A 121,896-nucleotide genomic window follows, 5' to 3' on the forward strand; every position below is an offset into this window, starting at 1 on the left:
TTTCATATTTAATTTTAATACATGTCTGAAATAGGTTATAAAAAGAAGGATAAGCCTAAAACAGGCCCGAGGCCCGGCCCGCGTGTGAACTATGACGTGAAAACTGGCCCGAAGCCCGGCCCTAGGGGCGTAAATAAGTCGGGGCCCGTCGGGCTCGGGCTGAAATGCAGGGCTCTACTTGGAACGAGGGAAAGACTTTCCAATTCCCTGAGCAGCTACGCCATCTCCCTAAACGGAGGAAACATATGATCCCTAGCAGTGGTGAGGATGAGGGAACGGATGCTGACATGGTAACTGCAGAGACCCCATGTACTTTAAAAAGTCTTGTGGCGCTCGAGGTGTAGAATGACCTGCTGCGTGAAGAGAATGACAGATTGAAAAAACAATTGGAGAAACAGAAGCAAACTTTTTCCTTCTGTCAAATTTCTTCCAGCTCTGACAGAGTTCAATATTTTACTGGATTGCCTGATGCTGCCACTGTCCTGTTTCTGGAAGCACTTCTTTCTAAATTCGAGTTACAATATCATTCTGATTGGACTGTCCAAATGATGCCCCTAGTTGATCAATTGCTACTGACCTTAATGAAGCTTAGACTAAATTGCGCCCACGTAGACCTTGCAACAAGGTTTAATTGTAGCACGGCCACAGTAACCAACATCTTCATCACCATCATTAGTGCCCTGTATGACGTTTTGTATGCAGGTTTGCTTGAGAACAACATCCCCAGACTGCTTCCATCCCTTCCCTAACTGTAGGATCGTGCTCGACTGTACAGAGGTTGCCGTCTCTAACACAGAGAGGCTTGATACACAGTGTCATTTGTACAGCCAGTATAAAGGACGAACCACACTTAAGGCTTTAATCGGTGTTGCGCCTAATGGAATTATAACCTTTGCCAGTGACCTGTACGGTGGGAGTGCCTCAGACAAGGCAATAACAGCTGACTGTGGACTTCTCCAACATCTACATCCTGGTGATATGGTTATGGCAGACAAGGGCTTCACAATTCGGGACATTTTGCCAGAAGGAGTTTCCCTGAACATCCCGTCTTTTCTCGTCAATGGACAGTTTACGCAGGAGGAAGTGAACAATAACAGATTGATCTCAAAAGCTCGGATACATGTGGAGCGTTCAATTCAGCGACTGAAATTGTTTCACATTTTGGTCCACATTCCATATCAGTACAAACAAAATATAAACAAGATACTTAAAGTGTGTGTGTGTCTTACAAATTTACAAACACCCATTCTCCGTGAAATTGGATGAGTTAAAGGTATAGTTCACCCAAAAATGAAAATTAGCCCATGATTTACTCACCCTGAAGCCATCCTAGGTGTATATGACATTCACCCTTGAACTTGACTTAACTCTTTTATACTAGTGTCTTTACTCTAGTTTTGTACGGCTGTCTACTACCGAATGCTAGTTATTTTAGTCGATAAAGTATTAAATATCATCGCTTCACTTCAGAAGGCCTTTATTAACCTCCCGGAAGAAGAATGTCATATACACCTAGGATGACTTTAGGGTGAGTTAATCATGGGGTAATTTTCATTTTTGGGTGAACTATCCCTTTAACTGTATTGTACATGAATTACTGCATATTTGCTTGTAGAAATCGTATTAAAAAGTAAAAAAAACTGGTTAATGGGTGTAATACATATGTCTGTATATAAATAACTATATATAGTTTTATTTGATTACTCTTTATTTGAAGGTGTCAATGTTACAGTGTAATTATATATTTAAGTACTGAGTAATATTAATTAACTACATGTACTTTCTATTCGGTTGTTAAGTCTGACGTCAGGTGTGACGTTTAGCCTACAAACTTGTATAATAAATAAATTACCTTGCTTGTGTGAAATGTCAAATGTTTATTTATTTTAAAGTTTAAAGGATTAGTTCACCCCAAAATGAACACCCGCTGTCAGATAGGAACAGTCCCCTCTCTTGTATAACCATACCAGTGCGCTCAGTGTATTCCTGCTTTGCCCTTGGCTCATGGAGGATTCCCCAATCACATGCCTAGGGGGGAGGGGACAAATACCACTTAAGTCTTATGCTGCCTTCACGTGCTGTGGAAAAGATGATATTTTCCACTTGTGAACTGGTATTTACCAGTGTGTTGTGTTCAAGTGCTTTTATGATATTTTCCACTTGTGAACTGGTATTTACCAGTGTGTTGTGTTCAAGTGCTTTTGTTGTCGTAATGTAGGAAAAAGATGGACTCACAGTTCCAGACCTGTTATTTGCCTAAAACGATTTTAGATTGCTCAAGTCATCTGCTACAGCAAGAAGATGATTTGTCAAAACTCAAACGGTAAATAATATGCTAATGCTGTATATTTTCTAGATCATGAATAGTAGATATTTTTTTAAGGACAAGGGAGTTAATAGAGCTAATATTTCTGTTTTAGCTGCAAATGCTAGGTCTACCCTTATGTGAAGCATAGCTACTAGCCTAATCTTTCCTACCAGCTCAAAAACAGTGAAGGCCTACCATACATACACGCATGCATTAAATGAATAACTGACCCCGGGTTTTTGTTTTCTAAAGACTTGTCATACTACACTGCTTGGAGCAAGACAATCCGGCGGTCTTAAAAACCGGAACTGCCTGGAAGACTCTTCTAAACATGCAGGACAGCACATTTAAGAGTCATCTGAGGCTCACCAGAGAGCAGTTCCACCTATTCTGCAATCAATTAAGGCAACATGGGATGACTGATGACCACTCACCAGGAGGTCCTGCAAGAATTCCTGTAGAGAAAAAGGTGGTGATGCTGCTTTGGTATCTCGCGAATCAGAACTCATTTCGTGAGATCTCTGTTAAATTTGATGTCAGTCAAGGAGCAGCGCATAACGTCATCATTGAAATGCTTGACCGTACATGTGCCATTGCAGAACACTACATTGTCTGGCCAAATGACTGTCAAAAGACCATCCAAGCAGCTCTGTTCAGAAGGTCGTGCGGAATTGATGGGATAGTTGGTGCAATTGATGGATGCCATTTCAGAATCCAGCGGCCACCTGTTAGGGGGGGGGGGTTATTTAAACAGGAAGGCCTACTATTCTGTGCTGCTGCAGGGTATTGTAGACGACCTAGGAAGGTTCACAGATATTTTTGCTGGGCCTCCCGGTAGAGTACATGATGCACGCATGCTTAGGCTATCCCCATTCTTCAATACCCATGAACAGAAGTTGGGAGGCTACAAACTACTCGGGAATGGTGCATATGTCTGCAACAGCTTCCCATTCATTGTCACTCCAAAACGCGACAATGGAGCCTTGGGTGAAGATGACTTGCGCAGAAATGCAATGATATGCAGTGGGAGGGTAATAGTGGAACAGGCGTTTGGCCGCTTAAAGTGTAAATGGAGACGGCTCCGTGAACTACAAAACTCTCGTGTAGATGTAGTTGTGAAAGTCATTGTAGCAGCTTGTGCGCTTCACAATATGTGTATTGGGGAGTCTGAAAGTACATGTGATGAGCACCCAATCAGGTGCCCTCGTGAAGAGGATGAGAATGAATGAACATTACTGTATGCTACAGTATTTGAATATGAATATGCTACTAGCCTATCCAAACTCATTTTTATCATAGGCATTCTATTTCATCCCCTGACACTTTTACTATCATCCAAGCAAGTTAAAGCAATGCCTAACATGTGAAAAATTCTGATTAACAAGTTAAAGACTTTATGTTCAGATGTAAAAAGAAAACAAATCAGACAGTGGTGTGGTTCCTTAGAATCGTTTAATTTAACGACTCTTTTCCACAACAATTCAGAACACTATCTTGAAAATAACTTAGCTGTACTTTGATGCTGTTTGATTTCAACGTAGTATATTATTTGAACATATACTATATTTTTGTATTTTTTTTAAATTCTTTGTTATGAATCTCTTTTGTAAACAAGTAAGTAGTTGTGTAAAAATAAACCTTTGAAAAAATAAATAAAATCTCATTTGTAAACATAACTCATTTTCTGTAAACATAAACTCTTGTAAAAAATATGTCCAGCACCTTTAAAATAACATAAAATATACAGAGGTGTAGGCTTCATTAAAAACAGGCCTAAAACATAAACAGTAAACAAAAAAAACAAAATCAACATATTTTTTATCTATTGTTGCTCATGGGACTGCTGCAGCATCTGCTTGAATAAAGCATTAGTGGTTTTAATTTCCCCCATGATTTCTTCGTGTCGGCGCTGCGTGGCTTCCTCGCACTCTTTAATGACACGGGACATCACCTGTGTTATGTCTTCACGACGCTTCCTCTTCCGTGCCAAAGCACTGGTGTGAGGAGGTGATAAGGTTGAAGGCCCTGCGCTCTCAGAATCTGAGGAATGTGCAATGGAGGGAGAAGACAATTCTTCCTCAGTAGAAGAGTTGCCGAACATCAAGGGTTGCTTGAAGGCCTCTGGCCGCCTAACAGTAACCCCCTTTGCTGTCCCGATTACCGGGAAATCTACGTCATGATGCCCCCCAATAAGTTCCCCCATTTCTTTGAAAAACTGGAACTTGGTAGGAGCTTTCCCTGTGGATGCATTGTTGTCTACTGCCTTCTTGTATGCATCTTCCAGGGTGGTCCACTTTCTGGACACCTTGTCTACATCAAAATGCTGGTTGAACTGACTTTGCAACTTCGCCGCAATTTCCTGCCAGAAGGATCGCTTCTTCCCCCTGGACATTTTGATCCTGGAGTTTAGTTCAGCGAGGTTGCGAGGAAGTTCACTGTCATCTTTCATTAGATGTTGGCGCATCAGGTCAATCAAATAAAGGGTCTGGTCCCTGGTGAAACCCTGGTTCTGGGGCAGCTCTGCTGTAGTGTTCTCATCTAGATAGATAGACAGATAGATAATTTAGATAGATAGATAGATAGATAGATAGATAGATAGATAGATAGATAGATAGATAATTCAGACAGACAGACATACAGACAGAGATAGATAGATAGATAGATAGATAGATAGATAGATAGATAATTCAGACAGACAGACAGACAGATAGATAATTCAGACAGACAGACAGATAGATAATTCAGACAGACAGACAGACAGACAGACAGACAGATAGATAGATATATAGATATATAGATAGATAGATAGATAGATAGACAGATCATTTAGATAGACAGATAGATAGATAGATAGATAGATAATTCAGACAGACAGATAGACAGACAGACAGATATAGATAATTCAGACAGATAGATAGATAGATAGATAGATAGATAGATAGATAGATAGATAGATAGATAGATAGATAGATAGATAGATAGACAGATCATTTAGATGGATAGACAGATAGATAAATTCAGACAGACAGATAGACAGACAGATAGATAGATTCAGACAGACAGATAGATAGATAGATAGATAGATAGATAGATAGATAGATAGATAGATAGATAATTCAGACAGATAGATAGATAGAGATAGAGATCCCCTAGGGGAACAAGGTTTTCAAAAGTAGCCTACGACTAAAACACAAAATGGTTAGATTTATGCTTGGCAATTAAGTTACATGCAAGTTATTTTTTCAAGCATGTCTGCAATTACCAAGCATAAATCTAACCATTTTGTGTTTTATTCATATTTAACGGGTTGGTGTATTGCAACATAGCCTAATGCAATAGATTAACCAAGGGAATATAACTGCATTTCGTTATGCGAGCGGGCACTCACCTGTTTCAGAAACAGAAACGGGGGGAACTATTTGCAGAGCAGTGGTGAAATCATGGTCCATGTACAGGGTACTTTCCCCTTCCCGTTGATAGAGCGTTTGGGTTATGGGCTGGGTCATCTCCTGGTCCCAGTAAAGCATGGTGTCGCTGGCGTACACTACAGACAAAATACATTCACGTGAGTAAATTGCCTGACCGCTCATTACTAGGAGGCTCCTATCGACTGCTTGCTAGCATCTGCTCTGGGTAGGTAACACCAAACATAACTTTATTTTTAAAACTGACACTGAGTGTTAACGCATTATATTACAATTGTTAATGACACAACATTGTATAGGCTACAAAAACAATCCGCTAACAGTAGCAAAAAACGTTTAGTTGTGTACAATGCTTACCATTCACAACGCTTGCGTCGCTCTCCGCCATGTTGAAAAGGTCAAAGGTTATCTCATCTCGGCAACTCGTGCATCAAAATATTCTACGAGTTGCCCAGTGGAAAATACCACATGAGGGGGTGTTCATGTGCATTTTCCACGTCGGCTTTTGGTATTTACCATAATTACCATAGCACGTGAAGGCACCATTAAGTGTATTCTTAGACACAGATGCCTTCATTTTAAATATTCATTTATTAACCACAACTTACTTTAGATCCGTCTTTGAGGTTGTACTGGCCAAGCAGGGTTTTGAATAAGGAAGGCGGGTAAGACTTCCGCTTGACTGCTGCCAAGACCAAACCGAAGTTACTTGCTGTAATCCTTTTCTTGCGATATGCAAACCTGTTAAAAGAAACCAACCATGACAGAGACCATTTTTGCTCAACAATTAGCATTACAGTTTCATGTAAAAACACACCTAATCAAGGTCTTCAGGATTGTCTTAGACGAGTAATGACAGCAGAATGTCATCAGGGCTAACTTAGTTATGCTTGTGTTGTCTGTTGTTTACATGCGTTTAAGTTTCAGCGTGTTATGCTCTCAGAACCACCATAATTTTGTTTTTATTAATAAGCTTTCTTACCATGATGCGTTCTTAGCCTGGCCAACTAATTGCTTCCTCAATCTGCTGCTTCTCCTGGTCATTGACAGCACATAGAGAGCCTTGTCCTCAGCTTGGACAAAACCTGGGCTGGTCACCAGCCCATCAAATGTCTTGATTGGCAGCATCTAGATTTAAAGTTAGGCACAAGTCAGTGAGGTGTCCACATCCTTAGCCACATAGTGTACACAAAATACATTTGAAATGAAAGCAAAGGTTTACATACATACACACATGTGTGTTGTTTACCACATTTTTCATGAGCCTAAATTATGTAATGTTACTTTTTAACTATATTACTCAGTTTGAAACCCCTGGTTCAAATTTTACAAAAATTCACCATAACAGTGTACACAATTATGTGTTGGATGATAAAACCCTAGCTGAATTGTCATTGATTTAATCTAGTGTAATTGTGATGTTTCTGCTAATTTTAAGGGAACATAAAAGTACAAAATTAAAAAAAAAACATACATGAAAAAAGTACAAACTTAAAAAAAAAACATACCTGAGACGGCTCTGGACTCAAAATCCACCCCATCCCAGTAAAACGACCAAGTTTCAGTAAGGATGCCTGAGCCCATTCTTTGTCCTCCTGGGTGACAGGTCTTTTGATGCCAGCTGAAATAATGGTATAAGACTGGTTATAAAAATGAGTCATGATATGATCATTCATTTATAGCACACAATCTAAGCTTTTAAAATAAATAAATAAAAAATCACAGAAATGTAAGAAAATAATTAAAACCACCCAACATCAACAAACTTATTACAAACCTCGTGTTGTGGATGGTGTCATCTCAGACACTCTCTTGCATGCAATTTCGTCCCCCTTCGGAGTGCTGGCTTTCTTCCACACACATTCCACATCGGTGCGGGACACATTTTTCTCAACCCAAATCAACAAAGCTGCCATATGATGGCACTTGTCTCTGCCGATTGGGCACTCACATTTGCTGTACCTGACTGCCTGGCTCTCAATGTGCACCTGTATTGAAAACAATTTAACCATCACCCTAACACTTTCTGGGCTGCCAACTTTTGAATTTAGCTTGGAATGAGAATTATGGAAGGGGAATTGGGGGATGTAAAAAAAATATTTTGCATCACAATAGGTGTATTGTGATTGTCACAACATTTTAGAAACTAAAAATAATTTTATTAGGTTAAGTGACAAGATGTTATAATGTTTACATGGTATTTCTGGTAAGCTAGGTTTTTTATTATTGCTTGACACAGATTTCACAATTTCAATTATTTTATTGTGATTTGATTCAATATTGACTAATTTGGATAAATATTTGGTACACAAGATAGCCGTTAATTTTTCTCAGGAAAAAAAAACTCACTAATGCTGTAAACACAGAGAGCCCTATCAGCTGGTTAAAAATAACTCAAAATAAATAAAATGCGTTTTTTATTAAAATAACTTTATTTAATGATATAGGTAAAAATTAGGGGTGTAACGATTCGTTTTAACAACGATTCGATTCGTATCACGATTTATGGTTGTCGATACGATTCAAGGACGATATTGGTTCATTAAGAACGATACGATCCGACACGATTCAGTGACTTGAAATCGATTCAGTAACTTTTTAGACAAAAATTCAATCAGTGTGACTGAAATGAATACTTGGATACTGACAGTGCAGGTGAAGTTTCCAAGATTCCTGTTGTTTCTTGTAAGGGAATCAGGTATCAATGAATTATGGATATAAATAAAAGAAAGTAAGCAACAATTAATGGGAACGCTGCAAAAGGTGCCTGGACGCTCTGTGTTGTGCGAAATCCCATGGCGCCTTAGTAGGTGGTTGGAGAGATTTGTCGTGTTGCCGTTGTACTTTATTTGACCTTTGCATATCCTACAAACAGCAAGCGACTTATTAAGAACATCCCCGTCTTTACAAAAGCCAAAGTGTTTCCACACACTGGACCGGTATGGTGGCTTGATAATTTCGCTCTCGTTGGCTTCTCTTCTGCTATCCGCCATGCTATGTTGTTTTGTCTTCGCGCTTCTGCTGGCGCGTGACGATGACGTCACATAAAGGCAGCCTGAATCGAGTAATGTTTAACACTTTTATCATTAAAAGTATTACGGAAAAAAACATCCATATAAAGTCTGACGTGCTTGAATCCAATGCATTATTTCCTAGTATCGATTCAATCGATTTATTACCTTTTAAAACGATTTTAGATCGATATATGACGTCCGGAAGGCCAAATTGCCGAGTACAGATCGATATAGTTGGATCGTAGGAATTTAAATCGATACATCGATGTAGTAAATGAATCGTTACACCCTTAGTAAAAATATAATAAATATGTAATATAGTAGGTTATTAGGTAGTTTATTGTTTACATTTCGTAATAAAAATGACAGAATCTGAGAGCTGAGGGATTTTTTTTGTGTCATTTTTATATCATAAGTAACCTCTACCTTAAAGTGCTCTTTGCTTCGCGATTTTTCTGTGCGTGAGAGCGTGTGAAAAGTGTCAAATTTGTGAGAGTTGGCAGCCCTGACTAAAACACATTGCTGCCAGCGCTGTGTTTATCATAATACTTCTGTAGCTAGGGGCAGATCAGACCATACTACTAAATTGACTAGCCTAAGTCCACTAACCCTCTAAAACCTGGCTGTCACATATTTTCCTCTTCGTTTACATCCAGTTATAGCAGTCATGTAAATTTTTTTTATTTTGAAATACCTCATCCAGAACATGGATTATCAATTTATGTGAACCAGCTAGCTATCTTACAGCTAACTCACCTCAACCTCGTAAACCTTCTTTTTCATTGATGCCTGGACTCTGCCCTTAATTATGCCATCTGAATTATGAGCTACACTAACCACTCTGTTGGAATTTAAACCCTTTTTGACCGCCAAGGGTGCCTCACTAAAGAAAGATGTGATTGTAAATAAAGTTACAGGTTCCGCCATTGTTGTTGGATTTGGACGAGTGGAGCGCTTGGACCCGGAAGTGGCTAAACATCACGTCTGACGTCAGACTTAACAACCGAATAAGATATGGTCCTATATATTTTGAACAATTTATTTCCACTTTTTCAATATTTTGTTTATTTAAATTTAAAAACATTTCCAAAAGCCTGACACTACATCTGTGCTCACTCTGCTGTACAAACACTATCTGCAATGGAGAAGGGGTATTGCAAAAAAAAAAAAAAACATTTTCAGGAAGTAGTACATACTTGTGTTTTACACTGGACAAAGGTACTATTTCAATCTTTTCTTGCAAGGCAGAGAGACTATAACATCCAAATGCAGAGGAGTCGCATGGATAAGTGTAAATTATTCTGTTGTTTGGAACCTCTGACACATTATGTACGCTTTCATTCTGTTTGATAAAGTCCTTGACTATGGCCATGTCTGTGTTGATTTTGATACAATTGTCTTGAGTAATGCACCTTTTTTTAGCTCTTTTGAACTTGATGACAGAAGTAGATCTCCATTAGATTGATGAGATTCTTTTGGAAGCATTTCTGAAAGTCTTTTGACAACCTGCTGTAAAGGATGATCTGGTTTTCTAACCAATTGTTTCAATTCACCCAGGTAATTCTTATATGGAAATGTCGATATACAGTATTATCGAGGGGGCTGAATGTTTTATACTTGTCTGCAAGATGGATAACCTGGTGGACATTGAAAACTACTTCGTCTGTGCCATACAATCTGATGTCATGTGTTACAAATGACAACAGAGCCTTTTTAGCAAATTCAATCATTGAATCAGAGAGGCCGGGACTAAGCAGCAGAAACATGCCAACAGAAAAGAGAAGAAAGTTGTCATAAATTGCGGATTTAACACATCCTTTTAAAACAACGGGACCAGTGTATATCATGAACTGGTGGACCTCTGTGGCCTTCCATCTATCCACATATGTCAAAGAACAAGGTTTCCTGGCAAACTCTTGAGGCATAAAAGAACGGAGAGCAACACGTCTGTCAGAAATCTGTTATACGCTGTGATGACAACCTTGTTCTAAGCTTATTCCCTTTTTATTTCATCCACATTTGAATTAATCTCCTCATCACTCCAAGACAGCAGGTGTGCATGTAGTCTAACGGGAATTGGGTTACCATTTTTACTAGTTCGTTCAAGGGGCTTAAACTATTTTTCAAATGGTGTTATTCATTTGTCATCATTTCATAATCCATGTCAGTACGCAGTGGATCATCCGTTTCAGGATATGCCATTTTATTAGACCATACTCCAGTCTGGGAACATTTGTCACAACCAAAATAGCCATTGTGAGACTTGACATTTTTGATGAATGCTCATGCAGGGGCGTTGCAAATAAAGAAGGAGACAACAACTTTAAAATGAGTATCATTCTTTACAATGCCTTCTTGCAAAACCATTTTTTATTTCTGCAATAAAATCTTTCAAATACTCAGAGACTGCGCTCGGTTTACTATTGCCACATAACAAACCAATTACAAATGGAGATCGTGTTTTATCACAGTCAACTTTTGCAAAAATTGGCCCAAATTGTGCAATTGTGGAGCTTTTAAACAGGGGAATGCCATCAATGTTAAACTGCAAAGCAAGAGTTATTACATTTTCAGAAATATTGGAGATCCTATTTTTTGCAAGCCATTTACCTGGCTAAAATGGTAATATTCGCCATTGCAAATCTTTACTACGGGTACCTTTGTCTGTGTACCAAGAAGAGTCCTGCATCCTTGGGCAAACCAGGAAATTCTGATCTTAAGATTGCCAAAAGTACTGTTAGAGCTATTAGAGGGATGAAAAAAGATGCTGCCCATGTTTGCAGTTTTGCAACTGATTAAGTGAATTGTTGCTACTGCTGTCAGATTCTACATTTGATTGGATACTAGGATCAGAGAGATTATCAGAATCACAGAAGAAATCAGCCTCTTGTGTTTTTTTTCCAGATCACATGAGTTCTCATGTGGGGACAAAAGAGAGGAAACTATATTACAAGACGACGAGAGATCTCTACTTTCAGAGTCTCGACATTTGTGACCATGGACACTAGATTCATCAGTGTTTTCAGTTTGTGTTTTGTATTCATCCAAAATCTCTTTTTCTATCTGTTGTACACTGGCCAAAGTGTTCCTCCTTTTAGTCCAATAAGACATTGTGGTATGTGTGTGTTATTGTCAGTATTATATTCATGTTTGGTTATTTAAAGATATGTACAGGTATTGTTTTTATACAAGCAAATTGTTAATTGATGTGCTGTAAAGTTTGTATGTCGCCGTATTTGGTTTGCGACGACTCCCAGTCTGTGTTTTCTGCCGCCATGGCTGTTTTGTATTCCCTTGTAACTTTAAGTAAAAGTTCCACCTCGTCGTCGATCCATGAAAAGAAATCTCTGGTCTTCGACATTTCTAATCTTTGCAGAGGTAGCTACTTTCTTCTTCATCAAATCTGAGGAATAGTCAATCAGTGACAATTCCTGTTTATACCGGCACGCGCATGCCCAGTGTTGGTGAATGGTCACGTGATCTGCATTTTCATTCGTTTTAATGTGGACGGAGATCAATTCTAATACGCAGCTAAAACGCTAGTGTGTGGACGGAGATCGTATTCGTTTTAATTCTCCGTTTCTAAACCAAAACGCAGTAGTGTGGATGAGGCCTTACAGAACACATAATTTATACATTCTTTTACTTTTTTATTTGTATTTATTCTTTATATTTTCTTGTCTTGTTATATGTATAAATACACGTACAAGTTGTTCTTGTTAGTTAAATTTGTAAAAGTTGTACAAATTGCTATTTAACATATGCACTGAATAAACTGGATTAATCAGATCAATGAAACTGGATTATTTGTTTTAATTTTAATACATTTCCAGATAATTTAACTTAATTTAAGAGTTTTTAACTAAATGAACAATGTTAACTGGATTCAACTAAACAACATTGTATTAATCATATGTAATTAACATATATAATGTTAATGCAACAAACCCTCCCTTAAACCATAAAAAAAAGTTAAATAAATCCAACGTATCATTTATTTGAGTGCATGCATCTTCCTGCTGCTTTATCAAATTATATAAACTAGTTTTTAAACTATGTTGTCAATGTATGAAAAGTATTGCTATTAAAATACGATTTCCTACTTGCAGATCAATAAGAAGCGTATCTTCCTTATTGACTGCTGACTTCTTGGCTAAACATAGTTCATAATGAGCTGTAATCCATTTAAAATGTGTGCGTCTATACCAGGTGTGGCCAACATCAGTCCTGGAGAGCAACAGTCCTGCAAAGTTTTGCTCCAACACTGATAAAAACTTACCAGTCTTTAGTAGACCTGGATTAGCTTGTTGAGGTGTGTTTGATTAGGGTTGAAGCCAAACTCTGCAGGACTTCATTGAGAGATGCAGGATGATAGACCATTTTTAAGACTATATGCCATTAATGTCTTTATCATAACATCACTGTTGACTAACTTGCTGCATGATGTTACTTTAATTAATCTATCAGTAATATATACTTACAAAACTAATGACGCAGTGTTTGGATGGCTCTTAAAAGAGACTTTGGTTTATTCCGCTGCTGTTGACACAAAAGGGGAGAAAGTGTACACATCACTGAATATGAGTTTGATATTGCATGTACAAATGCAATTTGTACAAATTAAAAATAGATTTTTTTAAATAAAATATTTAATCATATGGTTTGAACATGGCAATTCAGAAGATGACTACACTTACAAAAATCAATAATTATTTTCATGTTATTATCCCAAAGTTAATAAAGCGATTTATGAATATGTAAAATAACATTCGAAACTGCACAGAGAGTAGTGTTACGAGGATGAACCCAAGCACAGACAGTATGCAACACACAACATTTATTTAAAGACAAAAAAAAAAACAGAGAAAATAAAACCCACGAGGGGGAAAACCAAGACAGGTTAGACTACTTTAGACTGACAACACTAGACTAAGACTCAGACAAACTAACAGTAAAGATAGGATCAATCACTCCTTTCCAGACAAGACTTTCAATGGGTTACTCACGGGTAGTTTCACACAAAGTATGACATAGAATGACTATTAGGGATAAATAATGAACCAGCATAGGACAGCAAACACAAGGGGACTAAATAGGGAGAAACTAATAATGACAACAGGTGACAGATTAAACAATAATAATGACTAACGAGTAGAACAAGGGGGCGGGGTTGAGTAACGAGACAACACAAGCACATGGCCCAAACAAAAGGCCATGTGCTTGCACACAAAACATGGGTCTGTCATGATCCTGCCTCAAGACTAGAGAAAATCAAGGACAAGAAGGCAGAATAAAGAATGTAAAGCGCAATGCTATTGGCAATACATTTTATTAGACTTTCCAACCCGCGGCTCAGTGGCTCAGTGGTTCATGTAGGTTGTCTACAAACCGGAAGGTTGTTCAATCCCCGGATCCACTTGACCAAGTGTCGTGGTGTCCATGAGCAAGACACCTAACCCCAGCTGCTCCTGACGAGCTGGATGGCGCCGTGCATGGCTGACACTGCCGTCGGTGTATGAATGGGTGAATGTGAGGCAAAATGTAAAGCGCTTTTGTGGCCATTAGGTCTGTGAAAGCGCTATATAAATGCAGTCCATTTACCATTTTACCAACCCACCAACAAAAAAGAAATCATAAAAGTCACAGTTAAGATGCAATTTAATTCTTTAAATAATTAAAGAACTTAACTAATTCTTACATAATTTTCTGTTTATACACTGGCCTAGGATTTTTCATAAATAATAATAATCATTATACATATATTTATACATATATACATACATATATATACAAATAAAACACATTTATTATTATTATTATTATAAAATGACGGATGGCTAATTTCATTATAGCTCTCTCTCTCTCTCTCTCTCTCTCTCTCTCTTTATTATTTACATTCTTCATATTTTTAAAGGTCATTGATATTTGTATTAATGGTACATGCTACATTTTAAACAGTAATTTAAATATTATTTAAAGAAAAAGTACTTTACCTCAAAAAAACTTTGTCAGGCGTAGTCCTCTCACTTTCAGAACGGAGTCGGGGTGTGCACGCGATGGGCACAGACTCAGCTTATAACTGCCAGGTTTTCGCGGGCTTTGCACGCGAGTGTAAAAGTAGCAAAGCTTATATATTTTTTATTGTATTTTATGTAAAAAAAAATAATAATCTAAGTAGTACATTTATATCACCAACTCAATATTAACTCAATAGCATAATATTTATATGCTTTCATATTTATTTCAAAATCACATATAAATTTCAAAATCAAAAATTTTATGTAAAATGTAATAATTTACTCAGTTTACCTAGGTTTGAATGAAAGCCAAGATGTCTGAAATGTAGACACTAATTTGTGATAATATGAAATAACCCCCTTACAATCATTTTAATTAAAAAATGTAATTAAAAAAAATATGCCACTTTGGGCCAATTCTTAGTTGCCAATGTTACCCCAAGGGTCTAATTTTATCTTTTTACTTCAAAATAAAACTTTTATTCCACAAATCAAAAAACATTGATGTGTCACAAATCAGTTCTTTTGTGTGAACAAGCAATGCTATATAGAAATATGTTTAATCTTAAATTAATCTTTATTTTATTGTTTTATTATTTCATTAACTAATTATGTTAACTCAACTAATTTAATGTAGAAGAGATCTACACTAATCACAAATTAAATAATGTAAACTAAGTAGGCCTAAATGTATTGATTAGAGAGTTTCCCCTGACTAAAGATTTTCAGTTTCAATAATTATGCAAAATAAAAAATAAAAGCTTATACTGCTACAATGGGGTTTAATAGGTAGATGCTGAGGGAGAAACTGCAAATTTAACATGTTTCTCTCTTCTGACTTTTCTTAGGCTAAAAATCCAAGGAAAGTCAAAATGAACTCAACTCATCATGTATACAGGTGCTGGTCATAAAATTATAATATCATCAAAAAGTTGATTTATTTCAAGAATTCAACTTAACAGGTGAAACTAATATATTATATAGAGTCATTACATGCAAAGTGAGATATTTCAAGCCTTTATTTGTTATAATTTTGATGATTATGGCTTACAGCTTATGAAACTCACAAAATCAAAATCACAGAAAATGTGAATATTACATGAAATCACACAGTAATTACACAGTAATACCATGGTCATTGAACCAGGTTTTGGTTCTTTTGGCAGTGTGGGCTGGTGCAAATCCTGCTGGAAAATGAAGGAAGCATGAAGTGCTCTGAAAATGTCCTGGTAGTCGGCTGCGTTGACTCTGGATTTAATAAAGCACAGTGGACCAAAGTCCTCTTTTCTGATGAGAGCAAATTTTGCATCTCATTTGCAACTCCAGCCGATGACATGGCTCCCCAAACCAACACAGACTGTGGAAACTTCATACTGGACTTCAAGCATGGATTGTACGCCTCTCCTCTCTTCCTCCAGACTATGGGACCTTGGTTTCCAAATGAGATGCAAAATTAGCTAATTTTCAACCTCATTTCAAGGTTAAATCGATGTTTTATTTTCGAATAACATTCTGATATACCGACCAAATAGTGAACGTTGATTCAACGTTGAAATTTGATCGATGATTGATACTGACCTTTACAACTAAAAATCAACGTTGAATCAACGTCTGCCTGCTATCTGGTGTTTACTGATTAAACTATTTATTGCTTTATTAAACTGTTTATCAATTGTCATTTACTGGCTCCTTTCAGGGTGACTGGGGAATGTGTCTTGGTCTCTTTTATATGATTAGTTAGTTATACATTGTGTATGATTGATTTAACTCATACATGATACAGTAGTCTTTGCTAAACTTTGTGAGAAGCATTGATTTTGTGATGTTTTTATTACTATACTATAGGCATAATCTACACATGGAAATATAAAGTGTGTGTTGCAGTCGTCGCCTATAGACCTACAATAATTGTTGTAGTGTCATTATTATTATTATTATAATTTTTATTATAATTATTATATAGGCCTACATATACAGATATAGCCTAATCATTCTCAGTCTGAATAATTAGCCTATATATAAAATAATTCTAAACAAACTCTTAATATTAGCAAAATATAAAAAAAAGATATGAATACACAATACAGATATCTGCAGAAGTCCATCATAATTAACCTACAGATTATAATATTTCTACTTCCACGTCACCCAATCTTCAAACCATTTATCTATCTAAATGCATGCCTAAATGCAGGCTATATGAAACCTGAGTTGAAGAGTCCCATCCTTGGATGTAAACTGATGTTTAGCGCCACCTAGTGCTTGAGATATTACAGTGCATTGGCATTGTTTTGGTTCAGTCCGAGTCCACAGACTTACGTCGCTTCCTGTATTTTAAATATGGCGGAGAGACGCATGAAAATGTCGCGCTGCTTTTGGAGCTTATGAAAGTTATTTTAGGACATTTGCTGCTGACAAGAACACATCCCAAACCAAAAATAAAGGTACATTTCGACTGCTGATAAAGCGGTTTACTGATAGTCAGTATTCTGCAGCGTTTGTCTGAATGAATGGAACATATAATTTCAATTCTGATATTGTTTATTTTACACTGACGTCCTACGGAATTCTTTTCAATTTACTTGATAAAAAAATAAAAAAATAATTTTGTTTATTTACCAAGTAACTGGATTAGTGCAGTAATGTCAGCATGTTACCACAATTTTTTGTGTGCAGAATTAAATAGAAGCTGCAGTCTGACATATTGCAATGTAATATAATATAGTGCAGAATACGTGATTCTGTAATGGAGAGGATGTGTGTAACTGTTACTTTTGTAACTGTAAGAGATTTAGTTTGAACATCTGTACATTTGTGTTTTTATTTGCACTACTATGTATCCTAACAACTGATATAATACTCTCATACTGTTTCTAAACGAAGTGGTGTATAATTCTGCTCACGCTTGCTGTTACATTTAGTTTCATTTAATTTGAAGCATTTTAATTCAAAATGGTAAATAAATAGGAAAATTAAACTTTGTGTCATCGTATCTCTGCAGGTTTCCACTATGAGCAGCCGGAGGAAACGTGCGCCGCCGGTGCGCATGGACGAGGAGGCCAAGAGGAGACTGGAGTGGAATATGCTTGAAGATCGGAAAAATGAAGGAGATTGTGAAGACATTCAGGAGTCAATCCCAGCACCGTCGGACAGCTGTCAGCCTGGACCAGTGCTTGAGAGCAGCCAGGAAGAGGAAAGCCGGTGTTTTATATCTTCTGCAGGCACAGAAGAAGGACCATCAGAAGAGCGTCCAAGCTGCTCCATACAAGATTCTCTTCCAGATACCATAGAACTGAATGTGATCCCCCTTTCTGCTCTCGAACAGGGGTGGAGCGCGCTGATTGGAGAGTTTGACCTGTATCCAAAGATTCCTTTTGTGCTTGTAGACGATTCCTTCTGCCTGCAGAAAACAGGTGACAATCTAAGTCTGAGTCTGGATAGTCATGAATTGGAGGTTGAGACAGTCAGAACTGGCCGTCTCTGCCCTGTGCCGATTGAATGTTCCTATGTTGGAAAATTGTTGGAGGATCTGGATTGGCTACAGAAGAGAAAGGTTATTAAATTGTGCCATGCTTCAGGAGATGAATCGGTAAAGGTGTGTATTTCAAAATCATCAGGATTGAGCGGTTTTGTGACAGTGGATTCAATACTTCCATCATTAAAACATAACATTAACAAATCACTGTGTTTTTTCTCCATTTGCTTTTTTGAACAGCTGAAAATTGTTCTTCTCGAATCAGGATTGGGCAGACCAGAATTCCTCAGTGAAGGAAATGGGCGCATTAAAAAAGCCAATCAGCTTCTGCAGAAATTAATGGAATTCTTCTATGACTTCATCATCCCCGGTAATCTTAAATATAATTTTAATAAGCCACCATTTAGATTCCCAGCTAAAAGTGAGGGGGTCACATCAAAAGTACATTATTTGTCATTTTGTAAAAGCAAACAGGAAACATGGAGGTGGAGCTGCACTCCAAGGCCCACTAAGCCCACAAAAATGTAATTTGAACAAACAATAAATACAAATTCTGATTAAAATAAACAAGTATACAATACTGTAACAGTACAGTACTATGAGTTAAATCATGTAAAATGTTCAAGTAATATTTTTGACACATTTATAATATGTCTTTATGCAGGATGAAACTATATAGATGCCTTTTAAACCTACCTGTGAGATTCATGGTGCTAAAATATACTTTTATTGTTTATAAACTGTAAGATAAGTTGAAATTATGCATATTCTGTGCATAGACATTAGTTCCCGAAATGTTCTTTTACGATTTGATTTGAATTTTTTAGAGGTGATGGACAACGAAGAGGAGGAGTGTGACACTGACCTGGAGCGTCAGAACGTTGAGGAGCTGTACGATCATGTCCGACACCTCCACCTGACAGAAGCAGCGGAGAAGAGCTTCGACGTCCAGCACCCGGGCCTCATACCTGTGCTGAGACCCTATCAGAGTCAGGCGGTCAGCTGGATGCTGAGGAGAGAGAAGTACAAAAGAAGCAGCTCTCAAGGTTTTCCAAAGCTTTATCATCATCTTTGCTGTATGTCAGTGCATGAGAACGGTTCAGTGCTAATACAGTCTTTGTATTTCTTGCACAGAGCAAAGGTTGCATTTTCTTTGGAGGGAAATGATCACGATTTGTGGCAAAAAACTCTTTTACAATCCTTACTCTGGATGGTATGATTCTTTTTCTACTTTGAGCAGTAAATACTGAAACTGTAGTTAAAACGTATAGATCGGTCAGTTTTGTAGATAAGTCATGCTAGTCATTGTTCTAATTACCTTGACCTCAATCACAGCTTGATCCGAGAGTTTCCTCTGGCTGGAGTGGACTGGCCTGGTGGGATCCTTGCTGATGAGATGGGGCTTGGGAAAACCGTGGAAGTACTGGCTCTTATTCTGTGTAACACCCGGCAAAACCTGGAGCACGGGGTTCTCACTTTACCTGTGGTGAGTTTACAATTACATGTGCCCTTAAATGCTTGTAAATTATTTTTACAGAATGTAATCCAGAAGCCTAATGTCATTTCAGTAACACTTTACAATAAGGTTCCAGTAGTTGATGCATTAACTAAAAATTTTACAGGATTTATTCATCTTTGTAAACGATAAACAAATACAACTGTTCTTTGTTAGTTCATGTTAGCTCTTGTCCATTAAATAATATTAGCATATACAGCTTTTTATTTTAATAATGTATTACTGAATGTTGAAATGAACAATAAATAAAAATTAATAAATGCTTTAGAAGTATTTTTCATTGGTAGTTCATGTAATCAATATAGGGGGCGCACAGGTACTGCAGGGGGTCGTGGAAAACCAGCAGAAACATGAATAGCAGCTGCTTTTTAATTGATATCCGAGAGATTTCTGTCCGTCCATTGACAGTTACGCAACTACCACTTTGACGCTTTAAAAAGTTCATAAAGAGATTGTAAAACTAATCCATTTGAATCGAGTGGTTTAGTCCAAATTGTCTGAAGAGACTCGATCGCTTTATATGATGAGCATCTAATTTAGCATTTAATGAGCAATGAGCATCTAATGAGCATTTAATTTAGGCTTCTATTCACATTTAAACACAAACAGAAGCTCAAACGAACCTGCTTGACGTGGGAGAACAAACCTCATTGGTTCTTGCGTGTCCAAAAAAGTTTGAGAACAACTGATTTATGTTAACAAATTAGGGCTGTGAAACGATTAATCGCGATCACATCCAAAATAAAAGTTTGTGTTTACATAATAAATGTGTGTGTACTGTGTATAATTATTTTGTATATATAAATACACACACATGCTTGTATATATTTAAGAAATATTTGCATGTATATACTGTATATAGATTTATATATAATTTATATTATATATAAATACAAATATTTTATATATAAATAAAAAAAAATCTTAAATATAAACATGAACGTGTGTGTATTTATATATACAAAATAATTATACACAGTACACACACATTTATTATGTAAACACAAACTTTTATTTTGGATGTGATTAATTGCGAGTAATCGTTTCACAGCCCTATAACAAATGTAACCTTATTGTAAAGTGTTACCGGAATTTTCAAATTAAATGGCAAGGGACAATGAAATCTTTATTTGGCTTTCCAGAAATTAGAAAAAAAAATTGGTTTGTTTTACTGTTGTGTCTCTGTCCTCCCCAGGGACAATCTGTGAACTACTTTGTCCCTCCTCCACCATTAGAGAAACAACGAACCATTAAACATGAGGTGAGACCCAAGGAGAAGATCATTTATCCAGGTAAAATGTTTCATTTGATCAAATGTGATTTAACCAAACAGGACATGTTCCTGGATCAACATCCTGATTGGTCCTAGAGCAGCATTCAAATGCTATTGTTGGGGTAGGGAAAAATATTTTAGATAATGTTACAGCTAAGGTTGTTGATCCAAGAACATCTCCTATGTGCATAAATTATGTATAATGAATAAGTTATTGCATTCACTTCCCCTCTCTTTTCAGCTGTTCGTGAGATGCTGTTGACTGCGATCAAGGAAATTAAGGTTGGGAAAGGAGCGTCAATCAATGTCATTTTTGCATATCTAAGGACCATGTACAAGTACGACACCATAAAGAACCGTAACCACATTAAGAAAATCTTGACCAAACTCATTAGTGAGAACATAGTGGAACAGATCAGAGGACGAGGGCTAGCAGGATCCTTCAAACTGGGGAAGAACTACAAAGAAAAGAAGAGGAAGCCCACCGCTCATCCAACTGTGTGTAATTTTCACTTCTTCTATAGAGAGTTCAAAAAAAAAATGGTGTATTAAAAATATAGAAAACAACCTTATTATTATTATTATTACTAATATTATTATTATAACCGTTAGTTAACCAGGAAGAAATCTCTTTTACAGTATTGGCCAAGATAGGCAGCCAAAAATAACACAACCAATACAAATAAGATATCCATAGAATATACAACATTATAAACATTTACAATTCTGTGACTCATCCTCCAATTCTCGAATAACAGACTTAAAATGTTTTAGAGACACCATATTGTATAGCTTTATATAGCTTAAATTATTAATTAGTATAATTATGAATAACTATATATTTAAATATACATATATACTAGGATAAAAGTAATAGTTATGTCTTTAAAATCTGATTGAAAAAGTTGATGGCAGCTACTAATCTTATTGTGCATGTAAGGAACTATATTTTCTAGCATAAGGATGTTACTTAAAGGGAAAGTTCACCCAAAAATTTGAATTCTGTCATAATTTACTCACCCTCAAGTTGTTCCAAACCTTTATGAATTTCTTTCTTCTGCGGAACACAAAAGAAGATATTTTGAAGAATCTCACAGTAACAGTTGATGGGCCCCATTGACTTCCATGGTATTCTTTTTCCTACTATGGAAGTCAATGGGTTACATCAACTGTTTGGTTACCCATATTTTTCTAAATATATTCTTTTGTGTTCAGCAGAGGAAAAAAATGTATACAGATCTGAAACAACTTGAGGGTGAGTTAATTATGACAGAATAAACATTTTTGGGTAAACTATCCCGTTAATGAATTAGTAAAAAATAAAAATATATACCGGTGTGTATATATATATATATATATATATATATATATATATATATATATATATATATATATATATATATATATATATATATTAGGAGTCACAATATGACGTCACACTCTGTTTGTATGTTTTAAAAAACATAATTCACAAAAAAACATAAAAACACTTTTTTTAGGAGACCACTTGAGGTGTTTATTACAAACAAATTACTAAATGCAAAAAATGAATAAATTAAATGAACAATAATTTTACATTGCATTTACAATCCTGCAGCATTTTTTGTAATTTTATTTTGTAGTAACCATTTTAGAAAAAATAATAATAAGACGCTTTAAATGTGTAGAATAGAAAATGCACTTTTTCATGTTTTTTACTATTTTTGCAGAAATCATTTGACAAGGCCACTCCCAGGAGAACATCTCGTCGAGTTTCTGCTCAGGATAAAGAGGCATCGCTGACCTCTTATACCACAGCATCAGATTCTGAAGACAGTGTGGAACCTCCTCTCCTCACAGAGGAATTGAAGTCTGAGTCAGGTTCCCTTCTGGACGCAGAGAATCCACAGCAGAAGACGTCAGCAGACATCGCAGATCAAGACGATAAAGAAACAGCAGACAAACCCCAACATCAAATGACAAAAAACATCCATATTGAGAGTACCGAAGCAGATCTTACTCAAAACTCAAAGCCTGAACCTGAAACCCCAACTAGAGCGTCTGTGATCCCGTTTAACACCTCAGATTACCGCTTTGAGTGCATCTGTGGAGAGCTCGGGTTGGTGGACTATAAGCCTCGGGTTCAGTGCCTCAATTGTCTGCTGTGGCAGCACGCGGAGTGTGTCAACTATAAAGAGGAGAACCTAGAAACAACCCCGTTTTATTGCCCTCATTGCCTGGTGGCCATGACACCCGTGTCTACTGGAGCCACTCTTATTATCTCACCCAGCTCCATCTGTCACCAGTGGGTGGATGAAATTAACCGGCACATTCATACTTCCTCCCTTAGAGTGCTGGTAAGGACCAACAAGAGAGCTGCTACTACTACTATTTAGTTAGTTTAACCAGTAGTGGGGACCTTGATTCTTTTTTTGATTGCATTGTTTATTTAAAAGACTTAAAGGTATAGTTCACCCAAAAATGAAAAATCTGTCATTATTTATTCACCCTCAAGTTGTTCCAAACCTGTATGAATGTCTTCCTTCTGCTGAACACAAAAGAAGATATTTTTAAGAATGTCAGTAACAGTTGATGGGCCCCATTGACTTTCAAAGAGAGAAAGATGTCAACTACGAGGGCATACAAATTAAAAATAATAATGATGTGCACGCATAAATCACTTATGATTAATACTGCAGTATTCCATTAAAAATAATTTTTATTTTTTACTTGAAACTTGTTTTTAGGTGTATCAGGGCGTGAAGAGACATGGTTTCATCCAACCCCACATTCTGGCTGAGCAGGATGTGGTCATCACCACTTACGACGTGCTGCGCACTGAACTCAATTACGTCGACATCCCACACAGCAACAGCAAAGACGGCCGTCGATTCCGCAACCAGAAGCGCTACATGGCCATACCGAGCCCTCTAGTGGCCGTGGAGTGGTGGCGCGTCTGCTTGGATGAGGCTCAGATGGTGGAGTGCACCACAGCTAAGGTCATCACTTCAGTCACATTAATATTACTGATATTTATCCTGTTCATTTTTAATCTCAGAGACAGCACAATCATTTTTATGAAATAGTTTTTTATCTGTACAGGCAGCAGAGATGGCTTTGCGTCTCACATCTGTTAATCGTTGGTGTGTCAGTGGAACACCTGTGCAGAGAGGTTTGGAAGGTGAGCAGAATTAATATTTCATTCCAAAAAATATCTTGATGTGTATATATACATACACACTACTGTTCAGAAAAACATTTGTTCTGCTTAATAATTTCGTGGAATATTTTTGTATGTCCAAGTTGTACTATTGGGTGTTTATATATACCATGTTCTGTCATGAAACTCTAGATGGTGCAGGCTGGTAGGTCCTTAACTCAATTGGTAGCGATCACATCGTTATCTACATAGCGCAGCTGATTGGTTGCTGTTGCATCAGTGGCCAATATGCTGCGGCTCAACATTCAAATACTGGTAGTGTTACTGTTAGCAGTCTGCAGCGTGCTTTTAGAAACCCTCCACCTTCCCCAGCTCCACCTGTATGGTGTGTGTGTGTGTGTTTTATGTATTTTATGTATACATTTAAAATAAACATCTATTTTTAAATAACCAAACAATCTTTGATTCAAAATGTACAATGTAAGAGCAAAATGCACTAAATTGTAGTAGTCAAAAATAACCAAGGGATGTTTTTCTCATTTAATAAATTCATGGAAGAATTATATTTTAAAACAATGTATTTATATGTGTAACAATATATTGCAATAAATAGCAATATTTACCAACGTATAATTTTGACTAACACATTTTATTGTTTGTGTATAAATATTTATAGTAAAATAACTGGCTGTACTGTAGAACTGTTTTTCAGAGAAACGAGTATGTGAACTCAGCATGTTTCCTAAATATCTGCAAACATGTTATGGTATTTTTATGCTTTAGTAGAGTGAAAAAGTTACATACAACAGCACCTTTAAAATAACTTCCCAGTTCATTTGACTACTGCGGTCACAAAATATCTTAGCATTAACGTCAGCAATGAATTAGCCTAATTTTATCAGAAAACTGTTTTTATTATGCGATGATAATCGTTTTTGGTTTATCTGTTATCTTTTAGACTTGTATGGTCTTGTCCTGTTCTTGGGAGTTGATCCCTATTGGGTGAAGTACTGGTGGGACCAGTTACTCTATCGCCCGTATCGCCATGGCAATACAGGACCACTCTACAATGTCATTGGTCAATTACTGTGGCGATCTGCCAAAAAAGATGTCATTGATCAGGTTAGTAGGTTAAATCTTTGACTTTTAACTGTCTAATCTTAACCAACATCTCATCTGTGCTTTAATTTGGTGTCATATACTTAATTTCCAGATCCAAATCCCCCCTCAAACAGAAGAGACCCATTGGCTCAACTTCTCCCCAGTGGAAGGACACTTTTACCACCGTCAGCATGAGGTTTGCTCCCAGGATGCTCTTGTCAAGCTAAGGAAGATCTCTGACTGGTCACTAAAGCTGGGTAGTTTGGACCGACGTACCGTCACTACCATATTATACCCTCTTCTGCGTCTACGCCAGGCCTGCTGCCACCCGCAAGCTGTCAGAGGAGAGTTTCTGCCCTTCCAGAAGAGGTTCTTAGAAAAAGATTTTAGATGTAGTTGATCAGAGATTAAGTGTTTCGGTTCATTTCATCCACATTGATTTGTTTGTTTCCTGTTCCAGCACAATGACAATGGAGGAATTGCTGAAGTCGTTGCAGAAGAAATGTCGGATGGAGTGTGAGGAAGCCCACAGGCAGCTGGTGTGTGCTCTGAATGGTCTGGCTGGAATCCACATCATTAGAGGTGTTGTGAGCCTTGTTTCTGAACACCTACAGTGGCATTAAATAAAATAATCTGAATCTGAACACCTACAGTATTTATGTACCTGCACCTGCCTCGTCTGCTGTAGACATTAATCAATGGTTTCCTGTCCTTGCCAGGAGAGTTTGCAGATGCAGTGGAGATGTACAGGGATGTGTTACGATCATCTGAAGAACATAAAGCAAGACTGAAAACTGATTCCCTTCAGGTAAATCATTCCAATTCATTCATGTCTGTCCTGTCGTTCTGTTCTGTTCTGTTCTCTCTTCATCATTTTTTCTGTCGGTCTATTCACTCTATCTTTCGTTCTGTCTGTTGTTCTATTCGCTCTATCTTTCGTTCGGTCTGTCGTTCTATTCGCTCCATCTAACGTTCTTTTCGCTCCATCTAACGTTCTGTTCGCTCTATCTATCGTTCTTTTCTCTCTATATCTATTGCTCTATTCTCTCTATTTATTAGGCCCCATCCACACTACTGCGTTTTCGTTTAGAAACGGAGACCTTTTGCTACGTTTGCACCTCCCGTCCAGTCTACAATGGCAAAAACGAAGACCTAAAACGGAGAAGTTTAGAAACGCTCCGACCCCGTTTTGAATCTCCGTAGGGCGTTTTAGTGAAGACGGTCAAAACGGAGGACTTTACAAACGATGACGCAGAGGCTCACGCTCGGCTCTATGATTGGGTGTCATCACCCATGATGGCGTATCCTTCCCTGATTCGTCAGACACCCATCACATGACCCGTCCCCGGGAATAAAACATACAAAAACAGCCTGTACTACGTAACGTTAGTGACATGATAACGAATTACAAGCGTTACTGACGTTGTTGTCTTTGCTAGCAGCTGTTGTGCAAGTAAATTCTGCATTTTAAAATGCTATAACTGCCTACATGCGCCTGTTTACACCAGCACGCGCATGCCCAGTGCTGGTGAATAGTCACGTGATCTGCGTTTTCAGTCGTTTTAATGTGGACGGAGATAAATTCTAATACGCAGCTAAAACGCTGGTGTGGACAGAGATCGTATTCGTTTTAATTATCTGTTTCTAAACTAAAATGCAGTAGTGTGGATGAGGCCTTAGTCTGTTCTCTCTATCTATTGTATCATTCTTTCTATCTATCTATCTATCTATCTATCTATCTGTCTGTCTGTCGATCTATTCGCTTTATCTATCGTTCTGTTCGTTCTATTCTCTTTATATATCATTCTGTTCTCTGTATCCATCCAATGTTCTAGTCGCTCTATCATTCTATTCACTCTATCCATCCATCCAGTTCCAAATCCTTTTTTATATATATTTTTTTAACTTATTTCAATTCATCGTTCCAAATTAATATTTATTGTTGTTTTGTCACCTCCTGTTAAAAAGATGTTGAAAATTGTTCCAGAGTTTTTTTATTTTGGTGTGCAATTTATTGTTGCTTCTCAACGTTATTGAGGATTTTTTTTGTCTGAAATTATAGAGGCTTCATGCAACCCATAATTTGATAGAGCTTCTAAATGCAAAGCATCCTGGGATTCCTCCAACCCTGAGAGATGACAGTCTCAAAGAAGAGGTTGGCTTAAATATAATATATTTTTTAATAAGAAAATGAGTTCAGTCTGCTATCATTTCTAGTTCCATGTGTTTTCATCCTAGGCTGAGCAGCTGAAGCAGCATTACATGGCGAAGGTGAATTCAGAGGTTTCAGAAGCACAACAGAACCTGCAACCTGTTCTTCAGCACATTAAAGAGCTAAAACGCAAGGTAAAACCTCAGTTATCATTGAGCTTATTTTTCATGTTAGAGTTTTTTGAATGCAGTTTAATTATTGATAAGTGTGTGCTTTGCCCTAGGTGAACGTTCGCTCTCCCTGGTGGCTGGATGTCATACAGCAGGCCATTCAGTACTCTATGGATGATGACCTTGTGGGCCGCATCCAAAATGAGCTCACTTGCAGTTATAAACAACAAGCCAACAAGCTCTCATTGGCAGACAAGTAATCTTCCATCCATTCACATGACAGATTAGTCCTTTTTTACAGACAAATATTTTGTAATGCATAAACAAAAACATCTAATTTATAGGTTTCGAGATGCTCGTGGTCTTCAGTTTCTGCTCAGCACTCAAATGGATGATTTGATGAAATCACAGAAAATGGTCCAGGATGCTGTAAAGAAGCTGGAGGGGCCGCCATCTCAACAAGTCATCGAGGAAACGACATTTTGCCACCTACGGCCTGTTCGACTGCCACTGAACAAGTAAAAATCTTCATTGTTTTATGTGCATACTTTATATTACAGTAGCAGGACCAAACTTAATTGGAAAAATAATGACCGTTTTCTAACAGTGTGATTCAAAAAGGCCACTAGTGAAAATGGCTTTAAAATGTACTACATTTTTCATTGCACATTTTTATATATATATATATATATATATATATATATATATATATATATTAGGGCTGTCAATCAATTAAAATATTTAATCGCGATTAATCGCATGATTGTCATGAGTTAACTCGTGATTAATCCCATATTTTTATCAGTTCTAAATGTACCTTAAATTTATACTTTTCAAGTTTTGAATACATTAATCAACATGGGTGTGGACAAATATGGATGCTTTAAGCAAATGCATATTTATTATTAGTGAAACCATACTCAACATCATGAAGACTAGACATCTATCAAAGGTATCATAGTATCAAAGGTCATGTTTTTCAAAGAACTTGTTGATTTCTATTAGACACATGAAAAAAATATCATAGAAATACCAGGTTCCCATTACTTTTCTTTCTTTACTCAATTTACTTACACAAGCCTGTGTACATTTTCGCACGACACTTCTACTGAACATGTACAATTTACATTTATTATTACTGAAACCACCCTAAACATAGATCATAAAGAACATAAAGATGTTTTTCAAAGAACTTGTTCATGTCTATTAAACACATGGGAAAAAGAATATAGAAAAACACAGGTTACCATTATTTCTCTTTCTTTGCACTGAGCCAGTTGCTCAAACAGACGTCTACCGAGCCGTGCTAAACGCCTCATTCGCGCCGCGAGACATCCAGACGCGCGTAAACGCGTCTTTACATTGACTTAACATTGAAATCACTCGTCAGACGCTCTATTCGCGTTTGGTGTGAACGCAGCATAACCGTTATCTCTCAACTACGGGCTATGGCAACGGGTCAAACAGTTAATCGCGCATTAAATAAATTAGTGCTGTTAAAATTAATTTGAGTTAATGCGTTATTAACGCGCTAATTTTGACAGCCCTAATATATATATATATATATATAACAATAATGCATTGCCTCTATGTTCCATATGTTTTGTAACTGTCATTGATTTTGCATTTTTTGCTTTGTAGTTTCTAGTGTTTAAGAAATTGCACATTTCACCTTAAACGTCATACATGAAAATTGTTGTAATTGTTCACATTGAATTTAAAATGTGGTCTTTTAATATTTGTTCCATAGCTGTGTGTTTTGCAAAGCAGATGAACTTTTTACGGACTATGAATCAAAGCTTTTCTCTCATACGTAAGTTATATCACCACATTAAATCAATTGGTCATTAGATATTTTGCGATTTATGATATTTCACCAAGAAATTAAAGTTCTGTCATCATTTACTCACCCTCATGTTGTTCCAAACCCGCATGACTTTTCTTTCTTCTGTAGAACACAGAGGAGATGTTTAGCAGAATGCTAAGCTGCTTTCATCCATAAAATATAGTATCATAAAAGTTGTCAAAATGACTGAATGCACTATATTCCAAGTCATCTAAACCAATAAAAGAAAGTCATGGGTTTCTAAAGACATTTGGGTAAACTATTCTTTTAAAACACTATATGCAGAAATTATAGTCAGTAAACTTTTTGGTGACACTTTACAGTAAGGTTTCATTTGTAAACATTAACTACATTAGTTAAGATGAACTAACAATGAACAATACTTCGATAGCATTTATTAATCTTGGTAATTGCTCATTTTTACTGTCATTGTGAACTAACATAAACAAACTAACTATGAGCAATATATTTGTACAGCATTTGTTAATGTTAAAAACAATTGTTAGTTGTTTATGTAAAATAATGCATTAACTAATGTTAACAAGTCAGACCTTCTTGTAAAGTGGGGGTTTTTATGCGTTTTGGGCAGAGTAAAGGGGCAGACGGCCATCTTTGAGGAAATGATTGAAGATGAGGAAGGTCTGGTAGATGACAGACTCCCCACCACCAGTCGAGGATTGTGGGCGGCCAGTGAGACAGAACGAGCCCTCAAAGCCACCCTGTCCTTCGCCAAGGTCCGCCGCTTGGAGTCTGGCCTCATAGAGGAGGGAAACTCTTTCATGGAGCTCTTTGAGTCCTGGAAGAAAGAATATAAGGTTTGGGATCGATTTCTCATTGCATGATGAAGTGCTTGAATGTATTCATCAAAATGCCTGTCTCACGACCATCTGGTTGTCTTTCAGCTGCTGCATGAGTACTGGATGTCACTGCGGGATCACGTGTCGGCCATAGATGAGCTGGGCATGGCCACCGAGAGGCTGCGTGTGCGGTTACCTGATGAGCCCAAACCCAAAGTGCTGCATATCATAGAACCTCATGAGGTGATGATGACGAAGAATCCCATCTGTCATGCTAAATGTGACTTAAGAGACGTACGAGCCCTTAGTTTGTCTCTTTTTACATGTGAACAGGTGGAGCAGAATAGGATAAAGCTGCTCAATGACAGGGCCGTGGCCAAATCACAACTGCAGAAAAAGCTTGGGCAGTTTCTCTATCTCAATAACCTGGAGAAGGTAAAACATGATGTCTTTCTCACTTTAAAGGAACTTTATTTAACATTTAGTAGCGTTTTTACACACACACAAATCTACCCATTTTCATCCTCTCTCTGAACTAAGGAGCTGGAGCTAAGTATTGTTTGTCACTATACCTTTAAGAGTTCAAGAGTACATTTTTGGGACTTTTAGTCTTCTTTCAGACTAGTTGAAAACATCAAAAATACACATTTAAGTGTTTATTGTATTAAACTTTATTGTTACAAAACAATTGTCTCAATGTACTGTGATTAATCAACTGGTGAAAGTCTGGTGAAATCTATCTGTTAAATTGTTTACCTTATTCACCTGTAGTGTCTTGTCTTAAAGATACAGTACACAACTTCTGTCATGACTAGCTGAACTGTCTTCATGTGAAACGAGTAGAAAAGTCTCTAGTTTAGCTTCTACAAAAGTTCTGGGTGGATTAGGGATGGTATTTTACTTTACGTTGTGAAATTGAGTCTGTCTAAATTGTATATTCAAACTTTTAAAAGAGCAAGAAAATCCTGTTTTGCATGATATGTCTTTAAGACATTTATAGATAAACAACACAGTTGCATTTGATGTAGTAATTTATATATTGATTGATTCAGTCTCAGGATAAGTCCACTGGCGGTCTGAATCCAGAACCATGCCCGATCTGTGCTCGACCACTGGGTCAGGAGGTAAAGTAATCACTTGACAAACAAATTTTTGTTTACTTGTAAGTATATACCGTACTCTGAAGGTGTTTTTGATTGATAGTGGGCCGTACTGACCTGTGGACACTGTTTCTGTAACGAGTGCATCGCCATCATCGTGGAGCAGTACAGCGTCGGCAATCGACGTAGAGCCATAAAGTGCGCCATATGCCGGCAAACCACTTCACATTCAGAGATCTCGTATGTGTTCACCACTGAGAGCGCCCACCAGGGGCAGGACATCCCTGTGAAGGTCAGAGGCAATTGCTGCTTTTTTTAGGCTTTTAATGTTTTTTACAATACAGGTGTACTTACTGCGATGAAACACTGATGTGACATTTTCAGGCAGGTCAGATATGATTGTGGCATCTCTGTAATCTCTTCACCCTGTAGGGTAGCCACTCCACGAAGGTCGAAGCTGTGGTTCGAGTCCTAAAGAAAATCCAGATGACCGACCCGGGAGCCAAGTCTCTTGTATTCTCCACGGTAACGCTCTCATTAAACGAGTTACTACATCAAACCGCAGACTAGAGCTCTTAACCTTTGACCTTACATTTACGCCTCGTCTGTCAGTGGCAGGGCGTCCTGGACATCATTGCTAAAGCCCTTTTCGACAACAACATGGAGTTTGCACAGATTAATGGAATTCACAAATTTCAGGTTTGTGTTGAATATGATGATAATGTACCAACAAAATGAGCCATGTTTCATAAATGTAATTATTTCTGTTACCTTTAATTACCCACAGTGTTTTTTATTAAATATATATGGTTATTTATTTTTTGTTTGTTTATTTTTACTTATAAATGAGATGCAAAACTCAGGAAATTAAATTAAATCCATTTTAATCCATCCTGTTTTTTTTTCATGTGAAATATTAATTCAATTCATTTATTTATTCATTTAAAATGAGACACAAAAAAATAAATTAATCAACTTTAAAAAAGTTTTTTGAAGAAAAAACATATTTTATTTTATTGATTTATTTTAAATGAGACAAACAATCCTGGAAATTAAATACATTTTGGAACTGTTTTTTTTATTTTTGGTTTATTTATTTATCTATTTATTTTTTTATTTCAGATAAGACAAACTATGAAAACTACGCTTTCTGTTATTCAGATAGTTGAGTACAGTTAATGGTTCATGACAATGACATCTTAAAATGGCCACAGTTTATCCAAATAAATGGACTGATTATCCCTAGTTACCACTGCATTTCTTAAACCACAAAGATGTCTCCCCATAATAGATATAAAATGTGAAATGATGATATGTGCATTATTTTTTTTAGGAGAACCTGAGTGCTTTTAAATACGAGGATAAGATCAACATCTTGCTGATGCCGCTGCACACGGGCTCAAACGGGCTGAACATCATCGAGGCGACGCATGTGCTGCTGGTGGAGCCCATCCTAAACCCCGCCCACGAGTTGCAGGCCATCGGAAGAGTGCACCGGATTGGCCAGACCAAGTAGGCATCAACCCATTCACAAAGTGTTCAGCATGCTCTCAACACATGTTGCTCACATGAGTTTGAATCTGGCTTGCAGCATATCTCTTTTTTCAATAAAATGGCACAATTTCCAAAAAGGTTTTTGCACATTTAGACACAAAAAAAAAACAAAGAGGCCTGTGATGTCATCAGATTATTATTTTTTTTCATCTATTTTCCAGATCCACGTTTGTTCATCGGTTTCTGATCAAGTCCACCATTGAGGAGCGAATGCAAGCCATGCTAAAAACAGTAGAAAAGTGGTGAGTCCTTGACACACAAGGAGGGCATTTTAAACACATAGTCCTTAAATTCTAAATTATACTGACTTTTAGTCTATGTATGTTTAACCCTATATACCCTATCCTCATACAAGTGCACTGCTAGAAGCTCCCCTTTTTTAAATATCTCCCACCCTAATTCCCTGGTCAATACAGGAAAGAAAACTGCATTTGTCAAGCCACTTAATGGGATCAGAGTAATTGTACTCTTAAAGGTATATGTCATCCTAAAATTAAAATTAAGTCATAATTTACTTGTTCTTATGCCCCTTATTTTATGGACCACAAAAAGAGAATAAAATATAAAAAAAATCCAGCTCTCGCTCATCCATATTATGGCAGTGAATAGCGACCAGCATCAAGCTTTTTTTTAAAGACGCAAAAGTATCACAGAATGATCCCATGCTGTATATTCCAAGTGTTCTATGCATATACGATATGTGACCCTGGATCACAAAACCAGTCACAAGTCGCACAGGTATATTTGTGGCAATAGCCAACAATACATTGTATGGGTCAAAATGATAGATTTTTCTTTAATTCCAAAAATCATTAGGATATTAAGTAAAGATCATGTTCCATGAAGATATTTAGTAAATATCCTACTGTAAATATATAAAACATTTATTTTTGTAAGTGAATGCAGCACAATCGCGAACATAAATTAACAAATTTAAAGGCGATTTTTTTTGCACCCTCAGATTCCAGATGTTCAAATAGTCAAATATTGTCATATCCTAACAAACCATACATCAATGGAAAGCTTATTTATTCAGCTTTCAGATGATGTATGAATCTTTAAATCTAAATAAATGTGACTACTTTTGACTTATGTACTTTTCTACTTTTGACCAGGGTCACATATGGTTTGGTGAAAAACAAATCTAAATTGAATGAATTAAACAAAATTCTTGACCTTGGCCTTTGGTCTGCTCTGCATGGCATGCATGTTCATGAGACTTTATAAGCGACGCAGTTCACCCTGTCTCACCCAGAAAAAATTGTGAGAATCTAAATAAATAAAAACGCTAAATGAAATACAACCCATGTACCTCTGAGGTGTATATAACCGCGGGGTCCCTTTTTCAGATAAATGGAGTTCCTGTCCGATGATATCTGACTCAGTGAAGAAAGTACACAGATAACTTTTTGGGGGATTTCTAGGCATTGCGTTTCATGTCGTGTTTTTGTTAATCTTGATCTCTCACAACTTGTTTGCTTTTTCTGGGTGAGGCACTAATAGAGGGACACTAATGCGCACATCGTCAAACCCTATTGTATACCTCAGAACACTTTATTTTAAGGTGATGTATTTACACGTTACTACACGTGCTTACTATAGTAATTCCAGTAAATTATCCATAATAACAAGTAACTAACCCTAAACCAAACCCTAACTTTAACTCTATAGTAAGTAAATGTAGTTAATATTACTCTATACTCATTTTAGTACGTACAATGTAACTACGTCACCTTAAAATAAAGCGTAACCCACTTGGAATATACAACATGATTCACATGGGATGATTATTTGATAATTTTGCATCTTTAAAAATAAAAACTTGACGCTGGTCGCTATTTACTGCCATTATGTGTACAAGCATGAGCAGAACTTTTTTTTTTAAAGAAAGAAGGCTGTATGCCAGGGTGAGTCAATTATGACTTGATTTGCATTTTAAGGTGAACTATCCATTTTAATTCTTCTGCATATTTACATTGTTTTGTTGCTTTGTTTACTGAAAATGACCTTGACTAATCTGTCTCAAATCAACCTCTTCTTCAGTCATAGTTCCACGTCCATGAAGCATTCGGAGGCCTCCGTATTTACAGTGGCAGATCTGGCCGAGCTGTTCACAGAGGATAGCGAGGCTCTTGAGTAAATGTAATGTGAACACTACACTAACACCAGCCAGGAGACGAGCTGGCCGCTGCTCTCCAGCACGCCAATATGTTTGCTTTGCACATTCCCCTTTCTATACGATCTGTCCCGTGGTGTAATTTATTCATTATACTCGATGTGGAAAAGAAAATGATTGAATGTATCAGTCTTGTATCTCTGTTTGTTTTCTAGATTGATTGTTTTCTAGATTGATTGATAGTAGATGCGATTTTTATTAATGCCTTGTTGTGCATAAATGTTTTTTTAATAATGTTTTAAGGATCTGTATTTAAATTAGAATACATTTCTAATGTTAAACATGCTGTACAGTGGATTCGTTTTATCATTAGCACTCGTCTATTTGTGATTAATCGAACAAGCGTTTTATAAGAAGCCCACTGGAATCACAGTCTGTCAATCTGTGCTGTAAAGTTGATTATTCCAATAATACGTCACATATCGTGTTATGCGCTTGTCCTGTTTTATTTTTTTATCTAAATGCGTTTTATGGTCTTTTTCCATTATGTTTAGGAAGGAAATCGTTTGACTTTACAGCACTGATCTCTGGGGGAGTGTCTTCCGTTCAGACTCTCCATTCAGTGGATTGTCTGTGGAAAGTTGTAGCAGACCATGTAGGAACATTTATCTGGTGCTATTTGCAAGACAAAAGGAATCACGTCAATGTCTGTAAAACTCATCCAATAAAGACCACTTGTAAAAAGTAAAACCAGAAAGTAAAAAAGAAAAAAAGAGACTTTCTTTGTCTTGGGATTACCATGTACAAAGACAGAGGAACTGAATTATTTCTGTTAAGCTGCACTGAAAAACATTATAATATCTTTTCATTATAACATCAGTTTGTGATAACCAAAATACAGTCTTGCACATTTTTGAATGGAACAAAATTATACAATAAATTGATGGCAGAAAGAGAAGCATTTTTATTGAATATTGGAATGTAATTTCTCTCTCTCAGGGAAACATCGGATCATTTTATTGAATATCCTCTGAAAATTCACTTCAGGCATTGAATCAGGGTTTCTGCAGGCCTTAAAAAGGTCTTAATTTCATAAAGTTCAAAAATGTATATCTTCCTCAGTGTTTTTGTCCTGTTTTCCAATACAAATTTTTTTTTAAGTTTACTTGAGATGCAACAGAAGTCTTGGAAAAACCAAATGAAGCGAGTTCATGCTTAAAACATGAACAAATATGTGTTAATGAGTTTCCCTTTGAATTAAGGTGATTTTTCAGAGCTAGTTGGCATATACAGTATTTGTTCTTTGTTTTAAGCAAAACTCACTTCGTTTTGATCGATTTCACAGAAAACAAGACTTCATATTCACTGCTATAGTCATTTTGTCTCCAGTAAATGCATCTTGATTTAGGAATCTTTGGACAAAGAAAAATACTGAGGAAGAACATCACTTTTTTTGCCGTGTGATCAAGAAACACTATTTTCTAGTGGTTGAGAGCAGAGGTATTCAAGGTATTTTTTATTTATTTTGGAAAATGAGTAAAAGTAATGGATATATGTTGGAAGTTGTGTTTTTAAACTCTAAAGTGTTGCTAATGCAATTTGTGTTTCTCCCTAGACATTTATATTTCGAGAACATATGGTCAATATCTCTTAAATTTATTCCTTAAATTTTCTTTACTTGGTCATATAAAAAGGTCTTGAAAAAGTCTTAATTTTACGTCTTAAAACTTGCAGAAACCCTGTTGACTGCAATGCCATTATTTTACTATCTAACATTTGAAAATCTCCCTCACAAGGTTGAACGAATGACCTCTTTTTCTGTCCAAACAGTCTTAAAAACATCAACTCCATTGCAAAGGTGTCACTGAACTGCCCTTGACTCAGTCTGATGGGATTTCTTTTCAAGCGAGTCGTTGGGGTTCCCGAAACAGTAAAGCGTTTGCCATGCCCTTTAAAAACATACAGACAAAAGAGGGAGATAAAACAAGACACTGCCCCTGTACCTCTATTCCCTTTGCATGACAAACAAACTCCTTGTCGACCAACGCACCGAGACATGTAGTGCGGTGTCTGCTAAGTGGGTTGTTAGTAGTATTTTTTTCTGCTTTTGCCTGAAATCTAGTTGGTCGGTGTTACCTTGGACTCCCCCCAGCTTGTCCTATTCATGTGTGGAATCTCATTGTTGGTGTGGACATCATTCAAGCTGGTGTTCCAAAGCAACTGGAGGTTCCCACTTCATTAGAGCTGTGATTCGAACGGCTGGAGAGAGCGCAAGCACTACGTCTGGGCCTGACAGTTAGTCGAGGGGATCGCCGAGAAGATTTGGTGGAAAGGGCCGAACACGGGAACTAAATTTCAGGGGAAAAGAAGCCAGAAAGAATCCGCTTCAAGGATGCCACCTGTTACTCTGGCGCTCACATGGTCTTTGCTCTCAATATGGACAGTAACTTCTGCTATGCAGTTTGAAGAAAAAGGTACGTCTAGTCAAACACCTGCATAGAGAAATATTCAAATGCATAGTTTTATTATTACATGCATATAAACCAGTTTGGATTTGGGATATACATGTTGGCAAATTTTAGTAAAAGAGCTAAAAATTTACTATTTTAGATCTAATATATTCATATTTTAAAATGTAAACTGTTATTTCAAAGTGTTTAGTATTTTTTTCTTTTGCAAAACTTAAGCATGTACCATTGCCATTATCATATATGATATATTTATATATATATTATAAAATATACTAATATTTAAACATTCCTTTCTATTTTGTCCTAGAACTCAACGAGACCGTCATTTGCAACAATGATCAGATGCAAGTTATCATCCCTAGTGTGTTTTTTCTCAACAAAGAGCCGCCTGTTTACGTACGTTCATGCCATATGCCATTTTATTTCACAAATAATTCAATCAATCGCAAAAAAACAAATCATGCTTGAACTTGAATTCAACTTTCCACTGTCATTTCTGCTCAGGTTTGGGATTTGCAACTGAATGATCCTGACTGTCGAGGTGTTGAGGTTGGGAACGACTATGTCTTCAGCATCAAAACAAACCTCACAGACTGTGGCACTATTATGGTAATCCTCATTAGTGTCGTCAATGTATTGTGTACAATCAAAAAAACGCCTCAGACAATCCCGAGGACTGGGGAACGTCCTCAGCCAATTACAAATGGATGTCAGAACATTAAAGCCTCTTAAAAAGGTTGTAAACACTTGTTGCATTAAGACAAACTACAAATTGGGTCTCTGTTGGGCTGTCAAACCTAAAAATACAAACAGTAAATTTCCTTATTTTACAATCCCTTCATAGGCTGAAAGGTGACCGTGTGCTTTATTCATAGAATAGACCTTCTAAAAAAATTCTAATAATCAAATGTTATACGTCTCAAGCGTGTTCATAAATATGTGCATTGTAATAAGTGACAACCGTGAGGGTTTGATTTCCTTTTTAGGAATCATTTAATTTATTTCATTATTTTTTCAATATGCAAATGCAAAGTGTTGTTCGTTTCCCTCCAAATTGGCTGGCTAGTCCTTTCAGAGAGCTCGGAGGGGAGGGCAAACAGCCATGCGGCTCTAAATTATCCTGATTTATATGGAAATGATTACTGTGTTTTCAGCCGTGGTGAATAAGCCGGCCATAATTCAGTGTCGTACTTTATAGTCGTCCTTTTATTCTGCCCTATACAGCCAGCCTCAAACAGCGCTACAACAACCCCAGAGGACAAGCTTCACTCTGGCAAGGCATAAATCTGTACTTGAGACCACGAGTATCGTTGAGAACCTCTCTCAGGATTCACCAGACTTTTTCTTGTAAAGCCAGTAAAAGGTTAACGCGGCTTTGAGAGGGGACAAATTCCCTCCTTCTCCCCCTTTAGTAGTTTTACAGGCTTTTTTCGAACTTGCTGGTCAAAGAAGGGCGTTTTTTGGATTAGAAAAATAAAATCATTGGTTGTTGAAATCAGCTGCTTTTGAGAATTTGATCTGGGGCCAGTTTTCTGCTGCCAGTGCAGGATTGATTAAAACTAAAAGATGTGAAGAAAATAACACAAACGTTTGATGATAGATGGTGTCATGACGATGATTGTTTTACTGAATCAGGAGGTGAGTTTGTAATGGTCAGGGAAATAAAAGGGCAATATAGTTTGTTTTACCGGACGTGGTAGGGGGCAGTTTGACGCCTTCTATGGCACGTTGTTTCCTTGTGTCGCCCTTTAACTTCTCACATTTTATTGGCCTGTGAATGTCACTCAGACGTTAGACTCAAGAGTTGTTTTGCAATTGTATCAAAAGAATGTGAACGTAAACTACAACGTTCCTTCTATTTAAAAAGAAAGGAACATTAATTTGAATATTAGTTAGCCTAGTCTGTAATTTTACAGCCGTATGAAGATTAGTTTGACGTCTGATGGTTTAGTCCATAGAGTATGTAGTTTGTATCCTTTGATACTTTGAATAAACTTGAAGTTTGAGGGAGGGAGGATGGGTGGATGGATGGATGATGGGATGAATGGATGGATGAATGGATGATGGGATGGATGTTTGGATGATGGGATGGATGGGGGATGGATGGATGGATGGATGGATGGATGGATGGATGGATGGATGGATGGATGGATGGATGGATGGATGGATGGATGGATGGATGACATACGAACGGATGTTCATATTTACTCCATCATTAAAAGTGTTTCTTTCCCAGGCATCGGATGATACTCACATCATGTTCACCAACACGATCCGTAACAACGAAACTGATGTCATCACCAGAAGCTACATCAACATCACATTTGGGTGCCGATACCCCATAAACTACATGGTCCAGCAGCAAAACGGGGAAAATTTGATCAGAGTGGATGTCAGGTGAGCATCTTCTAGTCATGACATCACCAGTTAATTAAGTCTGCAACTTTTATTCCGTAGCTCGGCCTGTCTGAGACTCCAGCACTCTATAAGTAGTAATGGCTTTAATTATCACTGTTTTTCCAAGCTTAAAAAAGGCTGAGACCCTCACTAATTGTTTGTTTGTATGTAAACACAATAAAGGAAGCTAATGATAACAAAAGACTGCCCTGGGGTCCAACTCAAGAGTTTCCTTCAATATTCATTAAGCGAACCTTTCAGCCTGTTCAATGAGCCTTTTAACATTCTCTGCCCCACAGGACAATCACTCTAAACACTGAGGATGGAAATTTCTCCGTCTCTATGCTGCTCTATAAAGATGAAGAGTTTCAGGATAAATGGACCACTGTTCCTTCCCTCACACTTGAGGACAACATCTATGTCAAAGTTTACATGGTGTGTGTCGAGAAGAATAGGTGACATTACAAACTACAAGCTACTGAGGGCTTTCATGAAAGACGCCGTGCGTTTTCTTTATGCTGCGGTTGAGAACTATGTAGTTCTTTGTTTTCAGATGAACAGAGCTTTGCTTTCATTAGTCATTTTGTTTGGGTTAAAATATCTATCTATCTATCTATCTATATGTCTGTCTGTCGTTCTGTTCGCTCCATCTATCTGTCTGTCGTTCTATTTGCTCTGTCTGTCTGTCGTTCTGTTCGCTCTATCTATATATCTGTCGTTCTGTTCGCTCTATCTTTCTATCTATCTGTCTGTCGTTGTATTTGCTCTGTCTGTCCATTGTTCTATTCTGTCTGTCTCTGTCGTTCTATTCGCTCTGTCTGTCGTTCTATTCGCTATCTATCTATCTATCTGTCTGTCTGTCTGTTGTTCTATTCGCTATCTATCTATCTATTTGCTCTGTCTGTCGTTCTGTTCGCTCTATCTTTCTATCTGTCTGTCGTTCTATTCGCTCTGTCTGTCTGTCGTTCTATTCGCTATCTATCTATCTATCTGTCTGTCTGTCTGTTGTTCTATTCGCTATCTATCTATCTATTTGCTCTGTCTGTCGTTCTATTCGCTCTATCTTTCTATCTGTCTGTCGTTCTATTCGCTCTGTCTGTCGTTCTATTCGCTATCTATCTATCTATCTGTCTGTCTGTCGTTCTATTTGCTCTATCTATCTGTCGTCTTGTCTGTCTGTATATCGTTCTGTCTATCGTTCTATTTATCATTCTATCTATTGTTCTATCTTAACTTTTATCTATCATTCTACCTATCAAATCTATAATGAAAAGATGTAATGTGGAAAGTAATGCAAACTACTTTGAATCACAAATTAAACATTCCAAACAAAATTCCCTCATTAAAAACGCTATGATCCTATGAGCTGTGGACAGAATGTACCATTAATGTACCGTCTTTGCTCATGTAAGACGCGGGCACATATCCTGTATATCTGGTTACAAGCAGACAATGGAGTCGCATCTTTAAATGTCCTAATGAAGCTTTCTGGACTTTTTTCTTGCAGGTTCCAGCGAATCTGTTTCTGAGAGTGGAGAGATGTTGGGCCACACCAACCAAAGACCCTTACAGCAACATTCAATACAACTTTATCAGGGACAGGTCTGTGACAATCAATTACTCAACATTTTCTAGACATGACATGAGCTTTTTTTTTTAACCAGGCATTTAACTTAAGTGATTTAAAAACAAATTTAGTTTTCTAACTCCCTTCTATTACCCCTTGTGTAAAATGCCCTCCTTCACAGCTTCATTACCCCTTTGCTCGTGTTATAAGCGCTTCATTCAGTCATATAACCAGTGGTGTGAAAGGAGGTTGTTGAGACACGCGGCATGCCGTTGAAACCGTTGCTAAAGGAGTGGATGACTAAACAAAGTATGCGACTTCAGTCATGTGACGGCAGTCTGTGGCCGTGTTGCATTTCAGTTTAACAGCTGTGCTTATCCTTGACTACCCATAGAGATTCTCCACCAAGGAAAAGCTATGAAGCATGTTATTTCTAGGAACAATTGAGAAAACAGGTCCCATTTAAATATCATTCCTTGAGTACAAATATCATACTGCCAACATTTCTCTCCACATCAGCTGTCCAGTGTTATGGAATGACCAGACATTAGCCGTGATGAAGAACGGTCAAGGACCGGAAGCTCTGTTCAGGATACAAATGTTCAAGTTTGTTGGGAGCTCCTACACAGATGTTTTCCTGCACTGCAATGTCCAGATCTGTCATAACACAGGAGGAGTGTGCCAGCCCGTGAGTCCTCACTGACACCTATTTACCATTCAGGCCGATTTTGAAATAAGTATTTTCTGCTCACCGAGTACAGTAAAAACTGTAATATTTTGAAATATTATATTACAATTTAAAATCACAATTTTCTATTGCAATTACTCCAGTCTTCAGTGTCACATGAGGTAAACAGTTGTTATGCTTAATATTTTTGTGGAAACGGACAAATTTTTTTTTTTAACAATGTAAAGATCTTTATTGTCCCTTTTGATTAATTTAATTCATCCTTGCGAAATAGATTTGATAATCTTGCTAAACCTCCAAGTTTTGAACTGTAAAGAACCTAATACTTATCCAACACCCATCAAAGTTATTCAGTGGCATTATGATCATAAAATGCGCAAAAGTACTATAAAGTACCATAAAAGTAGTCCATATGATTTGTGTACATATACCAAGTCTTCTAAAGTCTGAAATCCTGCACTTTATATCCTTTTTGGGTCTCGCCAATTTGAACCGCAAACCTAAACATATTTTATTTTCTTGTTTTGGTAAAAATTTATTAGTTGAGAAACATTGTGTGAGTCTTAGTAACTTTAAACCCTTGGATTGCAGAACTGCTCTGCTGAAGATGTATCAGTACGGACACGCAGGGATGTTGCATCGTCTCACACGGTGTCATACGGACCAATCAGAAGGCTCAAAGCTAACATGGACAATACTGGTCTGAGTAAGTCTTATAAACCACCATACTTATTGATGTGCTCAGACCTATTTTTAATGTCTATTTGAACATATCCTCTTCCAGGTTCAGATATGCCCTCTGTCGAAACCTTTGTGTTGGCTGGTCTGCTTTTCGTCCTGATTGTCGTCACAGGAGTTTTTGGGAAACTCTGGCTGCGGAGCAGAAACTCGTATCCGACCCGCGAGGCCCAACTCACCCTCTCCAACATCCACCATATCTCAGAGGTGGCCAGCTAACCTAGGATCGGATGAAATTTGTTACATTTCAAAGTGTTGTCTGCTAACCTGTAGTGCATTTTATCGTAGGCTAGTTGTTCTTATTTGTCTTTTATTGTGAAATAAATTAACAAATAAATAAATTGCTTTTTGAATTTCTAACAGCTTACTTAATACAAATATGTTATTCAAATTGCTGTACTGTATTGAGCCACTTTATGGTTTTGAAACATCAGTGAATGAGAACAAAGAATGATTCAAAGATGCTAAGCAAAAATTATGAAGAAAATTGAGGGAAAATAAATTCTCTGGATCTTAGGCTGCGTCCGAAATAACATACTCTCTTGAGTAGGTACTAATTTTTTTAATAAAATAAGACAGATAAAAAAGTATGCTCTATATAGTATAAGTGTGTATTAATATAATCTGGATGTACTACATTCGCCATGTTGTCATTATCATGTGACCATTTCACTGTCATTCACAAATCCTCTCCTGTGGCCTCATGAGATAGTAAAGTGTCCATCGTATGCACACTTCAGAATCTCAGCGGAAGTAATAGGTCACCCGGGTACTTTTGCCTACTTGTTTATGAGTACTTTAAATTTGGACATACTTCTTTTGTCACTATACTGTTTTTTTATGGTATGCTATTTCGGGATGCATATTCAGTTATCTAATGCAATGACATTTGTTAAATTTAAGTGTGACTTTAGTGAAATACTTTTTTTGAGGGTGACTACAACATTGACTATAGTTCTTGTTTAGAAACCAGAAGTTTAAGCTGATAATTGTGTAGGTTTTAAACATACATGACTTTGCATTAATATTGGTAATGAATTAGTTAGATCTATCTAATGGTTTTAACAAAGCAAACAATTGTATGTTAAAAAAAAAAAAAAAAAGTATCCGAAACACATGCCATGGCTATTTGAATGACCAGGACAGATTTTAAAATGTCTCCCCAACATTTAACAATGATAACACTCAGTTAAGAGCATAAGTGAAAAGATACAGCAGGCAAGGTGTTCACTAAAAGAATAAATAAAAATCACTCAAATCATATTTTATCAAAGGTGTCTGTGGGGGCTAGAGATGGGGGCTTTAAGATAGCATACAGCATGATGCCATTTACAGCCAACTCCAAAATAGTCGGGGAAAAAACACGATAGTATCTTAACAGGGGTGCGTTTCCCTAAGTCAACCATGGTAGTAAGTTCCGTCGTTAATAGACATGTTGCGATCATAGTTGGCAAACAATGCCTTTTGGGAAACGAACCCCTATCGTGATTTTGCCAAATGCAACATGTTCATGGGATTGGTCAACATATTTTGTTGATCCGGAACAACATTCCTGTCCAAAAATGTCCTCCTATCCCTACCCCTAAACCTACTCATAACTTTATCCCTAAAATCAGATGGAAATTATAGGTGGAAAAACACTGATGTAGAAGCATAATCCTGATTGTAAGCCTAAACTTGACATAAGTAAACTCAAATCTGATTGGTTGATTGGAATGTTGTTCCAGGATCAACAAAGATGTTGATCCAGGAACATGTTGCACTTGGTGAAATCCTTTATATACTGTCTATGGTGAAATCACGTTCACCCCAGCGTGGTATTATCATGGTACTTTTTTGTTAGTGTGTGTCTGTTTAGTCTCCGCCCATCTAGGGCCTCGCTTCACTTCAGTATATCAGTATAGTGGGACACAGATTTCAGCAGAAACACATAGACTGCAGTGAAAACATCGTCTCTGTCATTATACTCGATGAAATAGTAATAATAATTAATTAAACAAGTCACTGTCCACTGTCAAACTACTGAAGACTCGTCACAGATTGACGGTAAGACACTTTCATGTCTGTTTACTTTGACTAGTTTCCTCACCGGCTCCGGTCGTTGTTAAAATAGCTAAACATATATATTTCCCTCGGTTTAACATGATATATATTTGTCAATCTGCGACGTTTATTAATTACGTAACGTTATGTCGTTTATTATATTACCCTGCAGTTTGCGGCTAACCAGCTAATGCTAAAGGCTTTGTGTTTGTCAGTTTAACAAATGAAAATATTGACCTGTCATACTATACACGTAAATATGTATGAGGATGGTTCATTTGCGTTTAATCGTTGATTATTGATCTATAGTTGATCATGGTAATGTCAGGTTCATGTTGTCAGTCGTTATACTCCAGTTTAGGAACAACAACAACAAAAGCTGCATCAGGTTTCATCAGGAGTTTGACTGGATTGAGTTCAATGCATCTGTAAAACATGTTTGGTATCATGTCATATTTGGGAAACAATTCGTGTTTTCATATTTAGGATCATGTCTGTATAGGATAACTGAAGTCATCATGTCATATTAATTTGTTGTTACCATGGTTTAACTACATTTTTGTTTTATTTGTAGAAAATCCATGGTTAATTTTCCTAAGGGTATGAGACTATGAGGATTAAGAGCCACAGGTTCTAGACTCTTTATGATTTAAGAGATGATTAACTCTGCTGTCAGCTTAGCTATCACTTTTGGCAAATGAGTGGTTGTAATAAAAATAATTAATAAAAATAATGAGATTTAACTATTCAATGATCTGTTTTTCCATGTCATTCCCAGGTAACAATTTATGGTTCCCAGAACGTTCTGGGAACGTTCGTTTTTGGTTGCGGGAACGTTCGTTTTTGGTTGCGGAACGTTCCCTTAAGGTTAGGTTTTGGTTCCCATGGAAAGTTTTCTTAACGTTCCGGGAACGTTCGTTTTTGGTTACATTGCAACCTTTAGGGAACGTTCCTAGAACGTTCCCCTAACGTTGCAACCTTTAGGGAATGTTCCTAGAACGTTCCCCTAACGTTGTAACCTTTAGGGAACGTTCCTAGAACGTTCCCCTAACGTTGCAACCTTTAGGTAACGTTCCTAGAACGTTCCCCTAACATTGCAACCTTTAGGTAACGTTCCTAGAACGTTCCCCTAAGGTTATTTTTTACATTCCACTAACCTTTAAAAATCTAACAATGGTACCAATTTTATTATTACTTTAAACTGTCTGTGCATAAGCAGGAATTAATTATTATACAAGCAGAAATTAATTTCTATGTTAGCAGGAATGAATGAACAGGCAAACTTGATGGGATTTAAAACTTTAATATAGACAATATAAAATTACAAAATACCAAAAATATAAAAGGCCTAAAAAAAATACAAGAATAGAATCAGTTTTACAACTATACAAATAAAACAGAAATTTAAGTACAAAGAGTGTGATGAAGAGTGCAAATGTAGTGTGCAAGATGCATATTGGAATGATAATGTAATGTGCATTTGTTGTTGTGCATATGTTGTTGTGTGTATGTATATATGTTGTGTATAAATGCAGCTTTGAGTCCAAGACAAATTTCACATTGAAAAGGGACAATAAAGTGAATGGCCAAAGTGGCAAAAATACAATTGTTTAATAAAAAATAAATAAAAAAAGAGCTCCATTGTCTTGACCGATCAGCCCTTCTCAGCCCTTCTCAGTCCTTCTCAGCTGGCCTAAAAAATAAACAAAAGTTTGATATGTCATACTGAGAATGAACACGTTGACAAACGCAAGACAAATTGCCTTACTAACAACCCTGTTTTTTTTATTATGACAAATATTGATAGTTTTCCCATTCCTTTGATAATTATGAACATCACATAGAAGTATTCTAATTTACCGTCTGTGTGGGGCAAACTTCAGCACTTGCCCAATCAAGTCCTCCGTCTCTGCTGCAGTCACCGCCGGGAAGTTTTTCTGGAAGGCCGCTAGAGTAAAGTCAAAATGAAGTAAAGTTACAAGTCAAATTAAAACCTCCAAGCTAAGCATAATACTGATGTGAACAATAAAATAACACCTGCCTGTTATAACCCTGCAGATTGTCAGGTCCTGGAAGGCCTTCTTTGCCTTTCTGCCCCGCAGACTAAACTGTTTGATGGACGTCAATAGTTGCCACTCGCCGTAGCATGCGACGGATGGCAGTACCTCTGGTCGAACCTCCAAGAGTTGTCAGGAAAAGTTGCTGTAAAACATAGAAATACAAATTATACATGTAGAACAAAGTGGAGAGCTTGTACAATCTCATTTTGTAAGAGCCGTCAGTTCAGTTATAATGATATTTGAAGTTATGCAATTATATAGTGTTAATCTTAGGGCAGGACTATGGCAACTTAATTACCATTTTTTCCCCTCCTCTCCTGTTGACCGAGACTCCTGTCAAACTCCTCCAGCTCTGTGACTGTCGAGCAGGGCGACAGCAACATATCATCGACAGGAGCAGAGGGATGTGACTGGGACTGGGAGCTCCTTAAGAGCATGAGCACCTCATCCAGCCTCTGCTCCATCTTTTCCATTCGCTGTGCCATACGGGTAATGGATGTCCACATGGCTATGGAAAAATTAATTATGTTAGTTTTAGTTGTTACATTACTTGAATATGTGAACAACTTAAGGAACACGCCGACTTTTTGGGACTTTAGCTTATTCACCGTATCCCCCAGAGTTAGATAAGTCTATATTCTCAGAAGGCGAAGCACTGCTACTTCTGGGGCGTGATTTGCTTGTAGCCCCTGAGAACCCCCGTGGTGAGGAGCAGAGAGTTCGCTCAGAGTTGGAGTAAATCACTCCGCAGAAGTAGCAGTGCTTCGGCCTTCTGAGAATATAGTTCAGAGTATGTATATGATTAGAAGATGGCTGTCTCACATGTGACCTTGTTATTTGTACACGCTGTGACTATACAAATCACAACATGTAAATAGGAAAATGTTGCCATTATTTGTCACTTATAGGGAGCAGTATGCTAGCTGGAACTATTTACATCCAGTATTTGTGCTAAGCTAGGCTAGTGGTGGGTGCGTCAGACAGAGTTACGGCACGCACAGAGATGAAGAGGGTATGTATGGACTTATCTAACTCTGGGGGATACTGTGAATAAGCTAAAGTCCCAAAAAGTCGGTGTGTTCCTTTAAGTGAGTCTTCTTACCTCTCATTTCCGTCTCCATGGCTGAGCCACCTCCCTCTGTGTGATGTCTCACCTCCCTCTGTGTGATGAGTTCTGCTGTTTACAACAACAAAAAAGTCAAGTTACTCTCAAGTTCCTTGTCATGAAATAGTATTTAATTGGAAATGGAAAATGCAAAGCCACTGTACCCTCAGCTTACGTCATAATAGACCCATCCAATTCTGGGCGACCGGCTGGTTTTCTGTGTGGTGTTGACTCATCTAAAAAGAAAGTAGATATGAATATTGGTCACTTCATTTATGGTAGGTTTCTTGCAAATGGAGGAGGAAGAAAAAAAAACTTACATGCAGGTGGTGGAGGCAGCTGCGGACCTGGAAACAGGCAGGAAGAGACAAACACATCAGAATAGTCACATGATATGCATTAGGTTGAATGTCAGTAGTTCCATGGTAGGAAATATGACTCAGGTTTCTTAAATGTTAACTTACGGACAGGGCTTCCAGACACACACTCCGTTCTCACACTCTCTCATTTGTGGAACAGATTCATCTGAAATAAAAGACCAAAAAATTTGTACAGATTGCTAAAAGAAAATGTTAATTTTGTAAATAATGTCTGTACTTAAGGTTTTACCATCACTTGAAGAATCCGTCATGAACCTCCTTGGGCGTTTACACTGCCTTTTGTGGACACTCGCATCGTCTTCCGTCTCAATGCTGGAAGTGTCCATCAGTCGCCGACATTTTTTCATGGCTTTGTCATAGGAATCTACATTAAGAGAACAAAGTTTTTGTGAGACAGTAGCCGAACAAAGCAGTATTTCCATACAGAGAAAACGTATTTATTTATATATAGTATAGCACCAATAAGTCACCTGTACACAGCCAGATTTTCTAGACGGCTTAAAGTTAAACCCCAAACCCTTGCATTACAACCATGAAACTGTAACGTATTTCACTTACTTTTTGAGAATGTGAAGCTCAATGGTTGCTGTTGTTGGTCGTTGTTGGTTGTTTTTCCAAGACTTCCTGATAGTGAACGGTCTACTGAGTTCTACATAGACTTATCCATTTCCTCCAGCCAATCAGGAACGTTCGTGTTGCGTCACATGCCTTGACGTCAGCAAACCTGGCCAATCAGCATTTTAGAGGGTAATTTTAAACTAAAATGGAGTGTTGCTATCCCCGACCACGAATATTTGTTATTTCTTTCTTAAACATTAGATATGGAGTTTGTTTTTTTAATGCACTGTTTAAACGTAAAAGTATAATGCTACAGTGTGTGACATTACACATCCGTATGTGCTCGAGTAAGCAGACAGATACTGCATCATGGTTCGAGCATTACATCCACTATACAGATTATTTTATAATATATACACACAAATTGTGCTACGTTTAGTTGTACAAACATGGTTCAGGCAAACATACGTAAAAACATACACGTACCACAATGATGCTCTAGTCTACATGCATAGAAACACAGAAATGCGAACGGACGGAAAAAAGGAGAAAATGATATTACTCAAGATTAGCATGTAGTGAAATGGCTTTTTTAATTTCACTGTAGGATTATGTAGACTATAGCTGTTATTGTCTGACCAGTTTCTAAAACTGATAGAGGAGCGATCAGACACACAATGCTATAACGTTAGCACATTTAACAAAGCATTGGAATGTTTGAAAATTACTGGATAGAGACGCATTGACGACATTGCCACCTAATCAGAGGCCTTGCTTTGCATACATGCAAATAAGTGAGTGTAAAATGCCAACGGTACAGGAATAAATTAAACATGTTCTGAATGTATTCTAACAGTGATAGCAGAAAAGTATTCTAAAAATATTTTACCGAACTATTATTATTCTACGTGAAAATCACAAACAGTGGGTGCAACGTGTGTATTTCTAAAGAGACGAAAAAACGAACTAGCACTATAACGTTAAGGGCTCCATACCTGTGCTCAAACAATTTATCTTGAGCGTCCATTTACACGAAACCACTGAAAGAAAGACGGATTCCCATGCAAGTTGTGTATCCAGAAGGACTTTGGTGTAAATCGCAGAACACGGAAGTCAGGACACAGGACATGATTTCAATCGGTCACCTGAAAACAGAGGCACTTGCCCCTACTGGCGTGGGGGTGTAACGGTTGAATTTGTACACTGAAAAAAAAAAAACTACTTTGTTGGAAGTGAATTTTCTTATTTGTGAAAATCGTTCAATTGATAGATTCTTGTTTTAAGTATTTTCAACTAATACAGTTAAAAAAACGAAATCAGGCACAAAAGTATTGTTTGCTAAATTGATCAGTCTAAAATTAAATATATTCTTTTGATAATCTGTTTATTTTACTTGGATTTCATAAGACCAATCATTTTTGAGTGAATTAAATCAACTGACTGCAAACCTTTTATATGCTACGTCAAAAACTTAAATGGAGCTTGTTTAAATAAACATTACCAAAAACAACCAAAAACAACCAAACGGGAACGTTGTGTGGAGGTACAGTGCAACCACAGGAGAACGTTTTAGTTGGTTGGTTCCCTTAACGTTTAGGGAACGTTATAACCCTGAGGGAACGTTCCCTAAACGTTCGTTTTTGGTTTGGTTCAAACTAACCTTTAGAGAACCATAAACTAACGTTCCCTAACGTTCCCTAAACGTTCTGTGTTAGTGGGGTTTACTGTAGCCTAGCCTATAGCTCAATACACATCACATAGCCCTCACCAGAAGCAGGGTAGGGTAGTATGGAATTAATAATATAATAAATATTTGAAGATATTTGTATCTTTCTCCACTGGTTGATATTAAGAATAACATGTATTATTATTATTATGTAACAGTTATATATTTTTGCCATATTTTCTTTTCATGCAGTAAGATTAATTTAAGCGTCAGTCTTTTTTGTTGGAAGACATTAACGTTTCTGTGTGTAGCTCATCGTGAATTGTCACATTACTTGAATGTCATTCGAAGATATATTATATTTCTATGCGTATTACTTGACAATTAGTTTTTTTGTATATTATTAGCTACATGTTTAAAATGAAGAATTCCAATTGGATTGAATTTATTTTGTGAATTAATGGAATAGATACTCTATCATCTGCTTTCTGTTACAGCACAAAATAAAATGCAACCAAATGAGCCTGTTTCTGATATGCATCAATATCTGTAGACTATCAGATAAAATTGTGATAGTTTTTTTTTTAAACATATGTCTACTAATAGGCTAAACAAAAATGGCTAATAATTGTGCAAGTTTCACATATTCCTACATCTGTACGTGTATCTTTGAGCCCCACTAAGACTAAAAACCTGAAGTCATGTCACGTTTGGGATAATTTTGACATTCTGAAAGCATGCTGTCTGTTGTAAGTACCACTGCTTGTGCAACTATGTTATATTCCACATGAGCACTAGATACCAAAACCTAAGTGTTCAATAAACATCCTCAGAAGTGTTTTGCTGTTTCAAAAGAAGCCATCACAAGACATGTGGTAGGCTGACACGCCGGCATTGTACACAAACATTTCGCAATGTTTATGCCCAGCTGGAATTACGAGGACTATGTGGAAAGTCAGGTCGTTAATTCAAAGCTTACACCACAGTATGACCAGTATGACCCCCCATCCCCCTCCCAACTTACCCCAACTGACTCAGACAGTTTGCATGTAGGTCATGCCAGCTGAGTCTAACTGCATAAGTCCAGTCAAGCCCTGTCATGTTGGAAAGAGAGAAGCTTCTTAATTGACATTGCAAGATCTTTATGGAAGTGTTTCTTTTGAGTGTAAGCCATGTCTGATTCCTGTAACATACCGTTCAGAAACAAGGGGTCGTGTTCTATCTCAGTCCTCGAAGAACCGGCGTGACTGTGCAACATTAGGAGAGTTGTGAAATGGCAATGCAATGGTTTAGTAATTTGGTAAACACACTGTGAGAGGTCAACTGATTCTGATTTACACTTATCCCTTTTAGGAGACGGTGGAACTTTCCACATGAATGGCATGCATAGATGTTAAGCCATGTGATGTTGTATACAAAAAGACAACCCACATGGGTATCCAAAATAAGATCAGGTCTAACGGTCTGTTTTCTTTTCTTCCACAGTGTTTGCCATAGCCTCTCTGTGTCAAGCGACTCACTAATATTTTCAATGGAGGAGCTTCATATCCATTGCCTGAAATGTGTTAACCGCCGATGTATGATAAGACCGGAGGCCAGCATTTCCTGTGACCTCATGGGTTGCCCTCTTGTGTGTGGGGCGGTATTCCACTCATGCAAACTGAATGAACACCGCTTACTGTGTCCCTACGAAAGAGTCCCGTGTTTGAACCATGGATTCGGATGTCCGTTTACCCTTTCCAGGGTCAAAATGGCACAGCACCTTGAAACATGCCCAGCCAGTGTTGTGTGTTGCACCATGGAATGGAATCGATGGCCAGTGAGTTACACAGATCGCAAGTCCTACGAGAACTTGAGTAAGGAGGTTTTTGACGTGGAGCAGCTGGACATGGCTTTGGCACTCCAGGATCAGCGAATGTTGCTGGAGTCACTTAAAATGGTGACCACTGTGACAAAAGCTCTGAAAGAGCAAAATCAGGACAATTCCAGTCCCCAGGAATTGGACCCGGAAAATGAGTTGATTGAAATGGACGAGGAAACATATGGTGGACCTTACACAGCTTCGGTGGAAAACAGTAGAAGCTTTGCTGCCACTTTGGACATTCTACGTAGTGCAAAGAATATTGACTCAATTGTGAACAATACCAATGGTGAGGAACAGAATGGATCTTGCAACGGTGTCAGGAATGGTAATGGAGACATTAGGAACGACGCAACGAAAGAAAGTGACACTGATTCAGATTCCGATCTGGGAGCGGTTGGTGGAGCTGACTGTCCTTTTCCAGTAGACCCTGAAGATGAAGGAGATGATTGGGTGGAGACCAGTGGATGCGGTGAATCTTCCGAAGAAGAAGGTGATGTGAATGGTGGGATAGAACTTATTGGACTTCATAATAATGGGGATGGTGAAAACCAGGTCAGACTTGAAAGGGTCAATGGTTCTTCAAACATTAGGCAGGTTTTACCTGATCATTCCATACCTGTTTTAGCACAAGATCCAGAAATGGCCCACTTGCCCCAACTACCTCTTCCTTTGCCCATCCCTCTACCTAACCTGATGCGCAACAATGTTCTGCACCATTTGCCTTTCAGGATTGAGGACCGATGGCTGGAGCGCAAGTTGGACAATCTCCAGGTACTCAGGGGCATGAACTTGTTTACAATCAACGGTCGAAGGACTCTGTTATCCGACCACTATTTTTTCAAAGCCAAGATGGAGGACAAGGCGGTGGACACGTCAGACCTTGAGGTGGCGGATGATCCAATGGGTCTCCACGGCGTTGACCTCATTACTGCTGCCTTGCTCTTTTGTTTGGGGGACTCACCCGGAGGTAGGAGCATCTCGGACAGTCGCTTTGTAGACGGGTATCGCATTGACTTTGGCACACAGACCTTCTCCTTCCCTTCTGCAATACTGGCTACCAGCACCATGGTAGGTGACATCGCCTCCGCATCTGCCTGTGACCACGCCAGCCCACAACTCTCCAACCCCAGTCCATTCCACACCCTCAGATTAGACCTTGTTCTGGAATGTGTGGCTCGCTATCAGACCAAACAGCGCTCAATGTTCACCTTTGTATGCGGACAGTTGTTTCGCAGGGATGAGTTTTCTTCCCATTTTAAGAACGTCCATGGGGACATCCATGCTGGACTTAATGGTTGGATGGAGCAAAGGTGCCCGTTGGCATACTATGGATGCACCTACTCGCAAAGAAGGTTCTGCCCTTCGGTACAAGGTTTCAGAATAATCCATGACCGACACCTGGGCTCATTTGGAGTGCTACCTGGGTTAGCAGCTTGTCCCAATGAGCCTCTATCCAGAACTGACACCTGCCAGTTTAGATCCCACTGTGACCACCTTAGTGACCTGCCCTTTGAGTTACTGCAGCACATTGCGAGCTTCCTGGACGGCTTTAGCCTGTGCCAACTCTCCAGAGTGTCTTGCACTATGAGGGACGTGTGTGCCAGTCTTCTTCAATCCCGTGGCATGGTGGTCCTGCTCTGGGATAAGACAAAACGAGCTGATGGAAGCTCAACCTGGCAGATTACAGACAAGGTAATCAAAGAGTATTCACCTTGTCATTGTCTTAAAACACCAAGCATGAAAAGCTTTTCTCTTCTTTCTTTTTTTACAATCTAAGTTGTTGATGTTTTTTTTGTTTTAGGTGTGGCGATTTAGTACAGCGTTTGACACTGTGAACGAGTGGAAGTTTGCTAACATTTCCAGCATGGCCGACCACCTCAAGACGTGCAAGTTTAACATGATAACAAGGAGGGAAGAAGCAATCCCACTCCCATGCATGAGTTTCACAAGAGAACTTACGAAAGAGGGACGCTCTCTACGTTCAGTGCTTAAACCAGTGATATAGACTGTAGTCAAATGCAGTAGAAGATTTAATTTTATTATACGACATGCCTTATGTGTTTTGGTGAACAGCAACGTAATCATTGAAACGAGCCTCAACTTAATAAACCACTTTTGAAAGTTATGAAACGATATCTACCTGTTGTATTGATAATGGTTGTGCTGTCTTGTGTTTTTGATACATTATATTCAGTCTTTTTTTACAAATTCATTGCTTTTGTTGAGATATGTAGCTTCAAACCAGAAACACAGAATTGTTAAATGGTGATGACCAAATGGAAAACCATTGTCTGCATTTTTGTAAATCAAGAATACAGAATGCATGTGTTTCTATAATGTAGATCAGTGATTCTCAACTGGTTTTATTTTGGACCCAAATTTACATTGTACGTGAAATGGTGACTGTACACAATATCGGGTGTATAACCCATATTACTGTTGCCTTGTTCATGTTTTCTTTTACCTTACATAGTTTTTCTCCTTGAGGATTAATATCAAGCAAACTGTCTTTTTTGGCATTTAATTTGACAGATGAATTTGCTCCAAAATACAGTTTGATTGGATATAAAGCATAATATATGGGATGCATTCCACCTTTTATAAGTCCATTTTTTTCCCTTGCTGTCCCAAAACAGATCTGCAAATCACCAGTTGAGAACCACTGATGTCAATTTTAATCTCCTGATTTCTCTCTCGTAGATTTAAAAGTCTATAAAGACAGTCTTAGACATTTTTCCTTTTTATCAGTCTATCTATCAGAACTAACACATAACAGTCATTTCTCTAAGAAGCATTTATGGAGTTTTTAGCTGTGTACAATATATAGTACTTGACACTTTCAGTGTGTGACTCTGTGTCTTTTAAAGCGTAAACAGAAACACATGAAAATGTGCTTGATCTATGTTGATGGCATGTGCTGATTGACAAATTACATTTTACAATCTTCCTGACTGTGAGTCGCTGCACAAAACCTGCAGGACAGGTACAAGGACTGCAATTGTAGCCTGTCAGGATTCTTTGGTTGCACACAGTGCATGTGCAGATGTACTTTATTTGTCTCAGGGGTTTAACATAAAGCACATGCCATTATAGACGGTTTATCTGTGAGAAACTTGATTTGAGCTTGTGATTCTTCCACTTTTATTTGTTAACAAAGTCAAGACAGTTTACTGTTCAGTTTTACTGTGTGTTTTCAGGTGTGCAGTTACAATGTTTCAGTTCATTAACATTCTGAAATGTTGCAATATTTTCATCTGGAGAGAAAGCAATTATCTCAACCTTGTTTTTAGGTTAAGCTGAGATTTTTTTAAAGGAATTAATTGTGTGATGTGTTTTACTCCATGTGCTTTCTACAAATATTGAGTATGACTTTCCTTATATTTGTGTTGAGTGATGAAAATAGAGCATAATTCTGAAACATTGGAGTTTCTGAATAATCTACTTCTAGCATCTTTGAAAACTGAAGAGTCATAAAATGCTTATTTTTAAAGACTTTATCAAAGTTGACATCAGTTGATGTGCACCATGTTGTTTTTTTCTGGAATTGTTTTTTTCCCCAAAGGAACAAAATGCATTCATATATTGCATAAACAGTATGGAAGCCATTTTTTGGTTTTGAAGAATTGTTTGAATAAATTTGCATATATTTACTCTAGGTTTTCCAGCCATATATCATTGTATGAGGGGACTCAGGTATTTAAAGAAGAGTTATGGAAAAGGTTCTGTTGGTTTATTTACCATGTGGTTTCCATGTGGTATTTTTAATTGTGAAAGTTTGTGTACAGTCAATTCACTCTCATCTCCAAACCCTGACACTTTTGTAATTCAGTTTTCATATATGTGGTTTCACATGAACTCATGCATGTCTCAACCCCCCTTTTTCTATTGTAAAAAATCAAAAACTGTTCATCTTGGTTATTTAACAGTTGTTTCACATGTTTCATCATTTGTATTTTTTAAATATTATTTAATAAAGTTTGAAGAAATCCAGGTTGCCAGTGTGTTGTTTTATTAAGCTTCAGATATGCAGCCCACCAAGTGTCAAAGATTTCAAATTTAGTTAGTTAGCAAAGCTGGCAGAGAAATACATTTTTCCCGTTTGACATCTATGTTACGGATGGATACACCTTTGCTTAACTACTTGGCAGTTTTGTAACCATTGAAATATTAAAAGTAATCTAATAAGTAATGGATCCACATTTTATCGATTAAGTGCATGATGTGGCTCTAATTTTATAATAAAATTTCTCACCTTTTTTTTTTTTTTTTTTTTTTTTTTTTGGAAAGGGTTTCACCGCTAGGTGGTGCTGCTGCAATTGAGAATAAAAAAAACGCAGTGCTTTTTCACGGCGCATTTCCTGAGAGAAACTCAAAATTTGTAAAATTAATAACTTAAAAGGCTAGGCTACTACATGTTCATTAAAGTTGTTTCTGAATAGACTTTCACCATTCACGAGGCCATACGTCAATAAAATACTTTGCTTCTCCTTTTCAGCCTCTTTTTCAGTCATTTCGTCTCCGCGCCGAAACATACACATAGCCGGTGAAAAAAACATGATGAATGTCCTGAACGCATCCAGGTCTGAGGGGGCTCATCTGCTTCAGTAACCGAATGGAAATAGGCTTTTACAGCAAAGATCTCAGGAGGGTTTTAGAGAGACAGGTAATACAACCAGAACTGTCACCAGGTTTCTTTAGCTAAACAAAGAAGCATATCACATTTTGGAAGCAGCAATGTGATGATGTAGGCTATCCGACATAGAGAGTATTAATATATTTCACAAAACTCCGGTTTTTGAGCTTTTGAAGCTGTTTAATCCTAAAAGAAGTGATATTTTTTGTTACCAACATCTGCTTTGCATTATAATTTGCCAATTATGTAATATGCTACAGTAATTACCAATTACATAATGAATGATGGTTCCTCAAACCATTAGCCCGTTAAAAAGGCATTAAAAAGCTTCTGTCTCCTAAAAGTTAAACAAAACAGAACATGCAATGTTTTATTTAGATATGGAGCAGATTTAATAGCATCCAGGTTTTAGAAACTGTTTGTAGCATTGCAGCATTCTGTTTGCAAAATAATAATAATCAAACAAAAGGAGATTAAAATCATCCCGTTCAAAACATCCCTAAATAATCATGTAGCCTATTGATATTCAGTTGAGTTTGAGACTGTTTATTAGAAATCTTTTAATTAAATTAGGCCTAAATATGATTTAGATGCTCAAAATTTGATTGAAAACACAGAAGGAATGTCTGAGACAAATATATTTAATTTATTTATTACAATCAATGCAGATTTTCCAGTCAAATCCAATTTAGTGTAATGGTGACAGAAGATTTTCACAACAGGACCAAAAGCAAACAAGTGCATTTCCAATATAATCGTAAACATTTGTTGCAACACCGAAACGCACAAGATGCATAGAAATATAGCATAATATGCAAGTAAACAAATGTATAACATTATATTGTTTCAGTCATCATATTACAAAACAAAGATGGGCAACATCTATTACATATCCAATATCGATGGATTTGGAAGAGACACTCCACTTGGTGGTTCTGTTTCTAATTATTGTTGCTTTTGCCCTAAATGGAAAAACAGTGCAAAGTCAAACACAGCAAGAAAGAAATATCATTAAAAAAAAAATGAATGCAAGCAAAAATCTTTGAGAATCCTTCCACGGTACACACGGTACAAAGCAGACTTTGCATTGCTCTGAACTGATTGTCATGTTTGTGTAAATTTTTATCAGTGGCGTTAAAGCATGACGGCAGTCTCAGTAGGAGGAATGGCGTGGGGTCTGATCTGTACGGTCATCCTCTAACGAACAGCTCATGGATAAACAAACGCATCTGCACTGCGGTCGACTCCAGCTCTTATCATTTTGAGAAGCAGAAGACAGCGATGATGAAAGTCCTGTCACACAGTCATCTTGGTGTGGGGTGTGAGATGAAATCGTATAAAAATAACTCAAACTTCAGATCCCAGGCCTCCACTATTTCATCTGATTGAAGGCCAAATCTCATGTGATGTCAAGAAAAACATCCTCAGACCTAAAGGAAAGAGATTAAATCTTAAGTTTGAACACTTAAAAACAAAAACAGTATATAGTCCTTGCATGCAAACATTTGACACACAGACTGCATCCTAAATCACATTCTCTCTGAATATATACTTCTTTTAAATAAGAAATTACTTTGCAACCATTAAAAGTAAGTTCTACAGTGTATATAAAAAATGCACATACTTCATGTTTTAATTTGCTGCATCCGAAATTGCATACATTATTAGACGTGCAAAAAAAAGGGAATTAAAAAAAAGTAGTGAAGGGAGAAATTTTACAGCAGTCTAAAGATGACCTCAATTAATTGTTTGTTCAGACACTTGGAAAAACCAAACACCCATGCTAGACTATTATGATTTTTCTTTGGCCTTTAATACAATACGGCTCCATTTGTTGGCAGAGAAACGTATTTCTCTTCACTTGGATCTCAATATTGCTGGGTGGATTTTGGATTTTCTATTAAAACGTCCTTAGTATGTCAGAGTCAATGGTGTTCATTCAGACCTTCAGTATTGTTCCACTGGTTCACCTCAAGGCTGCAGTCTTTCACCTCTTTTGTTTATCGTCGGAGTAAGTATGAGAACAGTTATATTATAAAGTACGTGGATGATTCTGTGATTGTGAGAGTCTTCTCCACGAACAGGATCTGAAGCACTGTTGCGCAGGATCTGTGGACTTTGTGTCGTGGTGCGATCGATTTTCTCTTCATCTCAATTTTAATAAAACAAAGGACATGGTGATTGATTATAGGAGGACCCCACCCTGTCCTCTGATGACAACAATTAAAGGCTTGGACATTGAAATAGTTGACACTCACACATACTTGGGGGTGGTCATTGACAATAAGTTGAGTTTATTTGTAAAAGGTTCCAACAAAATAAAAAAAATAAAAAAATCCACCATAAATCATCTCCTTAATCCCAAAAACCAAACCCATACTGAACCCACAGCAGAACTCTGCAACAGGTTTCATGTATTTTTCAAAGATAAGATCAACTCCATCCGGTCTCAGCTTTCTGGCTCCCCAGCTCCATCTCTGCCATCTGCCTGCTCACAACCCCCTCTTTTCAGCACTTTCACTAAAGTCACACAGATCGAAGTCAAGGGTCTCATCAAAAAGATGAAGCCTTCCACCTCTCCACTGGACCCCTTCCCTACAGCACTCATCAAATCAAACCTGTCGGCCATTAGTCCTCTCATTACACAAATAATAAACCATTCATTAAACTCTGGTCATGTCCCACCCCCACTCAAAACTGCCGTTATCAAACCTCTCCTGAAGAAACCCAACCTCGACCCAGAATGTCTCTCCAACTATCGGCCCATCTCCCATCTTCCATTCCTGTCCAAGGTGCTTGAAAAAGCTGTTGCTGCACAGCTACAGGAACATCTACAACGTCATTCACTGTTTGAAACATTCCAATCTGGTTTTCGTACTGCACATAGTTCAGAGACAGCACTGTTGAGGGTAACCAATGACCTTCTCATTTCTGCAGATTCTGGATCCCCCTCTCTGCTCATTCTCCTTGACCTTTCAGCGGCCTTTGATACTGTCGACCACCATCCTACTAAGCCGTCTCCATACTGACATTGGTCTCCGTCACTCCACACTGGACTGGTTCACCTCACACCTCGCTGACAGGACAGAATACGTCCTCCTGGGATCAGCCAGGTCCCGAACAGCCCCTGTCACTTGTGGTGTCCCCCAAGGATCTATCCTAGGACCCCTGCTCTTCATTCTATACATGTTGCCACTGGGTCGTGTCATCAGCCATCATGGCATCTCTTTTCACTGTTATGCTGATGACACCAAGTTATACCTGCGAACCGACTCAAACCTATGCTCTACCCCGGTCCTTTCATCATTATCTGCTCTCTCATCAGCTTCTGCTCCCTATTCACCATCATCTCTAGCCCTCTCAAACTGCCTGGAGGAGATTAGGGCGTGGATGAGATATAATTTCCTCCAGTTGAATAGCTCTAAAACTGAAGCCATACAAATTGGCACCCCTCATCAGGTCCAGTCATCACCCATATAACCACTATCTCTTTCTCCGGTCAAGATATCCCCCTCTGAACTACTGTTACCAACCTCGGTGTGAAGCTCTACCCACAACTGACCTTTGCAAATCACATCAATCTGTACAAAACCTGCTTTTTTCATATAAAAAAAAAAACATTTCAAAACTCCGCCCCTTCCTCACTTTCTCTGACGTAGAAAAACTCGTCCACGCCTTAATTTCCTCCAGGCTTGATTACTGTAACAGCCTGCTTATCGGTATACCAAATAATACCTTCAAAAACTTCAATTCATTCAGAAATGTGCTGCCCGAACTCTGATGAAAACCCGCAAATACGAACACATCACTCCCATTCTTCAGAACCTCCACTGGCTCCCCATAACCTCAAGAATTCAATACAAGATTGCCCTCATCACCCATCTTTGCATATAACAACGCCCCGAAATACCTCAAAGACCTCCTTACCCCTCACTCATCCACCCATAGCCTCCGGTCCCAAAGCACAAATCTCCTCCATCAGCCACATTCAAGACTCCGCACCATGGAAGACCGAGCTTTCTGTTCTGCTGCCCCTCGCATCTGGAACTCCCTCCCTGAACATCTGCGAAAACCCCAGTCTGTGGACACTTTTAAAAAAGAGCTTAAAACTGTTTTGTTCAGGCAGGCGTTCTTAAGTTGTCCTTAGGCTTTGCTAATTTTACTCTGCACTAAAAACTCCTCTTTTAGTTGTCTTTTCTTATGTATTTTATCACTTGTTTTTTTTTATTATCTCATTTTTAATGTGGTCTCTGTAGCACTTTTATGAAAAGTGCTTTACAAATAAAATGTATTATTATTATTAGGTATATTATACTGTAGCTAAAAAAGTTTTAAAAATTGATATTTTTCTTACAAAAACCTATCGCTTTGCTTCAGAAGGCCTTTATTAACCCCCTGGAGCCGCATGGATAATTTTTTTATGATGGATGGATGCATTTTTTGGGACTTCAAAATCTCACCCCCCATTCATTATCATTATAAAGCTTGGAAGAGCCAGGATATTTTTTTAAATATAACTCCGATTGTATTCGTCTGAATGAAGAGTGAGCTTAAGGGCTTAAGGGTGAGTAAATAATGGTATAATTTTCCTTTTTGGGTGAACTATCCCTTTAAACCTTGTCTGTGAAACCGGGGGATGAAGTATTTTTGCTAGCATTCATAAGGCATCAGGCCACCAGAGGCATCAGAAACACATCAGTGGTACCTGTCCGCCTCCAGACTGCAGAGAACGCTCCAGCTCATTCATCATCATCTCAGTGCCGGCTGTGCTCTGATGAGCACTTGTAGCTGGTCCATCGTGAATCTGAGTGAGGATGTGCTCTTCACTCCTGCCATTAAAGATGACCATGATGACACGGATCATTTTTCGGATAATATTGCATTTTGGACCACAAATTATGTGTAATTGATTATCTGTGTTCTCAAAGGAAAGCTTTGATATTTTTATTTCTCATATTTATGGGTAATGATTCCAAGAAACGTCTCGGTTACGGATGTAACCCTCGTTCCCTGAGTAGGGAACGGAGACGTTACGTCGAAATGACGACGAATGGGGTTCGCTTAGAAGCCTATCATCTTCGAACAGTAATAAAACGAGCCAATGGCAAGCAAATGCCATGGGTCTGCTGAATTTGCATAGCGTAACTCCGCCCCACAGTGTGGGTATATAAGGAAGTGAGCCGGCAACATGCAGATATGTTTCTTCGCTGAAGGAGCCAAGCTGAACTCAGGCTGTTCCAGCGGTACAGCGGAAGTGGCAGGAAGACGTAACGTCTCCGTTCCCTACTCAGGGAACGAGGGTTACATCCGTAACCGAGACGTTCCCTTTCGTAGTCACTTCGAGTTACGTCGAAATGACGACGAATGGGGTTCCCAGTCCAATCACGCCACCTCGGCTGTCTTCCAGTGCCCTGCGTAAGTCTGAGCTCCCTGTCGTGAGACTAGCACGGACGAAGGACTCCTACTTAACACAGGAATACCAAGGTACACTGGGAAGCATATCACAGTGGAATATGCAATCAGTGCCCGCCCGAAGGGGGGGGGGACTTAAGAAAACACATATGACCCGGAGGGGGGTGCATACGGAGAACACTGGGGTGTCCAGCCCGTAGGGTGGAATATTTCAACCCCAGGGGTGGCAGACTGGCTTGCCAAGGGAAAGACACATGCTCGAAGGAGGCTTACAGTGGAAATACACACGTGGGGGTCACCCAGCGGGGGAACCATGCACATGGTGGCACCTAGCCAACGCGAAAGCTGCCGGAGGCATAACTCTGGCGTTGACGTCAACAGCGCTGGAGGAACTCAGGGCTTATCAGGCTCACCTGAGGAGAATATCGCACGTATCCAGTCCGTGGAGTGGAATGGCGAGCAAGCGAAGACACCTGAGCGGGTCCTAGCACCGGCTGGTTGAAGCGAGTACTCGGGAGGACACTGGCTCCACTCGGAGATTATAGAATCTGGCGAATGTGTTGGGTGTCGCCCAGCCTGCAGCTCTGCAGATGTCTGTTAGCGAGGCGCCATGCGCTAGAGCCCAAGAGGAGGCCACACTCCGGGTGGAGTGGGCCGTCACACCAAGGGGGCACGGTCGACCTTGCTGCTGGTAAGCCAAAGCAATGGCGTCCACTATCCAGTGAGACAACCTTTGCTTGGAGAGAGCCTTTCCCTTCAGCTTCCCACCAAAACAGACAAAGAGCTGGTCTGAGGTCCTGAACACTGCGTTCTGTCTACGTAAGCACGGAGGGCGCGTACTGGACAGAGCAATGCCAAGGCTGGGTCTGCCTCCTCCAGGGGCAGCGCTTGCAGGTTCACCACCTGGCGGTGGGAACCTTGGGCACATATCCAGACCGGGGTCTCAGGATCACGTGAGAGAAGGCCGGCCCGAATTCCAGGCACGCTTCGTCTACAGAAAATGCGTGCAGGTCCCCTACCCTCTTGATGGAGGCCAATGCAACCAGGAGCGCTGTCTTGATTGACAGGAACTTAAGCTCCACTGATTGCAGAGGCTCAAAGGGAGCACTCTGCAGGGCAGTTAGAACCACTGAGAGGTCCCAAGAGGGAACGAGAGGAGGGCGAGGAGGATGTAGTCTCCTCGCTCCTCTCAGGAACCTGATGACCAGGTCGTGCTTTCCCACGGACTTACCTTCGACTGCGTCGTGATGTGCGGCGGTAGCGGCAACATACACTTTCAGGGTGGAGGGAGACAGCTTTCGCTCCAACCCATCCTGCAGGAAGGAAAGCACGACACCGATCGGGCATGATCTGGGGTCTTCTGAGTGAGAAGAGCACCAAGAGACGAAGAGGTTCCACTTCGACGCGTAGGCATGCCTAGTGGACGACGCTCTAGCGGAAGTGATGGTAGCCACCACCGCTGGTGGTAGGGTACTCAAACCTGCCTCGTCCCGTCCAGGAGCCACACGTGGAGGTTCCAGAGATCGGGACGAGGGTGCCAAAGGGTGCCCCGTCCCTGAGAAAGGAGGTCCTTCCTCAGAGGAATTGGCCAGGGAGGAGCTGTCGCGAGGAGTACAAGTTCGGAGAACCAGGTTCGGGTGGGCCAGTGCGGCGCAACCAATATGACCTGCTCCTCGTCCTCCCTGATCTTGCACAGGGTCTGTGCAAGAAGGCTCACTGGGGAAACGCATACTTGCGGAGGCCCCGGGGCCAGCTGAGCGCCAGAGCGTCCGTGCCGAGCGTGCCCTCGGTCAGGGAGTAAAACTGGGCGCAGTGGGACGAGTCGTGGGAGGCAAACAGGTCTACCTGTGCGTCCCCGAACTGATCCCAAATCAGCTGGACCGCCTGGGGATGGAGTCTCCATTCTCTCGGAAGAGGCTGAAGCCGTGAGAGCTCGTAGGCTGCACAGTTCAGGTCTCCCGGAATAAAAATGGCTCGAAGCGACCTCAGATGCTTCTGACTCCATATGAGGAGGTGGCGGGCGAGTTGCGACATACGGCGGGAGCGTAGACCACCTTGTCGGTTGATGTACGCTACTGTCGCGGTATTGTCTGATGGGACTAGTACGTGCTGGTTCTTGAGCAGCGCCCGGAAGCGGTGCAGAGCGAGACGTACTGCCAGCAACTCGAGGCAATTGACATGCCATAGGCGGTGGGGTCCTGTCCAGGAGCCCGCGGCAGCATGTCCATTGCACATGGCGCCCCAGCCCGTGGAGGAGGCATCCGTTGAGACAACAACATGCCTGGAAACTCGTTCTAAGGGCACTCCGGCCCGAGAAAGCTGAGATTCGTCCACGGGGTGAAGGTCTGATGGCAGGTCGGAGTAACTGGTACTCGGAACGTGCCCTGACGCCATGCCCACCTCGGGACTCGATCGCAAAGCCAGTGCTGAAGCGGTCTCATATGAAGCAATCCGAGCGGCGTTGCCGCGGCTGCAGATGCCATATGCCCCAGGAGCCTCTGAAAAAGTTTCAGTGGAACCGCACTCTTGCCCTCAAATTGTCTCAGGCAAGTCGGCAGTGACTGCGCGCGCTCGCTCGTAAGCTGCGCGCACATGGCGACCGAGTCGAATTTCCTACCGAGAAAAGAGATCCTCTGCACGGGGCAAAGTTTGCTCTTCTCCCAGTTGACCCGAAGGCCCAGACGGGCTAGGTGCCGGAGCACTAGGTCCCTGTGTTCGCAACCCTGGTCCGAGAGTGAGCTAGGATTAGCCAGTCATCGAGATAATTCAGGATGCGAACCCTGTGCTGCCGTAGCGGCACAAGGGCTGCCTCGACGACCTTCGTGAAGACGCGAGGAGACAGGGCCAACCCGAATGGGAGAACTGCGTACTGGTATGCCTGCCCCTCGAAAGCAAACCGCAAGAACGGTCTGTGTCGAGAAAAAATGGAGACATAAAGTAGGCGTCCTTCAGGTCGATCGCTGCAAACCAATCCTGTGGCTGCACACATTCGAAAATGCGCTTGGCCATGAGCCTCTTGAACGGAAGCCTGTGAAGGGAACGGTTCAAGACGCGCAGATCCAGGATTGGCCGTAACCCACCGGATTTCCTGGGGACAATGAAGTAGGGGCTGTAGAAGCCGGACCTCATTGCGGCTGGAGGGACAGTCTCGATCGCACCCTTCGCCAGCAGGGTGGCGACCTCCACTCTCATGACAGGGGCATTGCCACCGACCATAGTGAAGCGGACTCCCCTGAAGCGGGGAGGAGACCGTGCGAACTGAATCGCATAGCCGAGCCTGATGGTTCGCGCGAGCCAGCGGGACAGGGGGGAAGCTCTAACCAGGCTCCCACGGACTGTGCCAGCGGGGTCATGCGAACGACAGACGTCCCCCCGGGGGTGCAGCGAAGCGGAATGACCGGCCCAGACGTGGGTGGCATAGCGGCCCGGTGTGGGGGCACGGTCATTAGCCGCGTCCTGCCAGAGGAGGCCAGGGAAGGACCAGCGTTCCACAGGGGCGTGCTCTGGCAGGGGTCTGGCGACAGAGGGGGACGAGAGTGGCGAGGCCCGTGAGCGTGCGCACTGTCATCCGAGAACTCTGTGACAGAGGAGGGCGAGAGTGGCGGGACCCGAGGGTGGCGCGCACTGTCGTCCGAGAACTCTGTGTGCTCAGAGATGGGAGAGACAGTTCTTTGGAAAAAGAGGTTTTCCCCCGGCCCTCCACCGGGGGAAGGAGTGGCCCTGCAACCACCTCCTAGAAAGAACTGCAACCCATCTCTGAGCTGCCCGTAACGGGAGCACCGCATTGCTGCGGGGCTGGTACGGGCTGGGGCGCCTTCCTGCGACTACCTCCATGGCACGGCCTGGGTGAAGGGTGCTGCTAGGGCCGGCAGGGAGTGTCGCAGGAGGGCGCCCTCGGCGGCGAGCGGAATGAGGCAGCTGAGCCGGCGGCTGAGCAGCTGGCCGCGGGATCAGAGCCTCAGTCCGCTCTGGGCAGCCGAGAACTCTGGGCAGAGTCCTCGACTGCGCCGCCGAGGAGGCCAGTCTGGGATATGGGGAGTTGAGGAAGCGGCTTCGCTCAGCCTCGCCCATATCAACCAGACTAAGCCAGTTTTTGTCTCTGGACCACATATGTGGACATCACCTGACCCAGGGAGCGTGTGGTCACCTTCGTCGCCCGTAGAGCGAGGTCGGTGGCGGCACGCAGCTCTTGCAAGAGCCCTGGTACAGCCCTACCCTCGTGCATTAGCAATGAGCACCCCTGGCCTGGTAGACCTGAAGGATGGGCATAGCATGCAGTGAGGTGGCAGCCAGCCCCGCAGCTCTATAGATCTCTGCCACCGGAGTAGACAAAAACCTACATGCTTTGGGGTGGGTGGGTGCTTAGGGCCGCCACGCCAGTGGAGGCGCTGTGGGGACACAGTTGTGTTGCCACAGAACACTCCATAGGGGGAACCCCAGTGTACCCACTGGCCGCGACCTCATCGAGGGCAGAGAAGGCGGAAGAGGCCGCTGAGTAATCTCATGACCTCTTCATGCACGTCCAGGAAGAAAGGAATTGGGGGCGGGCCGACGTGTGCCGGTGCGTCCCCAAAAACCGATCATCAGCTTTAAGCACTTGGGACATGGCGGAGGGTTCCACACAAGCCCAAATGCTCGCGACTGCCCGGGGAAGCATGGCAGAGTTCTGGTTCAGACTCGGGCAATGCTGGCACACCCGGAGGAGGCAGCACAGCCGAGTCTTCTCCAGCGTACTCACGCCCACCTTGTGATGCGGCGATAGACAAGATTTCATCTGCCGGGGCATCGAATGAAATGCTGGACCAGCCCGCGACCTCTGGCCGGGACTGGTCAGCGATCTCATCCGGATACCACACGGGTTGCAATGTGAAGAGGAGTGTGTGGACCGAGGATAGATCGTCGGGTTGGTTCCACACAGCAGCCTCTGATCACCCTGGCCACCAGCCGAAGTATTCCCTCTTGCGGAGAGAATAGATCGGGGTGTGGATGAGGGGACTCTCTCTCGAGGAGGTCATCGAGTCTCGATCGTTACATTGCGATGGTCATGTCCCCGCAATGAGAACATGACGCATCCACGAACGCTGTCTGTGCGTTTGCCCAAACACATCAGACAGCGTCCGTGCCCATCAGCTGATTTAATCTGTGTATCGCACCCAGAAACACACGGGCGAACCGTCTTTAAAAAGACGCGCCGCGTGCAGCTCTTTTAGAGAGATAAAACTCAAACAGCAGTGCTGAAGCGCCCAGGGAGAGACACACGACTGGCAGACCACTGCGCAGATCGGCAGGCAATATGAAGCTCGCTGGAATTCGCCGTCACACCAACACTTCTGAAGAGTAGCTCGTCTCGAAGAGTGAAGAGAGATGATCTCAGAATGGCTTGTGGAGTGAAGAATGCTCTTGGCTCCGAAAGCGAAAACATATCTGCATGTTGCCGGCTCACTTCCTTATATACCCACACTGTGGGGCGGAGTTACGCTATGCAAATTCAGCAGACCCATGGCATTTGCTTGCCATTGGCTCGTTTTATTACTGTTCGAAGATGATAGGCTTCTAAGCGAACCCCATTCGTCGTCATTTCGACGTAACTCGAAGTGACTACGAAAGGGAACCTTTATTGCCTAAAAATAGATTTATAAATGAGACACATTTTTTAATTTGACTTAAAGCCAAATGGTTTAGTTTCTAGAAATTAAGTTTAAGAACATGTATTTATTAATCATTTATGCAGAAACAAACGACTTGTATGATTAATCAGTGGCATGGGGACAGATACATTTTTTTTTAAACTATTGTGTATAATAAAGCCAAATTAATAGAAGGTCAGCGATCAAATAATTGCTTAGAATCTGTCCATGTAATTAAGTAATTAACAGCAAAGCAAGGATATTATAGTTAACTAAAACCAAAACTAAATTCATAAAACAACTAGTTACTTGAAATAAACTTGAACTAAAATAAAATATTAAAACCTTAAACTTAATGTACTAAAATATCTAAAACTTAAATAATAATTATCAAAAAACCATAGACATTTTTTTTTTCAATAATAAAAATGACAAAAATTACTAAAACTTATCAAAATGAAAACCGAAAATATATTTTAAAAAAAAACTTATTTTATTTCAGCTATTTGTCAAGGCAACATTTCACATTTTCATTTAGTTTGACTTACATACAAACTGAAATACAAAATTAATAATAAAAAAATATTTAGACATAAAAAAACAAACAAAAAAAACTAATAAAAATGACAACCATGCAACTAAAACAGAACAGAAAATATAAAGAAAAAACGAATAAAAATAAAACTGCACTAGTACTAAAATAACACTGCTGCACAGATCTATGGCAATGCGTATACAAATTTTGCATAATTATTCTCAGGATCACTATGATTAAACGCACCGCCATTATGTGCCTGTATTGAATTAGTCCTGATGGATGAAACAGATTTATTTGTGCTGGTCACAGTGAGGTCAAATCAAATGATCACTCATCAGTCTGTTAGTTCAGGTGTCACAGTGAGTGACAGAATGACAAACCGCAGTGCACATGAGCGAAACTATCAGGTGCGACTCACATTTTTCCTGTTGACAGGTGAGCTTCTGGTACAGGGAAGATGGCACTAGATTCTCCATCTCTCTGTGTCGACCTGAAAGTGGACACATGTGTGAAAGAAAGTTCCCTGTGATGCAGGTATCCAACTGTAAAATAATGGGGAAATATCTGAGGAATTTGTTTTTCTTTGCGGCTGTCAAACAGTCAGCGAAACAGCTTGTTAAGGAAACAGGCAAAACATTTCGGCTTAAAGCGCAACGTTTTAAGCAGTCCTCGGACACTTGTAATAGGACGAGAAAAGGAGACGCTTTATATTAAAAGCTGTTCGTTAGAGGATGCAGACTGCAATGGAAACCTTTTCAATGTTGCCAATTAAGAAAAGCTTTCCTGCTGTGTGAATACTCCTTTTCACCGTCTAGTGTGTCAACATGAATCCACACACACACTTAAAACGCCTGAATGCCATTGCATTTGATAAAATGTTATTTATTTAAAAAGAAAAATAGTATAAACACATCTTTTTAAGCTTTAACTTTTCATCCACTAAAAATCAGGGGGGGGGGGAGCTTTTGAGCGTTTCAGCAAAATCAGTGCAGCATTTGAGTAAAGCTGCAACATGGTTGGATATTTTGTATGTAATAAAACAACATTTCTACATTTTAATTGTGGCCACTGCATACTAAGAGCAAATACACAGCTTGAATTCCCTTCTGAAGTGGATGAAGGGTGGATGAAGGAGTAGAAGAGATTCAAACAAGATCACAGAACGAGAGGAGAGGCTGTTGATACTCACTCGTACTCCTCTGGACATATGCTCAGAAATGCAACTGGGCTGCAGTAAAACACAGACAGCAGAGTAAGCAAATATCATCGCTGTCAACAAGAAGACCTAGCGAGCGTTAATCACACACTGGCATTTCAACTTTGGTGAACTTTTAAAAATAAACGCCGTCAAAACACACTTGTTGCACTACTTAAAACAGCCCACTATAAAAAGGGTCCAACAGTGTATATACGTCACAGGGAATAAATCTAATTTTGTTTGAAAAAATGAATGAATAGAATTTGCTAAACATATCAAATGCTGTAAATATTAATGTAAATCCATATTAATGTTGTGGTAGAATTGTTTTTCCCCCCCTTCCGAACACATCAAGTCTCATATTCCATGTCAAGCTCCTCAGTGTCATCGATGTCTCATTGATAAACTACTGTAGTACACACATTTTTGAAGAACTTTATTATTGGCAAAATTTTTGATTGTGGTGGAAATTACACCATAACTGAGGGATAGTGATCATTTTTAAAAAATCACAAGAAATATTAGTTCATAATTATTTCACTATGTTTAGATCATTGTTTATATATATATGACATTATTACACAACATAACAGCCAATGTGAACAGCTGGTTTATTTCAATATTTAAAACTGTCGTGAACATGATAAATGTCCTGTCTCTTCATTTCCCCCACGATCACAATAAACAGACACCTGATTGCTTTTGTAATTAAATTCACATCCAGGAGAGGCAAGCAGCATTTTGTGTGTTGATGTTAAAGTGGCAGCTTTGGAATTACATTCATGAACGGCCTTTAATTTGTTCCAGCACAAAAATACCACATAAATAGACCTTTAGTAATTCAGGAACTCAGAAAAACAAGCATGTTTCCCATGAGGCTGAGTGATGACAGGAAGTCATTACTTCAATAGACCGAGATATGGCATCTTCTAGTCAAATTACCAGGAAGGATGATATTGCTACACTGTTTAAACGAAAATCATAAATCTTTCATCCGGAAAGATGCACCTTGAATATTTCCACTAGGAAAACTCACGTCTCCAGATGCTCTTCCTCGAGGATGGTCTGCACGGGCAGGTAGCCGAGCCGAGGGTGTTTGGTGAAGTACTTCTTTGAGCGGAACTTGTTTTTCAGCACCTTGGTGAAGTCACGCACATCTTCTCCAGAGGTCGTCTGTAACAGAGAGGCTGTAGGGAAATGTTCTGTTGTGCATGAAGAATTACAGTGACAGGGTCTGGATGGAGTGTGTTCAGGGTTTGGAAAAATCAGAAATAAAATAAATAAATCTAAAAAATAAGAACACAAAAATTATTTATAAATGTGTGTGCGTGTGGGGGGGGGGGGGTGTATTGTAGGGGAGGTTCTGGTGCACTGATTGTTAATGGATTTGCATTCCCTTAGTGCAGGGCAGGTTGTATTTTCTTGTGTTTCATTATTTATGGAATGGTTATATATTAATTTAAGGAAGCTGTGGGGATATGGGCGCCATTTATTTTGTACATCTTTTTTATATATTGAGTTAGAGGAAGTTAAGTTTTATTTTGTGTTTAGATTGTATAGTTTACTGTAGTTATAGTTTATGTTTAGTTAACTTCAATTCTTTCATTTTTATATTTACAACTGTTCCTTCGGGAGGCCGTACAGAAGGAATATATATACTGTATATATATATACAGTGGGGAGAACAAGTATTTGATACACTGCCGATTTTGCAGGTTTTCCTACTTACAAAGCATGTAGAGGTCTGTCATTTTTATCATAGGTACTAAATTTGTAAAAATCCAGAAAATCACATTGTATGATTTTTAAATAATTAATTTGCATTTTATTGCATGACATAAGTATTTGATCACCTACCAACCAGTAAGAATCCCGGCTCTCACAGACCTGTTCGTTTTTCTTTAAGAAGCCCTCCACTCATTACCTGTATTAACTGCACCTGTTTGAACTCATTACCTGTATAAAAGACACCTGTCCACACACTCAATCAAACAGACTCCAACCTCTACACAATGGCCAAGACCAGAGAGCTGTGTGAGGACATCAGGGATACAATTGTAGACCTGCACATGGCTGAGATGGGCTACAGGACAATAGGCAAGCAGCTTGGTGAGAAGGCAACAGAAAGAAAATTGAAAAGTTAGAAAATTAGAAAATGGAAGAAGTTCAAGATGACGGTCAATCTCCCTCGGTCTGGGGCACCATGTAAGATCTCACCTCGTGGGGCATCAATGATCATAAAGAAGGTGAGGGATCAGCCCAGAACTACACGGCAGGAGCTGGTCAATGACCTGAAGAGAGCTGGGACCACGGTCTCAAAGAAAACCATTAGTAACACACTACGCCGTCATGGATTAAAATCCTGCAGCGCACGCAAGGTCCCCCTGCTCAAGCCAGCGCATGTCCAGGCCCATCTGAAGTTTGCCAATGACCATCTGGATGATCCAGAGGAGGAATGGGAGAAGGTCATGTGGTCTGATGAGACAAAAATAGAGCTTTTTGGTCTAAACTCCACTCGCCGTGTATGGAGGAAGAAGAAGGATGAGTACAACCCCAAGAACACCATCCCAACCGTGAAGCATGGAGGTGGAAACATCGTTCTTTGGGGATGCTTTTCTGCAAAGGGGACAGGGCGACTGCACCGTGTTGAGGGGAGGATGGATGGGGCCATGTATCGCGAGATCTTGGCCAACAACCTCCTTCCCTAAGAACATTGAAGATGGGTTGTGGCTGGGTCTAACGACCCGAAACGCACAGCCAGGGCAACTAAGGAGTGGCTCCGTAAGAAGCATCTCAAGGTCCTGGAGTGGCCTAGCCAGTCTCCAGACCTGAACCCAATAGAAAATCTTTGGAGGGAGCTGAAAGTCCGTATTGCCCAGCGACAGCCCCGAAAACCTGAAGGATCTGGAGAAGGTCTGTATGGAGGAGTGGGCCAAAATCCCCAGTGTGTGCAAACCTGGTCAAGAACTACAGGAAACGTATGATCTCTGTAATTGCAAACAAAGGTCTCTGTACCAAACATTAAGTTCTGCTTTCTGATGTATCAAATACTTATGTCATGCAATAAAATGCTAATTAATTACTTAAAAATCATACAATGTGAATTTCTGGATTTTTGTTTTAGATTCCGTCACTCACAGTTGAAGAGTACCTATGATAAAAATTACAGACTTCATGCTTTGTAAGTGGAAAAACCTGCAAAATCGGCAGTGTATCAAATACTTGTTCTCCCCACTGTATATATATAAATAAATGAATATAATATATATGGTTTCACTTTATTTTGATGGTCCCTTTAATACATTCTGTTGACTATAAGTAACGTTGCACCTACATGTATACTAACTCTCATTTGAGTATTAGTTGATTATTAGTAGACTGGTAGAATAAGTTGACATGTAGTTGCAAAGTTACTTATTGTTAGTATATATATATATATATATATATATATATATATATATACTAACAATAAGTAACTTATATATATATATATAAGTTACTTATATAAATAAGTATATATATATATATTTTATTTTTATTTTATTTTTTACATATTTTTAATTGACACCCACCCTTTTACCGCCCCAAATTTTTTGTCCACAGTGAACCATTTAAAAACACAACCATCGTTTTATCGTTTTTTCGTTCAAATAAAAGCATAAAGAGATGCAGATGCTCACAGGGGTGCAGTACTCCACCATGGGATAGCTGAGATGATGGTCCTTGGTAATCCTTCCCGAGAAAAAACACATCTGACACACGTTGTAGTTGAAATGCTTTAGACTTCGATACCTAAAGGACAAACAGATGTTCCACACTGCAACAGGCCAGCTAATCTGTTATTGTCAGGGGTGGTTCAAGGATTTCATCCTCAGGGGGGTTTAGCCCTCAGGGACAATGTGTAGCAAGAGACCATTGCCTACATTACGTGTTAACTCTTTAAATTAGGCATCACTATATACTGTAGTAAGTCAAAATAGCTTAAATTGGTACCATTGTACCATTGATATAATGATACCAGTCTTTCGTAAACAGTATCACATTTAGTTCTCTTTTGCAACATTTTTAAGTTTGAATGGCTTTAAATCTCTTGAATGTTTAAACTGACAAGACTTCAAAAAAACTTGAAAATGATAAACTTTCTTGAGGATGCAGCACTGGCCCAATCACTCAGATGAGAGATTTGTTTTAGGGGGGTTGAGACGACAGATAGGGGAGCTAGAACATGTCTAGAACCACCCCTAGTTATTGCAATGTTTTGTTAAGAATATTCAGATATGCCATCAGTGTCTCTTGACTGACACTCAGATGAGAACAAAACTTGAATTGGAGTGATTAGGATTATAACACTATTGTCTTACTGAAATGAATCAACAGTGAACTGACTTGAGCTGAATAATGACAGTATTGTCTTCTGTAGAGCTGCTTTAGAGAGAGAATTGAGCTTGTCTCATAACTGATTAACTTTGCAACATTGCCACTGTTATTAAAATAAATCGAATCAATAATGAAGTAAATTTAGCTGAATAAATGACACTATTGTCTTCTGTAGAGCTGCTCATACAGCTGAAATTGAATTTGTTTCATAATTGAAGAATTATGCAACATTAATACTTTTATTTTCCCGTTTACTGTAAAGCTTCTCTGAAACAATCTATATTATAGTATTATAAATAAATGTGACTTGACTTGTGGCACAAGACAAACTGGTTAACTATTGCTTATTAGTTATTTCACATTACTTATTTTTTACAAAAAAAAAAAGCACAAATCTCATGTTTTTTGGGATGAGAACTGTTAGATATGATATGCATGACAGCTCAATTTAGGGGGGAAAAGTGCAACCATGTTGCCAATTATGATTCATATTATTATTATTATTACATTTTTATTTTATTTATTTTAATAGTCATGTTTATTTAATGTTTAATGCTAAAAATAATAAAATCACAAATATCAGGGTTTTAAACTCTTCCATTTGTTCCATTTCCATAAAGATGATCATTAAAAAAGTAAAAAATAATAGTAATATAATAGGTATATAGCTAAAATATTATTTAGTTTGACCTTCTGAGGTGGACGAACAACATTATCTGAAGGTTAGGCACCTCCTTTGCTGAAGAAGAATAAGAAACTTGAATTTTAAGAGTCTCCAACCCTTTAGTCCACAGCAGTGGCACAACTCTGCACTTCCACCCAAAAACAAACGTCACCATTATTCACTTTTGTTTTACCTGAAGCCCACCATGGGACACTCTTTACAGATGTTGCATCTGGCCTGGTGTTTGGCCGTTTCTGCGGCGGCGACTCGGTGAAGTACAGGCAACCACACCATGGACTGCGGCTCCAGATGCATCCAGTCCACAAACTGTTGCAGCTCGATGACATCATCACGGCCCACCTGAAACCCGCCAGCACAGACAAACCCCTCATTCATTACTGCAATGCACTGTATGCCATACTATAATGGAGCTGTCTGAGTCTAAAAGCACTCCGATGGTCTATTTATCATTTCAGAAGCATATTCATCTACAACCCAAAACCTATAATATCCCATCACAACCTTATTAGCCCGGGGGCAAGGGATCCATTAGTAATTTTGAAGTGAAGCAAATGGGGCCAATTGTGGTCATTTGTGTCTCCCCCATGGCATTAAAACTGCTACTACTGTTATGAATCAATTACAGCAGGCCAGTTAAGGCAAGACTATCAAGAGTCTTTCATTACATGGGACATTAAATGAAAAGACCTCCACTGTGACTCAAGTAAAAGAGTGAAGTATCGGAGGTGTCCAGGGCGGCTTTCATGAGAGCTGAACGGATTTATAAATACTCCATTATACCAGCGGATGTGGTTCACATCATAAAGCACTCCATCATGTGATATTATGGGAATGCATGCACACAAATCAAGTGGATTTCGTTTAAATATCTCTCAGTAGCTTGTGCATCAGCTGTCACACCGACCGCTAACCGTCTGAAAGTGGCGGTGTAAATCCCCGGCAGGCCTGCCACTCTTATAACAGAGCTCATCATTTATTTATATGTCAAAACTCACTGATGTGTAATGATGAGCCCCTATACCCACATAAACAAGTCTGAGCATTCGTTCAGCAGCTCCCTTTAGGAATATATAATGTCCCACACACCTGAATTATGTATCAAATCTCGTTTTTTTGATTTGCATCAATAAACCTTTTTGTTAAAGATGCATACGTTTTTTCACTACCTCGTCCTCAGTAATTCATTTTTGCTATGTTTATATAATGAGGTTCAACAGAATAAATTTGACCAAATTATGGACATCACCAGAGAAACATCTAATTGATCAGATTTATACTGAAACTGATTTCTTAGCACAAATTCACTTGTTTTGGTGTTTGGGCAAATCTTAGTTTGAAACATTGTTGACATCTCTTCAGAAATTCCTTTTTCTTTCATTAACAAAAACAAAAACATTTTTTTGCTAATTGACAAAGTGGAAATAAAACAAAATACATATTAGACGTAAAAACTTCTAAAGATAATATGACATTAGATCATTCATTATTTTAGTTTTTATTTATTTATAGTTTTTATTTAATTCAAGAATTTGAGTGCTTCAATTTAAACTTAACTAAAACTGAATTAAAAGAAATTACCTAAACTAAGAAAAATTACAAAACCACATACATAAATTACAAAAAATTTAACTAAAATTAAAATGAAAAAAAAAATCATGCTAATTTAAAATATTATAGTGCTCTTATTGTGCTTTTCTGATATTACCTTTCATGTAGTGTGTAATTTACTGTAGCTGTAAAAGGTCTGCAAAGTTTCAATGATCAAAGTGCAAGACAAATGGAGTTGTTTTCCAAAAGAAAGAACAGATTCTGAACAACGTGAAATGAGTCGTCAGTAATTCAAATCTTAGCCTACTTCTTGCACAATGTTTGTAACACATTTGCCATGTCTTGGATGCATGTAAACCTATTGTAGGAGACCTCCAAAACAAAATTAGGAACCTTTAAAACAGCATATAGGGGCACTTTAATAAAACTATGATAGTAGTAGCTAACTAACTACTGGTTCTCAGGAGAAAGATCTGGCTCACAAATCTCCATTTCACCTCGATTCAATCCCATTGCTGGATAACAACGGATATAAAAAGAGAATTAAAACAACTGATATAAAAAGATCTGATTATCTCTTTCTGTAGCCGACGGCGGGCAGTGTTATCTCACATATTGAAAGCAGCTCCGGACACTGGGCTCCATGTTACTCCCTCCGAACGCAGCCGCCTCCCCGAGCTGATGTGGGATTCGGATGCCGTTGTGTAGCAGTAACGCCAGCTGCCTCTGGTTACAGAGCCCTGCAGCGCTGGCCACCTGAGCGAACAGATCTGTGGAGGACAACACGAGCAAAACTCAAAGAGAATCACATTATCAGACTAGGAGGGTGAGGTAAGGTTTTAGACTTAAGATCCAATTTATAAATGTCTCTGTTGGGGGTCACAGCAAGGACAGTGTTGCATTCCACTCCCAGTAGGTCTGAGACTTTAAAAGACACTGAGATCAAAGTTTCCAGTGAAATTGTGCACAAATATTAAAGTGAAGGGTCTCGTACATAACTTAATTCATCTCATTTATAAATTGAGAATTAACAAAACATATAGAATACATATTTAATATCAAAACACTTGCATTTGTACTTGTCCTTTATGGGTCCCTTTGAAAGAGAAAACAAGCCGATCTTAATAGACAGCACTTGAACTTTTCCGCTTCTTCCACTATTAACAGAAAACAGAGACATTGATGTGCCACAGAAATTACACACGTATTATCTTTTGAATGTCTGGTAAATATCTTGGTGAGTAACAACCACAGTGGTTATGTCTTTACTAAACAGTTTTGTGTCAGCTTGTCTTCTTACAATTATTGCTGTAGGACTGCAAAAGAAATGAACATAAAACATTAAAATCAAATATGTATGAGACCCACCATTAAGGAGGAGACACAACTGCAAGGTATCACTTTTTTACCTTTATTTTAAACAGTATACATAATATTTTATCAAAGCACATAAACCTTTAGGTAAAAAAAAAAAGTACTCATGCTTATGTGTACTAATGCTGTCATTCTTTCAAATAAATATAACTTTATTTACTTCTCTTAACAAATGCCAGATATTTTGTTTTATATTTATTCATGCATTTTAAGTGTGACTAAATGTTCATGGCCACTCCATTGAAGATAAGACCCATACAAACCTGTCATAGACTTTTAGAAGCCAGTTGAGACACAGATCCACACACAGAGGGACATTAACCAGATCCGGATGCACCTGCTGAAGTTCATGGTAGATTGTGCAGAGACAGTTTACGATGCCTGGGATCTCCAGTAGCTGCCCATTATGAGTGAGTTTGTGTTGATCAAAGATGCTCTGGGCTCTGCTGAGCTCCAAAAGGTCCACTGAAACAGACAGACGATATTCACATACGATTTCATCTCCACTCATTTCTGTCCACAATGAATTCCATTCAGTGCATTTTAATGAAAGTCACCAGAGTGTAACTCATCCGTTGGCGTGTAATGAAAATTCCCTGGTGAAAAGGCAGCAAAAAATTATATTTCTTATCAGCATTCATCAGATTTGCAACCAATTATACGTTTCAACAACTACCCTCTCAACATTACCCACATCCAAAGATATGAAGCAAAACGCTGTCAAAATGCTGTCTGTTACCAAAAACACTATCCATCCAACCTGACTTCAGGCTATTTCTGATCAACTTGTTATTGTAAGGCCCGCCCAATCGGCCATTATAGAGTTTCCAATAGAGCGGGTGAAGGATACCTGTGCGTTCTGTCTTTTCAGCGTGGCAAAATAGTTTCATTCCAATTAAACATTTATCTGACTCCATTTTATCTCAACCTCAAATTAGGTTGGAATGCCAATGAATTATTGACCATTTAATAATTTATCTAGACACTTGATTATTCTACTCAGACACCAGTGCCGCTCAGGGTCTCGTGCTGGCCGTTCTTTCACGAGGATTCCATGGTGACAAACTCATCAGTCTGATCATTATCACTCTAAAAAATGCTGGGGTTTCAACCCAAATTTGGGTCAAATATGGAAAAACCCAACCGTTGGTTAAATTTTACATTACATTTTTAACCCAACGGTTGGGTTTGTCCATATTTTACCCAAATTTGGGTTGAAACAACCCAGCATTTTTTAGAGTGAGCCAGAGGTTATGGCTAATACTATTTAATAGGCTATCAATGCTTGCCATTATCTATATCCCAGACAGCAACATAGTGCCTGCCCAGATCCGGGCCACATCTGTACATGTGGATTCAACACGTACCTGATATGGGCCATATCTGGGCCGATATGATGTTGCTGTCTGTGATAGTAGTTCCGTTTATCCTCCTACAGTCGTCTATATAACAACTTAAAGCTCAAACAATAATCAGAGGTTATGGCTAGTACCCCATGCTTGCAATTATTTAAATATTATATTTTTGTCTAGCCCCCTATAATTAATAATATAACAACAAGAATAAAGCTGAGACAATAATCAGAGGTTATGGCTACTATGACGTACTGTCACCCCATGCTTGCAATTATTTCAATTGTATTTTTGTCTAGCCCCCTATAATGAATGCAACTGAATAACAACTTTACTAAAGTCAATCAGTTAGTGATCTCAGCATGTGGAGAGAAGAGAGAGGGAAGAGGGGGTGAAAGGAAGGAAATGTAGATTTAGACAGTACAGATGTGTGATAGACTTAGTGTGATTGCGTCTAGGATGAGGATGCTAATGTTGAAGAGAGAGTGTTAATGCTAGTTTCCAGAAAAGTATTTTGTTTTCTCAGAGAGTAGCCCTTCTCTGAGTCCAGACTTGGCTCCAGCCTTGCATTATCAGCAGTTTGCCTGCTGGCTCTAATGCTTTCAAGAATCCTACTGCAATTTGAAGATCAAAGACTCATAGTTAGTGTACCGTAAACGTCCTAAAAGTGCCTGACAAAATTAGCAGAGGGAGATCAAGATGTCATGTTTAAAATTGTCTTTGTCTTCTGCTGTAATGTGTTTTTTCCCTTTGTATTTCCTCCAGTCATTTCGAGTGTGCAGTGAAGAGGGGAGTTTACACTGGCAGAGATTTGAGATGCAGTGATAAATGTCCCCAAAAATATGATATTGCAATGGGACAAAATCCCCCACAGAAGTACCATGATTTTGTTAGTGAAGTAATAAGTATAAGACGGAAATGATAAGGTATCGTATCACTCACAGCAGAGGGCCTTCTGTAGCCGACGGCTCTTCATAGCTGTGCGGTAAGCGGAGAAACGCACATGACTCAGATCAGCTGCACAGAGCGTAAAACATCACGGTAAATTAGGAAAGTTCACTAGAAAAGAGCAATATATAATGGGACAAATCTGCATAGTGAACATTTTGTACTTATATAAAGTATTGCACTACACAGAGAGAATGACAGAACACTTGACATTGATTGACAGGTTAAAGGACAGACCCATTGACTGAAATAGTTGTGTCATCTTTGGATGATCCCACGAGGTGGTCTGCTGCTCATGACTGAAACATAATTAATCATCAACATCAATTCCCTGGTTTGGATTCTGTCAAATGGAAGCATGAACACGATATAAAGATTTGGAATGTTTTTCTCAAACGTATTTGAATGAGATCACATTCATTTAAACATTAATTTGTTAATGAACACTATGTGGAATTATTAGTACGGTAATTACTAAGTTTTTTAAATACTTTTATTCAGCAAGGAATCAAGGATGCATGAAAATCGATCAAAAATGTCTTTACTATTTCAAATAAATTTGTATTCATCAAGAATCCTGAAAAATATCTGCTACAGTTTCCTCAAAAATATTAAGCAGCACAACTGTTTCCAACATTGATAATAAATCAGCATATTAGAATGATTTCTGAAGGATTATGTGACACTGGAGACTGGAGTAATGATGCTGAAAATTCAGCTTTGCATCACAGAAATAAGTTACTTTTTAAAATATATTCAAATAGAAAACCATTTTTTAAACTGCAATAAAATTTCACAAAATGTATGTTTTTACTGTAGTTTGCAGTATGCAGCCTTGGTGAGCATACTTTTTTAAAATCTTACAGAACCCAAACCTTTGAATGGTAAGTATTTGGGAGACCTATGGTTAATGTTGACGGCCTATGTCCCAAATGGGACTAGAGGCGAATGATGATGATGATGATGATGATGATGCTTAATGTAATACATTTTAGCAAGTGTGACTGTGTAACTAGATTTAAATGTGTGAACTAACTTTATTCTGATGGAAAACTGAACACATGGGAAATCACATGAAATGCATGAAGTGTCATAGCGGAGATGAGAATGTATGAAGCAAAACTCACTTGATATAATAAGGGACGCCATTATGAAAAACAGCTCTCTGCCACGGGAACTGAACGGAAACTGGTTTGGGAGACAAGGTTTCAAAGATAAAGTCATGACACTTGAATAACTTTCAAACAATACAGTTTTATATTGTATATTGGAAAAAACTAATTGGGGTTTCCCCACTTTTTGACCAATTGTATGGCTTTTTCAGGTTGTTCAAGCTGACGTGATAAGGATTGATAAAGGGGGGGAAAACAAACAATTTATAGGAATTTTGTTCCAAAAGACCAATTTCTAGCCGGTGAAATACTTCAGAGTTGAGTACAACTAATGTACACTTTCATTCAAATGTGAGGTCAGCTAAATTTGTTTATGTTTTTGAAAAAAATCTCTTATGTTCACCAAGGCTGCGTTTAAAAAGAAATACAGTAAAACAGTAATATTGTGAAATATTATTACATTTTTAAATAATTTATTCCTGTGATGCAAATCTGAATTTTCAGCATCATTACTCCAGTCTTCAGTGTGACACGATCCTTAAGAAATCATTATAGTATGCAGATTTTAATTTCTTATTAATTATCAATGTTAAAGTTATTACAAACAGTTATTATAAACAGTTATGCTGGTTAATATTTTTGTGGAAACGGTGATACAATTTTTTTTTCAGGATTCTTTGAGGAATAGAAAGTTCAAAAGAACAGCCTTAATGTAAAATTCTTCTGATCAGTTTAATGTATGCTTACTGAATTGAAGTCTGACTGGCCACAAACTTTGAATGGTAGTGTACAGTAAGTTCCCTTTCGTAGTCACTACGAGTTACGTCATGGCGACGAATGGGGTTTTGCTTAGAATGCCTCTCATCTTCGAGAAATAAAATGAGCCAATGGCAAGGATATTCAACTGTCACCTGTTAATGCAAGTTAGTGACGCGTGCGTATATGCGTATTGAGTTTGTGTTGCTTAGGCGATGTATAATATTTATAATATAATCAATATAACAATATTTCATACACACTATGTGACGTGTGCTCTGCACGTATATTATGGGCACAATGAAAGAGGAGAAGCTAAATAAGGTCCCGATGGGCTTGCAGACTTAAGTTCCCCAGACAGTTCTTGGGAGCCTGGCTGGAGCTCCCAACCTGTCCCGCTGGGTCGCGAGAACCATCAGGCTCGGCTGTGTGATTCAGTTCGTACGTTCTCCTACCCGCTTTTGGGGAGTCCGCTACACTATGGTCGGTGGCAATGACCCTGTCATGAGAGCGGAGGTCGCCACCCTACTGGTGAAGGGTGCGATCGAGACTGTCCCTCCAGCAGAAATGAGGTCCGGCTTCCCACTGCAGACTGTTTTACTCCCTGACCGAGGGCACGCTCGGCACACATCTGGCCGCGGGGCCTCCGCAAGTATGCGTTTTCCCCAGTAAGCCTTCTTGCACAGACCCTGTGCAAGATCAGGGAGGACGAGGAGCAAGTCATATTGGTTGCGCCTCATTGGCCCACCCGGACCTGGTTCTCCGAACTAGTACTCCTCGCGACAGCACCTCCCTGGCCAATTTCTCTGAGGAAGGACCTCCTTTCTCAGAGACAGGGCACCCTATGACACCCTCGTCCTGATCTTTGGAACCTCCACGTGCGGCTCCTGGACGGGACCAGGCAGGTTCGAGTACCCTACCACCAGCGGTGGTGGCTACCATCACTTCCGCTAGAGCAGAGATGCCCAAACTAGGACCCGCGGGCCAAAGTTGGCCCGTGGTAACCTTTGATTTGGCCCACCATACCGTCCGAGGAGAGGGAGAGAGAGACGTCGCAAAGGGGCCTTTCACATATCTCGTCTTTTGCGCGCTCAAGTTCGTTCAAATGTAGGCGCGCGCTCATAAAAGAAACGACCCGCTCATTTTTTCCAGGCGCAGCGAGAACTTTTCAGAATGCCGTTGAAAAACCATTAGCTACTAAAACTCTTTGTCGTTGTGGAGCGCGCAGTGCATGGTTGCATAGCAACAACAGACACCACAGGAAAACCGGACCGAATTTATAAAATATAAGTTAATGTGCATTGTAAATGTCAGTAACTTTATCTTTTTTCACTCATTCTTTTTAGAAAAAATTATTTAAAGCCTGAAATATGTGAGGTTTATCGTTTTATAAAACTTTATTTGAACTTGTACATGTTAGTAGATAACATGTTGCAAGACACTCTTTTTAAATCTGGCCATCATTTTTAATGTTATTATTATGTTTATGTAAACAAAAGGTGCATATTGATGCTAATTTTATTTGCTATTTGCTGTTTTTTTTTTCATAAAACTTCGTGAATTGATTTCATTGTGTAGTATTAGTACTTTTTGAACAGGATTCTGTGATAAACGTGATCATTTTTGTAACTATAATCATGAAATGTTTGTCCCATTTCATCTCGTTATGATCAACTAAAATCTACTAGAATTATGTGTTTTTATAGTAAAATATGCAAAATACAATTATTTTTATAAAAAAATAATAATAAATGTTTTTATTAAATTTATGAAAAGGACACAAAAGATGATGCATGCATATAATTAGGTTTAAAAAATGGCTTTATAAAGGTAAAAAGGCCCATATTAGGTAAAAATCAATTGAAACATTGGGAAAAATTATTTATGTCACTGCTGTGAACTGACCACCACACAGAGTATGAAGAATGTCCAAAACTTTAGGGAGTCGGGTGTCCACGACAGTCCTAAACCTGCCAAAGTACCAACACAATACACTTAGCAAAATATCGCCTAATAATCGTTAACGATAAAATCCCAGAAAATATTGAGATATAATTTTTTGTCAATATCGCACACCCCTAAACATTTTTGTTTGTTTTATTGTTGAACTACAACAGAGTAAACTGAAATTAAATGTTTAAATTAAATGTAAATTAATTAGTTTTTTTCCTGTAAATGCGCAATTCAAGGTGCAGCACCGAGTGCTTTGCGACACTTGACGTCAATTAACGTCAACAAATTACCATAAACGCATTCATTAAAATGCAAAACTTTACGAATAAAACTGCATTAGTTAATCAGATTAAAGTTGTTTTATATTTATTTTAAATATTATGAAATAAATAAACCCATAGCAACTTTAATGTAATACAGTTTGATTTATGATGCAAAATTTACTTTTGGCCCACGGCCCTCAATCAAGTTTGATTTTTGGCCCTTCATACGAAAAAGTTTGGGCACCCCTGCGCTAGAGCATCGTCCACGAGACATGCCTATGTGTTGAAGTGGAACCTCTTCGTCAACTAGTGCTCTTCTCGCCAAGAAGATCCAGCGAAATGCCTGATCAGTGCTTTCCTTCCTGCAAGAAGGGTTGGAGCGAAGGCTGTCTCCCTTCACCCTGAAAGTGTATGTTGCCGCTATCGCCACACATCACGACGCAGTCGAAGGTAAGTCCGTGGGAAAGCACGACCTGGTCATCAGGTTCCTGAGAGGAGCGAGGAGACTGAATCCTCCTTGCCCTCCTCTTGTTCCCTCTTGGGACCTCTCAGTGGTTTTAACTGCCCTACAGAGTGCTCCCTTTGAGCCTCTGCAATCAGTGGAGCTTAAGTTCCTGTCAATTAAGACAGCGCTCCAGGTTGCATTGGCCTCCATCAAGAGGGTAGGGGACCTGCAGGCATTTTCGGTTGATGAAGCGTGCCTGGAATTCGGGCCGGCCCGCTCCCACGTGATCCTGAGATCCCGGCTTGGATACGTGCCCAAGGCTCCCACCACCCCCTTTTGAGATCAGATGGTGACCCTGCAAGCGTTGGCCCTGGAGTAGGCAGACTCAGCCTTGGCACTGCTCTGTCCAGTACGCGCCCTCCGTGCTTACGTAGACAGGACGCAGTGTTTCAGGACCTCAGACCAGCTCTTTGTCTGTTATGGTGGGAAACTGAAGGGAAACGCTCTTTCCAAACAAAGGTTGTGTCACTAGATAGTGGACGCCATTGCTGTGGCATACCAGCAGCAAGGTCGACCGTGCCCCCTTGGTGTGACGGCCCACTCCATCCGGAGTGTGGCTTCCTCTTGGGCTCTAGCGCATGTACTCGGTACTAGGATCTGCTCAGGTGTATTCGCTTGCTCGCCATTTCACTCCACCGACTGAATACGTGCGATATTCCGCTCAGGTGAGCCTCCCAGAGAAGCCCTCCAGCCAGCACTGTTGATGTCAACGCCAGAGTTATGCCTCCGGCAGCTTTCGCGTTGGCTAGGTGCCGCCATGTGCATAGTTCCCCCTCTGGGAGACCCCCACATGTGTATTTCCACTGTAAGCCTCTCTGAGCATGTGTCTTTCCCTTGGCAAGCCAGTCTACCAGCCCTGGGGTTGAAACATTCCACCCTGCGGGCTGGACACCCCAGTGTTTTCCATATGCAGCCCCCCTCCGGGTCATATGTGTATTCTGTAAGTCCCATTCGGGCAGGCACTAATAGGATATTTCCACTGAGATATTCTTCCCAGTGAACCTTGGTATTCTGTGTTAAGTAGGAGTCCTTCGTCCATGCCAGTCTCACGACAGGGAGCTCAGACTTACGCAGGGCACTGGAAGACAGCCGAGGTGGCATGATTAGACCGGGAACCCCATTCGTCGTCACGACGTAACTCGTAGTGACTACGAAAGGGAACCTCTCGGTTACGTATGTAACCCTCGTTCTCTGAGTAGGGAACGGAGATGTTGACGTCCCTGCCACTTCCGCTGTACCGCTGGAAGTTCAGTCTCAGCTCCTCAGCGAAGAAACATATCTGCATGTTGCCAGTGTACTTCCCTATATACCCACGAGGTGGGGCGGAGTTAGGCTATGCAAATTCCGCAGACCCATGGCATTTCCTTGCCATTGGCTCGTTTTATTTCTCGAAGATGAGAGGCTTTCTAAGCGAAACCCCATTCGTCGTCACTACGTAACGTCTCCATTCCCTACTCAGGGAACGAGGGTTACATACTTAACTGAGACGTTTTCCGGGCCTGGAAATCAAAAATATTACATTTCAAAAGGTATTCTATAATAAAATACAAAAATAAATAAATAAAAATAAAAACCTTCCGGCCAACTTACCAGACAAGAAGTCATGGGACAAATGTCTCCGATCCGTTTGAGAGCATTGCAACTGCCGGTGCTGATTACCCATAGTTCCCTGATAAGATTTTGAAAAAGAAAAATGTTCTCAAACAATCAAGATTGAACAATTTTGACTACAACAGATGGCAAGATACAAAATGATGCCTAACATCTTACTGTGCTGTCAGACCATAATGCACTGAAATAGACCTCCCCAACCGAGACATATTGTAGCTCAGATCAGAGGGAAATTACAGAGCTTTAAAGGCTTTTTCATCCAAAGAGAAGACTAAGCAGGGGGCAGTCTGGAAAAAAATAAAGACATTGTTCTGGGAATATGAGAAAGAAGTCTCTGGTACTTCACTTCTGAATTGACCAGACGCTCATTATCCAACATGCCTGTCTTCAAGAGCCTGTGGAGACGCATCTCTGCCAAAATATAATGAGTGTCCTTTTCATCTTATGTGATGCCACAATGCCACATCCCAAAAGCACAAATGGTGCAACTCTTTCAGTTATATTAATATAACTATTTCATCAAATCCCAAGATGCTCACTTGGGGTGACAAATATTGTTGTTTGAGCCCATAAAAAATGAGTTAGCTGGCAGCTGTCTGACTGTGGTTTGATGGGGAGCATTGGTGAAACAAGGCCCAAGAGTGTCATTGGGTGGGTAGCAGATTAATTATCTATGTTCTCCAGCTTCCCAGGTCGATATGGAAGGTCAATATTTCTGCCCACAGGATCCTCAAAACAACATGACAGTCACACACTCGTCAAGCCTCGGGATAAAGGGAGCAATCAAAAACAAACTGGGCTCCGCATGGTCTGAGTGATCCTAAAGCGAGATTAAAAATAATCAATTCTTCAAGGTCAATGCCGGGGTTTGAATGCATCTTATGAACAGGTCAGTGAAGGATACCAGCTGGCTCAAATTAGCATATTTATGACAATTATGAGGGCTAGTAAAAAATATTCTAAATCTGAAGACTAAAAAAAATCCAACTTGAATGTGCAAATGACTGAGATAACCGCATTTCAGTGTTATTGTAGTAATCTAAAACTGAAACTAAAAGCATTTTTTAAAAAAACCTTTCATTACTTGAAATGAAATAACCTTTAACTGAAATCAAATCAAATATAAAAAAAAAACTTTAATTTACTTTATATCAGCTAGTTTCTCAACATTTCTAATTTAATGTAGTTTTGATGTACTAAAATAAAGAAACTACTGTATATTATTGTACATATTAAAAAAAAACTATTGAAAAAATACTAAAGTACAAACTAAAATTTTAATAAAAACGTAAAATATAAATAAATGATTAATAAAAACTATATTAGTATCTCAATTATATTAAAATAACACTGGTACATTTTTAATTACAGTAGATCCATACAACTTAAAGTTAGCAATGTATTCCAGATGGTGTCATGCCCATTACTGTCCATCTTGACCCTGATGTTTGACGTTGTGTGACCAATAGGTGGCATGGTCTGAAGGCAAGCTCCGCATGTATAAAACTCAACCTAATCTGACCTGGCAAGATAGTTCAATCAAACAGATGCATTCTCACATGGCATGTCTTGTTAACTTATTTATTGAAATGCCCTTGTAATGCCAAATCTGTGCCAGACTTCCGCCTTATTCCATTCAAGGCTAAACTTACATCAAATATTTCATATTTGGTCATCACATGAGATATGAGACATGAGGGATGAGCTACCTGTGACATAGCCAAGTGTATAATAGAGTTCTGAGAATATGGAGGTCAAACTGGAATAAACTGAAGACCAGACACTGAACGTGCTGACATCTGTAGTGCTAGAGTACATTTTCCCCCCTCTCTCAATAGACACTGATAATAATATTAAATACTCTCAAATAAACGCATACGACACCTTGCATATTAAATCATGTCATAAAAAAATAATAACAACAGAGTAACTATCAAGCTGGTCAATAATATAAAATCACCACTGTTTTGCCTGTATTTTAAAACAAATCTAAAATTTTAAAGGCTTAAATTGAAATTAGGCATTAAAACATTTCGAAACAATTCTGAAACCAGGAATAGAAAAAGTATAGGCTACTGTTTTAGAACTAACTATATTAGTTAACATAATTCTCTTCAAAAAGCATTTATTAATCTTAGTTACTGTTATTGTCACTGGTTGTTGCAGAAGAAGGCACAAAGATGAAGAATAAGTTCCAACACAAAGTTTAATAATACTATTCCAACAGGTAGGCGTAGGCCTACAGGCAGTAGCTAAACACAACAGTAACCAGACACAGAATGAAAGGAATGTACAACTTAAGTAGTCAATACAAACAAGGTAATTAATCATACACAGCTGATACAAAATATTTCATAATGACAGAAACCATGACAACCAAGGAGTGGCGGAAAAATTACCAAAGGGAGACAGAAACTAGCGAGTGGAAACTGAAAGTCCACGATAACTAAAAAAACTGAACAAAATTGTGACAGTTACTTTTAACAATTACTAATACATTGTTAAAATCAAAAGTTGTAACTGTCAATGTTATTTAATGGACATGATCTGACATGAATAGTATTTTAGTAGTAATGTTAACAAAGATTAATAAACACAATGAATTGACCATTGTTTTTTTATTGCATTTACTAGCATTAGCTAATTGTACACGAATACTGTAATTTATCTATTTGAACTCACAATATTTTCCTCGTTTTCCAGCACACAGTTGACCATGCTGCGTTCCTCAGAGTGCCAGTTTTCATTCTCCATCTCAAGATGGCTGAGCTCCAGTTGGTTCATGGCATCCTGGAGGTCCTGGAGTTTCCCCAGAGCCCAGTCAACCTGGTGCTGCCAGCTGGCGGCCTGAGCACTGAACCGCTCCCAGTGCTGCTGAACCTCCAAGGCCTGATCCTGAACCGCTTGAGCCAGCTGACGAATCTTCTCTTCCTGTGCTGTCTCTGCTGGAAGTTAAAATCAGCTTTCAGTCAAATGACCTCAAACGAGATGATCTTTGTCATCATTTAGAGTGATTATTTCTCCCATAAGAATAACAATGTTTTGCGATCTGTGGGTAAAGACTTTCTGCATATAATGAAACTGATATTAAAGGTATATGAATATGTGGCGTCCATAATTACAGTGACACTCCAGCCACTTAAAAGTAATTTAAGCTAGAATTAGCACTGTAGCGCAAACACATCACTGTCACATTTGTATTGCTTGGAACTGCAATCTGATGTAAACAAACACTGTGTTCTCTCTTATAGCTTTGGAAAGTCAGATTTAGTCTACTGAGTCGGTTCGTCCCAACTAGTCCTCTCATATAGCTCAGATCTAGTCTAGTGAATCAGTTTGTCCTAATCAGTCCACTCTCTGCTTTGGAAAGTTCAATTCTTTCCAGGAAATCTGATTGTGCGAATGGTTCTTGTAAACATTTCGGTTACTAACGTAACCTTGGTTCCCTGGGATAACGGAAACGTTCCCTTTTCATACGGTTCACACGAATTGGATCAGTTGCTGAGGCTTTGCGTAACCTAATCCAATAGCGCAGTGTTACGAGCAGAGAACGGACGACCCGTCAAGGTTAAGGGCTCTTAACAGGCTTTTAAACTAGGGTGTAGATACCTGGAGACAAAGCAAGAATTCGCAAATATAGTTCGGCTCGGGCCTACAAGGCCAGAGTCAGAGAATATGTGCTGCATGGAGATAGAACAGGTATAATGTAGTTTAATTACGGTTAAAACTCATGTTGTCATCTTGCTTTTATCCACTATTAGTACAAGCCTGTTGTAGCTGATCCCGTCCAAATGATGGCCAAAATTTAGTAACACTTTATTTCGATAGTCCACTTTAGACATTATACTAACTATAAGTAACTTTCCAGCTACATGTAAACTAACTGTCATTAGAGTATTAGTAGACTGTATGCTTAAATATGCAAACTCTTTATTTTGTTGGTCCCCCAACAGACATTCTACTGAATATAAGTAACTTGGCAAATACAAGTCAACTTATTCTACTAACCCGAACCCTAACAACTTAACAGTCCACTGACAGTCTACTACAGTCTAATACTCTAATGAGAGTTAGTTGACATGTAGTTGAAAAGTTACTTATAGTAAGCTATAGAACCTGGCAAAGGTAGATGGCGAGGACCAGCCGGCCATCGCGCAGATGTCACCAATGGACACTCCACTTGGCCACACCCAGGAGGGGGCGATCCCCCTAGTGGAGTGGGCCCTCACTCCAATAGCACATAGCAAGCCCAAGGAAGTGTAGGCCAGCATTATTGTGTCCACCATCCATCGGGATAGTTTTTGGGTCGTAACCGGCGACCTCTGAAGAAAAAAGCTGCTCTGATTGTCAGAATTGGCTAGAGTGTTCAACATATACTCAGAGGGACCGGAGAGTAGGTGTAAGAACTGCTCATCCTCCGAAGCGGGGAGAGCAAAGAGAGTGCCCTATGACCTGTGCCCTGAACGGAGTGGTGAACACCTTAGGCACATAGCCATACAGTTGTTTGTCCCAATCTCAAGGCAGGATGTGCTCACCGAGAGTGCCTGCAGGTTGCCAACTCACTTGATCTCCTGCTAAAGCCAGCAGGAGTGTGGTCTTAAGCAAAAGGGGCTGCAGCGTGGCCGTCTGTAGCAGCTCGAAGAGTTTTGGAGAGCCAAGAGGACTATGGACAGGTCCCCAGGTCGGAACCATGTGGGGGCGAGGCGGATTCAGCCTTCTAGCCCCCCATCCCCCCCCCCCCCCCTTAGGGAATTTCACTATTAAGCTGTTCCTTCCAACCGACTGGCCAGCGATAGGGGTGGGGTATGCTACAATAGTTGCCACATATACTTTGAATATGGATGGGGTGCGCCCCTCATCCAGCAACTCCTGCAGGAAGGACAAGTTTGATGCAACGTCACAAGATAAAGGGTCTACGTTCCGGGCTGCACACCAGGTGGATAAGACAGACCACAATGACGATTGGAAGGTGGTCTGGCTGTAGCGGATCACTGGCGGGGAGCTCGCTGCCGGTGCCTGGGCTTTAGGAACCTCTCGTCAAGACAGCTGCGGGCGGGCTCTTCTGGGGCTGATCCCTCCAAGCCAAGCTCTTCAACAGCCTTGGTAAGGACAAGGATAAATTTGCATCCAGACCAGGACTGACATCACATGGCTCCCTAGGCAGCAGAGGGACGGAGTCTGATTAATACTCTGCATCAGAAACTGCCGATGATATGGTGTCATTGGCAAATTCCACCTCAGAACCCCCAAAAGAGACCAAGCTGCTTACACCAGATGAGGGCCGCTGGTCTTCGCAGGAGAAGAGCACCAGGGAATCCTCTCACTGTGGGGAGGGTAAGACACATGGGATCTGGGCCGACGTGAGCTCACTTGGTCCCACTTGCTCAGCCCCGCAACTCCATTGTCTCCATTTTCCATCTCCATTAGTCTCGCCGGATAGTCGCAGAGCAGAAGCGCTGTATCTCAGCTGCAGTGCTGTCAGCATCATCACTCTGCTGCTGGGGCTCTTCCACGGCAAGCAGAAAGGCTTCTCGTGTTCTTCTTCTTCTTCTTCAGAACCAGCAAGGAGATGATCTTTGCACTTGAATGAGAAAGATTCTGATTAAATGGCATTCAGTGCCGACTTATATGGGCAAATTGCCCCGCCCACCCTGAAACTGTGCCAGTGCACAGATGCAACTCAATCATGCTTCAGCATTTCAGAGAAAATGAGTTTTCCCTAAAGCGTCAGCAACTTACGCAATACATGTGAACCGTATGGAAAGGGAACGGACAGACACCAAAGCACCTATTCGAGTTTCTACGTGTCATTTAAATTTTATTTTGATAATTTAGTTTATCATGCCTTTTCTATATAAATGTTCGATATTATGTCATCCTAATTGGTTTGTTTATTGATTATGTTAGAAAACTATATTTCCAATTATATTACAAATTATATAATTGATAAGTTAGTTAAATTATTTGGTAATAAAGCTATTGTCCCCTTAAGTAGCTCCAATGTACCAATACTTTAAAAAGGATAAAGTACTTTAAAAAGAGTATCTGTAAATATTTATTTGATATGCCAGGGGCATTTGGGGTTATCCAGGACTGTTTAGTAGTTCGTAAAGCATGGAGACAAAGATTAGTCCTAACCATATTACTGTGGACCAAAACTTACTGTGTGTCATTATTACTGAGGAGTCTGATCTTTCCTCTGTGATCAGATTTGCATCCGTACCCTTCAGCACTCTCACTTTTCACTTTGTGTCCTATAAGGTTTATTGTCTCCACTGAGCCATTTCAGAGACACATAAATCAAGCAACAACGACGCTATAGACTAAAACTATGACCTCCAGAAATGAAAAGTGTAATAAAAAATTTGTGTTTGATTCCAGGAGACGACCATTTACATCAGAAAGACAATACACATACAATTTGACACTTGGAGGCATCTTTAATAGAAACAGACAATTGAGGACAAGACAAGACAAGACTGCTAGGTGAAATCTATCACTGTAATAAAGTGTGTTGAACAGTTAGGGTGATGCATTGATAATAAGAAGAAATGTTCAGCATATTCAGCATATTTTACTTATGTTTAACATAAGAAATCAGCACATTAAAATGATTTCTGAAGGACTTAATGATGCTCAAAATTCAGCTTTTCCATCAGGAATAAATTACATTTGAAAATATTGAAGTAGAAAATAGTTATTTTTAAATTGTAAAAATATGTCATAGTATTACTGTTTTAGAGCAATTTTGATGCAAAATGCAAAAGTCTTGGTGAGTCTTGTTTAAAAAAAACATTGTAAAAAATCTTGCAGACCCCAAACATTTGAACGGTAGCGTACATGCGTGCATATATAAAATATTGAGCATCTCATGTTGTATAAAGCAAATATATATTTTAAAAAAACATACGATATCACAAATAAGATAGGAGGAGACCTTAATTATCCCTCCTACACAGCAATTTGACTAAATTATTACATTTTTGTTGAAGTCTCCTGCTTCTCAGATGTTTCTCCTAAGAAAAAGATATACATTTTACATACTCCAGAGTTTCAGAGGGGATCTCAACAATGTCTCAAACTTATCAAACTATCTGCTGAGCCTGCAACACCAAAGCCTGCAATCAAAAGATTTTAATATGAACTCTTCAATATGCCAAAATTTTCCCAAGACAGAAATTATCTGAGCTTTTCTTGATATGAAACATAACTGATAAAAAATATATTTTTTAAAAAATCTCTAAAAAACAAAACAAAATGTTCCTCTGGGAGGATTCAAAACAGTCAAAAACAGTCTCTCACCTGCAGCAGTCTCTGTACTGGTCCGGACCTCCATTGTTGTGGGTTGGACAGCCAGAGACAGACACACCTGATTCAGAGTGCCGTCTACATCCTGCCCAATCAACTCTCTGTGCAAGGCCTGTGTCGAACAGCTCATTAAAGATGCAGAGGTGTGACATTAAAACTAAATGTAGACATTCATTACATCTCATTCTGAACACATTAGAGTGGGCGAAATTGGAGATATAATTACTCGAAAAGCAATCAGAAAACAAAGCAGAAACCCAAACATTAGCTGAGCTGAAAGTGACAAATTGTGGAACAAAATCGTTGAAACAGAGGGAAGACGTGTTGTGGTCGATATCAGAAGGAAAACTTTTGATTAGTTCTGCATGGTTTTAACTGATGAAGCAAGACAATATCATCAAATCGCATGTAATAATGAGCCACCGACTATAATAATGAGATAAAAATGAATATGTGGGGAGAATGAGGTGCAGACTGGCAGACAACGTTTTTTTCTCTCTGTAAAATACTGATTAGTTCAATCGTTATATATAAAATAATACTTCATAATGTTCAGAGCCATAGAGAGAAAGAGTTGCGACACTCCCATAGACCTCCATTGTAAAAAATGGCGGCGCTTTTAACCGCCTACTTCCGGGATGTGGAGATCGGATTAGTTCCAAACACTGTCATTTGAGCGTTGAACCCCATTCACTTACATTGCAGCGCGTCGAGTTGTTTCAGAGGTAACTTGCTGAAATATCGACCTCTTTTGAATTGTCAACTGTCTATATTGTTTCAGAGGCCCTTTGCGATGCTTATACTGGTCTTCATTTGTATGTGCACAGCGTAATTATTTATATTTTATCTTGGTTATTTCAACCAATTTTCTAGCATTGCCAGCGTGACTTCGCCAGCTGTGAAGGTAGCATATCTGATTAGTTCGGTAATTCATCGCTACCACCTTTAGCAACTTTTATTTAATTGATTTTTTGGGATATACTAACTTTTCATTTATTGTCTTGAGTGAAGCGGCGTGAGAACAATGCTGGACCTCTTGTTATGGCCATCACCAGTCCTGTCTGTTTCATGGATCACCTGCCCCTGCTTTTTGTTTTTCTTGTTCACACATTTTTGTTGTCTGTCATTGTTTAATAAAAAATATTTTATTTGAAAACCTTCATTTGTATCAGCCATGCGAATTCTGAACGGACCGCCACGGCAGACCTCTGCGTGATCACATTATAAGCAAAATCACGGGAATCAATAGTCTAATACAGCCCAGTTGTGCTAAAATAAATATCATGAGACGTCCATCATCAGATGAATGATATGGAAAAGTTAAGTTAGAGCCGCTAAAGCAAGTGCTACTACCCATGCGACCATGAACACTAAGCTTTTCCCTCCAAAAATATAGCCTAAAACTTATCTAAGTAATATACAGTACCTCGTTGCCCCTCCAAATGCAAAACTGATATTAACAAAATGCAATAACAGCTGAAAAAGTACTTGGGTATGTGTTTTATTTTATATTTACCGTTCAATAATGCAATCGCTGCTGTCTGTCCCATAGAATAACATGACAGCCAGCGTATGTTTTGGAACTATTGGGGCTTACATGAACCACGTGACAGCCATAGCGGCGACATCAAAGAGTGTCGCAACTCTCTCTCTCTATGGCTCTGATAATGTTGTTCACATCTATAAATATTTGAGTTCTGTTTGTAAAGACAGCTTTACTGCAACTGATGTAAATAATGCAATGTTTTAATGCAGTAAATGCCATAAACTGCAATGATAAAACATCTAGGACATCAATAATTCAGCAGTGCAATAACAAATAAAATCAATTCACAGCTTCTGCTTGAGGGAAAGTAATCAAGGGGTTTAATTATTTTGTATTATTTTACGTAACATCTGAGGACTGCGAGACGCGACGCCTGTTTAAAAAGGCAATGTAATCAGTGCATGCGGGTAGGAGGTGATGGTACAAAGTGGTAAATTATAAAACATTATGTATAGAAATAATACAACATCACTCATAATGGACTGGAGGTGTTTAACTCTCCTTCTACTGAGATTTAATGGTCCTTACAATCAGAAATGCCTTCAAGCGTCTGTTTTGTTTGGTTTAACCTGTGAACATGCACACTGTGTGACTGACCGTACAGTAGCCTTGCTGCTGCAGTAAAGTATGTACGTCCTCTCCCACCGGCCTTTGCCGTGTCAGCTCCTCATCTTTCAGCTTTACCCAGAACCAAAGCTCTTCAAGGATGGCTATTAGTCCGGTCCATTTCTCTGCACCGGCCTCCAAACACTCTCTAAGAGCACATGACAATTTGAAGGAAGGTTCAGGACGTTATGTTCTGTTCTTGAGATGTTTGTTTGTTTGTTTGTTTGTTTGTATTGCTGGATATTGCACAGACCTTCTGGAGGCTATATGAATGTGGTCCACATCTCTGAACTTATCAAGCTCTTGTCCCTTGGTATTTGGGATCTGACCTCTCAAAGCCCTTTTAGAAAGATCAGTCTGGGTATCAACATCTGTCTGAATGTCCTGAGGAGACATAACAGCATGCAGAAGTTAAAATTGTACCAATTCAAACGAATCTCAATGGACTTTGATTAAGTGATCTTCTCCTTGTTATGTCCCCGATGAATAGAATTAAAGTGAAGCGGAAATAGCACTGCTTCAATAGCTGTTAAATGAGACTAATGAAGGAAGACAAAATCTGGAAAATGAGTGACAAACAACCCAAAGCCTCTGTGGTTGACAGAACACTTAGGCTACCTACTTGCAAAATAAAGTATTACCTCAAACAGCAGACATCTCACCTGCCTTTAGCAGTCGGCTGTAATTCATACCTATAAAACTTTCATTTATGTTGGCAGTCGCCTTAAAGCCTCCACAGACATATAATGACTGGTTGGTTTATATCAGAGAAAATGTTGCTCTCTCGTTTAGGGCTGCAGTGATGATATACAACCAAAGAAAGACATCAAGCAGAGACATAACAGACAGTCTTTGCGTATTATGTTGGGACCCATTAAAATGCCAATACTGTTATCTATACGTGACTGGGAAAGACAAAACAAAATGACATTTGCCAAAGATGTTTTAAAAAATGATCATAATCTTGTGTGCTCGTTGCACACATTATAGGTTGTGATAAAAATGAATTTACACAAGTATAATAAAATAATTCAAAAGTTTGGGCTGCTGGATAGAAAAAATACACTACAATTTCCTTGGTTCAACATAACTGAATCATCACCGTTTTCACATTAGAGCATTAGAGCATTCACCAAATTATTAAGCATTCACCAAATTATTTATGAGTGGGACAACAATGACACATCAAATGAAGAAGCAATCTGATGTGCAACTGAGCAATATCAATAACCGTCAAAATTCACAGACTGATTTTAACCAGGAAAGCCTGCTTGCTCTGATCACACCGTCTGCACATGGAACAAATATAGTCTTTTCTGGATTTTAGGACAATAAACTGAACAACTCTGTAACATAATTTGATAGATACACTGTAAACCCTAAATTTTTTTAAGTTAATAAACGCCCAAATTAAGTTGTAAGAACTTACATTTTTTGATTTTGTACACAAATTTTAATTGCAATTTAATTGAAATGTTGACTAAACTAACTCATTCGGTTTTGGTTGCATAAATACATTAACTTTCAGATTTAGTGGATACCCAGCATAAAGGGGGAAACATTCTGTCATTATTTACTCACCCTCATGTCATTACAAATACTTACGTTCATCTTTGAAACACAAATGAAGATATTTGAATGAAATCTGAGAGATTTCTGTCACTCCGTTGACAGTCCAACTACCACTTTTTTTTCATTAAAAAAAGTTAATAAAGAGATCGTAAAACTAATCCATATAAATAGAGCAGAGTTCAAATTTTCTGAAGAGACACAATCACTTTATATGATAAACAGATCTTTGAGATCTGCTTAGTAAAGGTTTGCTTGCTTTTAGTCTGAGAAATTGATTGGCACCCTTGTGGTGAGGAAGACATTAAGAAGAGGTTTATAAATGTCAATGCATTAATGTTCTTTCCATCTCATAGATATGGTGCCAACTGCAGTTCCCTTTCGTAGTCACTTCGAGTTACGTCGAAATGACGACGAATGGGGTTCGCTTAGAAGCCTATCCTCTTCGAATATTAATAAAACGAGCCAATGGCAAGCAAATGCCATGGGTCTGCTGAATTTGCATAGCGTAACTCCGCCCCACAGTGTGGGTATATAAGGAAGTGAGCCGGCAACATGCAGATATGTTTTCGCTTTCGGAGCCAAGTTTATCCTTCACTCCACAAGCCATCCTGAGTATCATCTCTATTCCTCTTCGAGACGAGCTTCCCTCCAGGTGTTGGTGTGACAGCGAGTTCCAGCGAGTGCACATTCCCTGCGATCTGAGCAGTGATCTGCCAGTGTGTGTGTGTTCTCTCCCTGGTCGCTTCAGCATCTGCGGGGATTTCTCCTTCTCTCTAAAAGAGCAAAGCGCGTGGCACGTCTTTTTAAAGATGCATCGCCCGTGCCCTTCTGGTTGTGGTCACTGGCTGTCTGATTTAGATGGGCACAATCGCTGTTTTGCGTGTTTGGGCTTAGAGCACGCCAAAGCAGCGCTTGTGGATGACTCATGTTTTCATTGCGGAAACATGACCATCGCGACACTACGGTCGAGACTCAGTGATCTCGAAAGAGTGAGAGTCCCCTCATCCACACCCCGATCTACCCCCTCTAGTAATAGAGCTGGTACTTCGGCTGGTGGCCAGGGTGACCTGAGGGTGACGGTGTGGCAACAACAACCGACGATTCGTCCTCGGGCCACATCCCCCTCTCAAGTGCCGCAACCCGCGAGCCGACCAGATGATGCGCTCGATCAGTCCCGGCCAACGGTCGGCGGCGGACCGAGTGCGCCGTCTGGCGCTCCTAATGACGATGCTATGTCGATCACAGCATCACAAGGTGGGCAGGAGTCCTCGGGAGATGAGGGGTCGGCTGTGCTGCCGCCTCCGGGCGCGTCAGCATTGCCCGATCCTGATCCCGAGCTGACGGCCATGCTTTCCCGGGCAGCCGCGAGCATCGGGTTAGAGTGCAATCCGCCACCCTGCCCCGAGCGCTCGCGTCTGGACGATTGGTTTTTGGGCGCGGCCGCCGATTCACGTCGGCGTCCAACCCCAATGCCTTTCTTCCCGGATGTGCATGAGGAGGTCTCGAGGTCCTGGAAGACACCCTTGTCTTCCCGTGATCGCTCGGCGACCTCCTCCGCCTTTCCTCCTCTCGATCAGGCGGCTGTTTACGGGTACACTGGGGTGCCTATGGTTGAACGCTCTGTTGCGATGCAACTGTGTCCACAGAGTGCTTCTTCCCGTGGTGATCCTAAGCACCCCTCCAAGGCCTGTAGGTTTTCGTCGACCCTGGTGGCGAAGACCTATAGAGCTGCGGGGCAGGCAGCCGCCTCATTGCATGCCATGGCCACTCTGCAGGTCTACCAGGCCCAGATGCTCAGGGACATGCACGAGGGGAGGACTGACCCAGGGCTCTTCAATGAGCTGCGTGCCGCCACTGACCTCGCTCTCCGGGCGACGAAAGTGACCGCACGCTCCCTGGGCCAGGTGATGTCCACTAGTGTGGTCCAGGAGAGACACCTCTGGCTCAACCTGGCCGATATGAGGGACGCTGAGCGGACTCGTCTGCTTGACGCCCCCATATCCCAGGCTGGCCTCTTCGGCGGAGCGGTTGAAGATTTTGCCCAACAGTTTTCAACCGCCCAGAAGCAGACTGAGGCTATTCGTCATATTCTGCCCCGACGGCCCGCTGCTGCCTCCACCCAGCCGTCGGTTCAGACGCCTCAGCCTGCTCGCCGCCGAGGGCGCCCTCCCGCGGCTCCCGCCCCTCCCGCACGGCCCCAGCAGCAGCCTTCACCCGGGCCGCGTCGTGGAGGACGCCGCAGGCAGGCGCCCCAGCCCTCTCCAGCCCCGCGCCCCGCTAAACGCCAGGCCAAGCGGCGCTCCTGAGACGGGCTGCTCAGAGATGGCCATCAGTTCTTCTCAGGAGATGGTAGCAGGACCACTCCTTCCCCCGGTGGAGGGCCGGGGGAGAATCCTTTGTTCTCCACTCCCCGCTGCTCACCCACGGGTGGGCAGCACCCTAATGTGGTTAAAGAAAGAACTGATATCCCCATCTCTGAGCCCCCAGAAGGGAATGACAGTGCGCGCCGCCCACGGGCCCCGCCGCTCTCATCCCCTTCTGTCGCCAGACCCCTGCCAGAGCACGCCCCCGTGGAACGCTGGTCCTTCCCTGGCTCCCTCTGGCAGGACGCGGCTAATGACCGTGCCCCCACACCGGGCCGCTATGCCACCCACGTCCGGGCCGGTCATTCCGCTTCGCTGCACCCCCGCGGGGACGTCTGTCGTCCGCATGACCCCGCTGGCACAGTCCTTGGGAGCCTGGTTAGAGCTTCCCAACCTGTCCCGCTGGCTCGCGCGGACCATCAGGCTCGGCTATGCGATTCAGTTCGCGCGGTCTCCTCCCCGCTTCAGGGGAGTCCGCTTCACTATGGTCGGTGGCAATGCCCCTGTCATGAGAGCGGAGGTCGCCACCCTGCTGGCGAAGGGTGCGATCGAGACTGTCCCTCCAGCCGCAATGAGGTCCGGCTTCTACAGCCCCTACTTCATTGTCCCCAAGAAAACCGGTGGGTTACGACCAATCCTGGATCTGCGCGTCTTGAACCGTTCCCTTCACAGGCTTCCGTTCAAGATGCTCACGGCCAAGCGCATTTTCGAATGTGTGCAGCCACAGGATTGGTTTGCAGCGATCGACCTGAAGGACGCCTACTTTCATGTCTCCATTCTTCCTCGACACAGGCCGTTTCTACGGTTTGCTTTCGAGGGGCAGGCATACCAGTACGCGGTCCTCCCATTCGGGCTGGCCCTGTCTCCTCGCGTCTTCACGAAGGTCGTCGAGGCAGCCCTTGTGCCGCTACGGCAACACGGGGTTCGCATCCTGAATTATCTCGACGACTGGCTAATCCTAGCTCACTCTCGGGACCAGGTTTGCGAACACAGGGACCTAGTGCTCCGGCACCTAGTCCGTCTGGGCCTTCGGGTCAACTGGGAGAAGAGCAAACTTTGCCCCGTGCAGAGGATCTCTTTTCTCGGTATGGAAATCGACTCGGTCGCCATGTGCGCGCAGCTTACGAGCGAGCGCGCGCAGTCACTGCTGACTTGCCTGAGACAAATCCAGAGCAAGAGTGCGGTTCCACTGAAACTTTTTCAGAGGCTCCTGGGGCATATGGCATCTGCAGCCGCGGTAACGCCGCTCGGATTGCTTCATATGAGACCGCTTCAGCACTGGCTTCACGATCGAGTCCCGAGGTGGGCATGGCACCAGGGCAAGCTCCGAGTACCAGTTACTCCGACCTGCCGTCAGACCTTCTCCCCGTGGACGAACCTCAGCTTTCTACGGGCCGGAGTGCCCTTAGAACGAGTTTCCAGGCATGTTGTTGTGTCAACGGATGCCTCCTCCACGGGCTGGGGTGCCATGTGCAATGGACATGCTGCCGCGGGCTCCTGGACAGGACCCCACCGCCTATGGCATGTCAATTGCCTCGAGTTGCTGGCAGTACGTCTCGCTCTGCACCGCTTCCGGGCGCTGCTCAAGAACCAGCACGTACTAGTCCGATCAGACAATACCGCGACAGTAGCGTACATCAACCGACAAGGTGGTCTACGCTCCCGCCGTATGTCGCAACTCGCCCGCCACCTCCTCTTATGGAGTCAGAAGCATCTGAGGTCGCTTCGAGCCATTTATATTCCGGGAGACCTGAACTGTGCAGCCGACGAGCTCTCACGGCTTCAGCCTCTTCCTGGAGAATGGAGACTCCATCCCCAGGCGGTCCAGCTGATTTGGGATCAGTTCGGGGACGCACAGGTAGACCTGTTTGCCTCCCACGACTCGTCCCACTGCGCCCAGTTTTACTCCCTGACCGAGGGCACGCTCGGCACGGACGCTCTGGCGCACAGCTGGCCCCGGGGCCTCCGCAAATATGCGTTTCCCCCAGTGAGCCTTCTTGCACAGACCCTGTGCAAGATCAGGGAGGACGAGGAGCAGGTCATATTGGTTGCGCCGCACTGGCCCACCCGAACCTGGTTCTCCGAACTTGTACTCCTCGCGACAGCACCTCCCTGGCCAATTCCTCTGAGGAAGGACCTCCTTTCTCAGGGACGGGGCACCCTTTGGCACCCTCGTCCCGATCTCTGGAACCTCCACGTGTGGCTCCTGGACGGGACGAGGCAGGTTTGAGTACCCTACCACCAGCGGTGGTGGCTACCATCACTTCCGCTAGAGCGTCGTCCACTAGACATGCCTACGCGTTGAAGTGGAACCTCTTCGTCTCTTGGTGCTCTTCTCACTCAGAAGACCCCAGATCATGCCCGATCAGTGTCGTGCTTTCCTTCCTGCAGGATGGGTTGGAGCGAAGGCTGTCTCCCTCCACCCTGAAAGTATATGTTGCCGCTATCGCCGCACATCACGACGCAGTTGATGGTAAGTCCGTGGGAAAGCACGACCTGGTCATCAGGTTCCTGAGAGGAGCGAGGAGACTGAATCCTCCTTGCCCTCCTCTCGTTCCCTCTTGGGACCTCTCAGTGGTACTAACTGCCCTGCAGAGTGCTCCCTTTGAGCCTCTGCAATCAGTGGAGCTTAAGTTCCTGTCAATTAAGACAGCGCTCCTGGTTGCTCTGGCCTCCATCAAGAGGGTAGGGGACCTGCACGCATTTTCTGTAGACGAAGCGTGCCTGGAATTCGGGCCGGCCTTTTCTCACGTGATCCTGAGACCCCGGCCTGGATATGTGCCCAAGGTTCCCACCACTCCCTTCCGGGACCAGGTGGTGAACCTGCAAGCGCTGCCCCTGGAGGAGGCAGACCCAGCCTTGGCATTGCTCTGTCCAGTACGCGCCCTCCGTGCTTACGTAGACAGAACGCAATGTTTCAGGACCTCAGACCAGCTCTTTGTCTGTTATGGTGGGAAGCTGAAGGGAAGGGCTCTCTCCAAGCAAAGGTTGTCTCACTGGATAGTGGACGCCATTGCTTTGGCTTACCAGCAGCAAGGTCGACCGTGCCCCCTTGGTGTGACGGCCCACTCCACCCGGAGTGTGGCCTCCTCTTGGGCTCTAGCGCATGGCGCCTCGCTAACAGACATCTGCAGAGCTGCAGGCTGGGCGACACCCAACACATTCGCCAGATTCTACAATCTCCGAGTGGAGCCAGTGTCCTCCCGAGTACTCGCTTCAACCAGCCGGTGCTAGGACCCGCTCAGGTGTCTTCGCTTGCTCGCCATTCCACTCCACGGACTGGATACGTGCGATATTCTCCTCAGGTGAGCCTGATAAGCCCTGAGTTCCTCCAGCGCTGTTGACGTCAACGCCAGAGTTATGCCTCCGGCAGCTTTCGCGTTGGCTAGGTGCCACCATGTGCATGGTTCCCCCGCTGGGCGACCCCCACGTGTGTATTTCCACTGTAAGCCTCCTTCGAGCATGTGTCTTTCCCTTGGCAAGCCAGTCTGCCACCCCTGGGGTTGAAATACTCCACCCTACGGGCTGGACACCCCAGTGTTATCCGTATGCACCCCCCTCCGGGTCATATGTGTTTTCTTAAGTCCCCCCCCTTCGGGCGGGCACTGATTGCATATTTCCACTGTGATATGCTTCCCAGTGTACCTTGGTATTCCTGTGTTAAGTAGGAGTCCTTCGTCCGTGCTAGTCTCACGACAGGGAGCTCAGACTTACGCAGGGCACTGGAAGACAGCCGAGGTGGCGTGATTGGACTGGGAACCCCATTCGTCGTCATTTCGACGTAACTCGAAGTGACTACGAAAGGGAACGTCTCGGTTACGGATGTAACCCTCGTTCCCTGAGTAGGGAACGGAGACGTTACGTCTTCCTGCCACTTCCGCTGTACCGCTGGAACAGCCTGAGTTCAGCTTGGCTCCTTCAGCGAAGAAACATATCTGCATGTTGCCGGCTCACTTCCTTATATACCCACACTGTGGGGCGGAGTTACGCTATGCAAATTCAGCAGACCCATGGCATTTGCTTGCCATTGGCTCGTTTTATTAATATTCGAAGAGGATAGGCTTCTAAGCGAACCCCATTCGTCGTCATTTCGACGTAACGTCTCCGTTCCCTACTCAGGGAACGAGGGTTACATCCGTAACCGAGACGTTTGTGCATATACAACATTTCTCCCCCCAAAAAAAGAGAAGAATAGAGGAATGGTGCAACTCAGACTAGAGGAACTTTTACCAGTATGGCTGAGTGGTTAAGGATTTGTGGTTAACAAGTGCCCACATGGGTTTGAGCCCCATTCCTTTTAAAGCTACACAAATTTTCAATTAAATCAATTGATGCTGGGTAGTTGTGGTAATCATAAACTGACGTATCCAAGTGCATCTGAGGAGCCAAACATGTTATGTCACTCATTTCTGTGTAATTTATAAGACTCCCGCAAGTTTCCTGCTGAAAAATGTGCATTGTGAAAGTATAAGAATGAAATACATTAGGAAAAATGCCTAATATAGATAAAGTATGCCAAAATATTGCCGAGTTTGATATTTTATTGCTTTTAATTTTTTAATGTTGATCTTTTAAAGTGCATCGTCTGCACTTGTCTTAATATATGTTCCATTTAACACAAGCAGCAGCTTTATAAAGTACAAATCTAATAATCTAAAATAAGAACATGCTTAAAAAGTTGTATCTCCCATACCAAATCTCTAAAAAGAGTAATGAAACTGGGCTTAGAAGATCTTTCAGATAAGCAGTAAAAGTGTGTTTGCTTTTAGTCTGGAAAATCAGAGATTGGCACATTGTTTTAAGACATAAAGAAGTTCATAAATATCAATACATTATTGTTTCTGGTATCTCAGATACGACACCAACTGCGTCCTTGCATGATGCAACATCTTGCTGAGATAGCAAAGATATCAAAGCTTAGCGCTTGACATGGATGGCCAAATGGTGAAGGTGTGGGACTTAAAATCCAATGGACAAATGTTCTTGTGGGTTCAAACCCAACTCCTGGTAAAACTTCATGCCCTTTAAACATAATGCAATATTGTGTTAACACTTTGGTAGAAAATGTAGAAGCTAACAACAAGAACTTTGTTAAGTGGCCTATTAAATCATTAACAAGCTTAAGGTACGTTTACATGACAACAAGGTACTAAAAGTAATGTCCTTTGCATTTTTTTTAAGTTTGAAACAATGTTGTTTAAACAATCCCCGTTCACACGGATTCGTGAAAACGACAAAAACATAATCATGCCAGGCCAGTAGTTGGCGATGTTACTTTGTAAAGAAACACTACGCCCCTATAGACTAAACACTTAATATGCATGCGCATGACCTCACTGTTTTCCGATAACGTTTATGTTTTTTGGCCTTTCATTTACACCACAGCATGGGGGCCTGAAAACGCAAACTTTTGAAACAGAGTTCCAAGTGCAGGTTTTTGAAAATGATACCGTTATCATTCAATGTAAACTACAAAAACGTGAATTTGTGAAAACAGTTAAATTTTTTGTTATTAAAGGGTGCATTAGTAATATGTGCCTATAGGCGGGTGCACAACACGCAAACACTCTGCTTATTACACAAATTATTATGCTTATTTGCAGCAAATACAAAAAAAGCACACAAACATGCCAAATACAGGTCCTTCTCAAAAAAATTGCATATTGTGATAAAGTTCATTATTGTCCATAATGTAATGATAAAAATTAAACTTTTCATATTTTAGATTCATTGCACACCAACTGAAATAAATATCTCAAAAAATTAGCATATTTCATCCGACCAATAAAAGAAAAGTGTTTTTCATACAAAAAAAGTCAACCTTCAAATAATTATGTTCAGTTATGCACTCAATACTTGGTCGGGAATCCTTTTGCAGAAATGACTGCTTCAATGCGGCGTGGCAAGGAGGCAATCAGCCTGTGGCACTGCTGAGGTGTTATGGAGGCCCAGGATGCTTCGATAGCGGCCTTAAGCTCATCCAGAGTGTTGGGTCTTGCGTCTCTCAACTTTCTCTTCATAATATCCCACAGATTCTCTATGGGGTGCAGGTCAGGAGAGTTGGCAGGCCAATTGAGCACAGTAATACCATGGTCAGTAAACCATTTACCAGTGGTTTTGGCACTGTGAGCAGGTGCCAGGTCGTGCTGAAAAATGAAATCTTCATCTCCATAAAGCTTTTCAGCAGATGGAAGCATGAAGTGCTCCAAAATCTCCTGATAGCTAGCTGCATTGACCCTGCCCTTGATAAAACACAGTGGACCAACACCAGCAGCTGACATGGCACCCCAGACCATCACTGACTGTGGGTACTTGACACTGGACTTCAGGCATTTTGGCATTTCCTTCTCCCCAGTCTTCCTCCAGACTCTGGCACCTTGATTTCCGAATGACATGCAAAATTTGCTTTCATCCGTAAAAAGTACTTTGGACCACTGAGCAACAGTCCAGTGCTGCTTCTTTTCGCTGTTTCTGGTTCAAAAGTGGCTTGACGTGGGGAATGCGGCACCTATAGCCCATTTCCTGCACACGCCTGTGCACGGTGGCTCTGGATGTTTCTACTCCAGACTCAGTTCACTGCTTCCGCAGGTCCCCCAAGGTCTGGAATCGGTCCTTCTCCACAATCTTCCTCAGTGTCCGGTCACCTCTTCTCGTTGTGCAGCATTTTTTGCCACACTTTTTCCTTCCCACAGACTTCCCACTGAGGTGCCTTGATACAGCACTCTGGGAACAGCCTATTCGTTCAGAAATTTCATTCTGTCTTACCCTCTTGCTTGAGGGTGTCAATGATGGCCGTCTGGACAGCAGTCAGGTCGGCAGTCTTACCCATGATTGCGGTTTTGAGTAATGAACCAGGCTGGGAGTTTTTAAAAGCCTCAGGAATCTTTTGCAGGTGTTTACAGTTAATTAGTTGATTCAGATGATTAGGTTAATAGCTTGTGTAGAGAACCTTTTCATGATATGCTAATTTTTTGAGATAGGAATTTTGGGTTTTCATGAGCTGTATGCCAAAATCATCAGTATTAAAACAATAAAAGACCTGAAATATTTCAGTTGGTGTGCAATGAATCTAAAATATATGAAAGTTTAATTTTTATCATTACATTATGGACAATAATGAACTTTATCACAATATGCTAATTTTTGAGAAGGACCTGTATTAAAAATAAAAGTTACTTTATACCAAAAGCACCTGCACATAACTGCGTATTTTTCACAGGTATACACATCATTGCATTTAATTTGTTAGTGATGTTGCTGTTTAGACGTTATAAATGTTCTATTAAATTATTTTTTCAGAACTATCAAAAAGCTTCAAGATGCAAATGTAAAACTTTTGACCTTAAAGAAACTAAACTACAATCAAAACTGAAAGACACATGTCTTACTACCTAGTTTAATATGATGGTCGCCACTACCACCAGGATGGCCGAGTGGTTAAGGCGTTGGACTTAAGATCCAATGGACAAATGTCCTCGTGGGTTCGAACCCCACTCCTGGTAGAACTTTATAACCTTTAAACATAATGCAATTTATAGATCCACAAAAACAACTAAGAACACTGCATTATGCATGCCAGGCAGTTGGCAATGTCACTTTGTAAAGAAACACGCCATACTACCTAGTTTAAAAAAAAGCCTGCTCTGTGGGTAGATGTTGTCATTTGAAACAAAGAAACAACTTAATCAGTTTCCTTAATTTGAGGTAATTTGCTCCCCACATCCACCAGGATGGCCGAGTGGTTAAGGCGTTGGACTTAAGATCCAATGGACAAATGTCCTCGTGGGTTCGAACCCCACTCCTGGTAGACCTTTATAACCTTTAAACGTAATGCAATTTACAGATCCATGAAAACAACTAAGAACACTGTATTATGCATGCCAGGCAGTGTAACTATGTAAAGAAACATGCCATACTACCTAGTTTTAAAAAAAGACTGCTCTGTGGGTGATGTGGTCATTTGAGAGTGGTTAAGGCGTTGGACTTAAGATTCAATGGACAAAAGTCCTTGTGGGTTTGGACCCCACTCCTGGTACTGATTAGTAATTTAAAAAAGCTTAAGCAAAAGTACACCTTTCATAAAGCAATGTATGCAAATGTATTGATATTCATGAAAAATACAGTGCTTTGGCATTGTACCAGTAGACTACGAGAATAAACAGCTGTGCTTTTCTGTGCAGGATTCCTGAAACAGCTTTTTTTCTATCTGAGTTTAGCCCCTAGATTACTCATGCCTCTTTTTGCAATATCACTTAATGTTAAAACTTGGTTATTGTACTTTTCTTTTCTTGTGAACCTCCCAAAACCTCACTGACTATCTGCGACCCCAAATACACATCACAAACAGATCTGAAAAAAATGCAACTCCATAGTGTAAACAGAGTAATTTTACACAAAGCGCTCTTTTACCTTGCACAGTTTCTGATAACGTGGTGACGTGACAGACATTCTTTGGATGTGCTGTAGAAAAAGCATCACTTTCTGCAGTGAAGATCTCACCATAGCCATTATCTTCAGACTGCTGGGCTTGTGTAAGATTCTCATCCTATAGGATTGCCACTCGTAATGTTTGCACAGTTAGCACATCATCTAGGCTTTGAAAGTGCATCCAAATACTCCAACAGCCTGTCCAACCACTTAAGGGGTCATTTGCAAGTGTGAAGAAGAGAAAACGGCTCTCCAAAGCAGCAGACAAAGCCAGCACAAAGATCCGACCCAAGAGATGTCCTGCCTTCAGGCGTGTACTTTAATCTTCAAAGGCATACTGAACAATGAAGAGAAGAGTGATTCAGAACCATGAAAACTGAAAGTTGAGATACGGTGAAAAGGCTTGTTTCCTTGTCAGCAAAAACTCCCTGTCTGGGTGAGACGATGCTGAGCGAGAGAACCAGACGCTGAGTGAGTGGCAGAGAGAAAGAGAGAGAGAGAGATTTAGGGAGAGCACACAGTATACACAGCACAAGATTGCATGATACAGTCTTATTCAATCAAAATTAAATATTCTTTCATTGTAAATTTTATTAAATAAACATTGCATGGATTTCAGAAGGTCTTATTTGATTTGTATCGTTTTACAGAATGAGAATGATTCAACTTGAGCTTCACGGGAAGCAATAACATCTGACTGTCTGTACAAAGAGTCACATGATTTATTTGATAAAGTGACCTAGAAAAATGTCTCTGCCTATTTAGTGATGATTACGAATTACACAGGTATATTGAACTATTGGAGAATACACAAGCAACAGTTGTATTAAACAAATCTGAACTCTGAACTAAAAGATGGCTGAATTGGATTATTGTGTGTTTGAATCCCACTCCTCCAAATCATTAAATCTATTATATTAATTATACTTTGTGGGTAAATGTGGCATGACGAAGAAGCTCTTAAATACGTGGTAAATCAATAACACATTTAGGTGATTAATAAATTGATAGGAACTTAAAGAGTTTAAGCCTACACAACTGTTCGAGACAATTTTAATATTTGAGTAGCACATTCCTTAGTTCCATATTTCCCATGTATATTGATCATTAGATTAATTTTGCAGTTCTGTGACCAGGATGGCCGAGTGGTTAAGGCGTTGGACTTAAGATCCAATGGACAAATGTCCTCGTGGGTTCAAACCCCACTCCTGGTAGAAGCACTTTAAGTTAAACTAATTTGATGTTTACAGGTTTGTGTTGCTGTCAGTAAACAGGTTTCTGAGAGGTGTTCCTGAAACCAACAAACCAAAGTTTAATTAAAAAAGAAAAGTTTTGCGTTTTTCACGTACAGACGACAATGTTGTCGAAACTATCCACAAAAACAATTAAAGCTACACTGTGTAGGAATTACTTCCATCTAGCGGTGAAATTGTATATGAGTACCAACTGAATATTACTTTAGCCCCTCCCATTCCAAGGGCGTTTTAACTCCTACGGTGACCGTATTATTTCAAATCTGCCGGAAGTCGCGAGTAATCTCCCCCTCGCATTCGTCACGGTGCCACTGAGTGTAAAAACGCAAAAGGCGAAGCTTGAATTTCCAGGTATGTCCCTCTTTGGCTACTGTATTTTCAAGATGGAGGCGCAACATGGCTTCCGCCATTCGAGCAGCTCACCCGTATTATAAATGGCAGATTCTACGCTTGCGAGAACACTTGATTAGTTGGTAGAAGTAATTATACATTAATGAGCACATATAATTTTGAAAGAGCAAAGTGTTTTTTGCTAAGAATCAAGTAAAAAAATTACACAGTGTAGCTTTAAATTTCTGTATTATGCTGCCAAGCCAGTATAGGTGGCGATGTCTACATCTAGGAGACACTATGTACCTATAGACTGAAGTTGAACATGTAATACGCATGCACATGACGTCACTGTTTTCACAAATTCATTTTGTTTTTGTATTTTACATGGTCTCTTTTCAAAAACATGCACTTTGAAAACTGTTTTCAAAAATGAGTCGGCTGCTTGGGCTTTAAACTATACACTTGTCCTTGTAGTCATTGCCTACTTTTTCAGATAAATGTGTATAAGTTGATGTGTATAGGCTATGTTCTCTGGTTTTGTCATATTGTTCTGCCATCTTCTTCTGTCGTCCTTACAGTACTCGTGTTCTGTTGTCTTTACTGGTTCTGTTGTCTTTACTGGACGCAATGTGTACAGATATATAAACTACTTACATTTTTTTAAAAGTCTTATCTGACAGCAAAGTACGCAAAATAATTTCATTTATTCATGTGTGTGTGTGCCAGGCCAATATATATATATATACTATTTTATATATATATATATATATATATATATATATATATATATATATATATATATATATATATATACACACACATTAAATAGGTAATAATAAAAATGAAAAAACACTCTCTGACAGTAGGTGGCACTTATGGAACAGCAGAAATATACGTAGCAGTTTCCCAGGTTCCCACATAGAAACTTTGAAAACTGAAGACAGTCCTAGTCTTCTTCAGAGATACATGGGGTCTTTCACAGTTCTCTTCATATGAGAACAAGACGACAGTAAAGACAACAAAATAAGACTACATAAACAGAGGACATACACTTCAACGTATAGCCTAATTATAATAATTACTGTAGACAAGGACAAATTTTTGGCACAAATAGATCATATTTTTCAGGCCCCAAAGATATGACAGCTTCAGCGTAGGTTCTGCCAGGAAGACTCAATCAGCGTGCCACGTATTACTTCTCTCCTAACCAATCATGTGCTAACACTCACAGTATAAAAGATCGGTACTTACATTCGTCTGAGTTCGCAGATGCTGACGCTGCCAAGTACCTCCATCCTCCCCAACCACCACCCAGATGGCACCTTCCCCTTCATCCTCCCCACCACCACCAGGATGGTCCCTTCCTTAACCTCCAGGGGGGGTCGGCTGCGCCCCTGCCTTCGTCTTCAGGCAGGATATGCAGATTCCGCTACCCTCGCATTGCTCTCTAAGGACGGGGCCTACGCCAAAGAACTTTATAAATTCATGCTTGCTGGGCTGTTAATAAATATACGCTGTTATATCAATTTATCTCCCGAGTCTTTCTGGTAGAACTAGAGATTTCTCTTCACTGACTTCACTTTTATTCATCATTTAAGGGGGCAACTGAAAACTTCTTATGTTTTGACTGCTCATTTAGGACTGTTCATTTAGGCCTGAAAACGTAAACTTATGCATTTTACGTTCAGTCTTTAGGCACGTCTTCTTTACAAAGTGACATCTTGAACTACTGGCCTGGCATGAATAATACAGCATTTTTAGTTGTTTTCGTGGATCCGTGTGAACGGGGATCGTTTTGACAGCGCTCTCGTCTACACGCAAAAACGCAAAGGAAAAATGTTTCAGTTTTTAGGACATAGTTGTTGTATTAACACCCTAATTTAATTGTTCTCTGTATTCTCCATTAATATATTCTGCTAAATAATTACAAATATCTACAGATGGAACAGTCAAAAATGTGTTTTATTATGTAAAGCAACTACAGAATGTTTAATTAAATACACACTAATGATTTATTACCATATCCTATACATCAAATACTTTATTCAGTTGCTTATAGTCAGGCCTGGTTTCACAGACAAGGCTTAAAGTCGGCATGAAATCAAAATTGACCCTATTTACTTTGTTAGCGGATATTACTAGTCTTGTGGTGAACAATTCATCCGTGCAAGTTAATACACAGAAAAAAAAATGTTTGCCGTGGTTATCTTTAATCAAAGTCTGAAAAGTTACTTCCGGTCTGGAATGGTTATTTTTCTGATGACGTAGGTTTGACGGCTTGGGTTGCTTAATCGCTTAACCACTCCCCTCAAACCGTTACTCTACTATGAGCAGAGATGGAGAGGAGGAGCGCTAAAGTAAAACCCTGCCCTCTTTTCAATAATCCGTTTCACTCGGAAATACGTCACAACACTGGAGAAAAGTCATCTGCAACTTCCGGTTCACATGGACTTTAAATGAAGCCAGGGTTAAGTCTTAGTTCAATTAGGACATTTAAATCATTTTTATAAATGTGCCTTTTAAAAATGTGCATCTTGAGACTAAACAATGGCATATTTAAGATAATTAAACATATTTTAAGATATGCCAGTGCAAGTTGCTTTTAGTTAAAACAGCTCAATAATGCATTTTAGTCTGGGACTAGACTTAAGCCTAGTCTGTGAAACCATCAAGTATTCTAGAGTATTCATTTACTCCAGTTACTTGAACATCATTTAACAGACAATAGACTTTCTGTTGAGACCTAAAAAAGTTCAATTCTGACATCTAATGGTGTAACACGGCAGCACATCTCCAGTGTTGTTAAGAATCACTTGAACCTGATGGGGAAAATGTGACTTGAAATAGACTTTAAATATTTATAAATAAATATAATTTTTTGATTTACTTTATAGTTCAATGACTTTATAGTCATTACTTGTTGCCGGCCTGCACAAAACTAACCTTTAAACTTACAAGAGTCCTAAAACACTTTGATTGCGCCAGATAATTTGTGTGTGCTTGCTGAGAAAGACATTACAAAGGCATTCATACATGCCAATGCATTAAAGTTATAGCCTGTCATACACAGATGCCGTGCCAACTGCAGTTACAATTACAACACACAAAATGTCAGATTGTCTGTAGGCCTCATTACATGCAAAATACACAGGGGAAAAAAACTAAGTTGGAACTAATGCAATATAACAGACTTTTGACAGTCATATTACACACAATCTTCTAAAATTCGATCTAAAATTCATTGTTATCTCATAAATGAAACTGTATTGATACAAGCAAATTGAACTGAACAAGTTTACAGCATATACTGAATGGTTTCTTTCTTTGCTGCCAACACTGTGCCTTATTTTATGGAACTATTACAAAAGCTACGATATTGAAATTCGGTGAGCCCAAATACAGACCAGCAGCTCTAAATGATCCTACGGTTGCCTATTTGATACACAAGGTCATTAGAATATCACATGGGAACCAGGATGGCTGAGTGGTTAAGGCGTTGGACTTAAGATCCAATGGACAAATGTCCTTGTGGGTCTGAACTTCATAACCTCAAAGTGCAATATAATATAAATGTTCCACTTTAGTAGAAAATGGAGACATTCAAGCAACAACAGAGAAACAAGTGACAAGGCTAACTTTGTTAATAGATTAATATGATATTTAAATGATTTAACCCCACTATTCTTCCAGATATTTGTGTCACTTTATGCCAAAAGCACCTGCATATAACTATAATTTTTCATAGGCATAGGCATCATTGCTTTAAATGTGCTTTTTAAAATTTATGAATGTGCTTCTAATTTCTTTTTTGGAACTATCAAAAAACTTTAAAATACAAATGTAAAACTTGTGACCTCAAATACAACTACAATCAAAACTGAAAGACACATGTCTTACTACTTAGTTTAATGTGATGCATTTTCTTAAAAAAAAAAAAAAAACCCTGCTCTGCGGGAAGATGTGGTCATTCGAAGCAAAGAAACAACAGAATACATTTCCTCTAAAAAAACAAAAAAAAAACATTTTACTTGAACTGTGCAGCCACCAGGATGGCTTCAAACCCCACTCCTGGTAGTTTTAAATGGAGTACGCATGGTTGAGGAGATTCCCCTTTCCATGTAAAGCGCTTTGAGTACCCAGAAAAGCACTATATAAATGTAACAAATTATTATTATTAATTAATTATTCTCAAAATGAAGCTGACAATTTTCTTAAACTGATTCAGATGCAAATAAAACCACCAATAAAGAAAGAACATGCGGATTCTTCTCAGTGTTTGTTCAAATGAATAGAGTTGTTGGACTTTATTTCCAAACCACTAAACCCTTTTACACAACTCATTTTGCAAGTCATATTGCAGAAGTAACTTGTTGGGAAACTTTGGGTTTATTATAAATGTTACAATAATAAACTGTAGAACAATATGGTGATCAAACAAACATAAAGGCATTCAAAGATAAAATATGATTTATTAAATTAACACAACACTCACACACACACACGTATCTTAAAATAAAGCAGTTATAAAACTTGTTTCTGTATAATGTTTGCTTGCACTGTACATGGGTGTAAAACACTTGCGGTTTCCTTTTTAATATCTTTTACACATCAAGTGAATGTCCTGCTGTGACACTTACAGAAGGGTAGCAGTGACATTGCAGTATCACTTCAGCTCAACTGCATTGCAGCTCCTGTGGTTTACAAGAAGTCACAAAGCTTTTTTGCAATGGCAACCATCAAACGCAGGCACTGGGCATTGGTTGTTCTCTACAAAGTAAATCACATGATATAGTTAACACTAGAATGAAAGACTGTTGTTCGTTTAATATGCTATGGCGTATGTGAAATCGGAAGGCTTTAACACTGAGATCATTTATTGCAACATGGAAAACAGCAACAGAAGATCTGGCGACAAGGGTTTTTCTTCTTGTATTTGACAGCCTTCTTTATCTGAGCTGTAGCTTTGGCCACATAGTCTTGGGTGGCATATACATTTGTCTCAATGTTGTCCACCATGGGTCCTTGTTCCTCCACCAGCAAAGCCAGCTGGAAAAACAGATCATGGATGTCTCGGATGCGACTTTCCAACTCCAAAAGCTCCTTGTGGCGATTCTCGATCTCAGTGAGCGCTGAGCGAGCGGTTCGCCCGTCTGTGAGCAAGTCGTCGGAAAAAACGTTCCACTTGCCGGTCTCAATCATTTCTTCGATTTGATCTCCACTCACTTCTTTACCCATGATCCCCGCTTGCCTTTGGATACGAGTCTTGCAGTTGTCCCTCTGTGCCATTTCGGCGTTGTTGTATTCATTCATAGCCTCATGAAAAGAACCCGTTATAGAGACGAACTGGCCGTGTATCATGCGCACCAAAGCTGAATGGGCTCCGTGTTTCTCCTCCAACTCTTTACAAAGTGCATCCAGCTTCTTTATCCGAGCATACAAGTTCTCCCCTTTCGTCTTGATGCTGCGTGCAATCGTGTTCGAGTCGCGTTTGATGCTGCTAATGCGTCTGACAGAGGTGAGAAAGCGTGTGTTCTGTTTACCCAGTCTCTTGACCTCCATCCTGAGTTGGGCGATCTCTTTCTGGATGGATTGGGCTTCTCTGAAGGTGTCCTCCATGATGTCCTCGCCCTCGAACACGACTGCATGCTGTTCAAATTCACCATTGTCCACATCTTCTCCGCCATCCACTTGCTCTTCCTCCTCACAGTGGACTTTGGCAACACCTCCCAGTTCAACCAGCCTGTCTCTCATCTTTCCTGGGAGGGAAATTCAGATTGTTAAGACTTTATGGCCCACATGACAAGCTTTGACTCTACAAACATGTTTGAGACCTTCATTGCACAGTATGATATTCAACTGGAGGAATATAAAAAGTCAGACACAGTTCACAATGCAAGCTTGATAGCGTGTTTTTGGCCTCTCATAAATGGTTTTAGTACACTGGCAACAATTTACCATAAAGCTAAACTATTTATAAGACCAGAAGTTGTTTGTCATATAGTCATCACCGCAATGGCAATGATGCTGCACATTTCCCACCAGATATGGTCACCACCATACAGAGAGTAAAAAGGGTGGGGACTTCCCTTTAATCCTCTGTTGAACACCATGAGGCAAAAGCAAATAAGTGACTTAAGTCCTTAAATCCTGGAGTAAACTCGTTATTGTCTCATTATACACATACAAACCTCAAGCAATAGATGTGAATAAAACAATAGTCTAATCTAAGATCATCCAGTTTATTCCCGGATGTAGTCAACATTGTGCACTAATATATCAATGTACATAAAACTTCATAGCGAAGTGCAGCAACAACAACAACAACAAATAAGTATTGACTGTGCACCATTTTATAGTGAACACTGATTTAGTCTTTTAACGCATTTGATATAACTGACTTCCTCAAAACATCAAGTAAGCAAGATCTCTTAACTGTAACCACAATAAAAAATAGTAGTTAAAAACGATAGGACATGTGCAGTCGTGCTGTAATTTCAAGTTCCTTGTTTAACTCCGATTAATCGCTTGATTTGACGTTCCGCTAAACTTCGCGACAAACTTTCTTTTATGTGTCAATTAAACTAAAAAAAAAAAAAAAAAAAAAAAAAGATTCATAAACTGTTACGTTACCTTATTTCATGCCCCTTTGTTCAACTCAAACGCTATAAACTCGAGCTTTTATCGTTTCCTAACGCGCATCACCTCATGTCGCATCGCTGCAGGAAATAACGTTGCAGTTGAATGACTGACTGAGCTGACTGGCGGTGGGAGTTTCCGACAAGTCAAAACACGAAAGTTAACTCCTGTTTAAAATAGAGAATTTCCTCACGTTACATTCAATGACACATTTTAAACCCTAAAATGCCACAATTTCCTCTCATTATCACACTAGCTAATTTTTTTAAATCCCTTCACATAATTTTTTTTACTCACACGTTTTCAACGTTTCCCTCGTGCAAAATCGATCCTTCTGTTTTTACCAAAGGGCACCTGTCAAAAACAATCAATTTATAATTGTATCAGTGCTTGAGCCTAACTGTCAATACAAATCTTATTATTTTTTATTATTATTATGCTGTAGCTTGAGTCCAACAATTCTGTCATTATGCTGCTTTGTTCTTGTCGTTTCCCCTTGACTGACAACCTAGCCTACTGTATAAAACAAACATTTGATTGAATTCCTTATTATAGCCTAGGCCTACCCATTCATTATTAATTCTTTGACGGGTTCTCAGTAACAAGATAGTACCCAAACCGGTTGTCCTCTGAGGTATGAGGATATGCAATTTATAGGTAGGCCTATTGTCTTTTTAGAGATCTATAGGCCTGGTTAAATTATGACTTAATCACACCTCTGCCATTCTGTTTGTCTGAGATATACTTTAGAGATACTAGCCAAAATACAAGCCACTTCCAAAGTAAATTATTTTTCAGTGAATTGCAAGTTATTTGGAAAATCAGAAATTATATGTCTAGCAGAATAAAAAGGTGTTGTTGCTCAGAAAAGCAGGGTAAAGTGCTCTAACTCTATTGATTGGCTTACATTTGTTCTAAACTACTTCTAGAACAAATAGTAGCCTAAGTCAGATTGAGTCACAATAATCATGTGAGTGCAAAAGCAGAAGTGAAAAACAAAAAAGATTTTCTGCACAACATGATAGCCCAACTAAACCGAATGGCGTTTGCATATGCAGGAGAAATTACTTAACATAAGATGTATCCGATATGTATCTCTTTAATCTTAGTCAATGTGAAGGGAATTGCCTCTTTTTGGTCCATGCACTCACCACATGATGGCAGTAGAGCCCGAATAATGATTCTCAGAAACTTGTGACCCTTTCCTCCCTGAAGCAGTCCCTGAAGTTTGAAATCTGTATTAGGTAATGGGGGTATTGGGACTGTATATTTTTGTCAACACTTGTTTGAGCATAACTGCTTCTTTTTGGTTTATGTACCTTCTATGTATGAATGTAATCTGGACGTACTACATTGGCCATGTTGTCATCATGTGACCTACCAGCATCCGTTATGTCGCTTTACTGCCATAGACAGTATATAAGAGGTTTATTACTGCCATTCCTAAATCCTCTCCCGTGCCCTCATGGGATAGTTAAGTGTCCATCGTATGCACAATTCAGAATCTCGGCAGAAGAATTAGGTAATCCGGGTACTTTGCTCTACTCTTTTATGAGTAATGTGAATTGAGACAGTCTTTAGTCACATGTTATTTTTCGCCAGTAGGGAAATAATTGATTTCGGATGCAGCCCAGAGGAGGGTTTCCCAAAAGCATTGTTAGCCAACTACTTTTGTTGAATTGTGTTGGTAAAGACAACGAAACTTGTGATCATAGTTGGCTTCGAGAAATGCACCCCAGATAAGTGTGGGTTTCCTCTTTGTACCTTAGTCCTTCCTTACTCTGAGGGTCTCTCAGGTATTTTTTGCTTTCTGCTGAAATTTTGTGCATGCATTATGGCTGTAGGCCTAAAACTGATGCAAACATGTCAGCTACAGCAGTCATGTAGCCTATGCTACTATACAGGCTAATTGTATACAATATACTGTTCTCAACATCCAGTAAGGCCTAAACATACTTTCTGCCTGATCAATGTATTATTTATTTGTTTTTGTGTTTGTTTGTTTATTTAGTTACCATTTTATGAAAATGTAATTTAAATGTTGTCAGGTTTTATCCTGTCAAATTAAATTTTAGGTATATGTATATAGGTATATGGCCTAAGTTTCCTCGAAGGAAATGGCCAAAGTGAAACCAAACAATACCAAAAAAAAAAAAAAGAAACCAAACAATAACAAAAAATAATATACTTGTTTTATTAATTCAAACATTTACAAATATCTACACATTTATCAACTTACATATGTTTCTTTAATTGTAATAAAAAAATATATAAATAATTGTAGAAACGAATCGGAAAATCCAAATAAGTGAAGGATTCCCGTTTCAATGGTAACAAACTAGCGATTGGCGAAATTTTCTGCAGGATCGTGGGTAACTTTGCCATCGATTGACCTCAAAGCTGATGTTAGGTCTGCATAATGAGGGTTTACTTCCGGAACGGTAGGCTACTGTTGCATTCTAGCTTGCCCACTGTTATTTTGTTTCGTCATATTCGTGTTAGTAGCCTACTGTGTTAGTGTTTTTATTGTTTTATTACAATGATTTGTATTTTTCTTTGTGGTTGATGCACATTTTCCAGAGTAATTACGTCCAAATTGACCTTTGTCCATCCGGTAAAGCAACTATTAGGCTACAGAAGCATCTATTTATTCGATCTGTTTAGTAACCGTAGTATTTTTACCTTTAGGAAATATAACTTTTTTTTAAATATTATATTCAAGCAATAGGCTACAGCCCGCTATTTACTTTGCACTTGTGCTTACTGTTGTACTGCATACGTGAAGTGCAGTATAGATTTGCCTGGTCATATCATGATCATTTGTTAGATTTAAATTTTGCTGTTGATGTTCGGAATCGAAAGCATGCATATCAAACTGATTATATGCAACAGTGAGAACATCACATGAGGAAACTTCTGACATTAGTTACAAACATGCAAAGAAACGTTGTAATTCAAATATGATTACCTCTAGTGCAGTCAGATGACAGTGATCTGAATATTTATCAAGCTCTCTATACACCGGTATTAGAGTTCAGGAATATTGTGGGTTCTCTTTTCTGATGTATGATACAAGTAAACACACCCATATTTAAATTGTGATGTTTATGGAATTTTTCCCCACTTTTTTAAGTATGCAACTCGACTCCAGCTTCAACCCTTTGTCAAGATAATACACAAATAGAAATAAATTGCAAAAATATTTCCTCTCATATTTAGCCATGATCCACAAAAATCTAACTTTTGTCCTAAAGCTACTGGATGTCCCACCAATAGTAACCTTAAAGACACTACAGGAATAGCCAGTTTATGCCAAAACATTCCACAGGAATGGCTGCATGTGTTTCAATCTCAACCTTTTTGCTCAAAAATAAGTTAAAACAAACAAACAATAAAACAAACAATAAGTACACTTGGTTGTATTTATACATTTTTATTATTTCATCACAAAGCCATTTATTATTTCATGTCAAAGCTTGATGCACAAAGTCTCTTGAAGCTTGATGTTGTTGGTGTGTTTTCAGACCTCGCTGCATTTAAAATTATGGAATTTTTGATTCTGAGGTTACGGTTTTGTGCCATATGTATGATATTAAACTGCTTAGGTAAAGACATAACTCAGTGCACTTTCACTGTATGCTCAATTTGTTTATGTATCTAATTGAATTACACCCTTCCGCCTGAAGTTCTACCTGTCTCTATGTGAGAATAGTGCTTCTGCACAGTAAACAATGATATGTTGTGCAAACAGTATTTCCAAAATGAATTATACGGTCAGAATGGAAAAAAAAGTCATTACATTAGGATATTTAATCACTTTAGGAAAAAAGGACAAGCTATAGAGTTCATCATGACCCATCTGCAAGGGTCATGATTAAGGGGTCATGACCCATCTGAACGGGTCCAAGATTTGAGCATATTAGAAAAAGTTAATTAGGCAGATCACATTTGCATGTTCCAATCCTAATCATCATACTTTCACATCTGCTTCTGTAATGACTTGCAAGTTTTGTGAATGGGTTATGGACTTTGTTAACTGTGTGTGTGGACATGACAGGGAAACCAAATGGTTTTACACTCGTATAATGATGAACTGATCAACTTTTGAACAAACCACAATTGTAATTTTGCATTTACTTTCATTTCACTGGAACCAAAATTGAAATGAAAGTTGTCACTTTGTGATATAAAAGGTATTGGTGAACGTGATTTCACCAAGTACAACTTGTTCCTGGATCAACATCAACACCAATCAGATTTGAGGGACAAATTTACAGTGTAGGCTATGTCAAGTTTAGGCTTAGGCTAGTAAAGGGGTGGTTGATTATGATTTCACTTTTCTAACTTTAGTTAGTGTGTGTTGTTGCTGTTTGAGCATAAACAACATCTGCAAAGTCACGACGCTCAAAGTTCAAAGCAAAGGGAGATATTTGGCTTTACAGAAATCACTTTTTAAGGACTACAACAAACGCCTAGTAGGGACTACACAACATTCCTCCCGGGTTAGTGACATTACTAACCCTAAAATTTACATAACCCCCACCCCCGGGAACACGATTATAGATTGCCAAGACAGAATATGCTAATCACTGACTAGAAGATAACTATAAACTACATACATTTATCAATTAACCAATCAGAAATGTTGTCTACATGTTATCACTTCTTCTTGAGTCTCTCCATCATTGTCTGACTCCGGTTTGAACATAAAGCTAAGTTTTTGAAATTTTCAGTGCATGTGTGTGTGTGAGGTAAAAGGACTCAAGCTGTTGTAGCTCCGCCCTCTGTGCCGGGAGCAGCAGCTCATTTGCATTTAAAGGAACAGACACAAAACGAGGCTCACCCTCAAAAAGTGACAACTTAAACATGCTATATAAAAATATCCGTGGGGTATTTTGAGCGAAAACTTCACATACACACTCTGGAGACATAAGAGACTTATTTTACATCTTGTGAAAAGGGCATTATACTACCACCCCTTTAAAACCAGGGTAAGGTGCTTCTACCTCACCAGTGTTATTCACTTATCATTTCCCATTTTAGGGATAAGTCATGAGTAGGGTTAGGTTTAGGGATTGGGATAAGGTTAAGATTAAATTTTCAGACTGGAATGTTGTTCCAGGATCAAAAAATATGTTAAAGTTTAGATGACACCACATAAGTGTTTATTACCCGACAAACATTATACACTCTGTATAATAATATGCAATATTTTGCAACTCATCTTAGGAAATACTGATTTTACCATTTTAGACTATTATTTTTGTAGATAAAAATGTATCACCTGAATTCCTGTTCATTTGAAATATTCTTGCATCAAGGTTTATTAGAAAAAAGGATAATGTAGTATCTCAAACAATCCTTTAGGTTGCAGCACCGGTCACATAAAAAAAAAAAAAAAAAAACGGATCCTTTTCTTA

At 40.0% G+C, this 121,896-nt stretch overlaps 7 protein-coding genes, 1 long non-coding RNA gene and 1 pseudogene across 16 annotated transcripts; 4 read left to right on the forward strand and 5 right to left on the reverse strand.

Moving 5' to 3' along the window:
- The first annotated feature begins 2,639 nt into the window (after nucleotides 1-2,639).
- On the forward strand, nucleotides 2,640-3,656 carry LOC307008870 (annotated as a pseudogene). The gene has a single exon. The product of its transcript is annotated as an uncharacterized misc_RNA (transcript).
- Nucleotides 3,657-4,158: 502 nt separating this feature from the next.
- LOC307009221 (uncharacterized protein) lies at nucleotides 4,159-7,714 on the reverse strand. Its single transcript, XM_079632825.1, has 6 exons — nucleotides 7,511-7,714; nucleotides 7,242-7,354; nucleotides 6,716-6,861; nucleotides 6,342-6,474; nucleotides 5,697-5,852; nucleotides 4,159-4,846 (listed from the first exon to the last, which is right to left on the reverse strand). The coding sequence occupies exons 1-5, from the start codon at nucleotides 7,647-7,649 to the stop codon at nucleotides 5,811-5,813; spliced, it is 573 nt and encodes a 190-aa protein (XP_079488951.1). The 5' UTR covers nucleotides 7,650-7,714; the 3' UTR covers nucleotides 4,159-4,846; nucleotides 5,697-5,810.
- Nucleotides 7,715-13,845: 6,131 nt separating this feature from the next.
- shprh (SNF2 histone linker PHD RING helicase) lies at nucleotides 13,846-35,953 on the forward strand. Of its 3 annotated transcripts, none has more exons than XM_079633441.1 (30): nucleotides 13,846-13,866; nucleotides 17,766-18,359; nucleotides 18,480-18,609; nucleotides 19,067-19,285; nucleotides 19,374-19,452; nucleotides 19,575-19,725; nucleotides 20,951-21,047; nucleotides 21,270-21,526; nucleotides 22,738-23,364; nucleotides 23,755-24,006; nucleotides 24,110-24,188; nucleotides 25,126-25,289; nucleotides 25,381-25,637; nucleotides 25,729-25,850; nucleotides 25,988-26,076; nucleotides 27,331-27,423; nucleotides 27,507-27,614; nucleotides 27,704-27,846; nucleotides 27,935-28,108; nucleotides 29,341-29,403; nucleotides 30,026-30,251; nucleotides 30,339-30,476; nucleotides 30,567-30,668; nucleotides 31,286-31,357; nucleotides 31,437-31,625; nucleotides 31,766-31,858; nucleotides 31,946-32,032; nucleotides 32,667-32,845; nucleotides 33,049-33,129; nucleotides 34,931-35,953. In XM_079633441.1, the coding sequence occupies exons 2-30, from the start codon at nucleotides 17,775-17,777 to the stop codon at nucleotides 35,025-35,027; spliced, it is 4,953 nt and encodes a 1,650-aa protein (XP_079489567.1). In that variant the 5' UTR covers nucleotides 13,846-13,866; nucleotides 17,766-17,774; the 3' UTR covers nucleotides 35,028-35,953. The 3 variants fall into 3 exon arrangements, with proteins under 3 accessions (XP_079489567.1, XP_079489565.1, XP_079489566.1); XM_079633439.1 differs by lacking the exon at nucleotides 13,846-13,866 and adding an exon at nucleotides 17,087-17,208; XM_079633440.1 differs by lacking the exon at nucleotides 13,846-13,866 and adding an exon at nucleotides 17,530-17,546.
- Nucleotides 35,954-36,099: 146 nt separating this feature from the next.
- Nucleotides 36,100-43,221, forward strand: LOC307008927 (pancreatic secretory granule membrane major glycoprotein GP2). The gene is made up of 9 exons (XM_079632246.1): nucleotides 36,100-37,477; nucleotides 37,782-37,870; nucleotides 37,979-38,083; nucleotides 39,711-39,871; nucleotides 40,171-40,306; nucleotides 41,379-41,473; nucleotides 41,958-42,126; nucleotides 42,718-42,832; nucleotides 42,911-43,221. Exons 1-9 carry the CDS (start codon nucleotides 37,396-37,398, stop codon nucleotides 43,081-43,083), a joined length of 1,125 nt encoding a protein of 374 aa, XP_079488372.1. The 5' UTR covers nucleotides 36,100-37,395; the 3' UTR covers nucleotides 43,084-43,221.
- On the reverse strand, nucleotides 42,950-51,955 carry LOC307008929. Its single transcript, XR_013799925.1, has 3 exons — nucleotides 51,871-51,955; nucleotides 51,701-51,770; nucleotides 42,950-43,084 (listed from the first exon to the last, which is right to left on the reverse strand). It is a non-coding gene; the product is annotated as an uncharacterized lncRNA (long non-coding RNA).
- On the forward strand, nucleotides 44,626-56,527 carry fbxo30a (F-box protein 30a). The gene is made up of 3 exons (XM_079632245.1): nucleotides 44,626-44,910; nucleotides 52,162-54,232; nucleotides 54,342-56,527. Exons 2-3 carry the CDS (start codon nucleotides 52,208-52,210, stop codon nucleotides 54,543-54,545), a joined length of 2,229 nt encoding a protein of 742 aa, XP_079488371.1. The 5' UTR covers nucleotides 44,626-44,910; nucleotides 52,162-52,207; the 3' UTR covers nucleotides 54,546-56,527.
- LOC307008928 (uncharacterized protein) lies at nucleotides 46,196-50,163 on the reverse strand. 6 transcript variants are annotated; one of them, XR_013799920.1, is made up of 11 exons: nucleotides 50,006-50,163; nucleotides 49,011-49,176; nucleotides 48,682-48,816; nucleotides 48,537-48,597; nucleotides 48,393-48,419; nucleotides 48,237-48,308; nucleotides 48,070-48,144; nucleotides 47,266-47,475; nucleotides 46,949-47,109; nucleotides 46,768-46,855; nucleotides 46,196-46,600 (listed from the first exon to the last, which is right to left on the reverse strand). XR_013799920.1 is itself a non-coding variant. In XM_079632247.1 (7 exons), exons 5-7 carry the CDS (start codon nucleotides 48,086-48,088, stop codon nucleotides 47,030-47,032), a joined length of 309 nt encoding a protein of 102 aa, XP_079488373.1. In that variant the 5' UTR covers nucleotides 48,089-48,144; nucleotides 48,248-48,308; nucleotides 48,393-48,419; nucleotides 48,537-48,597; nucleotides 48,682-48,820; the 3' UTR covers nucleotides 46,887-47,029. The 6 variants fall into 6 exon arrangements, 1 of the variants encoding a protein (XP_079488373.1); XR_013799921.1 differs by having other exon boundaries at nucleotides 48,248-48,308; nucleotides 50,006-50,123; XR_013799922.1 differs by lacking the exon at nucleotides 50,006-50,163 and having other exon boundaries at nucleotides 48,070-48,141; nucleotides 49,011-49,151.
- A 1,272-nt stretch (nucleotides 56,528-57,799) lies between the features above and the next one.
- LOC307009327 (utrophin-like) lies at nucleotides 57,800-108,696 on the reverse strand. Its single transcript, XM_079633011.1, has 19 exons — nucleotides 108,237-108,696; nucleotides 96,146-96,276; nucleotides 95,884-96,040; nucleotides 93,735-93,852; nucleotides 89,115-89,377; nucleotides 86,412-86,490; nucleotides 81,360-81,420; nucleotides 80,470-80,531; nucleotides 80,227-80,301; nucleotides 78,196-78,397; nucleotides 77,630-77,715; nucleotides 77,171-77,328; nucleotides 75,183-75,349; nucleotides 73,629-73,740; nucleotides 70,985-71,121; nucleotides 69,940-69,978; nucleotides 69,169-69,240; nucleotides 61,879-62,002; nucleotides 57,800-58,603 (listed from the first exon to the last, which is right to left on the reverse strand). The coding sequence occupies exons 1-19, from the start codon at nucleotides 108,369-108,371 to the stop codon at nucleotides 58,598-58,600; spliced, it is 2,184 nt and encodes a 727-aa protein (XP_079489137.1). The 5' UTR covers nucleotides 108,372-108,696; the 3' UTR covers nucleotides 57,800-58,597.
- Nucleotides 108,697-114,038: 5,342 nt separating this feature from the next.
- Nucleotides 114,039-116,627, reverse strand: stx11a (syntaxin 11a). The gene is made up of 2 exons (XM_079633007.1): nucleotides 116,471-116,627; nucleotides 114,039-115,596 (listed from the first exon to the last, which is right to left on the reverse strand). The coding sequence occupies exon 2, from the start codon at nucleotides 115,589-115,591 to the stop codon at nucleotides 114,710-114,712; it is 882 nt and encodes a 293-aa protein (XP_079489133.1). The 5' UTR covers nucleotides 115,592-115,596; nucleotides 116,471-116,627; the 3' UTR covers nucleotides 114,039-114,709.
- Nucleotides 116,628-121,896: the final 5,269 nt, after the last annotated feature.

The sequence above is a fragment of the Phoxinus phoxinus genome (genome assembly GCF_949152265.1).
Source record: "Phoxinus phoxinus genome assembly, chromosome: 13".
Lineage (NCBI taxonomy): Eukaryota > Metazoa > Chordata > Actinopteri > Cypriniformes > Leuciscidae > Phoxinus > Phoxinus phoxinus.

Excerpts from the sequence above, each read along its gene's own strand:
- LOC307009221 (XM_079632825.1), bottom strand. The coding sequence starts at position 7,649 with ATGGCAGCTTTGTTGATTTGGGTTGAGAAAAATGTGTCCCGCACCGAT. Across the intron at positions 6,862-7,241 it reads TGAGTCCAGAGCCGTCTCAG|ATGCTGCCAATCAAGACATT; the intron begins GTATGTTTTTTT and ends CTTTAAATCTAG. Across the intron at positions 6,475-6,715 it reads CAGGCTAAGAACGCATCATG|GTTTGCATATCGCAAGAAAA; the intron begins GTAAGAAAGCTT and ends TTCTTTTAACAG.
- shprh (XM_079633439.1), top strand. The coding sequence starts at position 17,149 with ATGAAAGTTATTTTAGGACATTTGCTGCTGACAAGAACACATCCCAAA. Across the intron at positions 23,365-23,754 it reads CTTCCTCCCTTAGAGTGCTG|GTGTATCAGGGCGTGAAGAG; the intron begins GTAAGGACCAAC and ends ACTTGTTTTTAG. Across the intron at positions 25,290-25,380 it reads AAAAAGATGTCATTGATCAG|ATCCAAATCCCCCCTCAAAC; the intron begins GTTAGTAGGTTA and ends CTTAATTTCCAG.
- LOC307008927 (XM_079632246.1), top strand. The coding sequence starts at position 37,396 with ATGCCACCTGTTACTCTGGCGCTCACATGGTCTTTGCTCTCAATATGG. Across the intron at positions 39,872-40,170 it reads TTGATCAGAGTGGATGTCAG|GACAATCACTCTAAACACTG; the intron begins GTGAGCATCTTC and ends TCTGCCCCACAG. Across the intron at positions 42,127-42,717 it reads CAGGAGGAGTGTGCCAGCCC|AACTGCTCTGCTGAAGATGT; the intron begins GTGAGTCCTCAC and ends CTTGGATTGCAG.
- LOC307008928 (XM_079632247.1), bottom strand. Across the intron at positions 47,110-47,265 it reads GGAGAGGAGGGGAAAAAATG|CAACTTTTCCTGACAACTCT; the intron begins GTAATTAAGTTG and ends TATGTTTTACAG.
- fbxo30a (XM_079632245.1), top strand. The coding sequence starts at position 52,208 with ATGGAGGAGCTTCATATCCATTGCCTGAAATGTGTTAACCGCCGATGT. Across the intron at positions 54,233-54,341 it reads CCTGGCAGATTACAGACAAG|GTGTGGCGATTTAGTACAGC; the intron begins GTAATCAAAGAG and ends TTTTTGTTTTAG.
- LOC307009327 (XM_079633011.1), bottom strand. The coding sequence starts at position 108,371 with ATGAGAATCTTACACAAGCCCAGCAGTCTGAAGATAATGGCTATGGTG. Across the intron at positions 96,277-108,236 it reads GTTATCAGAAACTGTGCAAG|GACATTCAGACAGATGTTGA; the intron begins GTAAAAGAGCGC and ends ATGTCTCCTCAG. Across the intron at positions 73,741-75,182 it reads TGTCCCATGGTGGGCTTCAG|GTATCGAAGTCTAAAGCATT; the intron begins GTAAAACAAAAG and ends TTTGTCCTTTAG.
- stx11a (XM_079633007.1), bottom strand. The coding sequence starts at position 115,591 with ATGAGAGACAGGCTGGTTGAACTGGGAGGTGTTGCCAAAGTCCACTGT.